Source organism: Chlorocebus sabaeus, chromosome 16 (genome assembly GCF_047675955.1).
Source record: "Chlorocebus sabaeus isolate Y175 chromosome 16, mChlSab1.0.hap1, whole genome shotgun sequence".
NCBI lineage: Eukaryota > Metazoa > Chordata > Mammalia > Primates > Cercopithecidae > Chlorocebus > Chlorocebus sabaeus.
In genome coordinates this window covers 64,770,816-64,882,272 of record NC_132919.1, presented here as the reverse complement: position 1 = coordinate 64,882,272, position 111,457 = coordinate 64,770,816, and the positions used below count along the sequence as shown (strand labels likewise).

Here is a 111,457-nt window from a genome sequence, read left to right as displayed (position 1 = left end):
CTAAAAAAGAGTATGACCGTTTAAAAATATAAATATATTAAAAGTGTAAGTTTTAAAAAATTAGATAAACATTGCTCTAGATTTTTGTGAAACATAAAACTGTATCTCTATTTTTCTGTGCCTTCTTATTAAAATACAGATGGCACAGCTTTCATATAGCTTTAACAACTTGATTATAAATTGCTTTCAAAAGTAACTTATTTGGATTTTCCATATCCTTTAATGAATTGCAAATATATTAACAGAAAAGACTTTCCCCCTCAAGACTGTACAATTTCTGAAATAAGTCAGTTAAAGCAAAAAGAAGACACAAAATTACATTGTTTCAATGCAAACAGAACACACACTTCACACCCACACTTGCATTTTCCCAGGTTTTCACAAAGAAAATGGGTCACCATATTTCTCAGTGAAGACTCATACTATACTCTGGCTAATCAGAGACTTCCAAACTTTTTTCTTCAAAAAGAGCATTTTTAATAGACTAAATACTGGTTATCACTGAGTTTTTGTTTAAGGTACAACAGCAGCATGGTTCAAATGTTACTTGTAGTTCTTGGAAAAATCAAAAATTTTAAGTGATGAATACAGAAAATGTAGGGACCACCTTTCATTATTTTGAGTACCACTGTTCTCTTGAAAAAATATTCTAACCTTCTAAAATCCCAGAGTTAAGAACCATTTCCAAGGGGAAAAACAAATCCAAGGCCACAACATAGCTTCTGAACAAGTGTGTGCGCATATATATGTATTAGGTTGGTGCAAAAGTAACTGCAGGTTTTGCCATAGAAGTCATGGCAAAAACCACAATTACTTATGCACCAACCTAATATATGTGTGAAACAGAGAAAAGGATGTCAAACTACTTAATTTAATTTCTGTAAAATAAACTTCTGATGTTTGAAACAAACATTTTGCTTGTTCAAAATGTGTTCTTCTTCTGGTTGTTTGATCCCCATTCCATGCAAAAAACAAAACAAAGAAAGAAACCGTAAAAGCCAGAAAGTGTTACTAGGTGGGAAATAAGGCTTCAGATACCTAATGACTTTAAAAGTAGGTATGAGGAAAAATAAAATAGGCCAAGCTTGGGCGGAAACTGTCCCCCAGCCAGCCATTGCCATGGCGTGTCTTACAAAACGATCCTTTTATCCTTGGTCTCAAAAAATCAGTACCAGAAAGACTCTCACCTCTGGCACAGGACATAAATTCCTACTACAAAAAGATAATTATACTTCAGCAAATCATGTTCTAAGCTTAGCTTTCTCCAGGCTTTATAACGCAGAACTCAGGTTGAAGCTTTCTATAAAACTCTAAATGACACTGTTACACAGCACCTTGTGCTTTGCCAGTTAAAAATATAAAAGAATCTAAAATTAAATATTACAGAACTAATGGATAATACAATAGCATATGTGTTAGAATCCAAGTGCTAGCCTCTGGGAATTTTTCATTACATTTATTTTCTCCCAACTGTTCCTTTTTTTTAAAAAGTATTTTTTTAGACAGTACATATACATAAATTTAGGTAGGGAAATCTGTTAAATATCTCTCTGGCACCTGATACCTAAAGACCCTGACTTGAATTAATTTATAATTGTACCTAATCCATATTCAAATGAGATTAACAGTAAATTATAGAAAATTACTGAGTCTACAGGCTAAAATTTTGTTCACATCTTTTGTAATCCACCTTATTTTCACAGCTTGACTAACAAATACAGGTAAGTTTGTCCTTCATCAAATAATCCAAAATAGTAACTGTAGGCCTGTCATTCATAAGAAACTATAATTTGTTATATTCTGACATTGGCACTTAATAAAATGTTAACAACTAAAGTTTCTCTAAAATTTCAATACATTACAATAAAGGAGATAAACAATTTAAGACTGTTTAAATCTGTTACGGTGGAATTCCAATAATTATCAATTTATATGCATAATTAAATTCTTAAAATTGTGGCCATTTCCCAAAGACACCAACTGATATTATGACAAACTCAGAAGAGAACCTATCTCCTTCTTAAGAATGTTTCTTCCCCCAAGCTAAAAATTTCCAATATCCTAAACCCAATTCTTAGTAAATGTTTTGGTGACTCATACTACTGAAAAAATCTGAAGCAGAGAGTCAAAAAGAATGGAAAGGATCTCAACCAAAGATAACCACACATTCTTACACTCTGCTTAAGCAAACACTTAGAAAAGTCAAAGGGATAATGTTTTGAACAAATATAGATTCAAGGTTACGGTACAATTCTGATTATATTAAGGCTTTCACTATCATGATCTCTTAAAGTCTCTACACTTTAGTGTTCTCATTCTGATTGATATGGTGAACTTAAGGGATTATTAAGGGCCTTGTTTTGGCTTCTCAGTGGGGAACCACTCTATCATCTCTGAATGTTAAAGGTGATCCCACAGAGCTCAAAGAGAAGAGGCAATATGGTACGAACCAATTTTAAAGTCTGCAATACCAAGACAACAATGATCAACACTTTGAAGCAAGATGAATAAATTAAAATTCTTGGTTAGACATTAAAGCATTCTTGCCAAGAATAAGTGTACACTGTATGGAGGGATATTTGATTCCTACATACGAGTCCCAATATGCCCATTACATTTGTTTATGGGAGACACTGCAAGTTTAAGGTAATTTACATTCCTTGGCAATCAAGTTACTGTTATAGGCAACGTCTTTTATTGTTCCATCTGGCACTTGCAAACACCATTCTTGAAGAACCTAGAAATGAAGGTCAGTTACTCTGTTTATCAGGAACAGAACCAAATAAAAACAAATTTTTGAGAAAGCAACCAAGAAATTCTGGTTCATCACTATTTTCCATATCTAATGGTTCCTTCAAGATAAAACATAACTCTTCCTTTCATGATACTTTCCAACAAAGGGAGATTAAAGAAAAACAGAAAAGAAAGTTCCCCACCCTACCCCCCATAAATTGTCATTCATACTGGTAAAAGAGCCAGTCTTGTTAGCAGCTAAATATTGCACTGCCTTTCATTCCGTATACAGTCAGGGTCCAATGAAAGTGGCACACTCATGGTATAAGTGATGGATGATGACACCGCCGGCTCAAGAGTAAAGACTCAGTATATAGAGGGACAAGAAACATGTCAGCACTAGTCACACATCCAGTTGTAAAAGTCCGATTTCCAGAAGTTAAAATTCATCACTTTCAGCTGCATGAAGTTGTGTGTCATCCGCATCTGTCATGCTGCTCTCCTGGGATTCATCTGTTCCCACTTTAAAAATAAAACAAAAGTCTACAGTAAGGTTTCTGACAAACATATCCTGTTGGTTCACGAAAACAAGAAAAACTGTATTATATTCAGAGAGATAAAACCCTAAATAAAGGTCCTTAAAAATCCTCATATCCTTTAATATTATGCAACTCAAGTTTCCTAACTTTGTAATAGGTCTGACATTAGCTTACTGCATTTTACTTTTAAGGTTTTAACTACCAAAACTGCCTCTCCCTAATGGGTTCCTTATTCCTGCCCTAGGAATTACAACTAGCTAGTTCTCTGAGACATTAAAAAAAAAAAATTGACATTTCCCCAACCTCCAATCACTGACTCCACTTTAAGAATACTCCCTGCTAATCCACAGAGACATAGACTATAATCTTCAGTTTCAAAAGGTTTATGGGGTCGGTCTATCTATCTATCTATCTATCTATTAATCAATCAATCATCTATCTCGGTCTGTCATCTAGGCTGGAGTGAAGTGGCACAATCATAGCTCACTGCAGCCTCAAACTCCTGGGCTCAAGTGGTATGATTCTCCTGCCTCAGTCTCCCACGTAGCTGGGACTATAGATGCATACCACCACATCCAGCTAATTTAAAAAATTTGTTTAGAAGCAGGGTCTCACTGGCTCGTCGTGAAATCCTAGGCTCAAGCAATCCTCCCACCTCAGCCTCCTGAGTAGCTGGGATTACATACACAAGCCATCATGCCTGGCTTATAATTTTTTTTTTTTGAGACAGAGTTTCATTCTTGTTATCCAGGTTGGAGTGCAATGGCATGACTTCAGCTCACTGCAACTTCAGCCTCCTGGGTTCAAGTGATTCTCCTGTCTCAGCCTCTCGAGTAGCTGGGATTACAGGTGCCTGCTACCATGCCCAGCTAACTTTTGTATTTTTAGTAGAGATGGGGTTTTACCATGTTGGTCAGCTGGTGTCGATCTCCTGACCTCAGGTGATACACCCACCTCCGCCTCCCAAAGTGCTGGAATTACAGGCCTGAGTCACTGTGCCTGGCCCCGTGGCTTATAATTTTAATTAAAGGTTTTCACCAAGTTTTCTGGAACAAAGGCATCTAATCAGAATTTACCTTGTCAGAAATTTCTCTACTCTCTTATTTAAAAGACTACATTCTTAGGAAGCAGATAAAACACTACTGGTTACACATTCAAACATAAATTGAGGCCCAGGTAAAAATTAGCAATGAATTTATCAAAGTCACACAGCAAACTAGATCCAGAACAGAGACTAATTATCTGACTTTATATGCATTTTATTATTATATCACCCTGTTCAATTTCCCTAAAAGTTCATTTGGTAACACCACGGTTAGAAAAATAAAATAAAGGAGTAGCCTACAAATCCTTATGCAAAAGGTAACTTTCTAAATACTCAAAATCATATGTGTGATACTTACTGATCTGTTCTTCTTGGGTTATTGGCTCCTCATCATCTGGAAGATAGCGCTTATCAATTGCCTCTTTAATCTGGTTATTGGCTCCTTTAGGATCTAAATCCATAGCCCAAGAGAAATTCATCAGGGCGAGGTGCGTTTGACCTAACTTCTTGTAAACCTAAAAATAAACAGCAATACTACATTTTTCATTAAGTTGTGAGCTTCAACTATAAAATTCTAAATATTTATATATTTATTTATTTTTGAGATGGAGTCTTGCTCTATTGCCCAGGCTAGAGTGCAATGGCGCGATCTTGGCTCACTGCAACCTCTGCTTCCCAGGTTCAAGCAATTCTCCTGCTTTAGTCTCCTGAGTAATTGGGACTACAGGTGCCCGCCACTGCCCCTGGCTAATTTTTGTATTTATAAGTAGAGATAGGGTTTTGCCATGTTAGCCAGGCTAGTCTCAAACTCCTGACCTCAGGTGATCCACCTGCCTCAGCCTCCCAAAGTGCTGGGATTACAGGCGTGAGCCACAGTGCCCAGTCTCTACAATTCTAAATATTTATAATTTAAACTAGGCTCCTGATTTATGTGATCTAAACTTATTCTAACGGTAGGACATTTTCTTCCTACAGATGAACTCATACCAGCTTTTGAGTTCCTTTTCATATAATCAGATATTATTTTCAGAATTCCTTGCTTCTATCTTTCAGGTAGTAAGTTTCCAATAAATATCACTCTGACTGGAACAATGATAATGGGATTAAATGGATTATAAATTGCTTAATTAACTTTCATTTACAGTGATTTTAAATTGAGTTATATCAACTCTTAACAACTGTCTACAGGCACCTTAACTAATTGGCATATGGGGGTCTAGTCTATAAAAAACTGACTAGTCTGGCCTTGGGACTCTCAGAAGCCATTTCTCTTAATCAAGACAACACAGTGCCATTCATGTTCTTCTTCTTCTTTCTCTTTTTTTTTTGTTTCTGAGACAGAATCTTGTTCTCTTGCCCAGGCTGGAGTGCAGTGGCGTGATCTTGGCTCACGGCAACCTCCGCTCCCGGGTTCAAGTGATTCTCGTGCCTCAGCCTCCGAAGTAGCTGGGATCACAGGCATGAGTCACTACGCCCAGCTAATTTTTGTATATTTAGTAGAGGTCAGGTTTCACCATGTTGGTCAGGCTGGTCTTAAACTCCTGACTCAGGTAATCCACCTGCCTAGGCCTCCCAAAGTGCTGGGATTACAGGCGTGAGGCACCATGCCCAGCTAGGATATCATCTTCTCAAGTGTTAGAACTAAATCTGTTATTCCCAGAGCACTCAGTTTGGAGCTTTAGTTGAATTTGCTCAATAGATATTGTACAGTAAGTATTAAATTTATTCTTATAAAATGTCAATATTTGCTGTGAAAGTCACTGTTTGGGACCATGGCCCCAGTCTTTACCTTTCCTATTAAGAAGTAAACGAGGGATTCTTTGGGAACAATTTGTTTCAATTCTTCAAGTTCTTGTAAAGCAGACTGAAAAAGGCAAAGAAAAACCTTAAAGTATCAAAAATTTTTAAAGTTTTGACCAAGCAATTTTTTTATTTGATTTCCCAAATCACCTTCATAAAAGCTAACTAAATCTTAATCAATATACTTCCTTATTGTATTAGTTCTTATTGTTGTGAAAATAAAACGCATACTTATATGACAATAAGTACTAAGAAATAGCAGGCACTCTAGTACACTGAAAACACACACACACACACACATACACACACACACCCCTCTTTGTGAAATATGCAGGTGGTGACAATCCTTGCTTTTGGTCATCTATCTATCTATTTATTTTTATTTATTGAGAAGGAGTCTCGCTGTCGCCCAGGCTGGAGTGCAGTGGGGCAATCTCTGCTTACCGCAATCTCTGCTTCTCAGACTCAAGCAATTCTCCTGCCTCAGCCTCGCCAGTAACTGGGATCACAGGCATGCGCCACCACACCCAGCTAATTTTTGTATTTTCAGTAGAGACGGGGCTTCACCATGTCAGCTAGGCTGGTCTTGAACTCCTGACCTCAAGTAATCTGCCCGCCTCAGCTTCCCAAAGTGCTGGGATTACAGGCGTAAGCCACCGTGCCTGGCCCAGTGATTTATTTTTTAATGAAAAATAACTATATAATTTTTCAGAACAACAAAAAGTCATTGAGAAGAGTGGCATTAACATTTCTGCAAGTCTCTGTTAGTAGAAGACAGCTAGATTCTCACATCTATCTCCTCCATTTACTCTGTTTTGATATCACATATTATGTAGCTTTTGGAAAATTCTACTGTCCATTTGGGACAGAATAAAGACTGAAAAAGGTAAATAATGTCAAGACATTATTGTAAAAATAGCTCTGACCTCTAAGACTCTTTGGAAGAATTTTAGGGACCCCCAGAAGTTCCCAGACCACTTGTGAGAATCATTAAAGAAATCTTTTTCTTTTTCTGAGACGGACTGTCATTCTGTCACCCAGGCTGGAGTGCGGTGGTGCGATCTCTGCTCACTGCAACCTCTGCTTCCTGGGTTCAAGTGATTCTCCTGCCTCAGTCTCCTGAGTAACTGGGATTACAGATGCTTACCTGTCATTCCTGGCTAATTTTGTTTTGTATTTTTAGTAGAGATGGGGTTTCACTATGTTGCCCAGGCTAGTCTTGAACTCCTGACCTCAGGTGATCCACCTGCCTTGGCCTCCCAAAGTGCTAGGATTATAGGCGTGAGCCACTGCGCCTGGCCTTACTTTAAAGAAATCTTTTTTCTGTTTGAGATGGAGTTTCGCTCTGTCACCCATGCTGGAGTACGGTGTCGTGATCTTGGCTCACTGCAACCTCTGCCTCCCGGGTTCAAGCGATTCTCCTGCCTCAGCCTCCTGAGCAGCTGGAATACAGGTGCGTGCCACCACGTCCGGCTAATTTTTGTATTTTAGTTGACACAGAGTTTCACCATATTGGCAAGCTGGCCTCAAACTTCTGACCTCAAGTGATCCTCTCACCATGGCCTCCCAAAGTGCTGGGATTACAGGCGTGAGCCATCATGCCCAGCCTTTAAAGAAATCTTTTTTTCCCCCCCGAGATGGAGTTTTGCTCTATCGTCCAGGCCGGAGTGCAGTAGCTCACTGCAACTTCTGCCTCCTAGGTTGAAGCGATTCTCCTGCTTCAGCTTTCCAAATAGCTGTGATTACAGGCGCCCGCCACCATACCCTGCTAATTTTTGTATTTTTAGTAGAGATGGGGTTTCACCATGTTGGCCAGGCTGGTCTTGAACGCCTGACCTTGTGATCCACCCGCCTCGGCCTCCCAAAGTGCTGGGATTATAGACGTGAGCCGCTGTGCCTGTCCTTTAACGAAATCTTAACCTTTAAGATGACAGACTCCAATCCTCCTTCACTGCTACAACACACCCAATTCAGAACTGATATGTTTTCTTGCTATGACTGCATATTATAATTGTTATCAACATTTCATGCAACTAGCATGCCTATCTCCACCCCCAATGATCTAATTACAAGGATTCATTGAGAAATAGTGTCTAACACAGCATCGGAGTTCTTACTTTTACCCTAAAGACTTAAGATTTAAATGATTAAATATCAGTACAACACATTAAATAAGGTGATGGCTAGCAATGTTTTAGAGATGTTGAAATGGTCCCCTTGATTTTCATTTTGGAGCCAGAAAATCTCAGAAGCAATCATTAACTTTTCTTTCTTGTTTTCAAGTAACTAATGAATGGCCCATGACACAGTCCCAGGAGATCCTGAGAACATGTACCCTTTAACTTTTCTTTATGCCCTTTTCATACAGTCACATATCTATATCTAGTCCATGCATCAAATTAGGCCTCATAATTCAGTGAAGCCCCAAGTTCATACCCCAAAATGCCTATAACTGGGAGTTTCTCTGAGTCTACTGTGGCTCAGGAGGCTGCCTGATATAATAATGATAATGACAATGATAATAATAATAATAATAATAATAATAATAATGATAATAACAAAAGAGGGAGTCTCTCTGGTCCTACTTTGGATTGGAAGGCTGCCTAATTAAACAAAGAAAACTCCACAAAAATGGCTGTAACTATATATATGTCATAGTCCAGACAACTGATGAGATTAGAACTTGGGCTTCTTGAAGCAAGTAAAGGCTGATTTATGTGGCCTATCTGGTAGGTATATTGGTATTAAAATGGCTTTAAGAATAATGAATAAAGTCCTTCATATCTAAAGAAATACAATAAAGCAAGTACATAAAAACAAATACTGATTTGCAATTATAGTACTTCAAAGAGTAGTTAAAAGCTGAAAAAGGTTTATTAGATTTAAAATAAGCTTAAAAAAAAATTTTTTTTTTTTTTTTTTGAGACAGAGTCTCCCTCTATTGCCCAAGCTAGAATGCAGAGGTGTGATCTGGGCTCACAGCAACCTCCGCCTCATGGGTTCAAGCGATTCTCATGCCTCAGCCACTCGAGTAGCTGGGATTACAGGCATGCACCACCAGGCATGGCTAATTTTTGGATTTTTAGTAGAGATAGGGTTTCACCATGTTGGCCAGGCTGGTCTTGAACTCCTGGCCTCAAGTGATTGGCTGCCTTGGCCTCCCAAAGTGCTGGGATTACAAGCATGAGCCATGGCACCTGGCCCTAAAGAAGCTTTTTCAAGACTTGATTTCGACAAAAAAATTAGCTGGGCATGGTGGCTTATGCCTGTAGTCCTGGGTACTTGGGATTCAGCCTAGGAATTTGAGGCTTCAGTGAGCTATGACTGCACCACTGCACTCTAGCTTGGGGAACAGAGCAAGAAAAACAAAAACTAAAGAAAGAGAAGCTTTTTAAAGGGACAAAACCAGTAAAAATAGAAATCCATGTCTTCATAAAGAAGACAGAATAAAACTAAAGGAATTACTGGATAAATTATATATTTAATCCCTTTGTATATCTTTATTAGTCTATTTTTAATTTTTTTTTGGAGATGGAGTTTCACTCTTGTTGCCCAGGCTCGAGTGCAGTGGTTTGATCTCGACTCACTGCAACCTCTGCCTTCCGGTGTCAAGCGATTTTCCTGCCTCAGCCTCCCAGGTAGCTGGGATTACAGGTGCCCGCCACCATGTCTCGCTAATTTTTGTATTTTTAGTAGAGACAGGGTTTCACCATGCTGGCCAGGTTGGCCTCGAACTCCTGACTTCATGATCTGCCTGCCTCGGCCTCCCAAAGTGCTGGGATTACAGTCGTGAGCCACTGTGCCTAGCCCTATTTTTTTTGTTTTTTTTTAAGACAGGGTCTAGCTCTCTGGCTCAGGCTGAAGCGCAGTGGTGCGATCACAGCTCACTGCAACCTCCGCCTTCTGAGCTCAAGCCATTCTCCCATTTCAGCTTCCTGAGTAGCTGAGAGCACAGGCACACGTCACCACATCTGGCTAATTTTTGTATTTTCTTTTTGGTAGAGATGGGGTTTTGACATGTTGCCCAGGCTGGTCTCAAGTTCCGTGGGCTCATGTGATCTGCCCGCCTCTTCCTCCAAAGTGCTGGGATTATAGGGATTTTTATTAGTCTTAAAATAAGTTATCACTGGTTTGGTATATTTCTTTCTTTTTTCTTTTTTTGAGACAGAGTGTTGCTCTGTTGCCCAGGCTGGAGTGCAGTGGCATAATCTTGACTCACTGCAATCTCTGCATCCTGGGTTCAAGTGTTTCCTGTGCCTCAGCTTCCTGAGTAGCTGGGACTACAGGTGTGCACCATCATGCCTGGCTAATTTTTGTGTATTTGGTAGAGACGGGGTTTCATCATGTTGGCCAGGCTGGTCTCGAACTTCTGACCTCAAGTGATTTGCCCACCTTGGCTTCCCGAAGAGCTGGGATTACAGGTGTGAGCCACTGTGCCCAGCCCCAAATTTATTTTAAAAGATTTTGCTTCATGGTTTCTGACTGAATAAATGATGACAAAAATCTCATGTCTTTTTGCCTCTTTTCTCTTTCTCAGTTTCCTTATCTTCTTTTTTCAATACTTGTTTCAGGCTAAGCATACATTATTTGAAAAAGTGAGAAGTAAAGAGAAAGACACATCAGACTAGAATTAGTCTCCGTGTTATAAGCTCTCATAACTTACTACACTTTCCCTTTATGTATTCAACATTTATTATATTTTGTGATTATTTGGTTAATGTCTGTTTTCTTAGAGAAGTACTAGATAGTAGGCCCCTCAAAAGCAGGAAAGATGATTGCTTTACTTGCCACTATATTTCTGGTGCCTGACACATAATGGGTAATCAATAAATGCTGAATAATGCACACACATTCATTTTCTTCTTTTTTTTAATTTTTTTTTTTTTTGAGATGAAGTCTCACTCTGTCACCCAGGCTGGAGTGCAGTGGTGTGATCTTGGCTCACTGCAACTTCTGCCTCCTGGGTTCAAGCGATTCTCCTGCCTCAGCCTCCCAAGTAGCTGGGATTTACAGGCACCTGCTACCATGCCGAATTAATTTTTTTGTATTTTTAGTAGACATGGGGTTTTACCATGTGGCCTGGCTGGTCTTGAACTCCTGACCTCAGGTGATCCGCCCGCCTTGGTCTCCCAAAGTGCTGGGATTACAGGTGTAAGCCACTGCGCCTGGCCCATACATTCATTTTCATCTGTTCCCTTACTTTGGTCCTAAGAGGATGATTCAGGTCTTACCTTTAAGATTAAAAACCTGATGAAAAAAACTGCCTTTCTATATAAGGCATCTTTACAAGGGATAACCACATATTCCTAAATTTCCACACACCTATCCTTCCTATGAGTATTTCATGAAGAAATAAAAATCACAAAAAATGAAATTAACAGCTCTGAAAAAATGTCTCAGATCAAAACTAAACAAATAACTTTCAGTTTATTGAAAACAACGGATAACGTTGTTTTTAAGCAACACAACCCTGAAGACCCTTAAGATATTTATCTTACCTTATATTTTTCATTTGCAAATAAAACTGAGGCTCTGTGAAATTTGCATAGAGGGTTCTTGGGATCAATGACAATGGCTTTGTTTAGGGTATCCAAAGCCTTCTCTGATTTTTTCAGTGCATGTTGAACCTGTAAGAAATAAAGATCATGTTAATATTCCCTCTTGACATTTATGAAGAAAGGTGAGACTCAACGTGACTCAAAACCAACATAATCAAATTATTAGAGATAAGGCTGTAGGGTCTAACTGGATTATCCACTGCATTAAGTGGATTTAGTAATTGATTACCAAATGATTAATATATTATCTCTAAAATCACTTCTAATTCTAGTTCAACTGCTTCACTAAAGATGAGAATACTGAAGTCTAGATATCTTAAATAACTTGCTCTGAGATAAAAATCTAGGTCCTCTGGTACATATTTATGATGATAACCAATAGTCTATCTTTAGAGCAGATATTTGGTTACCTTTAAGTCTAAAAGGCAAGCAAAACTTTGGTGTTCTATTAAAAAAAAAGATCTGTACTATTTAGCCAGATAATATTCACATTTCATCAGGTTTATGCAGTCTTTCAAATATTAGACTTCTCAAAACTGTGTTAAAAAAACTCCTGTTTACAAACCTTGTTTCACTCAGAACAATGATATTTTCATATTTTAGGTATTTATTTGAAAAATGATTTTACTGCTTTACATAATTGAAAATCACTGATCTCTACTACTGGGAAGCAAATAATTTATTTTAAATAACTTAAAATTTAAAAGATTTTAAAAAGTACCAAACCTCACTATTCATTCATATGTATATACTAATATTCTGCTATGTTCCTCCTTGGACAAATTATATGTTACAAATAAAGTGAGGTGGGCTGGGCCCGATGGCTCACGCCTGTAATCCCAGCACTTTGGTGGATCGCCTGAGGTCAGGAGTTCGAGATCAGCCTGGACAACATGATGAAACCCCATCTCTACTGAAAATACAAAAAATTAGCTGGGCGTGGTGTCAGGCGCCTGTAATCCCAGCTACTCGGGAGGCTGAGGCAGGAGAATCACTTGAACCTGGGAGGTGCAGGTTGCAGTAAGCTGAGATTGCGCCACTATACTCTAGCCTGTGCAACAAGAGCGAAACTCCGTCTCAAAAAAAAAAAACAAAAAAACAAAAACAACTGGAGTGAATGAATGTATGAGTGTGGCTGCAGAACTTTAACAAATATCATGGTCATAAGAATGTGAGAGTAGGTAGTGCCAACTTCTGCTTGCTGAACTCATCTATGCAATGATCTAATGGTGGCCAAATATTCTGCCCACAGGATTGAGACCCTAAATACTAGTTCCCTAAAGAGAAAAGCTTACTCTCTTACCTGACAATTTCTTCAAATAAACCACTCAAAAACTTAAAACTTGTTCTACAATAAGTTTCAAAGAATTCCTATTTTTTTTTTTTTAAAAAATTCCTATTAAAAAAAAAAATTCCTATTAAAAAAAAAAAAGTGTTCAACTTCACCAAAAGGTGTCAAGAGATATTTAATTTTGAACTGAATAAATAAGGTGATGACAACACAAGATAATTTTAAGTAGACACATTACCTCTACATTTTTTGCATAGTAGCTAACTATAAAAGAAGTTATTGTCAACTTTTTTTTCTTGCCCTGTCTTATGGTGCTGAAGTATGACCATTTTTAAGAAAATTATCATCATGGTCAATTTCATTATAGTCAAAAGAGAATTAGAATTCCACTCTCCACAAGATAGTGACATTTCAAATTAACATAATTTCCTGACATTGTATGACCATTCCCACAAAAGCTAAACTTACTAGGGGGAAAAAAAGAGAGAAGCTGAGGGGAGGGAGAGGCGGAAAGGGATGAGAAGATGAGAACAAGAACTTAAGGTACCATACTTATGCAGAAGCTAATAAATGAGATTTTAAAAAGCAAACAAACATAATGTACATATCTTTTCTCCTATTAAAGTACAATTTACTTATTTTCTTTTCTTTTAAGAGATGGAGTCTCATTCTGTTGCCCAGGCTGGAGTGCAATGTCACCTTCTTAGCTCATAGCAGCCTTGAACTCCTAGGCTCAAGTGATCCTTGTGCTTCAGCCTCCCAAGTAGCCAGGACCACAGGTGTGCGCCACCATGCCAGGCTCATTGTAAAATTTTTTTGTAGAGATTGGGTCTCGCTATGTTGTCCAGGCTGGTCTTGAACTCCTGGTCACAAGCAGTCCTCCTGCCTTGGCATCTCAAAGTGTTGGGATTACAAGTATGAGCCACTGTACCCAGCCAAAGTACAATTTGTGACCAGATATATTTAAAATATATGAATATAAAAATGATTGTGCATATTGCCTTAAAAGAATTTTAATTAGTAACAACATGCCTATGTTACTCAGAGGCTTAAAAAACACAGGGAACCATTTGCCTTAAAATATTACCTGCTTAAGGCCAGGCGTGGTGGCTCACGCCTGTAATCCCAGCACGCTGGGAGGCCGAGGCAGGTGGATCATGAGGTCAGGAGATCCAGATCATCCTGGCTAACATGGTGAAACCCCGTCTCTACTAAAAATACAAAAAATTAGCCAAGTGTGGTGGTGGGCGCCTGTAGTCCCAGCTACTTGGGACGCTGAGGCAGGAGAATGGCGTGAACCCGGGAGGCAGAGCTTGCAGTGAGCCAAGATTGGGCCACTGCACTCCAGCCTGGGTGACAGATCTCAAAAAACAAAAAACAAAAAACAAAAAACAAACTACAACAACAACAAAAAACAACAAAAAAACTACTTAGGAGCTAAATATTAGCCCATGCTTTCAAAAATAGGAAGTATCTCTCTTTTTTTTGGGACAGATTCTCGCTTTGTTTCCAGGTTGTAGTGCAGTGGCACGATCTCAGCTCATGGCAACCTCCTCTTTCTGGGTTCAAGCAATTCTCCTGCCTCAGCTTCCCGAGTAGCTGGGACTACAGGCATGTGCCACCACGTCTAGCTAATTTTCGTATTTTTAGTAAAGATGGGGTTTCACCATGTTTGCCAGGCTGGTCCCCAACTCCTGACCTCAGGTGATCCACCTGCCTCGGCCTCCTAAAGTGCTGGGATTACAAGCATGAGCCACTGCATTCGGCCAGGAGACATCTTACTTGAGTCACAGAACAACCCTATAAGGTAAGCAAGTAGTACATGACATTCATATAATAGAAGCTCAGAGCAATGAAGTGACTTGTGCAAGGTATAAGGGCAATTCTATGATTTTTCTTTTATGCTAAGCCAAATGGGTAGTATTTTTGGTTGTAATAGACTCCAGAATACTGTTTCAACACAAAAAAGGACCAATTTTTATCATAGCAATTAAATCAATAACAAACATATTTCAAAAGGGAGATTAATAAGAGTATTAATGTTTAGAAAGCTACTTACTACTCCAATGTGGCAAAGTAAAACTGAACTTTGAGGGTTGATATCAAGTGCTTTTTGGAAATGCATTTCTGCAAGGCTGAATTTTTCTTGCTTGTAATAAATCATTCCTAAACCATACCTGAAAGTATAAAACAAAGTATAATTTTTAAAAATATAAAGTTTAGGTTGCTAATTTAGTTCAACTAGTAAAAGAACAAGTATAGAATCTGGCATTTTAATAAACCAGTGGAACAATACTGGTGGTCTTAGAGGGGAGGCAAAAAATATCAGTTATGATAAAAATCATTAAAGCATTTTATTTACTTATTTTTAATTAAAAAAATGGTTTTTTGAATTGGGGTCTCACTCTGTCACCCAGGCTGGAGTGAAGTGGGCCAATCATAGCTCACTGCATCCTTGAACTTCGGGGTTCAAGGAATCCTCCAGCCTCAGCCTCCAGAGTAGCTGAGACTACAGGCATGAACCACAATGCCTAGCCATTAAAGCAGTTTATTATTATTATATTTTAAAGACAGCATCTCACTCTGTTGCCCAGGCTGGAGTGCAGTGGCTCAATAACAGCTCACTGCAGCCTCGACCTCCCAGGCTTAAGTGATCAATCCTCCCACCTCAGCATCCTGAGTAGCTGGAACTACAGGTGCACGCCATCAGGCACGGCTAATTTTTTAATTTTTTGTAGAGATGGGGTTTTGCCATGTTGCCCAGGCACGCATATATATATACACACACACACACATATATATATATTGTTATGTATATATATTTTGAGACAGAGTTTCGCTTTTGTTGCCCAGGCTGGAGCATAATGGCGCAATCTCGGCTCACCACAACCTCCACTCACAGGTTCAAGCGATTCTCCTGCCTCAGCCTCCCGAGTGGCTGGGATTACAGGCATGCACCACCATGCCCGGCTAATTTTGTATTTTTAGCAGAGACGGGGTTTCTCCATGTTGGTCAGGCTGGTCTTGAACTCCTGACCTTAGGTGATGCGCCGGCCTTGGCCTCCCAAATTTCTGGGATTACAGGCGTGAGCCACGGCGACAAGCTGTTTTTTTTTTAAATTTTTATTTTTTTCAGATGGAGTTTCGCTCTTGTTGCCCAGGCTGGAGTGCAATGACGCGATCTCGGTTCAATACAACCTCCGCCTCCCAGGTTCAAGCATTTCTCCTGCCTCAGCTTTCCGAGTAACTGGGATTACAGGCATGCGCCACCACACCCAGCTAATTTTGTATTTTTAGTAAAGACAGGGTTTCTCCATGTTCGTCAGGCTGGTCTCGAACTCCTGACCTCAGGTGATCCGCCCACCTCGGCCTTGGCCTCCCAAAGTGTTGGGATTACAGGTGTGAGCCACCATGCCTGGCCTATATTTTTTTCTTTTTTGAGACAGTCTTGCTTTGTCAACCAGGTTGGAGTGCAGTGGTGCAATCTCAGTTCACTGCAACCTCTGCCTCCTGGGTTCAAGTGATTTTCGTGCCTCAGTCTCCCAAGTAGCTGGGATTACAGGCATGTGTCACCATGCCCAGCTAATTTTCTTGTATTTTTAGTAGACACCAGGTTTCACCATGTTGGCCAGACTGGTCTTAAACTCCTGGCCTTAAGTGATCTACTTGTCCCAGACTACCAAAGTGCTGAGATTACAGGTGTGAGTTACCGCCCCCAGCCTTCTTATATTAATATATTTTTAATTTTTTGTGGAGACAAGGTCTCACTATGTTGACCAGGCTGGTTTCAAAGTCAGCCTCAAACAGCCCTCTTACCTTGGCCTCCCAAACGCTAGGATTACAGGCGTGAACCACCATGCCCAGACCATTAAAACAGTTTAAAGAGTCACTTTTACAAGCAAAAACAATCAAATCAAATCAAATCAAACTATGATAATAAGGAAAAAAGAAACCACACCCCTAAACCCATACAGTTTTTTTTTTTTGTTTTTAATTCAGCATCTTGCTCTGTCGCCCAGGCTAGAGTGCAATGGCATGATCATAGCTCACTGTAGGTAACCTTGAAACTCTTAGGCTCATACAATCCTCCCATCTCAGCCTCCTGAGTAGTTAGGACTACAGGCATACACCACCATGTCTGACTGTTTTTTTTTTTTTTTTTTTTTGAGATGGAGTCTTACTCTATCACCATACTGGAGTGCAGTGGCACAATCTCGGCTCACTGCAACCTCTACCTCCCAGGTTCAAGCAGTTCTCTTGCTTCAGCCTCCTGAGCAGCTGGGACTACAGGCACGCACCATCACACCTAGCTAATTTTTGTATTTTTAGTAGAGGCGGGGTTTCACCATGTTGGCCAGGATGGTCTTGATCTCTTGAACTCATGATTCACCCGACTCGGCCTCCCAAAGTGCTGGGATTAAGAGCATGAGCCACCACGCCCGGCCTTAATTTTGTTGTTGTTGTTGTTGTTATTAGGGAAGGGGTCTTGCTATGTTGACCAGGCTGGTCTCGAACTCCTGGTCTCAAGTAATCTTCCTGCTTCAGCTTCCCAAAGTGCTGGGCTTACAGGTATGAGCCACCATACCTGCCATATTCTAGATTTAACAGCTAATTTTTACTGAGTAGTTACTACATGTGTGACAAGACCATTACTAAATTATCTCATTTAATCCCTGGAGGAATCATAGGTACCATTATCATCCTTATTTCGACTAAGGAAACTGAAACTTAGAGAAGTTAAATAACTTCCTTAAAGTTATACAGCTAATAAAGATTTTAACCAGGTTCTTCCTTAGTGATTCTAAAGGCTGAACTCCTAATAATGCTATTTCCACATTCTGTTTTATATTATTATAATTACAGCATACACAGTGTCATGTTTGGCTTCCTTCTCCCCCACTTACTGTTATCAAAAGCATGCTCCTATACTTATAGACCTCGAAATTACAATTTTTAAAGGCTATGTAATAGTGTATTAGGTTAATACGCAGGTATTTCTCCTGAATTTTCAAAATGTCAAATGAACATAGTGTGGATGGTTTATGTTACAGAGACTTCTCACAGCCATAACTAGATGATGATGATGATGATGATGATGATGAAGGGGAATAAGCACCAAATGAATATGAAAAAAGCACAACATATCTGCTTTATTTGAGTGGCTTTATATATCATTATAATTGTGTTATAGATGAAGAAAAGGTATTAAACACTATGCTAATGATAGTGAAAGTGAAAACAAAAGAAAGGCTATTTTGTAGTTAGAATAAAGTTGCTCAGTATTTAGAGTTACCTAAATACGTCAGCATTTAAACTCCTCCCAGTAAAAGCTTGCAAATCTGAATAATCCTCCTTTAAACACAATTTTTGATATGATTAAGTTTTTTAAGAATGTGACTACTGCAAAACAGCTGAACAGACCACACACATTTAAAAAAACAACACAAGAATCAACCAGACATGGGAAAAAATAAAAAACAACACGAGTCTTACTAAGAACTGAGTTCTTAAAATATTACAGAGAACGTATCTATTGGAAGAGAAGGCAGTATTGGCAAGTTGATTGTTACATTGGTCAGCAAAAGCTAGCACTATTTTTTTGGTCATCTTTCAGGCAATGTAACTACTACTGTAAAATGAGATATAACCCATTAAACAACATATTCACAAATCAAAAAATGTTTTAGCAATATAATGCTTTAGATTTAGAAGCAAATCGAATAATAAAACTCAACTGCTATAATTAACTCCAAAGATAACCATATATGACAAAAAAAGACCAAAAATTATGACTTCAGAATTATACTTTCTCTTGATATTTAAACTATTCAGTCAGTCCAGAAAAATACAATAAATGCCAACAGTTAAGTATGGTGTTGAGGCAGAAATAGGACCAAACTTTTTCATATCTTATTCAGCTGATAATAATATGACCTAGGTAGTAATTTTCTATGTGTCTACTTATACACAAGCACAAAAAAGTAAAATACAGACACTGCTAAATAAAAGGGTACACTAAGTTCTTAATAGTAACTCAATAAACTGGAACACTGTCAGAAAGCAGCAACTAGTGAATGTTTTCAATGTTTTTTTCTATTATTCAATAAGTGAATTATGCTATTCCTTTCCAATTTCCCAAGCACTTTTTGTCTCAATCACCATTTTGGTGTTATAAGAGTAACAAATCAAGTAACAAAATTAAACAAACAAACAAACAAAAAACAACTACAGTATCTGCAAAAGTTTGGTAGAAGGCTGAAACTGTTGAGTATAAGGATCTGGTATTCTATTATCATTAGTTAATTTAAGAGTTTGATAAAGACATGTATTTCACAAGAAAACATTTTAGTGAGAAGTTATTGACCAGTATGCACCATCCCTAAGTATTAGTAACCAAATTCACGACAATAAAGCGCTATCTAACAAGAAAAATTAGTGAGTGCCACCACCATCAGTAAGACTTTGTCTTTGCACTTCATTAGCACTTACCATGCATTATAATGTCTAGGATTGACTCTGATAGCATTTCGAAAACAAGCTAATGCTTTGTCCAATTCTTCAGTTAAGACAAACTCATGCCCTAACAGAGTATAGGCATAAGCATAATTTGGATCAACTTGGATAGCTCTCTGGAAGAATTTAATTGCAATATCATGTTCCCGTTGCAGACTGAAACAGTTCCCTGCAGCACACCAGGCCTTAAAAAAATGGGAACAAAAACCAAACAAAATTAAAATTTTATTTTTTTCTAAAACCAAATCTATGACTAAAATCATGCCTCAACTCAGAACAGAAAGACAAAAATAGAGCTTCAGTAGATAGTCAATTCTAATTATTCACAGATTCCATATTTGTGAATTTGTCTGATTGTTAAAATTTATTTATAAAACCAAAATCAATACTCGTAGTGCTTTCATGGTCATCAAAAGGTATGTTCTCATTTGAGGTTGAATAATGTGACTCTACCTTCTTGTTTTAGCTCTCATGCAGAGATGACCAGGGGACAGAAACTCTGTGGGGTAGTTTAGTGTAGTGCAAGAAGCTTTGGCTCTGGGGACAGCTGGACAGAATTTGAATCCCAATGCTGGCACTTTAAAGTAGGGTGGCTTCAGGCAAGTCACCTCTGAACCTCATTCTCTCTCTCTCTCTCTTTTTTTTTTTTTCTTTTTTGAGATCTGGTCTTGTTCTGTTGCCCAGGCTGAAGGGCAGTGGTGTGATCGTGGCTCAATGCAAACTCCGCCACCTAGGCTCAACTGATCCTCCTGTCTCAGCCTCTCGAGCAGCTGGGACCACAGGCGCCAGCCACCACACCTGGCTAATTTTTGTATTTTTTGTGGAGAAGGGTTTTGCCATGTTGCCCAGGCTGGTCTTGGAACTCCTGAGCTCAAAGAGTCCGCCTGCCTCAGCCTCCCGAAGTGCTGGGATTATAGGTGTCAGCCACCACGCCCAGCAGCATTCTCTCTTTTGTAAAGAAAATAGGATCTACCAGGATGAGTTGTTTTTAGGGTTCAAGATTATAATCCACAATCTATCTCTGTTTCAAACCCTCCATCACTCCTAGGAACATTGGTTCAGTAGCATTAATTCGGTGTTCATGTTGACTACAGAATTACCGCAAATAATGAGAATTGGCTGTATTTAATTCTAAGCTTAGATATGTTACAAAAGTATCATTAAATATTTTTGAAATGCAATGAAATACAATCTTACAAGATTAGAGCATGTAAATTAATTGCACCTATGTCTTACAATGACAATACTAATTTATTTTAATTTAAAATTATTAAGTTTTTCAATCTATATAACTTCTGCTCGATGAACTCTCATCTTGGTGACAACAGCTAACTTAACGCAGTCAAATCTTGATAAATCCTGAATGAAACATCTGCTTTGTGATTTTTCTATTTGTGAATCTGCACGGCACATTCTAGGACTGTCTCTTCCTCTCTGAGTCCCTGACTAGATAGAGAGAGAAAAAAAAGAAATACTTGTGGGTGACACTAAATAGTGTTTGAATTGTTTGGTTCATCTCTATCTGTTGAGGGTGATCAAAAAGGTAACTATATAAGCAAAGTATTTTGGTTAACATACCTCTGGCGAATTTTTATCCATGTCTGTTAAGTCTTTTGAAAGAACTGAAAGAGCAACATCTTTTTGAAGATGCCAAAGTGTTGTAGAGTAGATTTCCATGCCTTCAACTCTGTAATTCTCAATCCTTCTAACCTCTGAGAATATTCTTTCAGCCTGAAATTAAAAAAAACTAGTAAGACAAAATAAGTTGATACAATTTATATATATATACACAGGGAAAGCCCCTGTCATTATCTTCACAGGATCTAAATGCTGCCTTGTATTGTGGTTTTTATGTGAATGAGTATTAACACAAGGACAAATTGAGCAATCTATATGGCAGGTCAAATACTGATGTAACCATATTGACAGTCAACCTAGTATTTATACACAAGTCATGGTAAGAACATGAACTTTGAAAGGGAAATTTGAGTTTCTACCAAAAAGACAGAAGAGAAATCTATACAAAACTACAATTCAAAAGAAAAGTCAACATTTCTTTCTCAAAAACCACATTTCCAAGTGATTTTTTTGAACTATTTGTTATTTATTGAGAGGTTGTGCTAGAAAATTTAGAGGGAAAAAACAGGTTAAGCTGGCTATCAATCCTATGGTTATCAATCCTATTGAGCCCTGAATACACACACCAATATTGTGTCTGCTAGGAATTATAGGCCCTACCTATTAATTACCCTTTCCTTTGCAGCACTCTCTTGACTTCAGGGTCTCTCCTCAGCTGCCTGATCAATTTTTTTCCTCATCACATTCACAGCTCCCAGAACTGTGTTTCTCTCCCTCTAAAGTTTGAGGATTTAGGTTATATAAAATCAGTTTCCTAGTTTATCAATTTACCAAGTTCAAAATTCTCAGCTGCCAGAAAAGGTCTAGGTACTAAAAAAAAAAAGAAAGGAAAATAAATTCTCATAGTTTAGTTTAGAATAAGGAATATCTGGACTGTTCTTAATGAAATGAACATGACAGAAAATAAGAGCATTTTAAAACTGAGTGCTTAATGCCAAGAAGTGGCCATATGATATCTGAGAATAGCTTAATGATTTGTAACTTCCTTGCAATCTCTTAAAAGTTGTAAAGGTAAGTGTGCAGCCTTGACCTGCAGGCTCAAGTGATCCTCCCACTTCAGCCTCCCAAGTAGCTGGGACCACAGGTGAGTGCTACCACACCCAGCTAATTTTTTCATTTTTTGTAGAGACAGGGTCTCACTATATTGGCCAGGCTGGTCTCCAATTCCTGAGCTCAAGTGATCCCCCTTCCTTGGCCACCCAAAGTGCTGGTATTATAGGCCTGAGCCATCACCTCTGGCCAAGATTTTCATGTAGGCATGGTAACAAGATAAAAGACCTATCAGCCAAATATATGGTTTCAAAGTTTTCAGAATCTGTTGCTTCCTTTGAAAAATGATTATGGCATTGACAAAAAGAAAAATGGGAAAAAACTCATGAAATTAAGTTGAAACACAGGCTTTCTTTAGTTAAATATTTAGGTCACCACTGTAACTAGGGGAAACAATAAAATTAATTTATGTTAAAGTAGCTGTGAAACAATAAATTAGAAATAATTTTTTAAAGGGCTTTTCCAAACACAGCTCTTGCCTGTCTGTGTATATGCTACATACCAATAAAGGACCATAATCGAAACATGGGTTTTCTAGTAATGAATAAGACTTTCTGTCTTCAACTCTCTTTTCTGTACTATTCAAAATTAAGTTGTATGAATAGGTATCCTCCGTATGTATTCTCTGTGGCAAAGAACACCTTTCCTCTAGATCTTTGCATGGATCATGAAAAGAAGAGTAACCTTCCCTCTGAGGGCATAAAAACAAAAACAAAGCAAAACAAAAACACCATATTTCATTGTCCCCCAGTTTCCTCACCATGCTTCATTTTTCTTCATGACTTATTGCTACCTGTTGTTATACATTTATTGGCTTACAATTTGTCTGTTGCTAGAATGTAAGCTCCACAGAGGCAAGGAATTGTCTGACTAGCTGTAATACAGAGTCTAGAAGAGAGTCCAGGATATCATATGCACAGAAATATATACTGAATAAATGAACTGAAAGCAAATTAAGCAAAAAACGAATCATATGAACTTTAATCCATATGAGAAACATTTTATTAATATACAGGTTTCTAACAGGTTTCTTTTTTTAAGTTGGGGGTGGAGAAAATGCTTTGGGAAGAACTGAGGGGTAATTTAAATTGGGAATTAGAACTTTCTTTGACTTTAGGTTAATCATTCTCTCCTTTTCTGGTATAGACAGATAACTTAAGCAACAAATTTAATTAAAATCCAAAGAGTAAAAAGCCTTGTAATAAGGACATTGTGTCCTCAAACACAATTTTCTTCATAGCATTCTTCAAGTTTATAAAACATATTTAATGTCAAAAATTCACCCCAGTAATTAACTCTGTATATTGTAGAAAAAAAATAAATCCTATTACATGGTAAATATGTATTTTCAGATACAACCGAATAGGATACAGTCTACGTAAGAATGTCTGGATGACAAACCTATTCCGAGAAGTTGCAAAGAATTTAAATTACTCCTTAACACAAGTAACACAAGAAAGAACTGTATCTATACATTATAAATACTGACAAAATAAATATATAGACATTATATAATAAATACTGATCTTTTAGATCTAGCCTTCTCAAGCATGGGAATTTATTTTAATGAAATTGAAATTATCCCTAGAAAGGCATATATAACCATTTTCTATACTTACTTGCATGTACTCTGAAAGTTCAAAATAGGCCCTTCCAATCTGGCACAGTACCCAACCAGTATTGTAGTGGTGAGAAGGTAGATGGCTCAAAATATTTATAGCTTCTTTGCAGTTGTATGAACACAAAGCTAAATAACCTTTCCCCATTTCACGAAGAAGGCTCATCAAACCTTCTAGGAGAAAATAATATAGTAAACAAAGGAAAAAATGCAATAAAACAGTTTGGTTCTCTAGAAAAGGTAATTACAAACTAATCTATTAAAAATTCTAACATCTATATAGAAAACAATGAAGGTACTGTAATGAACATAAAGAAATTTACTTAAAATAAGTACATAATAAAATATAAAGATAATATTAAGCATTTAAAACAGACCTGCTGCTGCTTTTTGTAGATTAAAAGCCTGAATCTGAGGTGTGATTGTGGATATTTTCCCTTCTGAAATGATGGAAGAGTCTAATTTTGTAATTTCCAGGCTATCATTTATGTTAGGTTGAGTTATTCCTCCTTTGTTAGTTTTACTTTTTGTTTTTCTGTTTGGGATTTTAGGTGGAAACTTCATTTTTAATTTTTTGCTATTCTCCTGTAAAAGGGGGGAAATTTCACACTTGTTATACTCATGTATCTTAGAATTCTCCTCAGCCCTTTCTCCAGTATTAGATATAAAATAAATGTACAATCTTCATTAATTCTATATTTTTTTCAGAAGAGAGTTTATAAAAACAAAGGTCTTCAAAGTCATTTAATTTTAAACACAGTAATTCTGAACATAAATTACATTAACTAATAGTGATTAAGGTGTGTCAGCATTAAGTGTAGCCCTCTTGTGAAAGTATATCAAACTCTCATTTATTATTTAAAAGTAAGAAAATAAGTAGATGTAATTCTTGGCTCACTGCAACCCAACCTCTGCCTCCCGGGTTCAAGCGATTTTACTGCTTCAGCCTCCCGAGTAACTGGGATTATAGGCATAAGCCACTGCACCTGGCCTTTGTTTTGTTTTTTTGAGACAGGGTCTTATTCTGTTGCCCAGGCTGGAGTGTAATGATGTAATCAGAGCTCACCACAGCCTTGACTTCCCCAGACTCAAGCGATCCTCCCACCACAGCCTCCCAAGCAGCTGGGATCAAAGAGTACCACCATCCCAGCTCATTATTTTTTTTAGAGATGGGGTCTTGCTATGTTGACCAGGCTGGTCTCGAAGTCCTAACCTCAATTGATTGGCCCACTTTGGTCTCCCACAGTGATAAGAATACAGGCGTGAGCCACTGCATCTGCCAGGTCTCCAGTTTTTTTTAACTTTTCAAATAATTTTAGACTCACTCTTCCGCAAATAATAACATCTGACATAACCATAGTATATCATCATATCCAGGAAACTGAAATTAGTACAATACTATCAACTAAAGACCTTATATGGATTTCATTAGTTTTTACATAAAACCGTGTGTTTGTGTGCATAGTTCTATAAACTTTTATCATGTGAATGGATCTGTGTAATCAACCACCACAATCAGGATACAGCACAGTTGTACCACCACAACAAAATTCTTTTGTGCCATGATTTAATAGTAACATCTTTCCTAGAGGCCTAACTCTTAATAACCACTGATCTGTTGTCCACTACTATAATTTTGCCATTTCAAGATTATTCCTGTCATTTTTAACTTGAGAAAAAAAATTTTTTAATTGAAAAAGAATATTATATAATATTTACCAAAGGACTAATTAACTTCACAAAAATTATAGATGTCCCTCTAACTTAAAACATTCTTAAACTTGAAATAGTCTCTTTATTAACTTTTTAGGAATGGAGTCATCAATGAACAGAAATTTCAGCAGGGGAAGCATTAAGTAAACGTGACATACAGAAATCTTTAAATTACCTTGGTTGTGGAGCTGTCACTAGTAAAGAGTCGTGAACTTCTTCGAGGCAGTGCGTTTGGGGGAGATGCAATTGTGGGGCTCAATACCTGAGGTGTTGTACTAAAAAAAAATTATAAAGGAAGACATTAATATTTTACTTGATTTATGACCATTAACCGTTGTTTCAATTCAGGTATATTTAAAAAATACACATTAATTATGTAAGTACTCTAAAGTTGATGAATTTGATCAGTTCTTTTCGTGGTTTCTCTATGAAAACACAGTATTTAAAAATGAGGAACTCAGACTGGCTTTCCTGCTTCTCAGCTTGCAGACGGCCTCTTGTGGGACTTCAGCTTATGATCATAAGTCAGTACTCCTTAATAAACTTTCCTTCATATAAAAATAAATAAAAATAAAATGACTCGTTACTACAAAATAGTAAAGATTACAGCACAGATCTTCACTCTCTCTGAGATTGTTAATTTGAACTAAAAATAATCCTCATAAAATTCTGGATCAATAAATGATAAGCACATCTATAACTCAATTATTTTTACCCTTCATTTGCAACTACAACAAATTAGAGAAAAAAGAAAAGACAATTGGGCAAACAGTCTAAATGTGGGGTATCTGTCGACAAATACCACTAGAACAAATGATATTTTAGAAGTCATCTCCCTGTAAATTCAAACAACTACATCAAAGGTTTATTCTGTCTAGAGCAAAAGGAGCCTCTGTACATTTTCACTTTAAAGGCAAACCCTGAGATATGAGAATTTCAATCCTAGGAGCAAGCAAACCTAAAATCTGAAACAATCGAGAATTGACTGTGGGTAAACTTATGGACTAAAGTATCTAAACTTTATAATTTATGGGAAATCCTACTAGCTACCTGAGTCTGGGTCAAAGAATTTCAGAAAATAAAGAGAGATATATATTTTCATCTTTTATGATATGTACATATGTAATATGTATACATACCTCTATATATGCATGTGTGTCTATGTCTCTCACACACACATGAATCCTTTTAATCTGCATCTGATAAGCTAGGAGTTTGATAATGAAAGGCTTCCAAAGTTCAAAATCAGACTTCACTTTATGTGGAGCAAATGACACACAACCTTTTTTGGATGATTTAGCTAAAAGTACTATGCCATTCTAACAATCTCTAAAAGAACTTTCTAAATAGAAAGAACAGACTTCTGCCAGTCATGACAGAGTAATATGGAATACATTTATTCTCCCATTTCAGATAACTACAAACTGAACCAAATATAAGGAACAATGGTTTTCAGACACTGGACAATAGGCAAAACATTTCTGAGGACAGCTCTAGGGCCACCGTGCAGGAAAAAAGAATGCAAATAGAGCTCAGTGGTCCCACTGTGTTGAAAAGAAAATGTTGAGGATTTGAGAAAAGTCAAAGCAGCCAGAATTTGAAGGCAGAGCACCAGAGAGAAGAACGAGCTACAAAGAGGGGACCTACAAAGATCTGCAGAGGGCTTCCCTGGACTCTTCAGTTGAAAACTGCTCAGTGTAGGTGTTTGAGTGTTATATAATAAAGAATCTGTCTGGTCCATGCCCCAGGCTCCTGAGATCTACTAAGTTCTTGGAATTCCTCAAGTGACAGGGAAGTCTTTGTTATTCATTGTGAGCTCCTGGGACCCGGCCTGAATTTATGCTAATGAAGTAACTCCTAGGTAGTTTCTGGACGGGGGCTGGCCATGCTGTAAAGGTCAGTCATGTGGCCGGGCACGGTGGCTCCCGCATGTAATCCCAGCATTTTGGCAGGCCGAGGCAGGCGGATCACGAGGTCAAGAGATTGAGATCATCCTGGCCAACATGGTGAAACCCTGTCTCTACCAAAAATACAAAAATTAGCTGGGCATGATGGTGGGGGCCTGTAATCCCAGTCACTCAGGAGGCTGAGGCAGGAGAATCACTTGAAACCGGGAGGTGGAGGTTGCAGTGAGCCAAGATCGTGCCTCTGCATTCCAGCCTGGGAGACAAGAGTGAAACTCTGTCTCAAAAAAGAAAAAATCAACCATGTGATTAGAGGGCTGGGGCTTTGAGCCAGCAACACCAGCCTGACCTCGTCTGGGAAGGAAATTGAGTTCAATCATGTGGCCAATGATTCCATCAATCATGCCTACATAATTTTAAAACCCTAATACAAATTTTGAACACCAAAACTTGGCTAAAATTCTTGGTTTGTAAACATACTGATGCACTGGGAGGGCAAGTCCACAAAGAAGACATGAAAGCTCTGTATCAAGACCCTCCCATATCTAATCCTATGGATCTCCTAATTGTGTCATCTATAATAAAACTGTAATCCTAAGTATAGCACTTTCCTGGACTCTGTGAGGTGCTCTAGCAAATTACTGAATGTAAGAGGGTAGTACGAATTCTTAAATTTGTAACCAGTTGGTCAGAAATATGGGCGGCCTGGGGAACCCAGAACCTGCAACTGGGCAGTTCAGACAGTTCTTGTTGGGGTCAGTGATCTTAACCTGTGGTGTTTGTGCTAAGTCTGGGTAGTTAGCATCAGAATTATATTATAGTACTACAGTGAAGAAACTACCCAAAGCTGGGGGAAGTATTACTGAAAAGAAGTAGACAGAATAATTACTGGATCTCACTCCAAGCTGAGAATAGCTCATACTTTCAATAGGCAGAGTGAAGAAACTCATACTAAACAGGTTTTTGAGGAGAGTACTCAAAGGGCACTTCCTCAATGGTTGGACAAGGTTAGTCCAGACTAAGGCTACTTTTGTCTGGACAAAGTTTAAAAGGTAAGACCTGAAGGGATCAAGCTGTTTCCAAGCAACTTCACTGCATCTCAGAGTAAAACTTTAAAATACCTAAAGGCAGGCAAGAATATCCAGTAATCAACAATGTAAAATTTATAGCCAGGCACGGTGGTTCACATCTGTAATCCCAACAACTCGGGTGGCTGAGGTGGGAGGAATGCTTGAGGCCAGGAGTTTGAGAACAGCCTGAGCAACACAGCAAAATCCCACCTCTGCAAAACTAAAAAAAAATTAGCCACATGTGGCATGTGCCTATAGTTCCAGCTACTCGGAAAGCGGAAGTGGGAGGACCGCTTGGGCCCAGGGGTTTGAGGCTGCACTAAGCTATGATCACACCACTGTACACTAGCCTGGGCGTCAGAGTAAAAGACCCTGTCTCAAAGAAAAAAAGTAAAATTTATAATAACCGACATCCAATTAAAAAATACTAGGCATACAAAGTAGCAGGAAAATAAAATCTACAATGAAGAGGAAAAGTAATATAAGAAACACTTAGAAATAACAAAGTAACAGAATTAGTAGACAAAAACATTAAAAAAATACAAATATATCCTATACGTTCAAAAACATAGACGAGGCTGGATGAGGTGGCTCATGCCTGTCAGCCCAGCACTTTGGGAGGCCAAGCCAGGACTGTTTCAGGCCAGGAGGTCAAGATCAGCCTGGACAGCATAGCAAGACCTTGTCTCATAGAGAGCTTATCTTCGTCTCTACAAAAAAGTAAAAATAAAAATAATTAGCCACATGTGGTGGCATGTGCCTGTAGTCCCAGCTACTGAGGAGGCTAACACAAGAGAATCACTTGAGCCAAGGAGTTTGAGGCTACAGTGAGCCATAGTAGTGTCACTGCACTCCAGCCTGGGTGACAGTAAGACCCTGTATCAAAAAAAAAAAAAAAGGCTGGGCGCGGTGGCTCACACCTGTAATCCCAGCACTTTGGGAGGCTAAGGTGGGTGTATCACGATGTCAGGAGTTTGAGATCAGCCTGACCAACATGGTGAAACCTCGTCTCTACTAAAAATACAAAAATTAGCAGGGCATGGTGGCACATGCCTGTAATCCCAGCTACTCAAGAGGCTGAGGCAGGAGAATCGCTTGAATCTGGGAGGCAGAGGGTGCAGTGAACCAGACTATGTATGCCATTGCACTCCAGCCTGGGCAACAGAGCAAGACTCCTTCTCAAAGAAAAAAGAAAACCAAATCAATCTAGAGATGAAAGAAGAATGTCTGAAACAAAAACGAAAACAAAAAACCCAACAACATTGGATGTGGTTAATAACAGGTCTGACACTGCTGAAGAAAGATTAATTTGAAGACACAGCAATAAACACTATCCAAAATGAAACACGGAGAGGAGAAAGACTAGAAACAAAAATGAAGAGAGTATTAGTGAGCTGTGGGACAACTTCAAGCAATCTAATATACAAGTACTTGGAGTCCCAGAGGGAGAGATAAGACATGGACATAATATTTGAAGAAATAATGCCCCCAATTTAGCCAACTGTTATGAAAACTATAAACCCACAGATCTAAGAAGCTCAATGAATCCAAAGGCCGAGAAACAAGAAAACTACACTAGAGCACATCATAATCGAATTGCTTAAAATCAGCGATTAAAAACAAAACCTTGAGGCCGGGCGCGGTGGCTCAAGCCTGTAATTCCAGCACTTTGGGAGGCTGAGATGGGTGGATCACGAGGTCAGGAGATCAAGACCATCCTGGCAACGGTGAAACCCTGTCTCTACTAAAAAAAAAAATACAAAAAGCTAGCCGGGCGAGGTGGCAGGCACCTGTGGTCCTAGCTACTCGGGAGGCTGAGGCAGGAGAATGGCGTGAACCCAGGAGGCGGAGCTTGCAGTGAGCTGAGATCTGGCCACTGCACTCTAGCCTGGGCGATAGAGCAAGACTTCGTCTCAAAAAAAAAAAAAAAAACAACCTTGAAACAGAGAAAAGACATATTACTACATATAGAGGAACAAAAATGAGATTGACAGCAGATTTCTTGTCAGAAACAATATAAGCCAAAAAACCAGTAAAGTAACATCCCTAAAAAAATTGTCAATTAGAAATTCTTGGCCAGGTGTGGCAGCTGACGCCTGTAATTTCAGCACTTTGGGAGGCCGAGATGGGCGGATCACCTGAGGTCAGGAATTCAAGACTAGCCTGGCCAACATGGTGAAACCTGATCTCTACTAAAAATACAAAAATTAGCTGAGCATGATAGTGCATGCCTGTAATCCCAGCTATTCGGGAGGCCATGGCAGGAGAATCGCTTGAACTTGGTGAGCAGAGGTTGCAGTGAGCCAATATTGCGCCACAGAACTCCAGCCGAGGCAACAAGCAAGACTCTGTTTCAAAAAAAAAAAGTAATTCTTACCTGGTAAAAATATTGTTCAAAAACAAAGATGAAATCAGAACTTTTTTTCTTATCTACAAAAGCTGAAGAAATTCATTACCGGCTGACTCGTACTATAAGAAATGGTAAAAAGGCCAGGTGCAGTGGCTCATGACTGTAAATTCCAGCACTTGGGGAGGCCAAGGCAGGAGGATCACGAGGTCAAGAGATCAGGACCATCCTGGCCAACATGGTGAAACCTCGTCTCTACTAAAAATACAAAAATTAGCTGGGCATGATGGCGTGCACCTGTAGTCCCAGCTACTTGGGAGGCTGAGGCAGGAGAATCGCTTTAACCCGGGAGGCAGAAGTTGCAGTGAGCTGAGACTGCGCCACTGCACTCCAGCCTGGCGACAGAGTGAGACTCCATCTTAAAAAAAAAAAAGAAATGTTAAAAAGAAGTCCTTCAACATGAGGGAAAATGGTTTCAGATCGAAATCTGGATCTATAGAAGTACAGGGCACCAAAAATATTAGTTATGTTTGTAAATATAAAATAGACTTCTTTTTCTCATTTAAAAAAATTTCAGCCGGGCGTGGTGGCTCACATCTGTAATCTCAGCACTTTGGGAGGCCGAGGCGGGTGGATCACTTGAGGTCAGGAGTTCGAGGCCAGCCTGGCCAATATGGTGAAACCTTGTCTCTACTAAAAATACAAAATTAGCCGGGCCTGGTGGCACATGCCTGTAATCCCAGCTACATGGGAGGCTGAGGCAGTAGAGTTGCTTGAACCGGGGGGGTGGAGGTTGCAGTGAGCCAAGATTGTACCATTGCGCTACAGCCTGGGTGACAGAGCGAAACTCCGTCTAAAAAACAAAAACAAGACAAAAAAAACTCTATAAAAGATAACTGACTGTTTAAGGCAGAAACCACAACCACAATAAGGCACTGGGGGTTTATAACATACACAGAAATTAAATATATTACAACTATCCCTCTCATAAAGACTAAGAGAGGAGTATGAAAGAATACTATTATAAGATTCTATACTATACATGAAATGGTCTATTACTTGAAGGCAAACCTTGATAAGTTAAAATGTATACTACAAACTCCAAACAACCTCTAAAATGGCAAAATAAAGAGCAATTGCTAATAAGGGCAATATTGAATTGTACCTCCCCAAAAGATATGTTGAAGCCCTAAGCCCCAGTACATGTCAATGTGATTTTATTTGGAAATCTGGTTTTTGCAGATGTCATTGAGTTAAGCTGTGGATATCTGGGTTGACCCTAATCCAATATAACTGTTGTCTTTACAAGAAGAGGGAAATTTAGATAGAGAAACACACATGTAAGATGACCATGTGAAGACAGAGGTAGATACTGAGTTATACTGTCACATGCTAAAGAACACCTGGGGTTATCAGAAGCTGGATGAGGCAAGGAAAATCCTTGTCTAGAGATTTTGGAAGGGGTACAACTCTGCCAACACCTTGACTTTGGACTTATGGCTTTACAACTGTAAGATAATAAGTATCTGTTGTTTTAAGACACTAAGTTGTGGTGCTTTATTATGGCAGCCCTAGAAAACTAATATAGGCAATTAAGGAGATAAAATGGAATCAACAATACAAAGAATACAAAATTATTAAGAGTGGATGTTGGTCAGGCGTGGTGGCTCATGTCTGTAATCCCAGCACTTTGGGAGGCTGAGGCGGGGGGATCACCTGAGTTGGGAGTTCGAGACCAGCCTGACCAACATGGAGAAACCCTGGCTTTACTAAAAATACAAAATTAGCTGGGTGTGGTGACGCATGCTTGTAATCCCAGCTACTCAGGAGGCTGAGGCAGGAGAATCGCTTGAACCCGGGAGGCGGAGGTTGTGGTGGGTCAAGATCACACCATTGCACTCCAGCCTGGGCAACAAGAGTGAAACTCCATCTCCAAAAATAAATAAATAAATAAATAAATAAATAAATAAATAAATAAACAGCTGATGTTTATTAGTGTTAGTCTATTTGTTTGACTCTACATGAAATGTACAAATCAGAAATTATTTCTACATATAATGTTGTTTTGCAGGAGGCTTCAAGTTCCTTCTCACAACAGAGTCTCAGGCAATCACTGCAAGCTGGCACTCAAGGGAATTAGACTTACCACTCTGGGAGCATTACAGGAACATAGAGGTCTTTTAGATAGTCAAGGAGGCATATGCAAACCTGTGTCTGTTTTAAAATTTAGGTACATGTTCACAACTTTAGAAAAGAGAAAGAAAATTGTATCTTTCTTTTAAAATGTTAGCTATAATCTACTGAGTCCTTGAATAAGGAAAAGAAAATCCTATCTCACACCATTTCTGTGTGGAAACGGATTTATTATTTAAAGGTTTATTTGTCTGTTATTTTTATAATCTGTTTATAGACACACGTAATGTGGGAACAGGAGTATGAAACCTATCTGTACCTAAACTATCGAGAGGGCCATATGCATAAGAAGAAAATTACAAATCCATGAGGCAATCAGAGTAGACTCAAATGCTGCTTTAGTTAAGCATTGTCTTCTGTGCATTACAAAACTCAACTCAAAATTACACTAGTGTTGTGAGAGGTTTCAAATTTTACATATTCAAAATTTACAGTAGTTATTCTAGAATCCATGAGAGTCACTATCTGCCTAAATTGAAGAAATATAAAGAATCAAGTTTTATGGCAAGAAAAGTTGAATAATTACAGTGATAAATACCTTGTTTGTGGACCAGAACTTTGTGTTTGTGCAAGAATTGGAGTTACCTCTCGGCTATTTCCACTCTGTGAGAAGACAGACTTTGTTCCAGTTTGGCCAATTCTGGCAACAGACTGTAAAACACAAAAAGTCTAAGGTTTGTGAATTATGGGCTGCACTGTAAATGACAAGACACCACAACGCTCCCATCTACATTTTCTCAATACATGCAGCCATAATATACTGTCACCTTAAAGATAAACTATTTATAACATTATTGTTGATTATTGCTACATTAGTATGAACATTAGTCTATTTCCTTATTTTAACCTCAGAGTATTTTTACCTCTATAATATCTTTTTATCTTTTGCTTTTAGTTTCAAAGGCTAAAAATCCCCAGAAGCTATTTTTTTCATCTCATTGTGACCATCTTCCATTTATTACATACCTTCTCTATTTGGGGTTAAGTACTAAAAAATTTTAAGAGAGCTAAATTCTCAAGATTTATGGTTTATCTCATTATACACACAAAAAATAATGATACAATAATATTTTATACTCCTTTGGCACTTGGTAGCAGTTCTAGAGGAGTTCAGAGGAGATTTTAAAAAACAACCATCTGATTACTTTCCAAAATCTAAGGATATTGTTCTTTAGACTTAATATTGCTTAGTTTTTCTAATCTTTCATTAATTGGTCTCTGTTCCCTTGGAGAAAAAAAATCTTTGCTTGGCTCTTCAGTCTTCTCTAATTTATTCCCTTATTTCTATTCATTTCCACCGTCTAGCTTCTTTAAATGATCTATGACTATTGTATCAGTGCACTGCTTCTCTCCTTTGGCTACCAGAGAATTTTCTTCAAAACTTACTGTTACCCTGATATCCTGTACACAATCCTCAAACTGCATATTATAAATAATCACTAATAATCACTGTCTTATCAGATATGAAAACCTTATTTTAGCCTTTCCCGCATTCAACATCACTGATCATGCCCTACTTTTTGAAACTTTGCATTACTTCCAAAACATTACATTATTTGTCCTGCCACTTCATTTGCTGGCCCTTTATCCTTCTACTATTTTTAAATTAGGTCTACGCTGTTCTCTTTAGCTACTCTTTCTTTCCCTAGGAGAGCCTGGTCATTTTAATAGCTTCAATTATTATTTCTATCAGCAGCTCACATTTTTTCCTTTATGACTAACTTTCTACTGAATATTTTCTAATGTACCACCACTTCAAAATAAAACTTCATAAGCCTTTCTCCACCTTTTCCAAATTGGAATCACTACATTCATCCAAGGGACAAAACTTAAGTCAATTCTGGCCCTTCCTTATTTATCAAAGAACTATGTACACTGCACTCACTACCTGGTTTGATATTTGCAGTTGACACCGTATGCAGACCATGTGTGACTTTTCTGGGAATGTCTTACAATAAGGTAAGAGGAGAACAGAGGCAGAAGAGGATGAGACAGCAATCTTATTTGGGCACTAAAATCATGTGCCTACCTACTGCCTTAACTTGCTTTGGTTATTATGGTTATTATGGCTCTTCTAGTCTTGGCCTACTTCACCTGGCATGCTAACTACCATTTTGCTTTGCCTTCTTCATAACTGTAATGTTTAAAACAATACATACACAAACTATTTTGCAGTCCCTTTTAAGTATTCTTGGAGTTCCTATTATCACTCACTAAGGAGTTATTATAGAAAAATCTTTTGCAGATTCTAAGGATGTTCAGGAGTAAAATAGTAAAAAACAACTATAAGAAGAAACATGTTTCTATTAAGGTAAAGAGGCTATAACTGTTATTCACATATTAGTATGACTTGTAGCTTCCATTTCTTGAATATCTGTGAAGCACGGCAATAGGTATTTTATATAGAGAGCCTAATTTAAATCTCACAGAAGTTACCTTGTGCCACAGATACGCTTTTAAAAAATGGTACTTTGGCCTCTATTTCCATATACGTATATAAGGGAACATTATAAAACAAGAGCCTCAGCTGGGCAGTGACTCATGTTTATAATCCTAGCACTCTGAAAGGTCAAGGCAGAAGGACTGCTTGAGCTCAGGAGTTTGAGACTATCCCTGGCAACACAGTGAGATTCTGTCTCTCCAAAAATAAAAGTTAAAAAAATTAGCTGGGTGTGGTGGTGCACACCTATAGTCCTAGGTACTTGGGAGGCTAAGGTGGAAGGATCATTTGAGCCTGGGAGGTTGAGGTTACAGTGAGTCATGGTCGCACCACTGCACTCCAGCCTGAGCAGCAGAGCGAGACCCTGTCTCAAAAAAAAAAAAAAACAAAAAAAAAAAACAAAGGCCTCATGATGTTTGCGGCAATATTTACTATAAGTATACTACCAAATATTTTTCATTTTCATTTTAAAACTATACATCCATGATCTACCACAAAAATCTTACTATCAAATATCTGGCTTTACCTGAGCAATTTGTTTTCATATAATTATTAGTGTTATTAAAAAAACATATATACACAGTGGTGGGGACAAATAAAAACTATGGCAGACACAATTTCTGTTATTTATATTCAAGTAATATAAACAATCTTAATTTTGTTTTTTTAAAAAGGAAATTAAAAAAGTAAAAATATGAATATGTTTATTTAACTATATGCTGAAATAAACTAAAATTGTGAGAAACAGTCTTACTTGGCCAAAAGAGTAAGAAGTCTGCCTCCTACTATAACCAAGAGGCTACAACAATGACATTCTTTTATACTTAGATCAACAAATCTAAGGCTAAAGCAATTATATAAAGTTAGATTTTCCCTGAAATTACCTTTAAAATATTAAAATAAACAAGTTGCTTTAATCAATACCCAAACTGCATTTTACATGGAAAATACCTTTTTTGAAGGGGCTCCGGTGGATGGCACATCAATTACAGAAGGTGTATTAGTGTAGTTTTGTAAATAGGATCCATCTCCAGGACTTGGGGTTTCTAATGGCAAAATCCCAAAACTGAGAAGAGGTTGAAATCAAGGTGTCAAAAAGTCATCAAGGCATATATAAAGCAGCAGTATACTTAAATTAGAAGGTCTAAAAGGAAGAGAATGGCAAATCAGTCTTAGGGACAGTGAGGATCTGAGGGGCAGATTAAAAATAAGCTGTGAATATAGACTATTCCACCCACCATAACTAAAACTAAAAAAAGCTATCAAACAAGGAACTAAAGTGAGCAACAATTACTGATCTCAGGAGATTTATTAGAAATAAAGAAGAGTAGTTTTATAAATCTAAGATCCAAATGATCAGATTACTTCAAATTCTTGGAATTTATGGGATTTAGACACAACTAGAGAAAATGTCTCTAGAGACCATTAGATAACTATAACTCTCCAGAGTGGTAATCTCATGGTCATGCTATTTTAGTAGTTCCCTGGCCTCAGGACCCGATCATAGAATTTCTTCTAGTATATATATATATCTCTCTCTATATATATCTATATATATATATATATTTTTTTTTTTTTTTTGAGACAGAGTCTTGCTCTGTTGCCCAGGCTGGAGTGCAGTGGCATGATCTCAGCTCACTGTAACCTCCACCTGCTGGGTTCAAACGATTCTTGTGCCTCAGCCTCCCAACTACCTGGGATTACACGTATCTGTCACCATACCTGGCTAATTTTTGTAATTTTAGTAGAGATAGGGTTTTACCATGTGGGCCAGACTGGTCTTAAGCTCCTGGTCTCAAGTGATCTGCCCACCTCGGCCTCCCAAAGTGCTGGGATTACAGGCATGAGCCACCGTGCCCACCCCGTTCTAGCACATAATTTTTCATTTTGATACTTTTGGATATGTATCCTCTGGGCTGAGTTCCTGTATTTATACATACATATACTACTATTAATTTTGATAAAATATTTTATATTAATAGGTGTGACAGCTAGGTTCAGTGGCTCACGGTAATCCTAGCACTTTGGGAGGCCATGGCAGGAGGATCACTAGAGGTCAGGAGTTCCAGATCAGCTTGAGCAACACAGCAAGACCCCATCTCTACAAAAAAACTTAAAAAATTAGCCAGGTGTGTTGGCGTGTGCCTGCAGTCCTAGCTACTCAAGAGTCTGAGGCGGGGGGATCGCTTGAGCCTAGGAATTTGAGGCTGCAGTGAGCTATGATTGTGCCATTGCACTCTAACCTGGGTGACAGAGTGAGATGCTGTCTCAAACAAAAAACGGTAGGTGTCAAATTTCCTCCATGTTTTGGAAAAGAACATTTTAATAGCAACCAATGGTGCTCTGATTGTAACATTTCATGAGGCTCACTGCTATCCAATAATGCACAGCCATAGATACTATTTCTTAATGTGTTTACTACTTAATTTAAGAGTTTTACATTTTTCTCCAATTTTTTTTTTGAGACGGAGTCTTGTCCTGTCTCCTAGGCTGGAGTACAGTGGCGCCATCTCAGCTCATTGCAACCTCTGCCCACTGCAACTTCTGCCTCCTGGGTTCAAGTGATTCTCTTGCCTCAGCCTCCCGAGTAGCTGGATGTATAGAAGCATGCCACCATGCCCAACTAATTTTTTGTATTTTTAGTAGAGATGGGGTTTCGCCATGTTGGCCAGGATGGTCTTGATCTCCTGACCTCGTGATCCGCCCACCTCGGTCTCCCAAAGTGCTGGGATTACAGGTGTGAGCCACCGCGCCCGGCCAATCCAATATTTAATATCAATTTTTTTTGAGCCAGAGTCTTGCTCTGTTACCCAGGCTGGAGTGTAGTGGCTCCATCTCGGCTCACTGCAACCTCCGCCTCCTGGGTTCAAGCAATTCTCCTGTCTCAGCCTCCCGAGTAGCTGGGATTACAGGCGCCCACCACCACGCCCAGCTAATTTTTATATTTTTAGTAGAGACAGGGTTTCACCATGTTGACCAGGCTGGTTTCGAACTCCTGACCTCAGGTGATCTGCCTGCCTTGGCCTCCCAAAGTGCTGGGATTACAGGCGTGAGCCACCGTGCCTGTCAACATCATCATGTGCTGATTTTACTTCATTTTCTGAAAACAGAATGCCCCTGTTCCCATACTGATTTAGAAGTTGCCATTGTAATAATCTGCATTACAAACAATATGAGTTATTATAAGATCATTTAGTACCATAGCACATTTGAAAGTATCTTGTTTGACTTACCTTGGGGTTAATGGGCTAAGAGCTGCTGGTCCTCCTAATAAACTTCGACCAGTTTTTGGTTTATTTTGAACCTGTTTAGATAATATGGAAGTTCCTGTTCCCAGTGGGACAGTATCAGGTGAAATTACAGCTGAATCAATATAAGACACTGAGGAATCTGTATTCAAGGAGTACTTTGAATTGGAAGATTCTAAATTCAATCTGTTTAATTCCTGAAACAGAAAATTTCTACCAAGTCATTCACAATATATTATTTAGTTCAGATCATTCTTTGTAGTTTCATAATATTTTGAACACTAGAATATAAGACACTTACAATTGTGTCCTGGGGTGTTTCCGTAAGAACTGTCTCAGGCTGTCTGTGAGATAAACTATGATTAGGTACTTGTGTTGTGCAAGAGTTGGGCAGACAGTTGCTAAAGTTCTGTAAAGATGTGAATTTAAATGTTTGGTCAGGATCTGGCTTTTCACCTGTGAAGACAAAAAAAAAAAAAAGTTTGTCTCTGAGGAAGTGAGGAATACATTTTTTTCAAGTATGCATAAGTTAGTGGAAACAGGAAATAGGCCTTATCCAAAATTTTAAATTCTCCTGTCCACTTCTGCTAATCAAATTTACCCCCTAAAAGCCCATCTATCAATGTATCATAAAAGTGTACCAGTAAGACAAAGCTGTAAATTTAGAAAATAAACTACAAGAACACTAATTTTAAATATAACAAATCACAGAAAAATGCAGATTTCTGTGTTTGTTTTAAAGCTGAAAATAAGTAGATCTCATTTTTCTCAAAGTAGGAGATGAGGTTGAAGAGTTAAAACCCATCATACTTTACATCATACTTTACAGTAAAGGTTGAAGCCCTTCTATATATACATAGATGCAACAATGCTGAAAAATGGTCCTTTATGTATCCTAGGCCAAATGTACTGAGATATTCTCTCCCTATACTGTTCAGAAACTGTAAGTTTCTGCTCCAGGCATTCTATTAATTGCATTAGAAATTCTATTAATTTTCTTATTCAGAAAGCAATTTTTGCTAGTGTTAAACACACAATATAACTCATTCTAGAGGACACTAGATACTTGAAAGTAGATGGGCTAAACAGAAGAATCTACTGGATTTAATCTTTGTGTAATTTTCAGTTATATGATTCTTGAAACATACCTATGATTCTAACTTATTTTTTATTTTCAATTTTAACTTGGAAAAATATTTTTCTTGGGGGTAGATGATCTGTATTGCTCTCCAAAAATTAAGTAGCGGGAAAAAAGAAGAGGAGATGGGAACTCACCCACCTCTCAACCCCACCCACCTACCTATTTCACATAATGATTCAAAAGGAGACCAGAGGAAAGGATTTAAACTAAGGCTCTTTTGGTAACATTCTGATCCTTTGGCAAGCCGATCTGTCTTGCTGTGGAGAGAAACAAGTAGATTAAATAAGCTACAAACCCCAAAACTTTTATGAAAAACTTTTAGTACAAAAAATTAGGTAAAAGTTACAGAAGTTTGGAGAGCACTCTTTGTGATGCTTCTCTAAATTACCAATTTCTCCTATCTGCTAATCTCCAAATCAAGTAAAAGTAAACAGAACACGAACCAAAAGAAATGCTTAGAAAATAAACTATCATTGCCTTCTTGAATATTACTATTACTTTAAACTTCCTGGCAGATACTAGAGTTATTGAGGGAGATGTGAAAAACATCCAAATTCTTCAGTATTCTTTTTTTTTTAAAACTGTATTACTTTTTATCGACACATAAATAATTGTACACATTTATGGGTACAATGTGATGTTTTGATACATGTATACATTATGTAATTATTCAAATTAGGGTAATTAAAAAAAAATTATACTTTAAGTTCTAGGGTACATGTGCACAACGTGCAAGTTTGTTACATATGTATACATGGGCCATGTTGCTGTACTGCACCCATTAACTCGTCATCAACATTAGGTATATTTCCTAATGCTATCCCTCCCCCTACCCCCTCCCCACAATAGGACCCAGTGTGTGATGCTCCCCTTCCTGTGTCCAAGTGATCTCATTGTTCAGTTCCCACCTATGAGTAGAACATGTGGTATTTGGTTTTCTGTTCTTGCAACAGTTTGCTCAGAATGATGGTTTCCAGCTGCATCCATGTCCCTACAAAGGACACAAACTCATCCTTTTTTATGGCTGCATAGTATTCCATGGTGTGTATATGCCACATTTTCTTAATCCAGTCTGTCACTGATAGACATTTTGGTTGATTCCAAGTCTTTGCTATTGTGAATAGTGCCGCAACAAACATACGTGTGCATGTGTCTTTATAGCAGCATGACTTATAATCCTTTGGGTATATCCCCAGTAATGGGATGGCTGGGTCGAATGGTATTTCTAGTTCTAGATCCTTGAGGAATCGCCACACGGTTTTCCACAATGGTTGAACTAGTTTACAGTCTCACCAACAGCGTAAAAGTGTTCCTATTTCTCCACATCCTCTCTAGCACCTGTTGTTTCCTGATTTTTTGATTGCCATTCTAACTGGTGTGAGACGGTATCTCATTGTGGTTTTGATTTGCATTTCTCTGATGGCCAGTGATGATGAGCATTTTTTCATGTGTCTGTTGGCTGTATGAATGTGTTCTTTTGAGAAGTGTCTGTTCATATCCTTTGCCCACTTTTTGATGGGGTTGTTTGTTTTTTTTCTTGTAAATTGGATTGAGTTCTTTATAGGTTCTGGATATTAGCCCTTTGTCAGAGGAGTAGATGCAAAAATTTTCTCCCATTCTGTAGTTTGCCTGTTCACTCTGCTGGTAGTTTCTTTTGCTGTGCAGAAGCTCTTTAGTTTAATTAGATCCCATTTGTCAATTTTGGCTTTTGTTGCCATTGTTTTTGGTGTTTTAGACATGAAGTCCTTGCCCATGCCTATGTCCTGAATGGTATTACCTAGGTTTTCTTCTAGGGTTTTTATGGTGTTAGGTCTAACATTTAAGTCTCTAATCCATCTTGAATTAATTTTCGTATAAGGAGTAAAGAAAGGATCCAGTTTCAGCTTTCTACTTATGGCTAGCCAATTTTCCCAGCACCATTTATTAAACAGGGAATCCTTCCCCCATTTCTTGTTTTTGTCAGGTTTATCAAAGATCAGATGGCTGTAGATGTGTGGTATTATTTCTGAGGACTCTGTTCTGTTCCATTGGTCTATATCTCTGTTTTAGTAGCAGTACCATGCTGTTTTGGTTACTGTAGCCTTGTAGTATAGTTTGAAGTCAGGTAGCATGATGCCTCCAGCTTTGTTCTTTTGGCTTAGGATTGTCGTCTTGGCAATGCGGGGTCTTTTTTGGTTCCATATGAACTTTAAAGCAGTCTTTTCCAATTCTGTGAAGAAAGTCATTGGTAGCTTAATGGGGATGGCATTGAATCTATAAATTACCTTGGGCAGTATGGCCATTTTCACAATATTGATTCTTCCTATCCATGAGCATGGTATGTTCTTCCATTTGTTTGTGTCCTCTTTTATTTCACTGAGCAGTAGTTTGTAGTTCTCCTTGAAGAGGTCCTTTACATCCCTTGTAAGTTGGATTCCTAGGTATTTTATTCTCTTTGAAGCTACTGTGAATGGGAGTTCATTCATGATTTGGCTCTCTTTTTGTCTGTTACTGGTGTATAAGAATGCTTGTGATTTTTGCACATTGATTTTGTATCCTGAGACTTTGCTGAAGTTGCTTATCAGCTTGAGGAGATTTTGGGCTGAGACGATAGGGTTTTCTAAATATACAATCATGTCATCTGCAAACAGGGACAATTTGACTTCTTCTTTTCCTAACTGAATACTCTTGATTTCTTTCTCTTGCTTGAATGCCCTAGCCAGAACTTCCAACACTATGTTAAACAGGAGTGATGAGAGAGGGCATCCCTGTCTCGTGCAGTTTTCAAAGGGAATGCTTCCACTTTTTGCCCATTCAGTATGATATTGGCTGTGGGTTTGTCATAAATAGCTCTTATTATTTTGAGATACGTTCCATCAATACCGAATTTATTGAGAATTTTTAGCATGAAGGGCTGTTGAATTTTGTCAAAGGCCTTTTCTGCATCTATTGAGATAATCATGTGGTTTTTGTCTTTGGTTCTGTTGATATGCTGGATTACGTTTATTGATTTGCATATGTTGAACCAGCCTTGCATCCCAGGGATGAAGCCCACTTGATCATGGTGGATAAGCTTTTTGATGTGCTGCTGGATTCAGTTTGCCAGTATTTTATTGCATCGATGTTCATCAGGGATATTGGTTTTATTTGCATCGATGTTCATCAGGGATATCGGTCTAAAATTCTCTTTTTTTGTTATATCTCTGTCAGGCTTTGGTATCAGGAAGTTGGCCTTGTAAAATGAGTTAGGGAGGATTCCCTCTTTTTCTACTGACTGAAATAGTTTCAGAAGGAATGGTACCAACTCCTTGTACCTCTGGTAGAATTCGGCTGTGAATCCGTCTGGTCCTCAACTTTTTTTGGTTGCTAGGCTATTAATTATTGCCTCAATTTCAGAGCCTGCTATTGGTCTATTCAGGGATTCAACTTCTTCCTGGTTTAGCCTTGGGAGAGTATAAGTGTCCAGGAAATTATCCATTTCTTCTAGGTTTTCTAGTTTATTTGCATAGAGGTTAATTATTCTTAATTTTTTTTTTTTTTGGTGGGGGACAAGGTCTGGCTCTATCATACAGGCCGAAGTGCAGTGGCATGATCTTGGTTCACTGCCACCTCTACTTCCTAGCCTAAAGCCATCCTCCTACCTCAGCCTCCTGAGCAGCTGGAACTATAGGTGTGCACCACCAGATCTGGCTAATTTTTGCATATTTTGTAGAGACCAGGTTTCGCCATGATGCCCAGGTGGGTCTTGAACTCATGAGCTCAGGTGATTTACCTGTCTTGAACTTCCAAAATGCTGGGATTACAGGTGGGAGCCACCACACCTGGCCTTTTTGTATTTTTGTAGTGATGGGGTTTTGCCATGTTGCCCAGGCAGGTCTCCAACTCATGAGCTCAAGTGATCTGCCCACCACAGCCTCCCAAAATGCTGGAATTACAGGTGTGACCCACCACACTTGTCCTTAGTTTTTAATATAACACTCCCAGTGGTAATTCTGAAAGTGATTTAAATGCTTTAAATACAGCATAAATGATCAGGTTTTTTGTTTTGTTTTGTTTTGTTTTCAGGCTTAATTCACTTTATTTTTCTTGTATAAAAATCCTATGTTGTAGCCACAGCCGGAGCCTGGGCCCTCTGCATAGACACTCTGGTGTGGGTCTTGATGAGGTGGTTTAATTTCCAAATGTTTTGAGATTTTCTTACCCATGTGTGACTTTTTATCATCTAATGCAACTCTTTTAAACAGAGTAATATTTATACTTCATTTTAGTTAATTTTCTAAAAATAAAAATATGATGCTCTTTAGGATTATTTCTCCGACATTCCTTATTAAAATTTTGACAACTTCTTTCATAAATTGTCTACCCTCCAGTTTTTGTACATCACTCCTCTCAAATAATTTGTAGTCTTCAAACATCTATTTTCCTCTGAAGTCACTGTATAGATATGAGATGTCAAATTTTACTTTTTCTATCAAGTCTTTCCTAGTTACCATAACCCCCTTCTTAATCAGGCAGGACTAATTATTCTCTCATTTGAGCAATATACTGCTCAAATTTTATGACAGAACTTTTAATGTGATAATAAAAACTAACTCTGAGTGTGGAAAAAGCAAAATTTTGTTTTTTCCTGTTCTCTCTCAACAATAACAATCATCAACACAGAAGACTTCTGTGACCAAATGTCTGGGTTTTTCTTCCCCCCCAAACACACCAAGCACCAAACACCAGCTGAATGTCCGCTAATTCAATTCTGACACCATCTACCTGTAGACAGCCTCAGGTCCCACAGGTTAAGGCCTCAGTCTTCAAGACTGCCCTGCCTCACCTTCAGAAACCAGTCACGAGTTTGGGCCTAAGAAACTTCTGATCAACTAGCTATAAATTGGGATTCCCACAACGCTCTACTCAGGTTTGATGAACTTGCTAGAGCAGTTGACTTATAAAAGATATTACAAAGGATAGAGATGAAGAGTGCGTAGGGTGAGGCATGGGGAAAGGGGGGTGTGGACCTTCCATGGCCTCTCCAGGCAAGCCACCTGCCAGGAACCTCCATGTGTTCAGCTTTCTGGAAGCTTTCTGAACCCTGTCCTTTTGAGTTTTTATGGAGGCTTCATTACATAGGCATTACTGATTAAACCATTAGCTGTTGGTGATAATCTTATTATCAATTTACTGGTGAAATTTAATCTTCAGCTCCTCTCACCTCCTGGGAGGTTAGGGGGTGGGGATGAAAAGTCCCAACCCTCTAATCCTGCCTTGATCTTTTGCTGCCAGCCCCTATCCTGAAGCTACCCAGGGAATGCCGGCTACCAGTCAATTTGTTTGCATACAAAAAGATATCACTTTGGAGTTTCTAAGTGTATAAGAGGAAATGAGGTCAAAGCCCAAATATATATATTTCACTATATCACACTTACAAACTTTTGTTTACTGTTTCTCTTCTCCTACTCTACTATAAACCTTTGAGAGTGGGGACTGTGAGTTATTTATCTTTATATTCCCAGTGCCAAGTGTGTTTAGCTATAATGGGAATGAATCTCAAAGTTTCTTGACTAAATGACAAGAAGAATCATAGTTGCATGAACTAAATTCATTATTCTCAGTCCTGAAGGTAAATGAATATATTGATATTATGTCTTTGGTTACTCCTGTTCAAAAGAGTGGTATTAATGGCTAAACATACCACTGTTACACCTGAAAATGGGCCCCCAAACTTAGTCAAATAATGTATTCTGTTCAGAAACACATTTTCAAGGTTTTGAAAAACAACCACTATTCAAACTAGCCTCAATTTATCTTAAAACAGATGCTATCCTAGTTCTTTAGACAAGCAGTCCCCAGTCCCCACACGGAAGAAGTGACAACAGAAAACATTTACACATGGGAAGCATTCCCATGGGCAGATGGGCAGAGTTACTTGTTGTTGTTCTTTTTTTTTTTGAAACAGGGTCTTGCTCTGTTACCCAGGCTGGAGTGCAGTGGCACAATCACAGCTCACCGCAACTTCAACCTCCTGGGCTCAAGAGATCCTCCACCTCAGTCTCCTGAGTAGCTGGGAATATAGGCATGTGCCACCACACCCAGCTAATTTTTTATTTTTTTGTAGAGATGGGGTCTTGGTACCCTGCCCAGGCTAGTCTTGAACTCCTGGCCTCAAGTGATCCTCCTATCTCCACCTCCCAAAGTGTTGAGATTACAGGCATGAGACAATGCACCTGGCTATCTTTTCTGCTATTTCCTCAGTAGATCATACAAAGACACTCTTTTCACCCAAGGTAAAAAAACTAACATGGGGCTGGGCACAGTGGCTCACACCTGTAATCCCAGCACTTTGGGAGGCTGAGGCAGGTGGATCACCTCAGGTCAGGAGTTCAAAACCAGTCTGGCCAATATGGTAAAACCCTGTCTACCAAAACTACAAAAATTAGCTGGGCGTGGTGTCGGGCACCTGTAACCCCAGCTACCTGGGAGGCTAAGGCAGGAGAATCGCTTGAACCCGGGAGGTGGAGGTTGCAGTGAACTGAGATTGTGCCATTGCACCCCAGCCTGGATGACAAGAGTAAAACTCCATCTCAAACAAACAAACAAACAAACAAAAAAACCTAACATGTATGATCAATTGTTAGGCAGGGCTGCTGTAGCTCTTATCAGTAAGGCTAAGTGGAGAATCCAAAATTAGATTAACATCTCTGCTATTTTAATAAGGTCGTAAAATCAGATTATATACTACTCAGCCAAGTAATATTTGATAAACACCGACCAACATAGGTTTTTTAAACTATAAAACATTCTTGTACGGAAATGCTTTTCTGACAGTTTGAATCTTTCTTACTTACCAATATACATGTCCCAACAACGAAAGAGTAAAGCAAGCTGAATCACCAAACTCAGTAACAATATCGTCATGGCTTTTCTGCTTATTAAACACTCCACCAGATAAGATTTGTTCCCCTTCTGCAAGCCTTTAAAATACAAATTTAAAGATTTTTAAAAACCAATATAAAAAGCAGTTCATGTAAACATATTCTTCATTACCAAAGTGCATTTAATTATGGAGACACAAATTTTCTTTCTCTCTCTCTCTCTCTTTTCCTTCCTTCCTTCATTTCTCCCTCTCTCTCTCTCCTTTTCTTTCTTTCTTTAAAGAGATGGGTTCTCGCTTTGTTACCCAGGCTAGAGTGCAGTAGTACAATCATAGTTCACTATGGCCTCAAATTCCTGGACTTGGGTGATCCCCCTGCATCAGTGAGTAGCTGGGACTACAGGTGCACACCACTACACCCAGCTAATTTTTAAATTTTTTGTAGAGACAGGGTCTCACTATGTTGACCAGGTTGGTTTCAAACTCCTGGGCTCATGCAATCCTCTCATCTCATGGGATCACAAGCATGAGACACTGCACCTGGAAAATTTGTTTATTGTAAAAAAAAATTTTTTTTTAAAATTAGGATAGTGGCAAACACGTACTTAGAATCATTTGAGAGGCTGGAAATTTATGATCTTAAAATTTCACTTTTACCGTTAAAAACAGAATCAGTTACATTTAGTCTCTGTATGTACAAATCCAGTCTGAGCAACATATTCATTACTCATGTCAGAAGGAACAGAAGATGATTATTATACTAGGGGAGAAAATATAAATGTTCTTCATTAACAAACATGGTGGTCCTTTTTACTTCCTTAAAATAGAAATGTATATGCAAATTAAACAAGACTAACATATTTTAATTAAAAATTACACACTTAGGCTAGGCACAGTGGCTCACACCTATAACCCCAGTACTGTGGGAGGCCAAGGTGGGAGGATAGCTTGAACCCAAGAGTTCGAAACCAGCTTGAGCAACATAGTGAGACCCCACCTATACAAAAAATAAGAAAATTAGCCAGGTGTAGTGACACGTGTCTGCAGCTCCAGCTACGTGGGAGGCTGAGATGGGAGGATCGCTTAGGCCCAGATGGGGGACTGCAGTGAGCCATGATCACCCCACTGCACTCCAGCCTGAGCAACAGAGCAGGACCCTTTCTCTAAAAAAAAAAGAAAAAAAAGAAGGAACTGGCAAATTACATAAGAAAAATTTTTAAGAATTCAACATTAGGATCTTTGAAATTTAAAAATAATTCAATAACAAATGTCTCAGAAATTTCAGATATTTGAGCTAGCTTTAATTAAAAAGTCATCAATTAGTCACTGGACAGATAATATAGTTATTGATCAATCTATGGTGAGACTTACTTGTATCTCCCCCCTTGTAAACCTACAAGCCAATTATACATACAGGCTTTTACAAATATCTAACACCGTTTACACATGTGACCGTTTAGTCCCTTTTACCATTATTCCATCTCTTACAGTACAGAAAATAATTTAACAGAACCTAACTATCTGTATCTCTAAATGCCTCCAAATTTGGTATAGGGACAGTTGACTTGGTTTAACTATAATGTGCAAAAGAAGTACTCAACAAAACGATCTTAAAAAGGAAACTACAATCACCTAAACACAAGGGTGTTAATCTCAAGTGAACTGGTGGGTTTTTAGGCTTATTCAAATTGGTCTAACACTGAAAGCAAAGAAAACGAAATATTTGTGATCATTTAAGAAACCAATAAGAATCAGTTGTAACTTAAGTTTCTCCAGAGTTAAACTCTATTATTTATTACCATAACAACGACATCTCCATAATATAAATAATAGCATAGGCAACAGTGCAAACATTTCAAATGTTACTGAAATAGATGAAAAAGAGGGAAGAAAGGGAATCAGAGTTTAATCTGAAAAGAATTTTATCCAAAATTCAACAGTGTAAGTAAAACAAAATAGCTAGAAAATATTTTAAAACTTACTTGCTGAGATCAACACAACATTTTGCAAGCAGGTATTTGCATTGTGGTGTAGTACAACTGTGTCCTTTCAACAGTCTATAAGCTTTATATGCCTTTCCTGAGCGGTAATAACAGGTTGCCAGTAAAAACAAGGCTTCTTCTGAGTGTACTAAAAACAGACATTTTTTAAAAAGGCTATTGTTCAGTATCTTGAATGATAATCAGTTTATCATGCAATAAACAAGTTTAGCAAAAAAAAAAAAAAAAAAAAAAAAAAAATTAGGCTTGCTATTTTAACACAAAACAATCACTTATTAATTCAAATTTGAATTATGGAGAAACAGTTTGTTTATAGCAAAGTTAGTTCCTCTGCTCTTGATTACTTTTCTCTATAAGAAACCAAGGAAATAATACAATGAAGACAATCATGGTATTCTCTGTAAATATTTAAGAAAAGCAAACACACACAAATACCCCTGCCTTCAAACAGACTGCCAGTAAAGGATCTTGTTTTTAGGTAATATTTTTCTAATAAATCTTTTGGGAGGATAGAAGTCAAATTTCATTAGCAAGAGAAACCTGAGTGTAAATAAATCTAACTACCAATATGAAGTAATTTCTACATTTAAAAAAGACCAGATTGAAAAAAAAACACTTGTTTTGCTTTAACATCAAATATACATTAAATTATATTTAAGATAAAAATTATAAATTGTGATTGCTCACAGCATTTTAACACTCAGTTGACAGACTTGTATAGTAACAATAATTAAATTACATTATAATGGGAAGAGCTGAGTTGTCTTTCAATCTGTCCCCTCTTTTTACATTAGGAAATGACCCCTGCCTTCTTAATGCGATGTGGCATTTTTCACCCTTATTTAGTCTGTCTCCACCAAATTGATCATCACTTCACTTCTATCCCCACAATCCAGATGAGGGTCTACAGAGGCAACAACAAAGAGGATGGAAAGAGAGGGACAACCACAAAACTGTGCTTCTAAAAATGGGTTGTGTAACAATACCAGTGAGCTGAAGGATCTTCTAAGCCAGTGGCTCTCAAAGTGTGGTCCTTGTACCAGTATCAGCATGACTTGGAAACTTTCTAGAAATGAAAATTTTTGTGTCCCATCTCATACCCACTAAATTAGTAATTCTGGGAGTAGGAACCAGTAATCTACATGGCTAACAAACTCTTCAAGTGATTCAGTGGCATTCTCAAGTTTGAGAACCACTGTTGTAAAGTACAAGACAAACTTGCTACATCTTTCTAAACAGTTAACATCATTCTAAGATTTTGGTAAAAAAGTAATTTGAAATTTTATTTCTAAGTTTTTTGTCACAGATATGCACAAGCAAAAACCAACAGACCCCTTTTTCTCTGGTCCATCTTCTGGTTTTTCATGAAACCACAGTGTAAAAAATAATAAATAGTAAATGATAAGAAATTTTGGCAGATGTGTTTTAATGAGATGTACAGTAGTGTTAGTGCTGCAGGTGCAGAAAGAAAAAAGAATGGGTCGCTCACTGCACTAGGAATAAACTATTAATTTTACTGAGCTACAACTTCTAATTTACATAAGTTAGAAAATTGGATTTCCTCTAGATTTTACAATGGTCTGGTTTCTTTTCACCTTATTAAGTTTTTAAAAACTATTGATTATACCAATAAACAATGGCTCCCACAAACTAGTTTAACTCCCAGTCATAGTAAGGCTGTCTCAATTGTTTACAAATATTTGATTATGTGTAGGTCCACTTTCACGGCAATAAAATTCCCTAATAACGTAAAGATACCAACTATTCTTTTTGTGTGTATGTGTGCGTGTGTAATTTTAGTGTAATATTGCAATTAGCTTTATGAAGCATAATAACTTAAAAATTATATGTTCAAATGGGAATATGGATTGGTGATTTAGGCAAAACTTAAAAATAATGAAACTGGCCAGGAGTGGTGGCTCATGCCTGTAATCCTAGCACTTTGGGAGGCTGAGGCAGGCAGATCACCTGAGGTCAGTAATTCAACACCAGCCTGGCCAACATGGCGAAACCCGTCTTCTACTAAAAATACAAAAATTAGCCAGGCGTGGTGGCACATGCCTGTAATCCCAGCTACTCTGGAGGCTGAGGCAGGAGAATCGCCTGAACCCAGGAGGCAGAGACTGCAGTGAGCTGAGATCGTGCTACTGCTCTCCAGCCTGGGTGACAGAGCGAGACTGTTTAAAAAATAAATAAATAAATAAATAAATAAATAAATAAATAAAAGTAATGAAACTATCAGATAATGAAGTAAATCCAGAGCAATCTGAAGTGTTATGACATGGGTGGTTTCTTAGGCTCCTCACAAGTAACTTGGCAGCAGAAAAAGACAACAGTACCCCAAACACAATTAATGAACCAGTGGAAAGCAGCCATAAATCTAAAAAGCACAGAACATGTTTACTGGATAGGATCGACAAAGATTTCTTTTTTTTTTTTTTTTTTTTTTGAGACGGAGTCTCGCTCTGTAGCCCAGGCTGGAGTGCAGTGGCTGGATCTCAGCTCACTGCAAGCTCCGCCTCCCGGGTCCACGCCATTCTCCTGCCTCAGCCTCCCGAGTAGCTGGGACTACACGCACCCGCCACCTCGCCCGGCTAGTTTTTTTTTTTTTTTTTGTATTTTTTAGTAGAGACGGGGTTTCACCGTGTTAGCCAGGATGGTCTTGATCTCCTGACCTCGTGATCCACATGTCTCGGCCTCCCAAAGTGCTGGGATTACAGGCTTGAGCCACCGCGCCCGGCCAAAGATTTCATCTGGAACAGTAACTCCAACTAATGGATAATGACTGTCTGAAATGCCACGTTCAGAAAAATTCTTGAGGCTGATCATGGCCTAGCTACTAAGTGTAGCGATCAAAATAACAGGATCCAGAAACAGTTATTGGCATGCCACTTATTTACCATCCTTTCTCTACAGACTTAATTAAAATATGGGATTAGAATTATAAGGTCCATAATATGTTTCATAATCATGAATGAAGTTAGCATTGACTCCATTAAGTCACTCTTAAAGTAATATTGAGAAATCAATCATGTACTAGTTAAATTATGCTATGTCCATGTGATGAAAAATACAGACACAGAAAGATTTCCAGAATGTACTGTTAAAGTGAAAAAACAAACAAATTAAGCCTGTAATCCCAGCACTTTGGGAAGCCAAGGTGGGAGGATCACCTGAGGTCAAGAGTTCAAGGCCAGCCTGGCCAACATGGTGAAACCCCATCTCTACTAAAAATACAAAAGTCAGCCTGGTGTGGTGGCGTGCACCTGTGATCCCAGCTACTTGGGGCGCTGAGGCAGAGGAATCACTCGAACCTGGGCGACAGAGGTTGCGGTGAGCCGAGATCGCGCCACTGCACTCCAGCCTGGGCAACAGCGAAACTCCGTCTCAATAAATAAATAAATACATAAAGAAGTTGTAGCAACACTACTGAAGTTCCTCTTCTTACGAACAGGTTTGGCTTCAAAATTGGAAAGGCCTTTTGAATTTAAGTCCAAAACAATTAAGAGGGGTTTAACCTTGCATCCTCCAGATACATTTACATCAAATAGAAAGGTAAATTAGTCCTTCAATGCTTTTAAACCAGACAGACACCTCTTCTTCATACTGATGTATAATCTAAATAAGCAGCCTTTCTAAAATGGACCAGTTTTGACAAATTTACAATTTGTTGAGGTAAGTGTTCTCAACCTAGCCTTGATAAACTACACAAATATCAAAGAAGCCCTCAGAGGTTAGAGTACTCTGCTGGCTACCCTATCATGAACTCTGATGTTGTGTGTATTTAATGGCAGAGAACATATAGAACCTTCTATGATTAGTGACATATGTTTTAAATTGATTATCTGGGCCAGGCTCAGTGGCTCACGCCTGTAATCTCAGCACTCTGGGAGGCCAAGGTGGACGGATCACTTGAGTCCACGAGTTGGAGACCAGCCTGGCCAACGTGGCAAAACCCCATCTCTACTAAAAATACAAAAATTAGCCAGGCATGGTGGTGCATGTCTGTAATTTCAGCTTCTTGGGAGGTAGAGGTACAAGAATCGCTTGAACCCGGGAGGCAGAGGTTGCAGTGAGCCGAGATCGTGCCACTGCACTCCAGCCTGGGCAACAGAGTGAGATTCTGTCTCAGAAGAAAAAAAATAATAATAAAACAAACTGATTATCTGTTAAGTTTTTAAATCAACTATAAGCAGTATGGCACGTGTATTAAAGTACCGAATGTCAAGCTAGACTGCTTGGGTTCAGATTCCGGCACTTTAACTTACTAACTATGACTTAGGGTGGAGCTACTTAACTTCTCTGACCTTCATTTTTTTTTCATCTGTAAAATAAGGACTATGATACTACCTTTAAAGGTTGCTGTTAGGATTAAATGACTTAATACATGTACAGCAATTAGGATAGCATCTGACACATAGTGAAGGCTGTATGTGCTATTATTTTAATTATTGGCCTTCTCTTAAATTTACAATACCTGAGTAGATATTTGATATTAATGCAGGGGGTACATAAGTGTCACTGAGCCACATGCTCAAGTAATTCTATTTCATCATTAACCTTTTTTTTTTTTTTTTTTGCTGTTTTCATTTGTATGGAGGCTGTACGTTTCTTTTATTACATTATTCATTCTGTTGTTCAGTCATTTCTACTGTTGAACATTTCATCCACATATGCAACTTTAGCATATTAACACTATTCTCAATGCTTATCTTTTCTACATTTATTTACATCCTGCATTTCAATACTAACTGGTTTTATACAAAACTGTTGTTAATGATGGGGTTAATAGTACTCTGAAGTATTTTAAAACCATGCTTAGAGTAAAAAGACCACAAATAAAAGAGGGCTGGAAGAAGTTTTAAAAGGTTCCTTAGTGTTTGAGGCAGAAAATGGCAATATATGAGGAGAAAAAAGACGGCCAAATTGTGCAGGGCTTTGTAAACTATGCAAAGATTTAGCAACAGATCCTTACAACAATTAGATACCTCTGAAGGGTTTTAAGAAGGAACATAGATTTGGGAGGGGAAAAGGAATAGGCAGGGAAGGGGAGATAAGGAAAATTCAGTTAGTGGTATCTTAGGTTAGATTTGAATATATTGAGTTTGATGTGTCTGTGAAACATCCAAGTTAATTCAATGAAAATAGTTGAGTCTTGGATCAATAAAGGCCTAAAAATGATACATTATTCCACATCTTTAGTAGAATTCTGGATATTCTTTAATATTGATCTTAACACAATCTGCTAAATAGTTTTTTTATATGTTACCATTTGTACGCATATATTTCTGTGAGTTTGGGCTCTCAGTATCCTGGTTAATAGAAAAAAAACAGATGCTGAACGTTTTACTCTGGTTCAGTTCTCTCCCACTGAGCCTAATTTACTAAAATTGATACACCCAATGCAATCTATACATCTTATCCACTAATCACTAAGACAAGCAGAAAATTGGTGAACGATTTTACGGTCATATAAAATGTACTCAAGCAGGGCGCAGTGGCATGTGCCTGTATTCCTAGCTACTTGGGAGGGTCGCTTGAGCCCAAGTGTTTGAGGCCAGCATGGGCAACATAGGGAGATCCTGACTTTAAAAAAAATGTTTAAAAAGTACTGATATTAAAAAATAAAGGCCAGACACGGTGGCTCACGCCTGTATTCCCAGCACTTTGGGAGGCCAAGGAGGGCGGATCACTTGACACCAGGAGTTCGAGATCAGCCTGGCCAACATGGTGAAACCCTGTCTCTACTAAAAATACAAAAATCAGCTGGGCACGGCCGCGGGTACCTATAATCCTAGCTACTCAGGAGGCTGAGGCAGGAGAACTGCTTGAATCTGGGAGGCAGTGAGCCAAGATTGGGCCACTGCACTCCAGGCTGGGTGACAGAGGGAGACCCTGTCTGAAACAAACAAACAAACAAACAAACAAAAACATTTTGCAGTGTGGGATGTAAAACCCACATTAATTTAAGATAAAACACTAGACCTTAAGCAATTTTGAACTTTGGGCTAGGACCCTCAAAATAACCTAGGAATACATGTTGACACAGGTTTTCAGCTGTTTCTCTTTCTTTTCCTTTCACTAGTTACAATCCTCTTAGTCTCATAGAGTTCCATAGATAGCTATTACTTATGAAAAAAATGCACACACAACTTATGTCTGGTTGATTTTCTGAACATAACTTATTTTACACACAAACACACACACATATACATCTCCAAAGACCTATCATAGTAGCTGCATTAATGTATTTTTTTCCTCATAGTCTAACACTATTTCTGTTTGTTCTATAGCACTTATTTCTATTCATTCTTAACAGTTAATTAACAAAGGAGAAAAACCTTGGTCAAGGGGATCAGGTACTGGTGGTGGGAAGGAAAAATACATGCTTACAACGGGGGAAGGGAATTTACTGGAGGGAGATGGTAAAATTAGGACAGAGTTTTTCCAAAACAGCAAATCTCAACTCAATAGTGGACTGTGATGTCAATTTAGTGATTATCAGCCTACATTAAAACAACAACAAAACCACTCAATGGAAAATATTAGACTGTATCATATCTAACAAGGGTAAAAATATCTGGCCAGGCACAGTGGGTCATGTCTATAATCCCAGCACTTTGGGAGACAGAGGTGGGAGGATTGTTTGAGATCAAGAGTTTAAGACTGCACTGAGCAACATGGTGAGATCTCGTGTCCTCAAAAATACAAAAATTAGCCGGGTATGGTGGCATGTGTCTGTAATCTCAGCTACTAGGGAGGTTGAGGTGGGAGGATTGTCTGAGCCTGGGAGGTCAAGGCTGAAGTGAGACGAGATCACATCACTGCACTCCAGCCTGGGTGACAGGCTATCTCAAAAATAAATAAATAAATAAAAATAAAAATAAGAAAAAAAAAAAACCCACAAAACCCTGAAAAGTCACTGTATTAGGATATGTTAGGGGAGAGAGGGAACCTGTAAAGGACTTTCTATGTGCCAGAAACTACAGCAGACTCTATATATTTTACTGTATTTAGTCCTTAAAACTAATAGACATTTCTCTTCTATTTTAAAGATAAGGAAAATAAGGCTCAGAATGACTTTTGATTAAGATCAAATGGCAAATGAGTATCTGAGTTCAGATTCGCTTTTCTTTTCTTCTTTTTTTTTTGAGATGGAGTCTTGCTCTGTTGCCCAGGCTGGAGTGCAGTGGTGCGATCTCAGCTCACCGCAACCTCCGCCTCCCAGGTTCAAGCAATTCTCCTGCTTCAGCCTCACGAGTGGCTGGGATTACAGGCATGCACCACTACGCTGGCTAATTTTGCATTTTTTAGTAGAGATGGGGTTTCTCCATGTTGGTCAGGCTGGTCTTGAATTCCTGACCTCAGGTGATGCGCCCACCTCGGTATCCCAGATTCTCTCTTATATCATTCTGCTGTTGTTTCTTTCTGATCCCACAGTCTCAGGCCGACTATAAATCTTGAGAGAAAGACAAATGAGTGACAAAGAACCAGTGAAACTGAGAAATTATTTCAAGAATTTGACTTACAGAAGATCCTACCATCAACTGCTTTAGCCTCATGCCTTGCTGGATGTCTTTCTCCAAATATAGAAACTGCTACTAGTGACATAGGAGGCCTTTGAGCAAACAGGTAACATCTAGCATATCAACTGATACTGTCCAGCCAAGAAAACAATGTTGCCAAGAATTCTGAGGTTGGTTCAGTGGGAATGAATACTATAATGGATTAGTGATGGCTACTATGGTTGCAAATCAGAGAAGTGGTAAGTATTTGCTACCCTTGGTAAAGGGGAATCAGACAGATCTACTAGTTACTGCCTGTGGACATTAGTCTCAATTCTCCATCCGGAAAATGGCAATAGCAATGTCTATTTGACAGGATTATTGAAGATTAAATTAGTAACTAATATTAAATACTTAGAGTACCTAGTATACAGTAGGAAATCAATAAATGATAAAATTATTGTTATTATTATTGAGCCAGGACAGTATCTGCTCTTACTACAATTAATTCTAAAATCTTTCCTCATATAAATATGGTTTAACAGAGGCTGGGCGTGGTGGCTCAAGCCTGTAATCCCAGCACTCCGGGTGGCTGAGGCGGGTGGATCAAGAGGTCAGGAGTTTGAGACCAGCCTGGCCAGCATGGTGAAACCCTGTCTCTACTAAAAACACAAAAATAGCCGGGCGTGGTGGCGGATGCCTGTAACCTCAGCTACTCAGGAGGCTGAGGCAGGAGAATTGCTTGAACCTGGGAGGCAGAGTTTGTATTGAGCCAGAGGTTGCACCATTGTACTCCAATCTGGGCGACAGAGTGAGACTCCAACTCAAAAAAAACAATATGGTTAAACAGAATGGTTAGGTTCTATACTGAAAGAAACTAATATTTACTGAGCAAGTTTCCAAGTGCCAAGCATTGTATCAGGCACATAAATAATGTGGATTAAACAGCTTTATGTGGACTAATCTGGGAATCTTGCCACCAATTCTATGGGAAAATCTAATTGAATTCTAAACCATGAATTTACAATTTTTAAAAGCCTAACTATAATAAACTAGAAACTGCCTATTCTTTAACAATAAACAAATACAAAAAGGAAATACTAGAAATAGAAAACAGTGGCCGAGTACAATGGCTCACATCTGTTACTCCAGCTCTTTGGGAGGCTGAGGCAGGAGGATCACTTCAGTCCAGGAGTTCAAGGCTGCAGTGAGCTATGATCGTGCCACTGTACTCTAGCCTGGGCAACAGAGTGAGATTCTGACTCAACAAAAATTTTAAAAATACAGCAAAATATGAGGCCTGCCTAGGTATCAGTGAAAATATATTTAAATAGATTATTCACAGTAAGTATCACTTTTGCATAAGTGAATGGAGTAGATTAATCTATTGTATAATCTTCTTTCTCAGTCTTTCATTCCTTCTGATCTGTCTAATCTTTTCATTGGGACCTTAAATTCCTGCTGCTCAGATCTTCCTCACTTTTCTCACTGAATTCCCATTCTCCACCCAGGACCTGACAGCTCTCTCACACGAACAGTAATCACCTTACACCCCATTATCTCAGAGACAAGGTAAGACTGGTTTGCACTTAACTTCTCAAAACTACTTCCAAGCATTGATCTTCGTCCTTTTGTAAAATTTCCTGCCCCTGAGGTTTAGGCCTTGTTCTCCCAATTCTCGGCTACTAAACGCATACTGTTTGACTTGTAAATTCCATTTAAAAGTATATAACCCAAGGAAATGACTCAAAAGGAAAAAAAAAAAAAAAGCTGTATACAATGATCTACATCAGCATCTTAGAAAGGGAATTATAATAATGATGGAAACAAAACATACATTATCAGTGGTGTTTATTAAGCATTTATTACCAAGCCAGATGGCTAAGGGCTTTAAATATACCATCTCATCGAATTTTTCAATTCTAAGAGGCAATGATTATTTTATAGACGAAATGCCTGAATTTTCAGTTATTAAAGTAACTCGTCCAAGGTTATAAAACTGTACATTTAAGTGACAGGTCAGGATTTGTTCCAAGGCTACAGGGTCTAAATCCATGTTCTTCACCATAGAATACAGACTATTTTCTTAAAAAAACCAAAAAAAAACAAAACTATGTGGCATGGTGGCTCATGAGTATAATCCCAGCACTTTGGGAAGCCAAGGCAGGTGGATCGCCTAGCTCAGAAGTTTGAGACCAGCCTGAGCAACATAGCAAAATCCTATCTCTACCAAAAAAAAAAAAAAAAAAATTAGCTGGACGTGGTGGTTTGTGCCTGTGGTTCCAGCTACTTGGGAGGCTGATGTGGGAGGATCGCTTGAGCCTGGGAGGTAGGGGTTGCAGTGAGCTGAGATGCTCCCACTGTACTCCAACGTGGGTGACAGAGGGAGACCCTGTTTCAAACAAACAAACAAACCAAAAAAACCCCAAAACAACAAAAACCCTGGGGAAAAAAAAAACCCTACAGATTGAAAAATGATTAAGTAAATCATAGCATATAAACCTGAATCAACTCTATATAGCTATTAAAAGTAGTATGTAAGGAAACTACACAAATAAAAAGATTTTATGAACTAGTGTCAGTCAGAAAGAAAAAACAAGAGAATGATATCTAGAATCTTGTTACAGTGATAAAAAGTTATGGAATTTCATATATGTTATTCATTTATCATTCTACAGCAATGAATAGATTTCAAACCTTCTGCATAAAGGCGTTCTGCGAGGAAAACCGCATCTCGGTAAGCATAGTGGTTTAGTGCTTGCCATATAGCAGCCTGCAAATGGAGGAAAAAAGAACATAAATATACATACAGACAGACTTTCAAGGTAACTACTAGCACAGAGCCTTATAGTGAATACTGAAATTAATACTCCTAATTTAAGTGATAAAACCCCAGTGCCCACAGAGCAAACTCCAGAGTGTGCTGGGTAAGGTTCTTCACAGGGTGGCTCCTAACACATCTGAATTTCCTCACTTAACTCTCTGTGGACTTGTAGGCTTCCGTGCCTTTGTACATCCTTTTCCTCCACTGGGCAATGTGGGCTCCCCTCACCAATCTCCCCTTATAAATTGCTCGTCCCTAAAGATTCAGCTTAAATAACATCTGCCCCCATAAAGCTTTCCTGGCTGATGTCAAGCCATTTCTTTTTTAAGATACCTCTTCTAGTAAAGCACTCACAACATGGTTACTTGTTAACAGGACTGCCAACCCTACTAAACTACAGACCCTTAGCAGCAGTGGTTCTCAACCACTTTATGTGATATACACGACAGAGATATTAAAATGTATGTCATCCTCCCACAAAAACTTCGCTATCTATTACCTTTAATGCCACTCAATTCTCATCCACTCCAGGAAGCATATTGGAATGCAAATGAGTAAAGTTATCATAGGAATAACCTTTAATTTTTTGAATATGTTTTCTCTTTTAGAATTATGAAACATATAACCTAAAGCATATATGAGATAGAAGGACATTTTAAGTAACAATAACCAAAAACATTTAGGCCCATGTACTCACCACCCAGCTTAAGAAATAAAATATCTCTGAAACTCCCTGTGCACTCCTTGTTGATAACAAAACCTCTCCCTGCCCCAAAGAGGAAACCACCACACTGAATTTTCTTGACCTTTCTCTTGGTTTTCTTCACAATTTTATACATTTGTACATATCATCTCTAAGCAGTATAACATTTACTTCTCCCTGTTTTTGAACTTTAAATAAATACAATCATATTGTATACATTCTGCTATGATTTGCTTTTGAAATCCAATGTTTTGAAAATTCATTCTTGATGTGTGTAGCTAGAGTTCATTTGTTTTCATTGCTGAATAAATAATATTTCCACTGTATAAATATATTGAAGTCCTAAATGTATTTTATCTATTTCACAGCATGTGGACATCTGGGTTATTTCTAGGGCTGTTTTTTTGTTTTGTTTTTCCAATTATAACAATGCTGCAACTGTCTTAGATTCATCTCCTGGGGTACATGTTTAAGAATCTCTTCAGCCCATTTACTACTAAAGGTGTGAACCTTTAGTCCCAGTGACCCAGAAGGCTGAGCTGGGAAGACTGCTTGAGTTCAGGAGTTCAAGGCTACGATCACTGTGAATAGCCGCGGGAGTGCAATAGGAGCAAGACTCACATCAAAAAACACAAAAAGAATCTCTCCAAATTAGAATATATATTTAGGAATAAAATTACTGGGTTGTTGAATATGCATATGTTCATCTTTACTAGGTAATGTCAAATCATTTTTAGTAATAAACTACTTTTGAGATATCTCACACCTGATCATGATACAAGTATTATTTTTTACTTTTAGCACATACACCAGCTTATAATTTGTTGAATAATTTAATAAGGTTACAATGGAAACCAGTAAAATCTGGTTACTGATCACTAGCTAACATTGTACCAGTACATCTAAATTATATTAAGTGATTAATATGCCTTAGATACAGTAAAGACTCAATAAATTTTGTTGAACAAGTAAATGTTTAATAATTCCGCAATGAGTATTATTAATTATAATTTAAAAAATAAAAGTAGTTAATGACTTAGCCTTTTCTATTTCCTCAAGAAAGAACAGAAATGAACTTAGTTTGGGGTCTCCAGAACCTCTTGTTTAACCTTTGTTTATATAGCTTAAATTTTAAAAAGTCTCAAAGACGTCTAATTTTACCATTCCTATCTAGATACAAGGAAAAAGATGAGATTAGGCTCCATTATTATACACTCTAATTGCACCAAGTACCTTTCCTTTGTAATACTTCCCACTGCTGTAATTATGTATTAATTTAGGAAAGTATTTGAGTGATGTTTTCCTCACCATATTATAAACTCCACAAGGTAGGGGCTACGTCTGTTTTTGCTCACTATTATACTCCCAGCATCTATTATGTGCTTTTAAAGCAGGTGCTTAGTAAATGTATGTTGAATGAATAAGCAAGTCATCTTTAACTTCTGGCAGTCTTCCGCTGTTGACACTCTTATACGTTAGTCTTAGCATTAAGTTTCTTTGTATTCCTAGATGCATATCTAATAATTAAGAATCTCTGGGAGTCTCTATTGAAAGAAACTCTGTGATAAATAGAAGAATTATTTTTTCATGCAAATAATTACCACCTAATTACTCCTTTATGAAATCTGGGATTTCCTAAGAACTTACATGTTTAATTTTGTTGTAAGTGAAAGAAAATGGTGAGCAGAACGAAGATACCAAAGATTTGATGTTTGGAGAGATGCTCAAATTTGTGTGCCAGCACTTCCAGTAGTGGGACTTTGTGGGAAATACTCAACTTTTCTCAGCCTCAATCTCTTCATCTGATAAATGGAGTTTATTTCTTGGAGTTGTTTTGTGGATTAAATGAAATGATCCATTAATAATGCTCCTGGTATACTGTCACACATTAAGCACTTGGAAAACCTTTTTCTTGCTAATCTCTTAATATAAAGAAATTCAATAAATATGTAGTTTCCGTTACATAACATCTCCCCAGCATACCTGCTACAACTGCTTATTTTGCAACATATAAGCCACAAAAGACTCAAATGATTTATCAGCTATTTTACTACTATGGACCACCAGGAAAATTTCACACATATATACTAAAGTCATAAGGTCCTAGAACTTCGAAATTTTTTCTGTCCTTTTAAAATTAAAGAAATGGGGGCAAGGGCTGGGTAAAAAAAGAAGGAAAAAAGGTATCATATTCAAGAGTTGTATCCATTTCTGACTTAAAATCAAGCTTTGCTCAGAACATCATTCCTTTAGCACCAATTCTTAAGAGCATCAGAAAAAACTTTCCATGTAGAGAATCTCACATACTGCTTCCATCCTGCTTTGCTTAATCAATTCTAAGATCCTGACTGACAGTGTCTCTTGTGTGGGGATTGAGGGGAGAACAGATTATTCTCTAACGCACTACAGATTAGTAGCTGATGATGAACAGGGCTAAAATCAGCACCTCTGCCCAACTGATGGTGTGGGCCTTCCCCTAAAAGAACAACACCCAGTGCATTACCGCTAGAGTTCTACAAATTAAAGCCAGATGGGTAAAATGCTGCTAAAAGAAAGTTATGAAGCCAAAAAGAACAACACTCCTCTCCATCTCCCCTAAAAAATGTTTCAGAGAAATCCGACTGGTTAATGGGTTAGTCCCCAGGTGCACTAATTTAAAAGATAAATAAACAACAGTTTAAAGTTGTAAAATTCCTTATCAGCTAGCTATTCTTAAATATAAAATATTATTTAAAATATAAACAAACCTCTATAAGTTGTACTCAGACTTAAATGTAATCACTATAAATTTTTCTTTTCTTTTTTTTTTTTTTTGAGACAGAGTCTCACTCTGTCGCCCAGGCTGGAGTGCAGTGGCCTGATCTCGGCTCACTGCAAGCTCCACCTCCCGAGTTCACGCCATTCTCCTGCCTCAGCCTCCCAAGTAGCTGGGACTACAGGTGCCCGCCACCACACCTGGCTAATTTGTTTTGTATTTTTAGTAGAGACGGGGTTTCACCGTGTTGGCCAGGATGGTCTTGATCTCCTGACCTTGTGATCCACCCGCCTCAGCTTCCCAAAGTGTTGGGATTACAGGCGTGAGCCACTGCACCCAGCCTTTAATCACTATGAATTTTTTGTTAGAGAAAGCTTATTATAAAAAAATTTTATACTTGTTTTTGTTAAATATTTTATACATTTTGTGTTCTTGTTTTTATCAAAAAAGCTGTCTTTATTTTATTTTATTTTTTAAAGAGATGGGGTCTCCCTATGTTGCCATGTTGGTCTTGAACTCCTTGGGTCAAGTGATCTGTCTGCCTCAGCCTCTAAAAATGCTGGGATTACAAGCGTGAGCCACTGTGCCCACTCAGCTGCCTGTTTTTAAAGACCATAAAAGAAATGGATAATAAAGGCTTCAGACAATGTAAGAAAATGTAAAGAAAAAAAAAGTAACTGTTGAAATTTCATATTATACATTATAACTGAATTTCCAGGATACTGATTTAGTTTAGATGCACATCTCCTGGGTTCAGGCACATCAGTGGTTCTTTCTCTGGGCAATTTTGCCTTCTTACTCCCCAACTAATGCCCCAACATTTAGCAATGTCTAAAGGGTATTTTTGGTTGTCACAAATGGAGGGGTCATCCAGTGGTTAGAAGCCAGGGATGCTACAAAACATTCTACAATGCACAGCTTCCAACAAAGTATTAGCTTGCCCCGAATGTCAATAGTGCCCAGATTAAGCAGCCCTGGTCTACATGATCATGCAGTTGGACTATTCTACTAGTCTGTATGTCTAACTCTTGTCTTGTCCTCCGTTTCCAACAGCACCAGATTAATATTCCCAAAGTGGTGCTTTTATTACGTAATTCCTCTGCTCAAAAACTCTTCTGCTCATATAATGGTTATTCATTACCAATGTACATTAAATCTAAATTGCTCATTGAGTAGTGAAAATATGTTACTCTTTGAATTCATGTTTTTTTTAATTATTTTTTTATTTTTTAAATTTTTTTTATTATACTTTAAGTTCTAGGGTACATGTGGATAACGTGCAGGTTTGTTACATATGTATACCTGTGCCATGTTGGCGTGCTGCACCCATCAACTCATCAGCACCCATCAACTCGTCATTTACATCAGGTATAACTCCCAATGCAATCCCTCCCCCCTCCCCCCTCCCCGTGAATCCATGTTAAATGCTATCCCTGAACATTTTATCCCCAGCCAAAAGTACTTCTTCACCATCTAATGATCTCTAAAATAATATCATGTATATGGTACCCAATTGCTATATTGCTTATTAAATCAATTTTTGAAAGGCTTATTTACAACTTCATCCAACACTCCTGTGAAGTCTTGCTTCACCCGGGAATAATTGCTAAATCTATATAAAATCTCTTTGCTTCTTTTTAAAAAACCAATTTAATCAGGTGACTTTTATAAATATCCAAAAAGCTCTCACTGAGGTCACTTAGCCTAGTGTGTCTTTCCAAATAGTTACTATTAAAAATAAAGGAACTGACAGAACTTCTGCCTCATATTTGAGACTTTTGTAAGGACTCAAATATAAAGTAATACTCTTCTGAGAAGTAGTAATTTGAGATGGAGTTTTAATTTAGGCATATATGGTATATCAGCCTGGCCATTCTATGTTAAAACTTTAAAGAAAAAAAAAATGCAGAAAACAGTTGTTCATCTTTTCTGTGAACTTCTTCCTAAGCCTAGTAATACCATCAACTCTGAGGCATTCCAAGAAAGAACAATTTTCCAACTTACTCTCATTGCTTTCCAAATACATGCAATCGGTCATCATAGTTTTTTGTTTTTGTTTTTTTTAAAATAAAGACAGTATCTTATATGTCTGTCCTATTTTTATTCTCTTCCTAATTCTTTCCCATTTGTAGCACTATCCCTGATCATTGATCTTTATCATTGTAAAGTTGCTTGTTCTTCTCACTGCTCCAAATCCCTTCTTGAATGGCTTCTTCTTATACTATACAACCAAAATTTTTACCTAGTTATATCCTAAAACTTTCTACCACTATCTCAAAAATCTAATGGACAATGCTAGTATGAAAAAGAAGCAAATCTGACATTTAAGCCTTAAAAATATTGAAGTGTGTTACTGCTAAGAGTACTTTAAGGGCAAACAGGAAACCTGATGGGTACTATCTAGAAATAGGATACATATTCCTTTTCTTTTCCATGCTTTTATTATTTATTTATTTATTTATTTATTTATTTATTTATTTTGAGACGGAGTCTCACTCTGTTGCCCAGGCTGGAGAGAAGCGGGACCATGTCGGCTCACTGCAACCTCCATCTCCTGGGTTCAGGCAATTCTCCTGCCTCAGCCTGCCGAGTAGCTGGGATTACAGGCACCCACCACCACGCCCGGCTCATTTTTAAATATTTTTAGTAGAGATGGGGTTTCCCCGTGTTGGCAGGGCAGGTCTCGAACTCCTGACCTCAGGTGATCCACCTGCCTCGGCCTCCCAAAGTGTTGGGATTATAGGTGTAAGCCACCGCACCAGGCCTTCCACGCTCTTATAAAGTCTGAAATTATTATTAAATGGTGGTTATCGTCTATCAGTGCAACTAGTTTATCACTTTAGAAGACTTCTGGGGCCAGAGAAGTCAAAAAAAAAAAAAAATCATTATTAAAACAAAATTACAAGAATATGCAACAGAAATTAAATAACTTGAGTAATCTGCTTATCTATTTAAGTTCATGTTAGGCCTTAAAAAATTATATAATTACCTCATCTACAGCCAGAATAAAAAAAAAAATCTTAAAAGAAACTATGCTGGTAAAAAGAAATAGCTCTAGAAAAACCGATACAACTTACAGACAGGAAAATTTCATAAGATATAATCGTAACGTTTTATTAATTCAAACACTAATAGCTGCTATATGTAAACAGCTGGAGAAGAAGCCAAACTAGAAAAATTGAGTATTTCATGCTGCTTAGAAAAATGAAATAAATATGAAAGTAGTGACATAATAAAATATTTACTATTTGATACCTCAAGCCTTTTAAGGGCAATATGAAGGAATTTCTAAAAATCGGTTTGCTTTATAACTTCAAAATAAAGTCCAAGACTCAGTGACAGTGGTTGATAGAGGTCAATTCTGATCAAGTCAAAGATCACATGGTGGGAGGAAGTCTCCCAGACCTGGTCCATTACCAAGGCACAAAAGATTCAGTTTCTCCAGATGTCAGAGGGGAAAATGACTTGGCACTGCATCACAGACTTAAAACCCAATAGGGTTCCTTTAATGCAACACAGCACTGTGCGTCAAAGCATACCTTGGTGAAAGGGCAGTGAAACAGACACAAACACCACTATTTGTCTTTCATTTCCTGAATGCCTTATAAATATGCACAACAAAATGCTCCTGATCCCCATCAGAGAGGATGAAAACCACCCAGATATGCCCTTTCCACCTCCTCCCCTGGTATTGGTGCTTGCACCTCAGCACTGAGGCTTGGAGTTGTCTTCTCAAACCATCATTGTCCGGTGGGAAATTCACCGAGAAAGGAAACGTGGGAGAGGAAGTCTGTTACCAAAATAGAAATTAGTATTAAAGACACCGATCCTACTCTCCCTCCACTCTCTCACATAAGACAAAAATAAAAAAACCTCCGCAAACTTGCCCTACCATCGCGAAGATCATACAAGCTCCGATCAAATGTGCTTCTCGATCATCTTTTAGGCAAGAGAGCGCCTGGGGTGCGTTTTCGGCCCCTCATCTCCCAACCCCAGTCAAGCCAGGCCCCTGGACTGACAGGAAGGGCTGGCCGGACGTTGGCTCGGACGGGAAAGACGGTTATTCTCGCCGAAGCCGCTCACACTAAGGGTGAAGTAACGTAGGGCCAGAGGTAACACGGCTTAGGCTGCGGGCAAGGCCTCCGAACTGACGGAAGACAGGCAGGACTCGGCAGCAAGGGAGGCGGGAGAAGCAGCCAGGCCTAGGCCGCACCAGGCCGCGGAGTGGCCCTACGCTGCTACCCGACGGAGGCTGCAAGCCAAGCCTCAGAGAAGAGGGTTATCATTACCTGAACGGGTTCCTGCAGCACCGTCATCCTCGAGGCTTAGGCCCACTTTCTGCAGTGCCTCAGGCCCCCCCGGTAGCGGCTCCGGCCCGGCCAGCCCCGGCTCATTTAAACTCACCAGCGACCGTTACCGGGGGATGGGGGAGGCCGAGCGATTGCCGAGTGCTTCCGAGCGGGACACGGAAATTCCCGAAGCGGAGAAAGCCGAGCGGGAGCCAGACGGAAAAGCCCGAAAGGGGTCGGAAATACCCGAGGGGGGTCGACGAGAGAGAAAATCGTTGCCGGAAATTGTCGAAGATTCCCGGAAACTACCGAGTCTAACCCAAAGCGTAGGTTTTCTTCTCAGCCACGCCTTCAGTCACGCACACCACGCCCAATCGGCCGTCCCAGGGCTGGGCCACGCCCAATCGGCAACCAGCAGGCTGGGCGTGGCGTGACTGAGCGGCCCGGGAGCGTTACGTGGCGGGGCTGCAGGGTGGATTCGCCACTCAGCCCTTCTGGGTTAATTGGTGTGCTGTGGATTATAAAGCAAAGGGTGAAACAGCAGAGTTTGGGGCAGACTTTAATGAATCAACAAGTATTTGTCTATTGAGTTTAGATCATTCGTCCATTCCAGAAGTATCTACTCACGGCTCTGGGGAAAGCTAAAGAAATTTGGAAAGATTGCCACTCCAAAGATATTAGGATAGTTTCTGTCCTCAAGGAGGTTAAGGTCTATTTAAGGGAAAAGCAGTGTAACAGAGAACGCTATATTATGTGGTGCCTATTATAAGTAATATAAAAAAGTCAGGGAGGGAAATTGTGTTAAGATGAGGAAAGTTTTATGGAAGGAAAAAGTTTAAACTGGAGTTTGAAGGATGGGTAGAATCAGAGGAAAAATAAGTATAGGAAAGTGAAGGAAGGAAAAATGAGATCAGCCTGCTAAGAAGGCATTAATTGGAAATAGTTACTTAGGTGAAGAGATCATGGAAAAACTCAATAGGCCGTTAGAAATTTTTATTTTTGATAGGCGAGGCATTCCACTGTGGTGGGAAGAGTAGGGGGTAGGAAATTCAGAGGCCTGATTTTGAATTGTATCTTTAGCACTAATTAGTCATAGGTCCTTGGCAAATTACAACCTCTCTGAACTTGTGTTTGCTTAGTTTGAAAAAAAAGGATTAAGGGAATTTGATGTATTACAAGTGTGGCCGTGTCTAGCACGCAATGTAGACTCTCTTGTATTTCCTTTCTGCTCCTCCTCTCCCCCGAAGGAGAGTGAACTAGGGAACTGTTTAAATTTTGTTTTTCAGCAGATGAGGAAAACGGTTTTTGAAGGTTACTCTTCTAGTCAGGAGTTCTCTAGGCTAGATGTGAGACTCATGATATATTCCATTGCTTGGAAATTTCCCTTTGGGTGATGTTGGAGGGAGATATTTTTTCTTCCATTTTTAAAAACAAGGCTGACAGAGCTACACTGCATCTTTTTCCACCGCCTTCTCTTGTCACTCTATATGTACTTACAGCCCCTCAGAGGGCAGGTGCTAAGGTGATTTTTGGCTGCCCTGTGCCCAGTTGCTTCAGTGGTATTATGCTGGATGATTTGAGTGGTAACAGCCTTTTATGCTGGCCTAGAAAGTAGCCATTAGCAATTTAAAGTTTAAGTTAAAATAAAATGAAAAATGAAGTTCTTCAGATGCCTTAGCCACATTCCAAGGATTCAGTAGCCCTGTATGTGGCTAGTGACTGCCATATTGGACAATCACACAGTTATAGAACATCACCAGCATTGGCTTGACTAGGGCTGAAAGACTCAAGATGGCTTCACTCACATGCCTAGGGAGTCAGTGCTAACTGTTGGCTGGGTCCTTCATTTCTCCTCCACATGACCTCTCTTTTCACATTGGCGTCTTATCAGTCAGTAGTCTGGCTCCAGCTTCTTGACTTGGTGGCTGACAACGAAGTGGGCAAAAATAGAAGCTGTGAGGCCCTTTAGGCCTAGGCCTGTGGCCATCACTTCTTGTTGGGCAGAGTAAGACTCAGAGCCACCCTGGATTCACCAGGAGGAGAAATAGAGTCTACTTCTTAATGGGAAGAGTGGCAAAGTAACACCACAAAAGGCATGTGCCATGGGAGGGGTTTTTGGGTGATCTTTGGAAACAATCTACCATGCTAGGTATGAGACGAGAGTATCTAAGATTGGGAATGGAAAGAAAGGGATAAGTAAGAGCTATCACTCTTAAATAAATGTGACCCTTTTAACTGAACACGGTACTCCAAATTTATTCTGATTAATTCAGAATGCAGTTGGACTATTATTATCTGAACACATCTATTAAAGTGGACTACAGTTGTATTTACTTTTTTTTTTTTCTCCGAGACTGAGTTTTGCTCTGTTGCCGAGAGCTGGAGTGCAATGGCGCGATCTTGGCTCACTGTAACCTCCGCCTCCTGGGTTCAAGCAATTCTCCTGTCTCAGTTTCCCAAGTAGCTGGGATTACAGGCACGCGCCACCACGCCAGGTTAATTTTTGTATTTTTAGTAGAGACGGGGTTTCACTAAAACTGGCTAGTCTCAAACTCCTGACCTCGTGATTCGCCCATCTCAGCCTCCCAAAGTGCTGGGATTACAGGCGTGAGCCACTGCCCCCAGCCTGTATTTACGTTTTTTAGCAGTCACATAACACTGTTTGCTCATGCTAAACTTGTGTGGTCATTTACAAACTCAGCTGTTTTTCACACAACATGCTGCCAACCCAAGTCTTGTATGTGTGCAGCAGAGTTTTATAAACCTAAATATAGGACCTTACCACAGAGGATACATAAAGATGATACTTTGTGTGTGAAAATATGAATCTACAGTCAGCATTTAAAGAGTCAGATGCTTGACACTCTGGCTCATAGGCTTAGAATTTGCCTAAAAGCTTTTTTTTTCTTTTTTTAACCTAAAAAACAGCATTTCCTGGCTGGGCAAGGTGGCCCAAAAAATTAGCTGGGTGTGGTGGCGGGTGCCTATAGTCCCCAGCTACTCGGGAAGCTGAGACAGGAGAATGGTGTGAACCCAGGAGGCGGAGCTTGCAGTGAGCCAAGATCGGGCCTGAACTCCAGCCTGGGTGACAGTTGACAGTGTAAGACTCCGTCTCAAAAAAAAAAAGAAGCAGCATCTCTTTTCTGACTGTTGTTGACCAGGCTAATATACCTGTTGTGGTTTCTACTCATCCACAGCCACATTGTTTGAAGTACTTTGATGGGGTATTTTGGAGCGTTTTTACTTCCTTCTTTGCTCCTAATTGACCTACTTAAGCTCATTATTCATCAACCATTTGGGCATCCTGCTGTCATCCATTATCCAATATGTTTGTCTAGTGAGTGCAGTTGGGTTACAATAGCATTATTCCAAAAATGGAATTTGAAAATTATTTTTTCTCCTAAGTCTGCTTCTTGGTCTATTTCATATTCAGTCAGATTTGGAGGCTGGCATTTAGGGAACTATTCAAAAAGCTAGACTTGGTGTCATTAGCAAAATGTAGGTCCCGCTGAAACTTAGCCCAGAGTAAGTGTACTCTCCTGAAGTCTTTCAGTCCTTCTTGTCTGTACCCTTCATTTTGTCCCTGTTGCATGTGGTCTCACGGCCTCCTTACCTGACCTTACACCCCACCACCCCACCCCACCCTCACCATGTTTACTCCTCTTTGGTCAAATCATCCCCTTCTTTTGGCTTCTCTAATGACACCATCTCCTAGCTATCCTCCTACTGCTCTGTTTTTGTTTGTTTGTTTGAGAGAGTCTCGCTCTGTCACCCAGGCTATAGTGCAATGGTGCTGTCTCAGCTCACTGCAGCCTCCATCTCCTGGGTTCAAGCAATTCTCCTGCCTCAGCCCTCTGAGTAGCTGAATTTACAGGTGTGTGACACCACACCCAGCTAATTTTTGTATTTTTAGTAGAGACGGGGTTTCGCCATGTTGGCCGGGCTGGTCTCGAACTCCTGACCTCAAGTGATCTGCCTGCCTCGGCCTTCCAAAGTGCTGGGATTATAGGCATGAGCCACCACGCCTGGCCTACCGCTCTGTTTTTTAACGATTTCCTGTGCAGCTCCTCTGCCAGCCCCTTTAATATTAAGCGTGCTTCAGGGACCTGTTCTAGGCCTTCTTCTTACCCACCCTACACATGCTTCTTAGGCAAAACCTTTCTTTCTTCCTTTCTTCCTTTCTTTCTTTTTGAGATGGAGTCTCGCTCTGTCACCCAGGCTGGAGTGCAGTGGCACAATCTCAGCTCGCTGCAACCTCCACCTCCCGGGTTCAAGTGATTCTCCTGCCTCAGCCTCCTGAGTAGCCGGGACTACAGGCACACGCCACCACACTGGGCTAATTTTTGTATTTTTAGTAGAGATGGGGTTTCGCCATGTTGGCCAGGCTGGTCTCCTGACCTTAGGTAATCCACCAACCTTGGCCTCCCAAAGTGCTGGGATTACAGGCGTGAGCCACCATACCCTGCCCCTATTCATTCTTGTGGCCCCAGTTTCTCATCTACAAATGGTTCCAAAATTTGTATCCAGCTAGACTGCTTCTTAGAGCTCCAGGCCCAAATGACTAACTGCCAAGAGGACATCTTCATCTGCATGTCTCATAGGTACTTTGTTCAGAATGGAACCCCTCATTCTCTTAAAATATTTCCTATCCCAGTTTAAGACATCACTATCTTTTCCTTTGCCCAGAGGATTAGATAAGGGTTAGTTTAACAAGGTTTGTACAGATTTCTTTCGGCCTCAACTCTGTCTCTGGTGATAAGAATAGCTTTCTCCTGGTATAAGGAGGGCACCTTTCACATGGGAGTTTTATCTCCTGGTTTCAGTAAGAAAAAGGAAGGCCAGAGTGCTCTTCTTGCGTATGCTATTTTTCAAGTGTATATTATTCTCAAAATAATCCTTATGCCAAAGTGGCATATCTCAGTGTGGCATATTTTGACTCTACAACTCCAATATCTAGTCACAATGACCTGCCAATGTTACCTCCTAAATATATCTTCATGTTTCTCCCTGTGTATCTTACCTACCTCCAAAAATAAGTCTGATCATGTTAGGACTCCTCTCCCTGTCTTCCCCCAGCCCCCAAATTCAGGACTTACCTTCAGGTCTGGTACCTGCCTCTTTATTCAGCCTTATCTCACTCACCTCTCATTTATAGTCCACCTTCCAACTACATAGAATTTTTTTTTTTTTTTTTTTTTGAGACACGGTCTCCCTGTTCCACCCAGGTGGAAAGCTTACTGTAGCCTTAACCTCCCAAGCTCAAGTGATCCTCTCACCTCAGCTTCCCAAGTAGCTGGGACTACAGGTGCATGCCACCACGCCTGGCTATTTTTTGTAACTTTGTGGAGACGGGGTTTTGCCATGTTGCTCAGGCTCTTCTTGAACTCCTGAGCTCAAGTGGTCCAACCGTCTCAGCCTCCCAAAGTGCTGGGATTATAGGCGTGAGCCACTGTGCCCAGCCCCTTCATGGAACTTTTTTTTTTTTTTTTTTTTTTTTTTTGATATAGAGTCTCACTCTTGTCACCCAGGCTGGAGTGCAATGGTGCAATCTCGGCTCACTGCAAACTCTGCCTCCCGGGTTCAAGCGATTCTCCTGCCTCAGGCTCCCAAGTAGCTGGGATTACAGGTGCACACCACCATGCCAGGCTAATTTTTTTCTTTTTTTGAGATGGAGTTTTGCTCTTGTTGCCCAGGCTGGAGTGCAATGGCGTGATCTTGGCTCACCACAACCTCTGCCTCCCGGGTTCAAGCGATTCGCCTGCCTCAGCCTCCCGAGTAGCTGGGATTATAGGCAGAGACCACCATGCCTGGCTAATTTTGTATTTTTAGTAGAGATGGGGTTTCTCCATGTTGGTCAGGCTGGTCTCGAACTCCCAACCTTAGGTGATCTGCCCGCATCAGCCTCCCACAGTGTTGGGATTACAGGTGTGAGCCACTGTGCCCAGTCAGGTATTTTTAGTAGAGACGGAGTTTTACCATGTTGGCCAGGCTGGTCTCCAACCTCTGATCTCAGGTGATCCACCTGCCATGGCCTCCCAAAGTCACCCACTCTGTTGCCTCACAGGCTTTGCAAGTACTACACTTTCTCCCCAGAACCCTCTAAATTCTACTCTTCATCTTAATTCTATTCTTCATCTGACTAGCTCTGCTTATCCTCCAAATATACTTCTTCCAGGCCTTTTCTGCTCCTCTGGGATAGGTTGGCTCTCCCTGCTGTTACTGTAGTGCTACCAGACTTGTCATTACTCCCATCACTCTTTGCTGTAATGACCTGTTTAATTGTCTACTTCCAGTCTAGCCTATAAGCTCCATGAGGGCAGAAGCCCTGTCTGCCTTGTTCCCTGTGTATTCTCCACTCTTAGTACAGTATCTGGCATATAATGGGAACTTAGTATTATTTGTTTAATTAATGAATAGAATAAACTCACTCTGTTCCTAGTGTTATTTTTGTTTGTTGATTGATGTTATAGACTGGTTGCATCTCCTCAAAATTCGTATGTTGGAGCTAACCCCTAGTGTGGCTGTATTTGGACATGGGGTCTCTAAGGAAGTGATTAAAGTTAAATGATATCATAAAGATGGGGCCCTAAATTGACAGAATTAGTGTCCTTATAAAAAGACGCACCGGGAAGTTTGATCTCTCTGTGGGCCTTCACCAAAGAAGGGTCATAGGAGGACACAGGGAGAAGGCCAACATCTAGGAAGAAAGCCCTCACCAGAATCTGTTTTGCCAGCACTTCTAGCCTCCAGAACTGTAAGAAAATAAATCTCTATTGTTCAAGCCACCCAGTGTATGGTAGGTATGTTGTTATAGCAAGCCCAGGTAGACTTATATAATTGATTATTCTGTTTATGTCTTGTCTCCCTAATGCAAGGGCTAAGTCTTATATTTCTCTATATTGTTCTTTGAAAAACACCACATATGTAGAAGATTCTTAAGAAATATTGACTGAGTGATTAAAGTGGAAGTATTTCTACATATTATTCTTTCTTCCTGAAATACAATTCCCTTACTCTTTGACCAGTGAAATTCTATTTATCCTTCAAGCCTCAGCTTCAGTATCACATCCTCAGAATATTCCTGGACCTACCTAATTTAAATTCTTAGCTCTACTCTGTTATTCTCTCTCATGACATTTTTGTTCTTTTCTTTCATAGTATGTATGGTAATTTTAATCATATTTGTTTAATATAAGCTGCATTGAAGGCAGGGACCTTGGCTTGAACATTGTGTCCCCATCACCTAGTTCAGTGCCCTGCACAAACATTATAAAATATATAAATATTTTTTGCTCTTGTTTCGCTAAAATACTGTATTTTGAACTTGTTGTTTCACTAAAATATTGTAAATATAGAAATATTTTTGAAATATCTGATGATTGAATGACTTGGTCACTTCATTTCATCTCACTGATCTGAACATGATGCCTTTTTTTTTTGACTCCCCCTTTTCTGGGCCCAGAGAACATGCTGGTCTTGCACATAAATCCGTAAGGGATTTTTTTTTTTTTTTTTGAGACGGAGTCTCGCACAGTTGCCCAGGCTGGAGTGCAGTGGCGTGATCTCAGCTCCCTGCAAGCTCTGCCTCCTGGGTCCATGCCATTCTCCTGCCTCAGTCTCCTGAGTGGCTGGGACTACAGGCGCCTGCCACCACGCCTGGCTAATTTTTGTATTTTTAGTAGAGACAGGGTTTCACTGTGTTAGCCAGGATGGTCTCGATCTCCTGACCTTGTGATCTGCCCGCCTCAGCCTCCCAAAGTTCTGGGATTACAGGCGTGAACCACAGTGCCTGGCCAAATCCTTAAGGGATTTAAAGTCAAGGCAGTATCTGAAGTATTGAGACTATTCAGAAAATGCATCTTGAATGAGATGAGCTCTGAGATGTGCTAAATTGCCTATAACTAGGGGGACTAGGGCTAACTCAAAAGCACAGGGAAATAAACTACAGACAGCCCCCAAGTTACGATTTTTTGACTTTACGATGGTGTAGAAGCAATATGCATTCAGTAGAAACTGTACTTCAAATACCTATACAACCATTCTGTGTCTCATTTTCAGTACAGTATTCAATACATGAGATATTCAGCACTTTATTATAAAATAGGATTTGTGTTAGATGGTTTTGCCCAACTGTCGGCTAAGGTGAGTGTTCTAAGCACGTTTAAGGTAGGCTTTGCTAAACTATGATGCTCGGTAGGTTAGGTGTATTAAATGCATTTTTGACTTGATATTGTCAACTGATGGTGGCGAGCATCTGTAATAAAGGCAGGAGACTGTAAGCAAATTAGCTTGTCTGGACTGGAGGCCTTATAAGCTTGGTTGAAATGATGGTGTTGCAGACAGCTGATAAAAACCTTTGGGTTCCTGGCTGATGACTTTAATTTTGATAAAATAGACCGAAGGAGCTGTTGATGATGATTGAGCTGGAGAGTGACCTCATGAGACCAGAATTTGAAAAAGATTATGCTAACAGCTGAGGATTATGTACATCGGAGGAGAGAAAGACTAGGGGCTGGGAATGCAGCAGAGAGGCTGCCAGGGAGTCTGGGCAACTCTCAATATTCACTATTCTAGGATCCTAGATGGTTGAATCTGAAAAAAAGATAGAAAATTTAAACAGTTTCGAGTTACTAATTTAAAATGAGAAATACTCTTATCCAATTCTTTGTCCTGAAGGCATTCAGTTTCTAATCAGAAGACTGCTTACTGAGTACAGACTTAGAACCAAAAGAGTAAATTTAATGATCTTAGTGGCTATTGTCTCTTTTTTTTCTCAGAAGTGATGTATATACCTGACTATTAGATAAAAAATATCTATAGCATCTGGAGTAGATGCCCACCAAATAATAGATTATTTGCTTCTCTCTTTTCTAACTAGGCTCTAAGCAGCCTCATTTTTTTCTCTGGGTAAATTGCAGAGCGATGGATTAGACACAGATTGATTGTATTTTAGTATTAAGTATACACTGTAGTTGTCTTGAATAGACTTTGTTTTTGTTACAGATATGTGATTTGGGAGATAGAGGCTGATGTAGGTTTAAACCAGACTGAGTTTGGAGAGCCTCAAATGAGAAATATCCAAAGGTTAATTGAAAACGTGAAGCTTGGCCAGGTGCAGCAGCTCATGCCTATGATCCCAGCACTTTGGAAGTTCAAGTCAGGAGGATCACTCGAGGCCAGGAGTTCGAGAACAGCCTGGGCAACAAAGTGAGACCCTCATTTCTACAAAAAAAAAAAAAAAAAAAAAAATTAGCCGGGCATGGTTGTGTATGCCTCTAGTCCTAGCTACTTGGGAGGCTGAGTTGGGAGGATCTCTTAAGCCTAGGAGGTCGAAGTTGCAGTGAGTTAAAATTATACCACTCTATGGCCAGGCACAGTGGCTCACGTCTGTAATCCCAGCACTTTGGGAGGCTGAGGTGGGTAGATCATGAGGGCAGGAGATCGAGACCATCCTGGCTAACAAGGTGAAACCCCGTCTCTACTGAAAAAAAAAAACAAAACAAAAGTTAGTCGGGCGTGCTGGCAGGCACTTGTAGTCCCAGCTACTCGGGAGGCTGAGGCAGGAGAATGGCGTGAACCTGGGAGGCGGAGCTTGCCGTGAGCTGAGATTGTGCCACTGCACTCCAGCCTGGGCAACAGAACGAGACTCTGTCTCACAAAAAAAAAAAAAAAAAAAAAAAAAAAAAAATTATACCGCTGTATTCCAACTGGAGAGATAGAGCAAGACTTTGTCTCAAAACAAACAAACAAAACAAACCCACAAAAACAAACAAACAAGGAAAGAATTTGGGACTGGAGAGAGAGTTTTCGGGTAGAACTAAAAGCATCTTTTAGTTGTGCACCTTCTTTCTTTCAGTTGTATGATCCTCCCACCTTGGCCTCCCAAAGTACTGGGATTATAGGCATGAGCCACTGTGCCCAGCCTGCAGGTACTTTTACTAAGATGAATAAGAGACCATCCCTGGCCCCAAGGAGCTCACTGTCTGGTGTAGAGGATACAGACATACAAATATGTACTTTTAATATAATGATAAATAGTTTCACAAAGATTTTACAAGGCATTACATTAACAAATGTGTGCCTGTAATCCCAGCTTCTTGGGAGACCCTGTCTCAAAAAAAAAAAAAAAAAAAAAAAAAGTACCTGCATTCTGTAGGTGCTCAATACATGTTAGTTGTAGTAAACTCTTTTTTTTTTTTTTGAGACAGGGTCTCTGTTACCCATGCTGTAAAGCAGTGGCGCCATCTCGGTTCACTGCAACCTCCACTTCCTGGGTTCAAGGGATCCTCCCACCTCAGCCTCTGGAGTAGCTGGGACTACAGGCATGTGCCACCATACCCGGCTAATTTTTGTGTTTTTTGTAGAGACAGGATTTCACCATGTTACCCAGGCTAGTCTCGAACTCCTGGGCTCAAGTGATCCACCTGCCTTGGCCTCCCAAAGTGCTGGAATTATAGGTGTGAGCCACCACGCCTGGCCTCAATAAGTGTTAGTTGAATGAATGAATGAGAGTAATCTGAATGAGGGAGAGGAGAGTTGGTGGCAGAACTTTGGTGTTACAAGCATAGCAGAGAAGGCCCAAAACAAGCACACTAGATCTAGTCACAGGGAAGTCACTGGTGGTGTGCTAGAGAGGAAGTCAGAATTCAAGAAGTAAAAGAGGAAGTCGATGGAAAGGGAAACTGAAAAAAGAGAATAACCTTTAGCGTTAAAAATATATCCCCAATTGCTGAGAAAGGATTTGGGCTCTTTTTGCTTACTGAGAGCTACTCATGCTGTGGGTTCCAGGGCCATCTCTTTCATTGATGTCTCCTTGCTTCCTTGCCCCGCTTGGGGGTTAGGCTTCTCCCTGAGAGAACCCGTGTCAGTTCTGCCAGTTGTCTTAGCAGCTGCATTCTAGTCTCAGGTCGGTCATAACTCAGTATGACATTGGGCAAGTCACCTCCTTCTCTCTGAACCTCTGAAGTTCCTTGTAGCTGTTAGCATATCTGGGGTGATGCAGTTTGGATGACTGGTGAGGATTCCAACTTGCTCTCTGCTGCTTTGCAACTATAAATCTCTGCCAAACACCAGCTATCCTGCCCTCTGCTTTAGATCCCTAGGTAGACTCTAACCCACCTTAGACAGGCCCCCTCCCAGTGTCCTTCTCACAGGGTTCAGTTCACACATACATCACTAGACAGCACTGCCTTGATAGCAGTACAGAAATGAGCTTCAACCATTTAAACAATTGAGCAGTGAGGCCGAACATATAGCATTCTCCACCTACACTAAAGCAGTCAAGGAAATGAAGTTTGAGAGGATGATTTAAAGTGTTGGCCAGGTGCTGTGGCTCATGCCTGTAATCCCAGCACTTTGGGAGGACAAGGCAGGCGGATCACTTGAGGTCAGGAGTTTGAGACCAGCCCGGCCAACATGGTGAAACCCTGTCTCTACTAAAAATACAAAAATTAGCTGGGCATGGTGGTGGGCACCTGTAATCCCAGCTACTCAGGAGGAAGAATTGCTTGAACTAGAGAGGTGGAGTTCTCAGTGAGCCGAGATCGAGCCATTGCACTCCAGCCTGGGTGACAGAGTGAGACTCCGTCTCGAAAAATAAGTAAGTAACAAATAAAGTGTTGTGATAGCTAGTTTTACTGTGGTCCTTGAACTTTGATATTAGACACCTTTCCCCTCCTTTTCTGCTTTCATTTTTGGTGTTCTGGGCCTTATGAGTTATTGAGCCTCCAGGTTATTCATTGCTTTTATTTTCTCCCTCCTTGGTGGGAAGGATTTTTATATACAGAGGATTGGGTTAATAATTCTCCTGATTTATGGCCTTCTTTCTTCAGTAGTCCATGCAAGACCTTTCTTGTTTAATTACTTATTTATTTTATTTTATTTTTATTTTTTGAGATGGAGTTTCGCACTTGTTGCCCAGGCTGCAGTGCAATGGCACACTCTCTGCTCACTGCGACATCTGCCTCCCAGGTTCAAGCAATTCTCTTGCCTCAGTCTCCCAAGTAGCTGAGATTACAGGCATGCGCCACCACACCTGGCTAATTTTGTATTTTTAGTAGAGACGAGGTTTCTCCATGTGGTGAGGCTGGTCTCGAACTCCTGATGTGAGGTGATCCACCCGCCTCGGCCTCCCAAAGTGCCGGGATTACAGGCATGAGCCACCGTGCCTAGCCAGGTTACTTATTTCTTTTCTTTTTTTTTTTTTTGAGACAGAGTCTCGCTCTGTCGCCCAGGCTGGAGTGCAGTGGCTGGATCTCAGCTCACTGCAAGCTCCGCCTCCTGGGTTTACGCCATTCTCCTGCCTCAGCCTTCCGAGTAGCTGGGACTACAGGCGCCCGCCACCTCACCCGGCTAGTTTTTTGTATTCTTTTAGTAGAGATAGGGTTTCACTGTGCTAGCCAGGATGGTCTCGATCTCCTGACCTCGTGATTCGCCTGTCTTGGCCTCCCAAAGTGCTGGGATTACAGGCTCGAGCCACTACGCCCGGCCTAAAATTTTTAATAATATTTAGCTCAATACACCCAAAATGTTATCATTTCAACATGTAATCAATATGAGATATGTTACATTCTTCTTTTTCTTCTTTTTTGAGACAGAGTCTCATTCTGTTGCCCAGGCTAGAGTGCAGTGGCTCGATCTCGGCTCACTGCAATCTCTGCCTCAGGTGTTCAATGATTCTCCTGCCTCAGCCTCCTGAGTAGCTGGGATTACAGGCATGCGTCACCACGCCCACTAATTTTTGTATTTTTAGTAGAGACAAGGTTTCACCACATTGGCCAGGCTGGTCTCAAACTCCTGACCTGAAGTGATCCACCTGCCTTGGCCTCCCAAAGTGTTGGGATTACAGACATGAACCACCATGCCCGGCCCACATTCTTTTTTTGTACTTCAAAATCCAGTATGTATTTTGCTGTTATAGCATGTTTCAGTTTGGATGGTAAATTTTCATTATAAACACTTAATCTGTATTTAGATTTCATAAAATGCACAGTTGAAAAAGTAGATTCATATACCTAAGTTGTTCCAAGCATACTTAAAAGTTTTCTAATAATCAAATATCAAAAAAGTATTTTTCTTTAATGTTTGTATGCAAACTGACAAAACTACTTCATAATAGTCATATTAGTCATATTTATTTTAGCAGAATTGACTTGACTTTGAAGCAAAAACATATCAGTTTTAAAACTACATCTGTCCAAGTTAAGTGAATTCACTAACTCTTGTGTCAACTCAGTATTATTAACATGAAATTCAAAGAGGTATTGTATAAATTGAAAAAGCAACTCTAAATTTATTAATATCGACAAAAAGCAACTCTAAATCTATTAATATCAACAAAGCATTCTTTAAACTTTTCTTGTTTATGTAGCCAATTTACATAATTCTGTTTATTACAATTAGAATCTTCTGCATACTTAGGTTGAAATAATGTGTATTGATTTGTATTGTGAAAGGTTTCAATTTGAGCATAAATTCTTGCAACTGTCTAGATAAGTCAGAGATGTTTTCTTTCCTCGAAGCCTAAATGTATTTATTTATTTACTTATAGACAGAGTCTCATTCTGTTGCCCAGGCTCTAGTGCAGTGGTGCAATCTCGGTTCACTGCAACTGCTGCCTCCCTAGTTCAAGCAATTCTTTTGTCTCAGCTTCCTGAGTATCTAGAATTACAGGCATGCACCACTATGCCCAGCTAATTTTTGTATTTTTAGTAGAGATGGGGTTTCACCATGTTGGCCAGGCTGGTCTTGAACTCTTGACCTCAAGTGATCCACCTGCCTCAGCCTCCCAAAGTGCTGGGAATACCGGGCTAAAACATTTCGACTTCTATCCTTCATATCTCTTTTTTAAAATTGTCAATTAAATATAAACGTACTCTCCTCCATATCTGTTAGCTTTTCTTTTATGTTTTCTATTTCTTTGCCCTCTTTTTTTTTTTCTGGGAGATATTCTCTCTTTTGTTTTTCAATTCCCTAATTTGTTTCCCAGCTATATCTATTCTGCCACTTTTCAAATCTATCGTGTGCTCTATTTTGGTGATTACTTTTTCATACATAAGATCTCTGCCTTTTTTTTTTTCTTTTTTTTTTTTTTTTTTTTTTTGAGACAGAGTCTTGCTCTGTCCCCAGGCTGGACTGCAGTGGCGCTCTCTCAGCTCACAGCAAGTGCCGCCTCCTGGATTCACGCTATTCTCCAGCCTCAGCCTCCCGAGTAGCTGGTACTACAGGTGCCTGCCAACACTTGCCTGGATAATTTTTTGTATTTTTAGTAGAAACAGGGTTTCACTGTGTTAGCCAGGATGGTTTGATCTCCTGACTTCGTGATCCGCCCGCCTCGGCCTCCCAAAGTGCTAGGATTACAGGCATGAGCCACCACACCCGGCCTGCTTGTTTTTTAAAAATATTTTTTCTTATTTCATCTATTATACTTTTTATAGTTGATACTCTGTTTGTTCTTTACATTTTCTTGTCCAGGTATCATATTAGTAATATTTTCCTTCATCTCTTTTAGCATGATTTTTGGGCTACTTTAAAAATCTTGGTCCATCTGTTGTCATATTTCCACTTAAGTTACACTGTGTAATCAAGTAAGTTGTATCCTTTCGGATTAGTTGTGCTATTCAGGTGTCTTGTTATTTTGTCCTTGGCCATATAGGTTGTTCTGTCCAACAATGCATACTAGTGCCATTGAGCTTAGAGGTTGAAGGCTGGGGTGAATGAGCCCTCCCTAAAACTGAGAACCCTTGGCCCCCAAACTCCCAAGTCCGTCAGGCCCGGCCTCATAAAATAACTCTTCACGTCAGGGCTTCGCCCTTTGCCCTCCCGCCTGGGAAAAGCAGCCTTAGGAGTACAGGTGTGAGCCACCGCATCTGTGGCCGAAATGCTTCTTAGATTGTAGTTCACCTGCCCTGGACATTTAGAGGGCTAAGGAGGGGGAACATCTGTCTAAAGTTGGGTTGCCCCCTTACTTGTTTTGATCACAAGCACAGTGCATCTCCAGTGCTTTGCTGTTACTCTTACCAACACCTGGACCACATGGCAAGTGAGGGAGTAGCACTGTTTGTTATAAGACAGTGGTGGAGGAAAAGAGAGATCAGAACCCTGAGAGCTCTTTTTCTTTTTCTTTTTCTTTTTTTTTTTTTTTTTTTTGAGACGGAGTCTTGCTCTGTCGCCCAGGCTGGAGTGCAGTGGCTGGATCTCAGCTCACTGCAAGCTCCGCCTCCTGGGTTTACGCCATTCTCCTGCCTCAGCCTCCCAAGTAGCTGGGACTACAGGCGTCCACCACCTCGCCCGGCTAGTTTTTTGTATTTTTAGTAGAGATGGGGTTTCACCGTATTAGCCAGGATGGTCTCCATCTCCTGACCTCGTGATCCGCCCGTCTCAGCCTCCCAAAGTGCTGGGATTACAGGCTTGATCTTTTTCTTTTTTTAATCATTCCACAGCTGTGCCTGGTCACTTCCTGCCTGTAATCAAAGCCACCCTTCTACCATACCCACACCAATTTGAAACAAGGCCCTCTCCTTCACCCAAGGGGTTTCTCGAGGTTTTCTTCATTTCTTGGTATTTTCTCTTTGTAACTCTTGTGCGGGTGATCTTGGGATAGGGAGCCACAGTCACAGCAGTTCAATCAGGATCCAAGCTTAAAGATCTTGAGTAGCTGCTTTGTGCTAGACACTGTTCTCTGTGTGCCACTTGTATTAACTCATTTAATCCTCACAACTATGATGTCGTTATAACAGCCACATTTTACAGATGAGAATACTGAGGCATAAGGAAGTTAAAAAATAGCCAGGTGTGGTAGTGCACACCTTTAGTCCCAGCTACTTGGGAGATTAAGGCGGGAGAATCACTTGAACCAGGGAAATGGAGGCTGCAATGAACTATGTTTCACCACTGCACTCCAGCCTGGATGACAAAGTGAGACCCTGTCTCAAAAAAAAAAAAAAAAAAAAAGTTGACTAATTAAGCCAGGACTCTAAACCAGGCAGTCTGATTCATGAGTCAGCTTTCTTACCCTCTGCCTTGCAGTAAAAGCCAAATTACCCAGTACTCTCTACAGGGACGATTGACATAGTGTTGGCCAGGGCATTGCCCTGTGATGTCCAGACTTATGAGACATTGGTCAGAGGAGAGAGAGAGAGGGTGACAGGAACAAGGCATTAACAGCCAGGCTAGCTGTCAGCAGCATTTCCCAGGCAGGAGACTCTAATGGATCTCTCTCTGAGCAGGACACAGGCAGGCTCTGTGTGGTTAGAGATGAAGGGAGGAGGAGGAGTGAGTGTTTGTGAGCTCAGCCCAAATGAGGGCTGATGTCACTTCTCCTTTGTGCATTTGTGTCTGAATTTGACATGTGATGTAAACCGGTAGGTGTTAAATTCTGTCTTGTGTTTTCAATCTGCTGAATTGGAAGTCCCACATGGGAGCATTTGGGTGAGCCTCAGCAACGCTGGCTCAGAAACCACCAGATGCTTCCCAGAGAAAGTTATTTGTCTGCCAGTACCCACTGCCATATTTGCCTCTTCACACTACTACATCTCCTTCTTTCCTTGGCTCTGATGGGTCAACAGATATTGTAGGGCAAGTCTGTGTCATAGGCCCTGGGAAGGATACTCTCTCGATTGGTAAGATTTGAAGGTGAAAGTCACTGGCCATGAAACAGAATGAAGACCATAAGAAGATGGAAACTCGGACTCCAGTTACTGGGCTCTCATGAAGCGCGGCGTCATGAATTTTAGTAAAAAGAAGGCCAGGGGTTGCTGTGTTGCTTCTTCATGCATGGCTCTTTGCCTGAAACCACAGCTCTCCTCCAGTTGTTTCTGAAGTGTCAGGCACTTTTTTCACTGGGGCTGCTGAAAACGAATCCAAAACTGATTTGAGGAGCGTCTTCTCCCCTGCTGGGGCACCTGTGCCTAAGGTTTCAGGTGGTTGGGCATGCCTTCTCTGAGTGTTCGCCGTCAGACAGGCCGCCTGGCCCTAGAGACCTGCCACATGCCTTCTGAGCCACAAATATTTCACACCGTGAGTTCCCAGTGGCTGCCCTTCCCCCACTTCCATTCCTTTCCACCTCTTCGTCGTTCCTAATCCCACACCTTAATATCCCTTTAGCCACTGTCATCTTACCTTGTCCCTTTCTCATGTGGACCTCTCTCTGGAAGTTCCAAATCTGGGAAGCCTGAATGCAGCTCTAGCTTCAACCTGCTGGGCAAAGGAAAGTGAAATGAATCTCTTTGAATGTTTCCTACATGGCAGAGGTTGTTTGTAGTGCCCTACTCACGCTATTTCATACAAATCTCATGACAATTTGAAAAGGAAATGTTTACCCTTGAAGGTCCTGAGGCCACTCAGGCCTAGATTAGAAAGTGGCAAAACCAGGCTTCAGACCCACCACTGCGTACCTCCAGAGTCCACAGTCTTTGCGTGATTTTGGATGCCTCCGGAGCCCCATTCGGCTTTCCCAGCTTTCTAACCTCATAGCTCTGTTCCCATGCAGACTTGACATTTTGCTTCTTAGACTTTAGAAAAGAAAGATGGTGGCGGGGGTGGGGGGGAAAGAAAGGAAAGGAGGAAAAGAAAAGAACAACCTTCCAGCTTTTTCTTCTGAGGATCATACATCTTTGTAGAATAACTACAACAATAACATAATAACAACTTGTTGCGTGTGCGTGTTTTAACTGGAAGGGGGCATGTGCCATTCAGTGATTATTTAAAAAAAAATGAAGCCATGTAACCATTAGAAAATGATACTGTTTTACACACTGGGAGTGGTGACTGAAGTGATGGTGGTGGAAGGAGCTCCAAGGCCTGGCCTTTCTATGTCCCTTGCAGCCAGAAGCATGTCATGTATAAAGCAAGATAGCAAGATTTCTAGTCTCAGGATTCTGTTGAACATGGTTTGAAAGCCTCCTGATTATTTTTCCTTTTAAAATAAGCAAGCTGAGGCCCAGAGAGGGAAAGTGGCTGGCAAAGTCAGGACTAGTGCCTGGGTCTCCCAGCTTCTATCCCGCAGCTTGTTACAGAAATCCCAGTTTGCGTATTTTTGCACAGACTCCACAGGATGCAGTCCAGGAAGGGATGCAGGCGGAGGTGGAGAAGGAGGAGGGCCTGGGTTTCCACTTCTTCTCCTTCCCCATCACCAACAACCTGAACTCCCAACCCCCGTGGGGAATGGGGTAGGTCAGGGAGAGGACTGACAGGGATTATAGAAAGTGCGATCGAGGGTACAAGAGATCAAGTTTGGTAGCCGACAAGGAAGAGAGGTGAGGCAGAAGATGAGGGGAGGAGGTGAGGTAAACAGAGCAAAGGAGCCGCCTTCCCAGCTCAGGACCAGGGCTGGGCTTGAGTCTGGGCCCTGGTCTCGTTCTAATATCCCCTTGAGCAAGTCCTGGCACTTTTTCCTGCCTGTTTCCTTTGAGGGCTTCTCTGTCACCACCAGTAAGCGTGTACAGGCTACAGGAGAAGCAGTGAAGAGCAGTGTGCTACAGAGAACACTGCACCCCAGGAAACAGAATTAGTTGGACCAGCTCTGCCTGTAAGTAGCTGAATGTCTTGAGGCAACTTAAACGTTTCCTTGAACCTTAGATTCCTTGCCTGTAAAACAGGATGGGGCCAGATGATCTCTAAGGGTCCTTCTGGCTCTGAAAGCAATGATCTGGGGGATGGAACCTGTGGTTAGAGAGCTGGGGAATGGGCAGATGTGGGTTCCAGGGCACCCAGAATTGCAGGCTTAGGAGCTAACAGCAACCAGGCGTTCTGTGGTCTAGCAATCTTGCTTTATAGTTGAGGAAACTGGGCCTAGAAAGGCAAGTGATTTTTTGCTTCTCTCACCTTTATTCCTCTTTTCCCCTGAACGGTAGAGTCTGAAGGTTCAGGGCAAAGCAGTTTTGTGTAGTGGATACATACGCTTTTTTGTTGTTATTTTTCTGAATTATTTTGTTGACTTTCTAAGTTTTTTTTACATAAACAGTAAATGCTTGTTATAAAAATTTCCATTAATACAGGAAGTGAAAAAAGTAAAGAACTGCAAATTGCTGTTATCCTCCCACCCTTACCCCTTAGGTCCCCAGAGGTGTCTCTGTTAACGGTTCAGTGTGTATCCATCCTGATCTTTCCAATGAATGCGCAAACTTGTATGCCTCTCCCCCATAACTGGATTATCATATACATTATTCTAGCATAGACTTTAGAATCAGACATATCTAGAGTCTAATCGCAGCTTATAGCTAATTATTTGAGTGACCTTGCCCAAGTTATTCAACCAGTTTTAGTCTCAATCTCGCCAGGTGTAAAATGAAAATAATAGTAGTATCTACCTGGACTGGCTTGGCGGCTCATGCCTGTAATCCCGGCGCTTTGGAAGGCCGAGCCTGGTGGATCCCTTGAGCTCAGGAGTTCAAGACTAACCTGGGCAATTTAGCAAGACCTCATCTCTAACTAAAACAAAAAAACAAAACACAAAAAAACTCCCCCAAAATTAGCCAGGTGTGGTGGTGTGCGCCTATAGTACCAGCTACTTGGAAGGCTGAGGTGGGAGAATCGCTTGAGCCAGGAAAGACGAGGCTGCAGTGAAATGTGATTGTGCCACTGCACTCCAACCTGAGCAACAGACCGATACCTTGTTTCTGTTAAAGCAAACAAACAAAACAGTATCTACCTTATAGGACTGTGGTGAAGATTTAATGACATTTTATATGAATAGCACTTAACAGTTCCTGGTACTGATAGTAGTAAGCACTACACACACACACACACACACACAGCACAGAATATGTTAGGGGTAGAGTGAAAAGTAGACCCCAAGTTTTCTGACCCTCAATCTCCTCGACTTTCTACCACGTCTGTCTGCTTCTCTCCTAGGTGCCTAGGTGTGGGTTAAGTGCTCACTACTTGTTGAATGAATGATTGAGGTTGTGTGTAAGGGGGTAGATCCAGGGATCTGAGGTCTGTGGAGTTCCTGGGATGCCTGCTCTGGAAAATGGAGGCTTTCACTCTGTGAGTTGGGAGGGTGTGGGCAGTGTGGGTTGGCTGGACCAGCTGTTACTTCAGAGCTCCACGCCTGGAGAGTTGGGCCTCTAGGCAGAGCTGAGGGCCCAGAGTGGCTCTCAGCTTAAAGGATCTTGGCTTAGAAGGAATGTGCAGTGGGCTGCCTCTGCTCAGGAGGGGCTAAAAAAAGCCTCACCCTCCCCTGGGCTTTGTGTGAGGGTTATCAACTGCTCAAGTCAGCTCATCTCTCCGGCTGCTCTGGCATATTTGAGAAGGTCTGTTTCCCTGGTCCTTGTGGGTTTCCACCAATTGGCAGGAAGGGATCAGCCTGTCCTAGAGGTGAAGAGAGAGGTGTGGCGTGAAGGGGAGGGGGCTGGTGGCCCCAAACCTGGTGACAATACACAGTTGTCAGCTGTACCCTGCTGGCGTTTCTTCCTTTTATAGTCAGCAGCAGTTGCTCTTGCTCTCACCCAGCCCCTCTGTGGGGGCTCCTGCCCAGGATAAAAGGGAAGGGAGGCGGCCCAGGCTCCTATCTCATCTCCCAGACGCCACGTCTCTTGGTTTCTTCTTAGATCACTCCTCTGCCGAAGATCCCAACAAGACAACATGGCTCCCAAGAAGCCTGAGCCTAAGAAGGAGGCGGCCAAGCCAGCTCCAGCTCCAGCCCCTGCACCAGCCCCTGCCCCAGCTCCTGAGGCTCCCAAGGAACCTGCCTTTGACCCCAAGAGTGTAAAGGTAAGTGAGGCTCAGCCATTGGGATACAGGTGGGGATGACATTCAGAGTCCTTTTGCTCTGGAGCTTAGAGATCTACTTTATGTGGAGCGGACTGGGATGAGGACTAGGTGTCCCCAGACTGCAGTCCCATGGGGCAGTGGAGCGGGTGTTGGGGTTGATTGATGAGGGAGAGATAGGGTCATAAACCTTTTCCATCAAGAATGAGGTGCTGCTTTGAGGGAGCCCTGTCCTGCTACCCTAGATTTGTGCAGCTAGTTGGGAATGGAGAGAGATACAACCAACCATTCATCCACCCTTTTATAAGGCATTATGAGGACCACCATAGCAAAGTAAAAGAGACTAGCCTTTTCCTAGGAGGTAGTGGGATATCTTTATGGAGAACAGACACAGGGGAGCTGCCAGTGTAACTTGGAGTAAGTGATATAAACAGTCAGGGAATATCCTCCCTGTGCACGGCAGTTTGGGAAAGGCTTCACTCACAAACACTCTTATGGCAGGTGAGGGCAGGGTGGGAAGGAGGTTGTGGTTAAGGTAAGAGGAGCTTGGATTCCTGTCTTCTCTTTCCTTACCCAGACAGGCCTTTCCTTCTGTGGCCTTAGCCTGGGTTCCTATCTGTAGCATGCAGAGGACTGGCCCACCTGGGGCTGAGACCCTCTCTCCAACCGGATCAGGAAGCTGGGCCTGGTTCCTTTGTCCCACCCTGCTCTCCTCACAGAAAACATTCCTCTCCCTGGAGCTGGTGTGGGCCCTGCCTGCTGACTCAGTCATGTTAGACCTCCCAGCTCTCTGGCCCAGCTGCTGAAGGAATGGAACTGGTGGGAGAGGGGCGGGCTGAAGAGAGAGGGGGCCAGAGACCTCTGGAGAGGAGCAGTTTTAAGCTTTGGCACCAGAATGGAAGAGGTCAAGTGGCTACTGGTATGAAGAGCTATTAATAACAGGTTGGGAGTGCTGAACCCCCAGGGATCTCAGCCTCAGGACAGGGCTGGGGGTGGTGAGGTATCAGGTCAAAATAAGAGCACAGGACCAGGTTCCGTGACAAGCAGGCAGGGAAATTAAAACCCAGAGCTCTAGTTGTATGACCTCCCTGCCCTCTGAGAATTCCTCTCATACCCACAGCCGGGATAACCCTACAATTATTATGCCAAAGACCCAGTCCCCACAAGGGGCAGGAGTTAAGGTGGAACTGCTTAGCCAAGAGATGGAGGCAATTGCCCCATTTCTGAACTTGGTTATGGCTCACTCTGGGGAAACTGAGGCTCCTGTAGGACCCCGAAAACACCTGCAGGTTTTCTAGGTCATACATCACTCCCTCTACAAGCTGAGCCTGGCAGGAAAAGCTATTTCCCCCTTCAAGATCCCTCCTCGCCTTCATTTCTGATTTGTTCCCATAAAGCACTGTGCCTTTGGGTGGGTTGCCAGGCCTGGTCCCTGGTGTCTGGGCAACAACTGCCTAGTGGCATCAAACTGGTGTCCTTCCCTTGGTCTGTCACTTCTTTCATTCACTCTCCTCTCTCAATTTCTCACCCATGAGAAATTGCACCCCTGGTTGCAATCCTCTTTTCCATGTCTGCATCTTCATGGGCGTTGTTGGGGGTTGTTGAAGTTGCTTTGAAGTAGAAAAAAAAAAAATAGGTATCTTTATGAGAGCCATTTTCCCTATTATTGTGTTATACTTACCCAGTTCCTTTGATTAGAAGGTTCTTTCCTCCAAGATAGAGCAGAAGCCAGGTAAGGTGACTCATGTTTATAATCCCAACCCTTTGGGAGGCCGAGGCGGGAGGGTCATTTGAGGCCAGGCATTTGAGTCCAGGCCGGGCAACATGGCAAGATCCTTGTCTCTACAAATAAATAAGTAAATTATAAAAAAGATTCGAAGATAGAACAGAAGCAAACTTAACCCCAATGTGTGTAGTTATGACCACATCTATTGAGATTTTATGTTTTTACATTAATTGCTCTTACATGTTTATTCCTGGTACTTAAAGCATTGCAAAGTAAGGCAAACTGTGCCTTTCCTCAGAGAGTGAATGCAGAGCATCCTTCACCCCATCTAGGGGGTTCCTTTAACTTTCTGACCACCCCCCACTTTTGGCAAAGTCTATTCCTGGCCACAGCTAGTTTTTTTTCCAACCCGGTTAACTCCCCACTGCCCCAACCCATCCCCAGCTCATGGCTGCCACCTCTGGGTCCTCATGAATGGAGGTCAGTTCTTGCAGATGAGGAGATGGGATGGGCACAGCACAAGCAGCAGCAGAATTAGTACTAGGAATGATGGCACTTGAAGAAGAGGCTCCAGGATTGGAAGCACCACCAGTGGAGAGGGGATGGGATGGGATGGGGTGGGGTGGGGTGCATAAGGACCAAGAGGTAACATACAAGATCTTAAATCAAAATGGTGACTTGGGCTGGGTGCGGTGGGTCATGCCTGTAATCTCAGCACTTTGGGAGGTGGAGGCAGGTGGATCATGTGAGGTCAGGAGTTCGAGGCCAGCCTGGCCAACGTGGTGAAACCCGGTCTCTACTAAAAATACGAAAATTAGCTGGGCGTTGTGGTGGGCGCCTGTAATCCCAGCTACTGAGGCAGGAGAATTGCTTGAACCTGGGAGGCAGAGGTGGCAGTGAGCCAGGATTGCACCATTGCACTCCAGCCTGGGTGACAAGTGTGAAACTCTCTCTCAAAAAATAAGAATAAAAAAATAAAATAAAATGAAATGATGACTTACACTTGGCCATTGTCATTCACTCTCCTCTTCTGTACTCAGCTTTAAATTATTATGCATTATGAGGGGGAAGTCCAAAATGTATTACTTCCTGCAACAAATACTTTTTCAGTGCTTACTATGTACTGAGCATTTCAGTGAACAATAACAAGAATCCTTGCCTGAGGGAACAGTGGCTTCAAGGAGACAGAGTGCACATAAAGGCATGACTGGAAACAATTAGGAAGCGTGGAGGGCCCATGCTAATTACTCTTGCTGTCCCAGAGTGCCTCAGAGTGTGTCAGAAGGCAAAATGACAACACATTTAGTTTTAAGATCTGAATTGGCTTTTATGTTTGAGTTTAGAATCTGGTAACAACGAGCCAAGCAGAGGAAGTGGTATTATAGACAGAGAAGGGCAGAGGCAAGCAGAAACGAAGAGCAAAATGCAAATTGGTCATTGCAAAGTTACTTTTCTTGTAAACGTTAAAGCAGATGGCACTTTCTTATCACGCTGGCTGAAACTGTCCTGTTTGGGGATCTGGCTATTATCTCTCACTTTCCTGATTTCTTGGAGAATCAGATCAACAACTTAGTTTCAGCTTGGTGATATGGAACTTCAGTATGAGTGAATCTATTTTGGTTTGGTCTATTGGGCCTAGTGTAGGAGCTCAGTACAAACCAACAGCCTCTTATAAATTGTACTTAACTAGGGACGTGTGCGGAAGGAGGGGTTGGAGTGGGATGGGGTGTGGGAAGCCTTCATCGAAGGGAGTGTATTTCAAATCAGAATCAGATAGAAAGAGGAGTCAAAGGGTGGGGAGTGGTGGTGCCCAAAGAGGGCAGAAGTGCAGCTTGTCAGAGGACTATGGACTAGGAAGAGATTGAAGGGGCAACAGGGAGGGCAGTTTGTGGGTGGCTAGGATGAAGAATTTACCTTTGACCCAAAGGCATTGCAATAGGGAGTCCGTGTAGGTTCTACAATTATCTAGGGAATTTTTCTTTCCCTTTCCCTCTTACCTGGAACCATCACTTAATAAGTGGTATTGAGAGAACTTTGGAGTCTGCATTACAGTTGTCCCTCGTTCTCTGTAGGGGATTGGTTCCAGGACCCCCAAGGATACCAAAATCCGAGGATGCTCAAGCCTCCTATGTAAAGTTTGCATATAGTCTACACACAGCCTCCTGTATAATTTAAATCCTCTCTAGGTTGCTTATAATACTTAGTACAATGTAAATACTATGTGATAGTTGTTATGTTATATATTTTTTGTATTATATTTTATTGTCACGTGATTATTTACTGTTTTCTGAATATTTTCAATCCGGAGTTGGTTGAAGCTGGGGAGGAGGGCCGACTGTGTTTTACAGCCTGTCAGTTGTGTCTCATTCAGCAGGAGACTTGTGTTTTACCCTTAGCACAAGTCTCCTTCCTTGCTTATCAGTGGCCTGCTGGAGGTGGCCAGACTGTATTGGAAGCCACTTCTGCTTCTGCTTCCCTTTGGGGACCTTTACAATTGCTTTTAGCAATCCAAGCCCTCACTTCTATTTCCCTCCCCGCAGATAGACTTCACTGCTGACCAGATTGAAGGTGAGTATGGACAACCCCACCTCTCCGTCTCTATTGCATTTTCCTGGAGGACGAGGAGGAGGAGGAGGAAGAAGAAGAGGAGGAGTAGTTGTTGTCCTCATGGTAATAGTAATCACTATCATCATCATAGCAAACCTGTATTGAGCATTTACCATATGTCAGGCACAGTCCTAGGCACTTTATATGGATTCACTCCTTTAATTCTCATAACAACACCATGAGGTAGCAATTGTTACCTCCCCCATGTACAAGTGATAAAACGGAGACACATAGAGATGGGGTGACTTGCGCAGTCTCACATGGCGGTCAGCAGTAAAGCTCAGGTTCAAACTCAGGCAATCTGATTCCAGATCTGTTTTCTCAACTACCCCGCCAGACTGCTTGGAGCACAGCAGATGCTTAACAAAAGTTAGTGCCTTTTTTCCTCCACTCCAAAGATCTATCTAAGATATTTGGAAGCCCTCATTTCTGTTCCCATTATTGAAAAGCCCTCCTTAGTTTACTAGCTTCCTCTCCTGCCGCCATGAAGTCTGCCAAGATGCTAACCCACTAATGGTGGCAGGGCCAATGAAATGTTTTATCACGTGATGCTCCATGTCCCCCAGCTGTAAAGCAGGAGACTCACTGTCATTGCAGCGTATCCCTCTGTTTCCCCCACCAAATGCCTCCAGGACATAAAATTATAGGAATTGGAAGGGACCTTGAACAGTCACCTAATCCAGCCCCCTCATTTTAAGCACATACTCTCTTTTAAAAATCAAATGAATATTTGCACATAGTAAAACAAAAAAGCAAACACACACACACACACACACACTACTTAAAAGTAAATAATAAAAAATAAAAATCCTTTTTTTCCATGCTGATTCCTCTCCCAAAGACAACCACTGTGAACAAGTGTTTACGTATCCTTTCAGAAAAATATATAATGATACACAAGTTTGTGTGTGTGTATGATGAGTGCATACAATTTATACAAATCAAGCCATGTGATACACACTGTCCACCTTTTATTAAATATATACTTGGATTTAGTAATATACAGTATTTGGATATCTTTTCACAATTAACACAAACAGTTCTTTTTTTTTTTTTTTTTTTGAGACAGAGTCTTGCTCTGTCGCCCAGGCTGGAATGCAGTGGCGTGATCTCTGCTCACTGCAACCTCCACCTCCCAGGTTCATGCCATTCTCCTGCCTCAGCCTCCCGAGGAGCTGGGACTACAGGCGCCCACCACCACACCCGGCTAATTTTTTTGTATTTTTAGTAGAGACGGGATTTCACCATGTTAGCCAGGATGGTCTTGATCTCCTGACCTCATGATCTGCCCACCTCGGCCTCCCAAAGTGCTGGGATTACAGGTGTGAGCCACCACGCCCGGCCACACGAACAGTTCTACTTCATTCGTTTAAATAATTATATAGACTCTCACACATAGATGTAACCTTTTAATTTAATCAGTACTATATTGATAGGCTTTCAGATTGTTTCCAGTTGGAGGATATCAGCTTTCTTTTCCCAGGTGGCCTTCCTAGCAGTGGTTTAAAGGATGGTGCATTTTAAATTATAATGGTTATTGCCAGGTTGCTCTCCAAAAAAGTGACACCAGTTTACCCACAAATACAGCGTGAGAGCTGCCATATGCCTTTTGAAACTAGTGAATTGAGCCTGACTCTGTTTTCATAATACTCTGGATACTCACTTGCAGTCAGCATTAATTTTAACGCATTTTAGTTAAATATATACTTACGTGGATATAGAAACACAAGGACACTAGTGAGGACTGGAAAATCAACTAATGATTTAAAATGTTAATTTCCCAAATGGCCAACTGGAACAGATGGTTGTGTCTTTTCAGGGCTGATGGGGAGGGGGTAACTCATTCTGATCTTTTATCCCTCCGACCTTGAAGACATTTTTCCTTCTGTTGAATCAGAATTGTTTTTCCTTTAATTTTACCCCAGCGATCTTTTCATTTGTTTTTTGGTGAAGATGATAATGGTTTTCTCATGTTGTGGTGGAAAGAACATAATGTGGAATTAGGAGACTTTCGTATTAGCCCTAATTCTTCCACTATTGGCCATGAGATTTCTTTAAATCTTCCACTATTGGCCATTTCACTTCTTTAAATCTTAATTTTCTTATCTACGAAGTGAGGGTATTTGGGTTTCAGTTCAGACATTCTAGTCCATTCAGCATCCTCTAGATATCCTCCATCTATTTGGAGATAGTTTTCAAATCCCTCCTAAGATTTATATTCTCTAGGTGACACGCCCCAATTTATTTTATTTTATTTTATTTTATTTTATTTTATTTTATTTTATTTTATTTTATTTTATGCTATCATTTCATTTTATTTTGAGACAAGGTCTTGCTGTGTCACCTAGGCTGGAGTGCAATGGTGCTATCATAGCTCATTGTAACTTTGAATTCCTGGTTTTAAGCAATCTTTTCACCCCAGTCTCCTGAGTAGCTAGTACTACAGGCATGTACCATTGTTTTTATGTTTTGTAGAGATGGGGGTTTTGCTATGTTGCCCAGACTGGGCTCCAACTCCTGGCCTCAAGCAATCCTCTGGCGTCACACAGTGCTGGGATTATACGCATTAAGTCACTGTGCCTGGTCTCCCAGTTTCTTTTGTGCTTTTTTTTTTTTTTTTTTTTTTCTCATAGGAATTAGCTTCTAACCCTTGACTTCCTTCTCATCCCTCTCCAGATTTCTGTATTCTTTTAGAGAGGGGAGTCACTGCTGTAGTAAGCAGGTGACTACACTACTGCAGAGTATTGAGGAAAGGTCTCTTCTGGACCCTTGAACATCACCTCTAATACCTGAAAATCACACTGGCTTTTTTTTTTTTCTAGTTGTAGTCCTAAACATCAGTGTTTGATTTTTTTTATGTGCATACCAGACCCAGCAGGCCAGGTGACAGGTTGGAGCATCAGCAGTTATAACAAGCAGGTGTCCTCCTCTTCCTCCTTCCTCCCCATCATTTCCTTGGTTTCCTTAATAGTTGATCATAAGTCATATCTACATTGGCTTTTAAATGAGGATAATAATACCGATAGCATAAGTTTTTCTCATAAAGATTAATAAAGTGTTCTATGCAAAATTATTTGCTCAGGGCCTGGTTCATGGTAAGTGCTCAAATCATAGGTCATTGTTCTTATTACCCTCCTCTTCAGGTTTCACCCTCTTATTAAGCATCATTACTTTTTTTTTTTTTTTTTTTTGAGAGACAGAATTTTGCTCTTGTTGCCCAGGCTGGAGTGCAATGGTGTGATCTCTGCTCACCGCAAACTCTGCCTCCCGGCTTCAAGTGATGCTCCTGCTTCAGCCTCCCGAGTAGCTGGGATTACAGGTATGCATCACCAGGCCCAGCTAATTTTGTATTTTTAGTATAGATGGGGTTTCTCCGTGTTCATCAGGCTGGTCTCGAACTCCTAACCTCAGGTGATCCTCCCACTTCGGCCTCCCAAAGTACTGGGATTACAGGCGTGAACCATTGTACCAGGCACATCATTACATTTTCTTTTGACGAGACTTCCTCTTTTGTTAAACTTGACCTCACTCTTCTGAATGAACTAGGAGATCAAAAAGTCTGACTTCAGATTCAACTAACAAATATGTATTTATTGAGCACTGAATTTGTGCCAGACACCATGCTAATTGTTTTAAAAGTAAAAAAGATTAAATCCTGGCCAAGTGCAGTGGCTCACACCTGTAATCTCAGCACTTTGGGAGGCTGAAGCAGGTGGATCACTTGAGGTCATGAGTTTGAGACCAGCCTGGCCAATATGGTGAAACCCCATCTCTACCAAGAGTATAAAAAATTAGTTGGGTGTGGTGGCGGGCACCTGTAATCCCAGCTACTAGGGAGGCTGAGGCAGGAGAATTGCTTGAACCTGGGAGGTGGAGGTTGCAGTAAGCTGAGATTGTGCCACTGCACTCCAGCCCAGGTGACAGAGCAAGACTTTGTCTCCAAAAAAAAATAAAAATAAAAATAAAAAAATAAATAAAAAGATTAAATCCTTAAAACAAGGCTATGAGGGAGGTGTTATTTCCTTTTTACAAAGGAGGAAACCAAGGTTCAGTGAGGTTAAATGATTTGGCCAAGATCACACAGTTAAGTGATCCAAATTAGGATTAAACTCAACAAGATAATACTAGCTGCACTGTTTATGCATTTACTATGTTCTGGACATTGTGTTAAAATTTTTTATACATTATTGTATTTATACACATAGTATATTTACATACATTATTATATTAATTTGAATGTAATTTAAGAAACCTATGATAGCCGGGTGCGGTGACTCACACCTGTAATCCCAGCACTTTGGGAGGCCGATGTGCACGGATCACCTGAGGTTGGGAGTTCGAGACCAACCTGACCAACATGGAGAAACCCCATCTCTGCTAAAAATACAAAATTAGCCTGGCGTGGTGGCGCATGCCTGTAATCCCAGCTACTTGGGAGGCTGAGGCAGGAGAATTGCTTGAATCTGGGAGGCGGAGGTTGTGGTAAGCCGAGATCATGCCATTGCACTCCAGCATGGGCAACAAGAGTGAAACTCCATCTCAAAAAAAAAAAAAAATCTAACTAAAAAGAAACCTATGATGTAGGTACCATTTATATAAGAGGTTTTTAGAGGTTAAATATTTATTTGTCCAAAGTCAAGTAAGCAATGGGAATGAAATTTGAACTCAATTATTCAGTAATGTGAAAGAAATGTGGTTTCATGTCTTTTAAATTCATACAAAGCCTAAGAAAGAGTTGAAAGTTAAGGTCCGGGGAATCTTCTGTGATATGTGGAATGATTTGTAAATAATCCATATGCAGCCTCCAGGGAAGAAGTACTTGGAAAGGATTAAAACTGGCTTTTTTTCCCTAAGTGGTTCATGAATTCTTTTTTGGCTTATACTGTTAATCTGCTTAGTAAACCACTTATTTGTGGGTAGCCTAAGGTAACTTCAATGCCCCTCCCAGGCCAAATTACCTCCACTAATGAACTGGTTGAATCCCAATCAATGAAGAATTGGGCCTAGGTGTGGTGACTCACACCTATCATCCCAGCACTTAAGAGGCCAAGGCAGATGGATCACTTGAGGCCAGGAATTTGAGACCAGCCTGGCCAACATGGTGAAACCCAGTCTCTGCTAAAATACAAAAATTAGCCAGGTGTGGTGGTGGTGGTGGGCGCCTGTAATCCCAGCTACTCAGGAGGCTGAGGCACAGGAATTGCTTGAATCTGGGAGGTGGAGGTTGCAGTTAACCGAGATCACAACACTGCACTCCAGCCTGGGTGACAGAGCGAGACTCTGTCTCGAACAAAAACAAAACAAAAACAAATCAATGAAGAGTTAAGGGTCTTTGAAAAGGGGACCAGGAGTGCCTTCCTTTGGTCTTGCTGCAGGGATATTTGCCCTGCTGCCTTCAAGGAGTCCAGTCCCTATGGTTCTGGGCTGGTAAGTAGGAAACAGAACTAGGAAACAGTTGTAACCACCATTTGTCGATTCCCTTACCATAAGCTGGACATTGCTCGGCGTGCTTTGTGATCCCATCTGCAACCCGCTCAAGTGATCACTGTATCTCCACTTAGAGCTAAGAAAATGAGGGCCCACAGAGGTTTAGTTTGCCCCAGGCCGTATGCCAGTGGATGGCAGAGCTGGGGTGGTCTGACAACTGCCTCATCAGGCCTGGGAGCCGCCTTTCAGCCTGGAACAGGCAGTACTGATAATAGCTGACTTTCCAGCGGTCTTATCACTTTGTAAAATGCTTCCACACACTGCGACCTCCCTTCGCTCTCACAGTGACAGGGCCAGGGAGTGGGGTGGAGTTGTCACTCCCTTGGTGTGCACAGGAAGCTGAGACCCAGCCCAGCTTATCCTGCACTCTGAGGCAGAGCCAAGATGAGAATTTAGGAATCCTCAGTTCCAGGCCAGTGCTATTTTCACTTGTCTGTCATTTCAGCAGTCAGGAACCTCACCTACACCAGAGCAGGATGTGTGGGTGGGAGGGGTGGAAACCAGGGAGATATTTGAATTTTTTTTTTTTTTTTTTTTGAGATGGAGTCTCACTCTGTCATCCAGGCTAGAGTGCAGTGGTACTATCTTGGCTCACTGCAACCTCTGCCTCCCAAGCTCAAGCGATTCTCGTGCTGCAGCCTCCCAACGTTCGAATTTTATAACAATGAAGCAATAGAAGAGACCCCAGGCCCAGCCCTAGAATGGGTCGTGGAGGCACCAGGCTGCCTCTTGGTTTGGCAGAAGATGAGATGGGGACGGGTTTGAGGAAGGGCCTAGGCTAATGGACAAAGAGAAATATTGGAATATTTTAACAACCACACGCACCTACTATTCAGCTTGGTGGAGGCTGATTGGCCACCAGCCACCACCTTTAATAGGGATTGCGGGGTATGGCTGGGTCTTCTCTTCACAGAGTTCAAAGAGGCCTTTTCATTGTTTGATCGGACCCCAACTGGAGAGATGAAGATCACCTACGGCCAGTGCGGGGATGTACTGCGGGCCCTGGGTCAGAACCCTACCAATGCCGAGGTGCTGCGCGTGCTGGGCAAGCCCAAGCCCGAAGGTCAGTGCGTCTGCATGGCAGACCTCTCCCAGGGTCCAACTTGCAGCTCCTGGGCTCCCTCCTTGTCCAGATTTTCTCTGCCATCTGGGCTCTCTCTTCTCCCGCTTTAGCCCCTCCGGACCAGCCTCCCCTACCCAGCTTACCCTAGTCCCACTTTGAGAATTTTTCTAGACGTCCCGTACTTAAGTGACCCTGGAGGAAGGTAGCCTGGGCTGGTTTCCCTCACGAGGTTGGGAGCTCCTGTGGGGCAGGAGCTACATTCTGTTGCCTCAGTGTCTGAGGAAGGCTGGGTGGGAATCTGGAAATCTGGTAACTGATGGTTCTCACTCCCCAGCCCAGGAGCTCTCAGGAGAGGCATCTGTCACAGTACCCAGTATCCTGTGGTGGCCATCGTGAGCTGTATTACAAATAATTTGTTTCTAATAATGGTTAGAGTACTGACTTTTACAAATTGTTTGATATGAATTAGAGCAGCTTCAAGATTCTTAGCTCTACATGCTGCCTCTTGCATTCATTTGCTTTTCAATAGGTTTTGGTGAGTGAGTGTTTAGAAAGTGGTGCAAACGATTCTTTTGTAGCTCATAAGTGCGATCGTTGAGTGTTCATACTCATGTGTGAGCTGTGCCTCCGTCAGTCCTTGTTACGGCAGATGAAAAGTGGTGCAAGGGCGTGTGTCCCATTTGTAATGTCATCTGTCATGTGTGCCAGTCAAGTTAACAGCTGCTCTAAAACACACACACATGCTTCTCCTCAGTGGTGTTGACATGGGATTTGGGGTGGGGTGAGCCTCTCAGCAAGGGTGGGCCATCTCTGGAGGCTTCCTGGGTCCCATATTGGTTCCCCCCTCCATCCCTTGGTTCTGGCCCTTTCCCCTTCTCCTCTGGCTGAAGATAACCGCGGGGGTGAAGGATGTGGGCAGGAAAGGACCAGAGGGCTAGGAGCCTGCGTCTCAGAAGTCAGAAGCAAGTCCTGGGTGCTTATAAAAGAAGGAAATGCCCACATTTGTGGTATTTAAAAGTAGTTTGCCTCTATTAAATTAAAGCTTTTTAACACACTACCATGTGGGAGAAGTGCGCTGTTCACAAGAGAACTGCGAATTTATAAAAATTATTGATTCAGAGTAGCTTTAAGCAGTGTGCTCTAGTGATGGGACCCCATGCAGAGTGGTGCAAACATTTCTTTTTTCAGTCCTGTCTGTTTGCCCCTGTGATTATAGGTCTGTCACATGTCAAGGGTCTAAATTGAGTGTGAGGCCCGGGCTGCGTGGCACTTCGGGCCCCTCACATCCTGCTGCTGCCACCCTCAGCTCCTTTACCTGGTTGGCCACCTGGTGCTCAGAGGTCTGGGTGGAGGGCTCCTTCTTCCTTCCACCCTACTCCTTTCACTGAGAAAAGAAGGCCCCTGAGACTGTCTCCCCAGCCCCCAGTCCCCTGCCTTGCTTGGATGGGCAGCTCTGTGTTCTCCAGGAGCACTAATGGGTATACCACCCAGAAGTGGCTATAGCCCAAGCCCTGGGTGCTGCCAGACTTGGGGTGAGGCCCCCTCTTGACCCTCTGCTCCCCTGAGCACCAGCTCACATTGCTTTCTCTTTCTCTACCCTGCCTGCCTAAAGAGATGAATGTCAAGATGCTGGACTTTGAGACGTTCTTGCCCATCCTGCAGCACATCTCCCGCAACAAGGAGCAGGGCACCTATGAGGACTTTGTGGAGGGCCTTCGTGTCTTTGACAAGGAGAGCAATGGCACAGTCATGGGTGCTGAGCTTCGGCACGTCCTTGCCACCCTGGGTATGCCAGCTGGGTAGAGATGAAGACCAAGTGGGAGGAATGGAGGGGTGGGAGGTGCCAAGGTGACATATACTGGTTGGGTTGGGGGGTGGTATACAAAGGTCTTTGCATCCTGAGGATAATGACCTGATCCAGGCCCTGCCTCCCTGGGCTCTGCAAGAACAACCATCCCCAGTTGGGTTTGTTCAGCAGGTACCAGGGTTTGGGAGAGGAGGGGAGAGCAGGTTGGCAGAGCAGGGGTTACTGCTGAGGCCTGAGAGGTGGGACTCAGGGCTTCTTTCCTTGTCTTTGCCTGAAACACTGAGGCCCTGGCAGCTGTAAGGCAGGGGGGAGACTTCGGAGACTGGGCAAGACCTTAAGACCCTTGACCCCACCCTTCAAAGCATCTGGGGGAGGCTTGGTTTGAACCACTTCCCAGATCCAGGCAGTCTTGAACCTTCAGACTTATGGGGATATTTGGGTATTGCCAGTTCCTCCTTTGCCATCTGTAATTAAGAGTGCACCACCTCCCAAACCCATTGCAGGAGAGAAGATGACTGAGGCTGAAGTGGAGCAGCTGTTAGCTGGGCAAGAGGATGCCAACGGCTGCATCAATTATGAAGGTATTAAGCCACGCCTTGCTTCCCAGGGCAGCCAGGGATGGTAGGGTGGGAACAGCTTGGTGGGGTAGGCCCAGGAACTGGGGAGTGTGTGTCTGATGTGGGCTTTGGTAGACCCCCTATTGGATGTTGTTCTTTTCCATCTTGTGAGTGAACCTCCTAGTGTAATGGTGGGAGCATGGATTTTGCAGCTAGCTCTGTGATATATTAGCTGGTGGACTCGATTAAGTCACTTATTTTCTCTGAGCCTCAGTTTTCCCATCTGAGGGATAGGGGTGTGCTGGCACCTTTCTCAAGGCTGTGGGAATTTATAGCGATAATGTAGTTCATTCCATTTGTGTTGAGAATGAGCACAGAGAGTGGGCACAGAGCAGAGTTTAAATGTTTGCCCTTCTTCCACCTTCTCCCCACCAACCCCCAAATAAGACAGTCTGGAGAAAGGAGAGTGGGAGGGTTGGAAATCAGGCAGTGTGGAGAAGGGACAAGTGGTTTATGGGCCTAGAGGTGCTGAGCCATACGGCAGCTGATTTTCACTTCTTTCCTAGCCTTTGTCAAGCACATCATGTCGGGGTGAAGCAGAGTCTTCCAGGTGAGTGCAGCCTCCACTCCCCGGTCCCTTCTGGGGTCACTTAGGGCCTTAAGAATACCACCACATGCTCTAGAAGGCATCTGCCCCAGCCCTGACCTCTTAAGAGGAAACCACTTGGGATCAGGACGTGAGGACAGCCCTGCTCACTCACCATCTCCTGTCTCCTGCCTGCCCTTGCCTGTTCTCCCTGTCTTGACCCTGTCAGTCACATCCTCTTGCCTCTCCCAGGATCTCTCAAGGCAACACCCTTCCCTCAGGCCTGAGGTCTCCTGTACAGGCTCCTGGGAGTGAGAAAACTAGATCCCAAGTGGAAGAGAGAGTCCCTGGCCTGTGCTCTTGACCCTGTTCTTCCTCGCTTCTTTCCCTAGGTTCTCCCTGTGATCCCCCTGGGTGTGGTAAGGGGCTGGGTATAGGAGGCTGAAATGCCCTTTCCACCTAGCACTTTCTTTCAGGTGCCTGGCCCTTGGCCTTAGCCATACCAGGGTGAGTTAGAGAGAGGCCCCGGATGGTTGAGCTGAGATGGAGTCCTCGACTTATCACCACGCCACTGCCCCAAGGACCTTACAGGCCCTCCCTGTTAATAAACTGCTCCAATACAGCCAGGCTGGGCTCCGGGATTATGACCAGTCTCTGTTTTGTTTGTTTTTTAAAAAACTAATTAACAGATTGAGTTTTTTGTGGTATGTGTGTGATAATGTCACCTGCGGTCTCATGTGTGCTCAGAGAAATGAGTAGCATCTGGGAGCTAGGAGACAAGGACAAAAGCCTGTAGATCTAGAGATATTGGGGTCAGACTCAGGAGAGCAAGCTCTGGAAGGCCAGTAGCTTGAGGAGTTGTCACCTGGAGGAGTTTCATTCCCTTCTGGCTCACCCTCTACCTTATCACACCTCCAGGTGGCAGGCAGAGAGGGGCCAGGCTGAGGCAGGGACTCCTCCTGTGGTCCTTGCTGTTGCTGCTTTTAAACAAAAATTGTTGTAAAATACACATAATATAAAATTTACCTTCTTAACCATTTTTAAGCATACAATTCAGTCGAGTAAGCTATATTCACATTGTCATGTAGTGGTATTAGTCTCTTTTCATGCTGCTGATAAAGACATACCTGAAACTGGGAAGAAAAAGAGGTTTATTGGACTTACAGTTCCACATGGCTGGGGAGGCCTCACAATCATGGTGGAAGGCAAGGAGGAGCAAAGGCACACCTTACACGGATGGCGGCAGGCAAAGAGAGCTTGTGCAGGGAAATTCCTGTTTTAAAAACCATCAGATCTTGTAGACTTATTCACTATCGCGAGAACAGCATGGGAAAAACCTGACCCCATGATTCAGTTACCTCCTACTGGGTCCCTCCCATAACACGTGGGAATTCAAGATGAGATTTGAGTGGGGACACAGCTAAACCATATCAGTAATCAATCTCCAGAACCTTTTCATTTCCACCAGCAGAAACTCCGTACTCATTAAACTACTCCCCATTCCCTCCTTCCCCCAGCCCCTGGCAATCAGCATTCTACTTTCCATTTCTATGAATTTGACCTCTCTAGATAAGTGAAATCAGACAGTGTTTGTCTTTTGTGGCTGGCTTATTTCACTTAGCACAATGTCCTCATGTTCCTTTTTTAAGGTGTAATCATATCCCATTGTATAGATGGACCATGGTTTGGTTTGATCGTTGCTTTTTTAGGTGCCTCTTCCTCTGAGTGCAAAGTTCCCGGTACTTGGTTCAGTCCTGCCTGTTCTGGACATCTCATTTACTCCAGACACAGGATTCCAGCTCAATGCCTTGGAAAGAGTCAGGGTCAGAGGTCATGAACCTCAGGCTGAGAGGGAAGGGGAGTGGGTAGAGGCATGTGGGAAAAGGAGACACCTGAAAACTAGCAATTGGGAAGGAGCAAGATGATGTCATGATGTTAAAGACACACGTATATGAGTAGAAATATTTAAATGGGAGCACAGGGGTCCAGTCATCCCAGAAAGGGAGTCCCTACATCCCTGAGAACTCCCCAAGGTGAAATAAATCCTTCCCATGGCCTATTGCATAACTGTCAAGCATCCAGCCACAGAACTCTGTGGAACATCTATGAATTCAGCCAAGACTGCCTGCCTGTTATGGGAAGCTGAGCACCACAAGCCCAAGTTTGCCCTTCTTAGAATTTATAGTCTCGCTGGGGAGACAAGGCCAAGATCTATGTATATGCCCTTTGTTTCCCAGATTTTCTTTTAGGAAGGGTTTCAGCTTTGGGAGTGATTGGTTGAATCTCAAAATCAGGGATCTTCATACAGTTGAGGAGTTCATTGAATCCAGTGGTTCTCAAACTTTGGTTTAGCCCCATAGCCTTTTGTTCAGACTAAATTTTATAAGGAAGTCAGTGCATGAAGCTGAAGAACACAGCTTCTTTGGCTGAGGAGGAGAGGGCTGGGTTCAGGCTTCTTGGAGCCTCTAACTGGGCTCCTTGGAGCAGAGCCAGTTCACTGATTAGTCAGACTTCCTAAGTGTCGAAATCAGGAAAGCAGATCCTTAAAGGTGAAGTGACTTAATCAAGGTCACAGCTAATGTTGACAAGGTCCCTTGAATTCTACTTTTTCCTCAATTTTCAACACACCATTTTCAACCTGCCTTTGAAATGTTTTCCAAGCTTGGCTCCTAGGACTCTCTTCCTTGTCCCTACCTCTCAGACTGCTCTTATTAACCTCACTTTCTGCTTCTTTTCTTTAAATCACACCCCCAACTTGAGATGCCAACGTTCTCCTTAGCACTGGGACCTTGTCAGGTTTTCCTCCTTCCCTTCTTTTCCTTCTTTTTTAACATTTATTTTAGGCTCAGGGGTACCTGTGCAGGTTTGTTACACAGGTAAATTGCATGTCTCAGGGGTTTGTTGTACAGATTATTTCACCACTCAGGTAAAACACATAGTACCTGATAGGTAGTTTTTTGATCCTCACCCTCCTCCCTGTCTTCTTTCTTTCTTCAGCAAGTATTTATTACCCACTGTATTGATTTGTGAAGAACTGGAGTTAAGGTTCCCAGTGATTTGAAAACTGAAAGTGGTTTCCTTGCTCAAAGTAGGTTACTGTTCACTTAAGCAAGCACATAAGTAACCAGGGATAAACAGGGAATGATCCCCAAATAGCGTAGGGATAACTCCATCTATGTAACATATAGTGTAAGTTTTAAGGAACCAATAAAAGGAGGAACCGGAAGGAAGTGAAGCATTACAAGTATTTTCTCTGGGAGAAGGGCTTTCAGTGAGACCTTAAAGGAAAAGGTGCCCCAAGGTTGGTGCTTAGGCCCAGGGAGAAGAAGAGCATGAACAGAGGTCATGGCTCACTCACTAATTCAACAGATGCCCACTGGGTACCTGCTGTGCACATGGCACTGGCATGAGCCTTGGGGATATACTGAACCACACAGACATGGCCCTTATCCTCATGAAGCTTTCAGTCTAGTGAGAAGACAGACATTAGTTATAATCATGTGACAACATCAGCCAACATTTGTTGAACACAGTATTAAGATTATATTTGGCTGTGCGTATGGAGACCAAAACACAGCGGCTTAAGAGACATGGAGGTGCGTTTCTTCCTCCCATTGCAATCCGGAGATTGGCAGTCCATGGCTGGCACAGCTGGCATGCTCCACATGGGTCCTCAGGGACCCAAGTTCTTTTATCGTACGGCGTCTCAGTGTGTGACCTCTACACATGGTCTAAGACGCTCCTCCGGCTCAGCCATCACTTCCACCGAGGGAATAGTTCAGGAAGCATTTTCTTTTCTTTTTTCTTTTTTTTTGAAATGGGGTCTCACTCTGTGACCCAGGCTGGAGTGCAGTGGCACAATCTCGGCTCACTGCAACCTCTGCCTCCCAGTTCAAGCGATTCTCCTGCCTCAGCCTCTGGAGTAGCTGGGATTACAGGCACACGCCACCACACCTGGCTAATTTTTTGTATTTTTAGCGGAGGTGGGGTTTCACCATGTTGGCCAGGCTGGTCGCAAGCTCCTGACCTCAGGTGATCCACCTGCCTTGGCCTCCCCAAGTGCTGGGATTACAGGTGTGAGCCACCGCACCTGGCCAGGAAGCATTTTCTACTTGACAAACCTCCTTGGGAACCAACTTACTTGCTACCTCCGTGGTTTTGGGCTTGTTTATCTGAAGACAGAAGAGACTCTTGTCCTCCTAGTCATCCTTTCCCCAACCCCGTACTTTGCCCGGCCCATAACGAAGGTTCGGCACTTGCCCCTCCTGGGAAGAGGTATGCATAAAAAGTGACTAAATAAAGTTCACGATTTTCTTCAACTAGACTGACTTCCACTATTTCCTACCAGATCCAGACCACGTACAGTTGACCCTTGAACAGCATGGGCTTGAACTGTGTGGATCCATTTATATACAGATATTTTTCAATAAAATGTACACTGAGTGTGCCTGTCCCTCCTGCGTCTCCTTTCACCTTCACCTCCTCTTCCACCTCTGCCACCCTGGGACCGCAAGACCAACCCTTCCTCCTCCTTAGCCTACTCGACATGAAGATGAGGAAGATGAAGGCCTTGAAAATTATCCACTTCTACTTAGTAGTAAATATATTTTCTTTTCCTTATGATTTTCTTAACATTTTCTTTTCTCCAACTTACTTTATTAAAGAATGCAGTCTATAATATATATATACACAAAATGTATGTTAATTGACTGTTTATGTTTTTGGTAAGGCTTCCAGTCAACAGTAGGCCATTCATAGTTAAGTTTTTGGGGAATCAAAAACTTTTGCACATTTTGGATTGCATGTGGGTTGGTGCCCCCAACCTCCACGTTGTTCATGGGTCAACTGCAGTTTATGGAAATAGGACTGAGCCCACTGGGGGCCCTTCCACCACCCTGAGGGGTTCCTGAATGAGGGCCTGAGAAGGCGGCATCTCAGGCAGGATGAGTGTGAGTAAGTGGGCCAGAAGGAGGAGGGGAAAGACGTCCCAGCTCTGGGGAAGATTTAAGGGGGGCTCTGGCCTGCAGCCAGCAACGGCACCATCCTGAGGGGATGATGACACATGAGGGGACACAGGGAAGCTCCTTCTCTGGAAAGAGAGTATGGCTGTGTGTTCCCTAAAGGCCAGGCTCTCTGCTCCCTGTGGACAGATGCTGGGGAGAAAGTTGCCCAGAAAGTTGTCAGAGAGAATGGATATCTTCATGGGAATTTCACACTGTCAGAGGAACGAACAGCCAGTGACCTTCAGGAGGGAGGTGGGAAAGGAGCAGAGGAGAGAGGGTATTCAGGGCCCTTCTCTAAGTCTCCTCCCTATCCACTGCCACAGGCCCCTGACAGAGGCCAGAGCCTCTACTACCCCGCAGAGAGAAAATGAACAAAGCAGTCACTAGAGCTAAGATGATCATCAGATGAGGTCCCCTAATGTCAAAGGTGAATTTCAGAGAGATGATAATAAAGAGCATCATCAACTTCCTGAGCACCCACTATGTGCTGGCACTGTGCTAAGCAATTCTATCATTCTCTCATAGCGGTTTAGGAGTTTATGTATTTATTAATTAAAAATAATTATTAATTTAAAAATATATAGGAAGAATAATAACAAACTCGACTCATGATTTTTCTAGTTTCCCCTCTCCAGTTAAAGATTGTAGCATGGGCCAGGCACAGTGGCTCATGCCTGAAATCCCAACACTTTGGGAGGCCAATGTGGGCAGATCACCTGAGTTCAGGAGTTCAAGACCAGCTTGGCCAACATGGTGAAACCCTGTTTCTGCTAAAAATACAAAAATTAGCTGGGCGTGGTGTTGGATGCCTGTAATCCCAGCTACTCAGGAGGCTGAGGCAGGAGAATCACTTGAACCAGGGATGTAGAGGTTGCAGTGAACTGAGATCGCACCACTGGACTCCAGCCTGGACAACAGAGTGAGACTCCATCTTAAAAAAAAATAAGGCCGGGTGCGGTGGCCCGGCACTTTGGGAGGCCGAAGCAGGTGGATCACAAGGGTAGGAGTTCGAGACCAGCCTGGCAAACATGGTGAAACCCCGTCTCTACTAAAAATACACAGATTAGCCAGGTGCGGTAGTGGGTGCCTGTAATCCCAGCTACTTGGGAGGCTGAGGCAGGAGAATTGCTTAAACCTGGCAGGCAGAGGTTGCAGTGAGCTGAGATGGCACCACTGCACTCCAGCCTGTGTGACAGAGCAAGACTCTGTCTCAGGGGTGGGGCTGGTAGTGGGGGGGAGGGGGTGGCGAGAAAAAGAAAAAAGAAAAAAAGATGGTAGCATGGTATATTAATTTTTCTAAAACACCATTTTAATCAAATTTCTTCCCCAATTAGGACTTAAAAGAGCTCCTATCCTCTACTGGGTCATTTCCAAACCTTTCTATCTAATTTCTAAGACCTTCCTTTATTTGCCCCAAATTTGCTAGAGGCACCACTGGCTGAAGCCAGTTGACCTTTCTTCCTGTTAGCTCCCCAGTGCTGCTTCCCTCTTCTCCTCTCTCCTTACCCCACGACCTCTTGATTCATCTTGTTCCTCTCTCCTGATATGTGCCCCATTCTGCTCATCCACGTTATTCCCACCCTTGCAGATGCAAGTCAGGCTCACCCCTTCCCTAGAGATTTTCCCATCTGTATTAATTAGTGACGGTCACAATTTAGTCTCCCTAACACAGTCGCCAGATTGGAACTGTAGAGCTTCAGGAGGCCCTGCAGACTTCTAGTAGAGTGTAATCACCTGAGGGCCACGGTTAGCAGAATGTCATCAGGCGTTTGGCATCCTACACAAACTCCGTTGACCGGGGCATTTGGGGAACACTGTGTTGGTGGAGGGGGCTGGAGGTGCAATACCTACCTTCCACCACTAGATGACAAACTTGCAACAGCGAGCTTCCAACAGGACGCCCACGTTTGGGATTCACACACGTTCCGGAGACGCAGAAGAAAACCGATTGCCATCCCGGGCTGAAAGCAAACTTAAGAAGTCACTTAGTCCGTCTCTTTGCCTTCAAACAAATGCAGTTTTTGTTTACTTTTAAAGACTCACAGCAATTCGTTCGCTCGCTTCAGTACACCCACAAAGGTTTTGCAATGAGGGGTCATAGAGAGGACACTTGCGGACATGTGGGGACCCGGTCAAGTCACATCCCCACTCAGCCTCAGTCCACACATTGCAAAATGACGGAGTCGATTAGACCATGATTCATGTCCCTTCCAGCTCTCTGATACTAATCATTTAGCATTCAACAGCTCCCTCTCACTCCAGTCAGCCTTAGTCCATGTGTTTTATTTTGAACCTTATTGTATATGTGTGTTTAGAACCTTCAGAGGTGGGAAGCATTCATTCAAAATAAATTTTTGAGTGCACAGCAGTAGGTACTTCAGGATATAAAAACAAAGTCATCTGTGGTCTCTCCCTCTATGAGTTTATACTCTACTTGAGGGAAAAAAATATGTAAGCGGAGTGAACTATACTAAAAGACAAAATAATCGAAATGACACTAGGCGGTATATGTCTAAGGAGCAAGGGAGAGGTGTGGGACCAGAACACTAGGAGTTCAGAGGAGGAGTGGTGGTCAGGGAGGGCTTCAAGGAAGAGGGGTGGCAAGCTCTGATGGGATATCAATAGACAAGAACTCAGGAACCGCCATCTTCCAGTAATTCGCCAAAATGACGAACACAAAGGGAAAGAGGAGAGGCACCCGATATATGTTCTCTAGGCCTTTTAGAAAACATGGAGTTGTTCCTTTGGCCACATATATGCGAATCTATAAGAAAGGTGATATCGTAGACATCAAGGGAATGGGTACTGTTCAAAAAGGAATGCCCCACAAGTGTTACCATGGCAAAACTGGGAGAGTCTACAATGTTACCCAGCATGCTGTTGGCATTGTTGTAAACAAACAAGTTAAGGGCAAGATTCTTGCCAAGAGAATTAATGTGCGTATTGAGCACATTAAGCACTCTAAGAGCCGAGATAGCTTCCTGAAACGCGTGAAGGAAAATGATCAGAAAAAGAAAGAAGCCAAAGAGAAAGGTACCTGGGTTCAACTGAAGCGCCAGCCTGCTCCACCCAGAGAAGCACACTTTGTGAGAACCAATGGGAAGGAGCCTGAGCTGCTGGAACCTATTCCCTATGAATTCATGGCATAATAGGTGTTAAAAAAATAAATAAATAAAAGACCTCTGGGCTGAAAAAAAAAAAAAAAAAAAAAAAAAACCTCAGGGAGCTGGGTTCCAGTAAGGAGGCACAGGATGCCTTCATCTTTGCCAACATAACCACAGTTCCTGCCTTTTAGAATTTGGGTAAAAAGAAGTAAAGAAGAATAAAAGAAGAGTGAGAAAAAGAACTGGAGAATGGGATGGAGGCAAGGAAAAGGAAAAAAAGACAAGGTGGAGCGGGGAGCACCAATTCACTGTGGAGTGATGTGTACCCTTTCAGAGGCAGAGAAGCCAAGTGAAACAATCTGAAGATAGGTCAGGCGTGGTGACTCTTGCCTAATCCCAGCACTTTTGGAGGCTGAGCAGGGTCAATCCCTTGAGCCCAGGAGGTCGATACCGGCCTGGGCAATGTGGCGAAACCCTGTCTCTACAAAAAATAGAAAAATTAGCCAGGCATGCCTGTCGTTCCAGCTACGTGGGAGACTGAGGTGGGAAGATCACCTGTTCCCCCCCGGGAAGGTTGAGGCTGCAGTGAGCTGTGATTGCACCACACTGTGCTCCAGCCTGGGCAATGAAGTAAAACCCTGTCTAAAAAAAAAAAAAAAAAAAAAAAAATCTGAAGGTGAGTTGAGAGTCACTGATGGACATAAAGTTGTGGCATAGAGTTGTGAGAACAAAGCCAAAAAGACATAAGTCTAAAATGAAATGAAAATGTTTATATGTTAAAACCAACAAATATATGCTTTTACTTATGTTCAGAGCAAGAAGAACAGGAAGGGCATTGTCCTTTATGCTAACAGTGTGACATTAGTAGAACTCAACCTCTATTTTGACCTCAGTTTCATCTTTTCTGTCAAGGAGATTAATCTTCTGACTCTAAAATACAAAAATACGTAGCTTAGAGGGAACTGAGGCCCAAGATAAAACAGGTTTCAGAGCAAATGGCCACATAATACGGATTCAAGAATCTTCACTTAGAACAAGCACCTGCTGGAGAGTACTTGGCTGAGAAATGGGGAAACAGCAACTTCTATCATGAGAAATTGCCTTTACATTTTTTCTGGGTCACTTTGGGGGCAAATCCAGGATGAGGGGATGAAAACCTCAGGGATATAGATGTCAGATCCCTACTAGGAAAAACTTAATGTCAATTAGAGGTTTTCCCAAATGGAATGGTCTACTTTGCAAAGTAGTGAGTCCCATGTCATGGTAGGTATCCAAGTGAACACTAGCAAATATTTCATGGGTTTTTATGGCAGAATTTGAACTAATGGTCTCTTCCAACCCTGAAACCTATGATTCTGTAATTCTACAAGATTAGGGGAGAAAAGAATGAGTGCTTTCGCAGCTCACCTTCAGAATTATTATTTTTTAAATAGGGTTTCACTTCATTGCTCAGGCTGGAGCACATCATGGTGCAATCACGGCTCACTGTAGCCTCAGCCTTCCTGGGGGGGAGCAGGTGATCTTCCCACCTCAGTCTCCCACGTAGCTGGGTCTAAAAAAAAAAAAACTGAAGGTGAGCTGAAAGGCACTGATGGACATAAAGTTGTGGCATAGAGCTGTGAGAACAATCCAAGAAGACATAACTCTAAAGTGAAATGAAAATGTTTATATGTTAAAACCAACAAATACATGCTTTTACTTATGTGCCTGGCTAATTTTTCTATTTTTTGTAGAGACAGGGTTTTGCCACATTGCCCAGGCTGGTCTCGACCTCCTGAGCTCAAGGGATTGGCCCTGCTCAGCCTCCGAAAGTGCTGGGATTACAGGTATGAGCCACCGCGCCTGACCTATCTTCAGATTGTTTCACTTGGCTTCTCTGCCTCTGAACGGGTACACATCACTCCACAGTGAATTGGTGCTCCCCGCTCCACCCTGTCTTTCTTCCCTTTTCCTCGCCTCCATCTCATTCTCCAGTTCTCTTTCTCACTCTTCTTTTATTCTTCCTTACTTTTTTTTTAACCCAAATCCTAAAAGGTAGGAACTGTGGTTA

General features: G+C 41.2%; 3 protein-coding genes and 1 pseudogene across 7 annotated transcripts; 3 read left to right on the top strand and 1 right to left on the bottom strand.

The window, feature by feature from the left end:
* Positions 1-200: 200 nt before the first annotated feature.
* CDC27 (cell division cycle 27) lies at positions 201-66,908 on the bottom strand. 4 transcript variants are annotated; one of them, XM_008012275.3, is made up of 19 exons: positions 66,759-66,908; positions 58,885-58,960; positions 48,665-48,812; positions 46,657-46,782; positions 40,001-40,098; positions 39,002-39,156; positions 38,686-38,897; positions 36,404-36,518; positions 33,551-33,681; positions 25,674-25,773; positions 24,163-24,370; positions 23,787-23,959; positions 21,058-21,210; positions 19,456-19,664; positions 15,026-15,143; positions 11,616-11,744; positions 6,107-6,181; positions 4,676-4,832; positions 201-3,255 (listed from the first exon to the last, which is right to left on the bottom strand). In XM_008012275.3, exons 1-19 carry the CDS (start codon positions 66,783-66,785, stop codon positions 3,173-3,175), a joined length of 2,493 nt encoding a protein of 830 aa, XP_008010466.3. In that variant the 5' UTR covers positions 66,786-66,908; the 3' UTR covers positions 201-3,172. The 4 variants fall into 4 exon arrangements, with proteins under 4 accessions (XP_008010466.3, XP_008010468.3, XP_008010469.3 ...); XM_008012277.3 differs by having other exon boundaries at positions 33,551-33,663; XM_008012278.3 differs by having other exon boundaries at positions 23,787-23,956; positions 33,551-33,663.
* Positions 66,909-83,649: 16,741 nt separating this feature from the next.
* On the top strand, positions 83,650-105,707 carry MYL4 (myosin light chain 4). 2 transcript variants are annotated; one of them, XM_008012288.3, is made up of 8 exons: positions 83,650-83,774; positions 87,308-87,470; positions 91,734-91,761; positions 98,201-98,350; positions 99,963-100,136; positions 100,661-100,738; positions 101,281-101,324; positions 101,777-101,947. In XM_008012288.3, the coding sequence occupies exons 2-7, from the start codon at positions 87,342-87,344 to the stop codon at positions 101,307-101,309; spliced, it is 588 nt and encodes a 195-aa protein (XP_008010479.2). In that variant the 5' UTR covers positions 83,650-83,774; positions 87,308-87,341; the 3' UTR covers positions 101,310-101,324; positions 101,777-101,947. The 2 variants fall into 2 exon arrangements, with proteins under 2 accessions (XP_008010479.2, XP_072861672.1); XM_073005571.1 differs by lacking the exon at positions 101,777-101,947 and adding an exon at positions 105,649-105,707 and having other exon boundaries at positions 83,684-83,774.
* Positions 98,917-99,036, top strand: LOC119622237 (small nucleolar RNA U13; annotated as a pseudogene).
* Positions 105,708-108,921: 3,214 nt separating the features above from the next.
* Positions 108,922-109,483, top strand: LOC103243276 (large ribosomal subunit protein eL21). The gene has a single exon (XM_008012291.3). The coding sequence runs from the start codon at positions 108,970-108,972 to the stop codon at positions 109,450-109,452; it is 483 nt and encodes a 160-aa protein (XP_008010482.1). The 5' UTR covers positions 108,922-108,969; the 3' UTR covers positions 109,453-109,483.
* Positions 109,484-111,457: the final 1,974 nt, after the last annotated feature.

What these genes read in the sequence shown, in the direction of transcription:
- MYL4 (XM_073005571.1), top strand. Translation starts at nt 87,342, where the DNA reads ATGGCTCCCAAGAAGCCTGAGCCTAAGAAGGAGGCGGCCAAGCCAGCT. An exon ending in GCACGTCCTTGCCACCCTGG is followed by an intron (nt 100,137 to 100,660) that starts GTATGCCAGCTG and finishes AACCCATTGCAG; the next exon opens with GAGAGAAGATGACTGAGGCT. An exon ending in CGGCTGCATCAATTATGAAG is followed by an intron (nt 100,739 to 101,280) that starts GTATTAAGCCAC and finishes CTTCTTTCCTAG; the next exon opens with CCTTTGTCAAGCACATCATG.
- LOC103243276 (XM_008012291.3), top strand. Translation starts at nt 108,970, where the DNA reads ATGACGAACACAAAGGGAAAGAGGAGAGGCACCCGATATATGTTCTCT.
- CDC27 (XM_008012275.3), bottom strand. Translation starts at nt 66,785, where the DNA reads ATGACGGTGCTGCAGGAACCCGTTCAG. An exon ending in TGCTGCAGGAACCCGTTCAG is followed by an intron (nt 58,961 to 66,758) that starts GTAATGATAACC and finishes CTCCATTTGCAG; the next exon opens with GCTGCTATATGGCAAGCACT. An exon ending in CTTAGCCCATTAACCCCAAG is followed by an intron (nt 36,519 to 38,685) that starts GTAAGTCAAACA and finishes ACCTCTTCTCAG; the next exon opens with TTTTGGGATTTTGCCATTAG.